The sequence below is a fragment of the Gorilla gorilla genome, chromosome 7, assembly GCF_029281585.2.
Source record: "Gorilla gorilla gorilla isolate KB3781 chromosome 7, NHGRI_mGorGor1-v2.1_pri, whole genome shotgun sequence".
In the NCBI taxonomy this organism is placed as follows: Eukaryota; Metazoa; Chordata; class Mammalia; order Primates; family Hominidae; genus Gorilla; species Gorilla gorilla.
Genome location: NC_073231.2, coordinates 117,100,719 through 117,244,897, shown reverse-complemented (window position 1 = coordinate 117,244,897; position 144,179 = coordinate 117,100,719).

Below are 144,179 nucleotides of genomic sequence, written 5' to 3'. Positions count from 1 at the left end.
ATACTGCAGCAATTCAAAACGACAGTGTCTTTTTACCTCTAAATGACTATGCTAGCTCTCCGGGAAAGATTTTTAACCAGTTTAAAATGACAGAATCAGAAATCAGAATCTGGCTGACAAGGTAACTGAACTAGATTCAGAAGAAAATTAAATACCAGTATAAGGAAAACAATAAAATTATCCAAGAGTTGAAAGATAACATTGTCATTTTATGAGAGAGCCAAATTGAACTTCCGGAATTGAAAAACTCCCTACAGGGTCTTCATACTACAGTTGGAAGCATTAACAGCAGAACAAACCAAGCTGAGGAAGGAATCTCAGAGGTTGAAGCCTGGTCCTTTGAATTAAACCAGTCAGAAAAAAAATTAAAACAAAAGAATTTAAAAATAAACAAAGTATCTGAGAAATATGGGATTGTATAAAGATACCAAATCTATGACTCATTGACATTTCTGATAGAGAAGGAGAAAGAGTAGGCAAATTGGACAGCATATTTGAAGATATAGTTTATGGAAATTTCTCCAATCTTCCTAGACAGAATGACATGCAAGTTTAAAAATTTTAGAGAAACCCTGCAAGGTACTATATAAGATGACCATCACCAAGACAAATAGTCATCAGAGTCTCTAAGGTCAATGAGAAAGGAAAAATCTTAAAGTTACCCAGAAAAAATGTTCGAGTGCCTTACAAAGGGAAGTCCATCAGGATAACATTGGGTGTCTCAGCAGAAACCTTACAAGCCAGAAGAGAATTGAGTTCTATTTTCAATACCCTTAAAGAAAATAAATTTCAACCAAGAATTTTTTACCCTGCCAAATTAAGCTTAATAAGGAAAAAATAAATATAATAATTTCCAGACAAACAAATGCTAAGGGAATTCATTACCACTAGACCAGCCTTACAAGAAGTCTTTAAGGAAATTCTAAATTTAGAAATGGAAAAAAAGATACCTGTTATCACACACAATCACAAAATTAAGTACATAGCCCACAGAACTTATAAAGCAACTACACAGTCAAATCTATAAAACAACCAACTAACAATACAATAGATCAAAGCCTCACATATCAATATTAACCTTGAAAGTAAATGGTCCACATGTCCCTACTTAAAAGGCACAGAGTGGCAAGTTAAACAACAAAACAAGACTAATCCTTCTGTTGTCTTCAAGGGACACATCTCAGATGTAATGACACCCATGGGCTCAAAGTAAAGGAAAGGAAAGATCTATCACTCAAACAAAAAACAAAAAAGAATAGGGAGTCATTATTATATCAGATAAAACAGATTTAAACCAACGACTGTCAAAAACACCATACAGGGCATTACATAATGATATAGGGTAAAATTCAACAAGAAGATCTAATTATTCTAAATATATACGAACCCAATATTGGAGCATACAGATTTATAAAAATGTACTTCTAGAGGTACAAAATGAGTTACACAGTGAGACAATAGTAGTGGGGGACTTTAACAACCCACTCACAGCATTAGATTATTGAGGCAGAAAACTAATAAATTCTGTACTTAAACTAGACACTTGAACGATTGGACCTAATAGACATCTACAGTATACTCAATTGAACAACCACAGAATATACATTATTCTTATTTGCACACACATCATAATCTAAAGTTGACCACATGTTCAGCCATAAATATTAAATATATTAAAAAATTGAAACTATATCAACCATACTTATAAACCACAGAGCAATAAAAATAGAAATCAATACCCAGAAGACTTCTCAAAAAACTTCACAATTACGTGGAAATTAAATGACCTACTCCAGAATAGCTGTTGGGTAAATACTAAAATTAAGGCAGAAATCAAATAATTTTTTGAAATTAGAGAAAACATACTGAAATCTCTGGGGTGCAGCAAAAGCGGTGTTAAAAAAAAGGTTGTAGCGCTAAATAGTACATCAGGAAGTTAGAAAAATCTCAAATTAATAATCTAACCTAGAATAATTAGAAAATCAAGAACAAAGTAACCCCAAAGCTAGCAGAATAAATAACTAAAATCAGAGCAGAACTGAACAAACAGAGATGCAAAAATCCATGTAAAACATCAACAAAACCAAAGGTTGATTCTTTGGTAGGATTATATAACATTGGCAGACCCCTAGCTAGATTAACAAAGAAAAAAGAGAGAGGATCCAAATAAGCACAATCAGAAATAACAGAGATGACATTATACCAAATTCCACAGAAATACTAAAGATCCTCAGAGACTATTATGAACAACTCTGTGCACACAAACTAAAAATTATCGAGGAAATGGATAAATTCCTGGAAATACACAACCTCCCATAATTGAAGCAGGAAGGAAAAAAACCCTGAAGAGACCTATAATTAATTCCTAAATTGTATCAATAAGAAAAACCCAACCAACACCCACCCCTGCCAAAAAAATTCCTAGACCAGATAGATGCCCAGCCAAATCCTACTAGATCTTCAAAGACATGATACCAAATCTACTGAAACTATTTCAAAAAAACCTGAAGTGACTCCTCTCTAACTCATTCTATGAAGCCAGCATCATTGTGATACCAAAGTATGGCAGAGACACAGCAGAAAAAGAAAACTACAGGCCAATATCCCTGATGAACATGGACATAAAAATCCTCAAAGAATACTAGCAAATGGAATTCAGCAACACATTAAAAAGTTAATCCAGCATGATAGGGCAGGCTTTATTTCTGGGATACAAGGTTGGTTCAACATATGCAAATGAATAAATGTGATTCATCATATAAGATGAATTTGAAAAACATGATCATTTCAACAGAAGCAGAAAAATCTTTTATAAAATTAAAAATCCTCAACAAAGTAGGCATCAAAGGAAAATACCTCAAAATAATAAAAGCCATATATGAAAAACCCACAGGCAACACCATGCTGAAGGGCAAAAGCTGGAAGCATCCCTTTTGAGAATTGGAACATAACAAAGATGCTTACTCTCACCACGCCTATTTACCATAGTACTTGAAGTCCTAGTCAAAACAATCCTGCAAGAGAAAGAAATGAAAGACAGCCATATAGTAAAAGAAGTCAAACTATCTCTCTTTGCTGATGAAGTAATTTTATATGTAGAAAACCTGAGACTCTACCAGAATGCTGCTAGAAAGGATAAGTAATGCCAATAAAGTTTCAGAATACAAAATTAATGTACAAAAATCAATAGCATTCCTATATACCACTAATAGTCAAGCAGAGAGGCAAATCAAGAATTCAAACCATTTACAATAACCATAAAAGGAATAAATGCCTAGGACAAGGCAGTGAAAGATCTCTACAAAGAGAACTACAAAACTTTGCTGAAAAAAATCATAGGTAACACAAATATGCTCATGGACTGGAAGAATCAATATTGTTAAAATTTTCATAATGCCTAAAGGAATTTACATATTTTTACAGATTTGACTACCAAAGTTATTTTTGATAGAATAATAATAAAAATAATGAAACTTTTCTAAAATTCGTAAGCAACCAAAAAAGAACACAAATAGCCAAGGCAATCCTAAGCAAGGAGAACAAAGCCAGAGATACCACATTACCAAATTCAAACTATACCAAAATGCAACAAAACAGTGATCAAAACAGCATGGTACTGGTACAAAAACAAACACACAGACCAATGGAAAATAATGAGAACCCAGAAATAAAGCCACAACCCTACAACCATCTGATCTACAGCCATCTCATATTAATTTGATCTGATCTTAAACAAAAATAAGCAATGAGGAAAGGACTTCCTATTCAATAATTGGTGCTGAGATAATTGAATAGTCATAGGCAGAAAAATAAAACTAGATACCTACCTTTAACCGCATACAAAAATTAACCTTAGATGGTTTAAAGACCTTATTGTAAGACCTCAAACTGTAAAAATGCTAGAAGAAACACTAGGAAATACTCTCTGCGACATCAGCCTAGGGAAAGAATTTATGACTAAATCCTCAAAAGCAATTGCAACAAAAACAAAAATAAGTAAGTGGGACCAAATTAAACTAAAGAGGCTCTGCACAGCAAGAAAAACTATCAACAGAGTAAATGGACAAGCTACAGAATGAAAGAAAATATTTGCAAACTATATGTGTAACAAAGGTCTAATATCCAGAACCTATAAGGACCTTAAATTACCAAGTGAAAAATAAATAACTGCATTAAAATGTGGGCAAAGGACATGAGCAGATTCTTTTTAAAAGAACACATATAAGTAGTCAACAAACATATGAAAAAACACCCATCATCTCTAATCATTAGACAAATGCAAATCAAAACCAAAATGAGGTACCATCTTACACCAGTCAGAATGGCTTTTGTTAAAAAGTTAATAACAGATGTTGGTGGGGCTGTGCACTGTTGGTGAGAATGTAAATTAGTTCAACCACTGTGGAGAGCAGTTTAGAGATTTCTCAAAGAATTAAGAGTTGAATTTACAGGTGTAAAAAAAGAATAAAATGATGTCTTTTGCAGCAATATAGATGCAGTTAGAAATCATTATCCAAAGCAAACTAACACAGCAGCAGAAAATTAAATACCACATGCTCTCACTTGTAAGTGGGAGCTAAACTTTAGGTACACGCGGACATAAAACTGTGAACAATAGCCACTGGAAAATACAATGGGGAAGGTAAGGAGAGAATAACGACTGAAAAACTACCTATTGTTTACTCTGCTTGTGTCCTAGGTGATGGGCTCAATTGGACTCCAACTTCAGCATAAAGGCAACACACCTTTGTAACAAATCTGCACATGTACCACCAGAATCTAAAATAAAAGTCAAAAAAATTCAACTCTGTTCACAAAACATATTCCAGAAAACTGTTTTAAAATATCTTGTTGGCAAGATCTATTTATATTAAAATATATTGTAAACATTTAATTCTTACAGTTGCTATATAAAAACTGTAGAGCAGTTACCCATGTTTTGTGTAAATGAACTCATCAGTAGTTCTCTACATGCAGATTTATATTTAGATGCCTCCTGTTGTTTTATTTGCAATATTTAAATATAAAAGTTATACTACTCTGTATTTGGTGATATTTGAGATTTTCTTTTTTATATCTACTGGATATTTTAATATAAATTAGATACTATTCCGTTTACTTCTATCCACACACTGAAAATTTCAGTATTGTATCTCTACATCTGTGATCTTTAAGATGAACCTATTTTCTTCCCAGGATATTAAAAGTTAATATTCCAAGTGTTTACAATGTTTAAAGCAATAAAACCTACATATTTTCTTTTCACTTTGTTTTTTCCCTTCAAAAACAAAATTCTGGATGTAAAATAATAAACAGTTACCTATAAACGCAAATACATACACATACACATAACATCATGAGTTACTCTTTGTTACTATAAATGCGGTATAAAAATAATGGAAGTTAAATATCATTATTATTCTATTAATTTAATAGAAATTAGATATTTACAGTTAATGACAGTAATCTACAGCACAATTAGTTCACAATGCAGGGATAAAAAATGTTTTCTTAAATATTTAAAGAAATCATCTCAAATTATTTTCCTTAGATAATTTGCTGATCATCTCAATTTCTTTTTCCAATTGCTAAAAGACATTTCATCACCAAGTAGCCACTGATCAGGTTTGGCAGGAATACCGACTATTGTAAAGATACACTTTTTTGTTTTGTTTTGTTTTGCATTGGTTTAAACTCAAAATTGCTTCATGGTTTAATTTCAAATGCTAAAACCTTCAATTCATTTGTGTTTAAAAATGCAAAAAAAATTTAACACTGAAAAGTAGAAAGGACAATATGAAAATATTGATATGACCATTTTTTAACTTCAATAATTATCATTTTTACAACCTTATGTCTATTTAAATTACTTAGCATTCTCTTACAGAGTTATACATGTTCCTTCTGTATTATTTCTGAGATGTTTATTTATTCTGTTCTATAAATAGTGTCTCAATCTGTGGCTGTTTTATTCTTTCTTAACAAATTTTAATGAACAGAAGTTTTTAATTTGAACAAACCTAATTTATCAACATTGTATTTTATTTATTTATTTATTTTGCTTTCTGTGTCCTTCTAAGAATGCTTGCTTTCCTGAAAGTCATGAAATTATTTTCTTATATTTCTTTTATGATTTTATCTTTTATGTTTATGCCTATAATCAATCTTGAATTAATTTTGTTTATGGTGTGAGGAGAGTCCAAGTTCCTTTTTAAAAAAGAGATCTTGATATCCAGTTAAATCAGTAAAACTTGTTGGAAAGAGTTTTCTTTATCCCATTGAATTGATTTGCCAGATATTTAAAATTGTGCCCTTAACACAGGGTATAAAAGACTCTTGATATCAGTCACCTGCCAGAAAAAAACTCAGTTCTTGATAAAACTTCATGGACTGACACAAAACCAAACCTAATCCACTTGTCATATCCCTATCATGGCTCACTGCTTTGTTCTTGCCAAACCAGCATAGATTGTTCAACCTCCCCTTCAAGCAAATGTCTTCTGGCAGAAGTCCACTATTGGTGGGACTGTAAACTAGTTCAACCATTGTGGAAGTCAGTGTGGCAATTCCTCAAGGTTCTAGAACTAGAAATACCATTTGTCCCAGCCATCCCATTACTGGGTATATACCCAAAGGATTATAAATCATGTTGCTATAAAGATACATGCACTCATATGTTTATTGTGGCACTATTCACAATAGCAAAGACTTGGAACCAACCCAAATGTCCATCAATGATAGACTGGATAAAGAAAATGTGGCACATATACACCATGGAATACTATGCAGCCGTAAAAAATGATGAGCTCATGTCCTTTGTAGGGACATGGATGAAATTGGAAATCATCATTCTCAGTAAACTATCGCAAGAACAAAAAACCAAACACCGCATATTCTCACTCACAGGTGGGAATTGAACAATGAGAACACATGGACACAGGAAGGGGAACATCACACTCTGGGTCCTGTTGTGGGGTGGAGGGAGGGGGGAGGGATAGCATTAGGAGATATACCTAATGCTAGATGATGAGTTAGTGGGTGCAGCCCACCAGCATGGCACATGTATACATATGTAACTAACCTGCACATTGTGCACATGTACCCTAAAACTTAAAGTATAATAAAAAAAAAAGTAGCAGATATGTAGGACTAACAAGTCTAAAGATCTAATGTACAACTCAAGGACTATAATTGATAATAGTGTATTACATTCAGGATTTTTGCTAAATGAGATTATAGCTGCTCTTCCCATGGTGGGGGGTTGGGGAGAGGAAACGGGTAACTATGTGAGGTGACTGATATGTTAATTTGTTTCACTATAGTAACCATTTTACCATATATAGTTATAGATATATGTATCTCATATCATGTTGTATACCTTAAATATACAAATAAAATTTATTTTTAAAAATTAAAAAAAATGTTATCACTCATTTGTGAGGGCTAAAAAGGTGGAATTTTTCAAGATAGAGAGTGATGGGTGATTGCCAATGGTTGGGAAATGAATAAAGGAAGGAAGATGAAGTGTGTTTGATTAATGGGTACAAATATTCAATTTGATACAAGAAATTTGACTTAGTGTTTAAGAGAGCAGTAGGCTGACTTTAGTTTACAATATTATGTATTTCAAAATACCTAGAAGAGAATAATTTGAATGATTAGCATAAATAAAAGACAAATATTTAAGATGATGGTTATCCCAATTACACTGATTTGATCTTTACAAGTTATATGAATGTATTAAATTATTACATAACTCCAAAATATGTAGATCTGCTATGTATGAAGGTAAAAATAAAAACTCAGGGGTGGATGAAATAACTCAAGTAATGTAATACAATATCAAAAAAGAATATGAAATTATCATTGACTCCTGAGTGTAAACATAAACAATATCTAACATGAAAACATATGTTTCTGGAGGGGATAAGTAGAAAGAATTAATATATTACTTCAAATCATTATTAGATTAAAAAAACAAAAAAATACAAAAAAATACAGTGATCTCAAGTCATGTAAATAAGAAAGTAAAACAAGTCAAATAATCTAGAACCAGAAATACCATTTGACCCAGCAATCCCACTACTGGGTATATGCCCAAAGGAATATAAATCATTCTACTGTAGACACACATGCACACGTGTGTTTATTGCAGCACTATTTACAATGCCAAAGACATTGAACCAGCCCAAATGCCCATCAATGATATACTAGATAAAGAAAATGTGGTACATATACACCATGGAATACTATGCAGCCATAAAAAGGAATGAGATCATGTCCTTTGCAGGGATGGATGAAGCTGGAAGCCATCATCCTCAGCAAACTAACACAGGAATAGAAAACCAAACACTGTATGTTCTCATTCATAAGTAGAAGTTGAACAATGAGAACAGATGGACACAGAGAGTGGAACAACACCCACCAGGGCCTGTTAAAGGGTTGGGGGCGAGGGGAGGGAACTTAGAGGACAGGTCAATAGGTGCAGCAAACAACCATGGCACATATATACATATGCAACAAACCTGCATGTTCTGCACATGTATTCCACTTTTTCTTTTTTTTAAAGTAATTTTAAAAAGCCAAGCCAAATAAATAAACTCACTTCTACCATAAAAATAGAAGATAATTTGTACATTTAAGTCATTAATTCTATTACACCTCCTCTTTTACTAATATGATTTTTGCTTCTACACATCATAGAATAAAAATTTTATGTAGAGAATATTTGTGTGATGGTAGATTTTTAAAGTTTCTTCAATTTAAAAAGAGTATTTTTTAAAATTTTTTATTTTTTTATTGCGACAGAATCTTGCCCTGTCATCCAAGCTGGAGTGCGGTAGCACAATCTCAGCCCACTGCAACCTCCACCTCCTAGGTTTGAGCAATTTTCCCACCTCTGCCTCCTGAGTAGCTGTGATTACAGTCACATGCCACCACTCCCCACGCCTGGCTAATTTTTGTATTTTTAGTAGAGACGGGGTTTCGCCATCTTGGCCAGGCTGGTCTCGAACTCCTAACCTCAAGTGATCTTCCCACCTCGGCCTCCCAAAATGCTGGGATTACAGGCATGAGCCACCACTCCTGGCCTAAAAAGAGTTGTGTTAAGGTACAAATGTCATACAATAAACTGAAATTTTGAAGTGCATAATTTGATAGATTTTTAACATATCACACTGTGAAATTATCACCCAGTTAAGATCACCAACAGATACATCTCTCTCAAAATTTTCCTTATGCTTCTTGGAGTCCTTCTCTCACCATGGTCTACTTTACTAACAACTACCATAGGTAAGTTTGTATTTTGTACAAGTGGAATCATACAGTATGGAACATATATTCTGACTTCTAAAACTCAGCATAGTTATCTTGTGATTCATCTCTGTCACTGCTTGTATCCATATTTATTCATTTTTACTGATGAATAGTATTCCATTATATGTTTAGGTCATAGTTTGTCTACTCATCTGTTTTTAGATCTTTTTGGCTGCTTCCAGTTTGGGGCTATTATAAATAAAGCTGCTATACACACTCATAATCAAGTCTTGGGGAAAGCATGTGTTGGATACTTAGGAGAGGAATGGCTTGATCGTATGGTAGGTGTATCGTGAATTTCTAAGAAACTGACATATAGTTTTCCAAGGTAGTTGCATCATTTTAAATTCCCACCAACAATGTATGAGAGTTCTGATTTTTCTACATCCTCGTTAGAGGTTATTTTTTTTTAATTTTAGTCATTGTGATAGATGTGTAGTGGTATTTTCTTGGGATTTTAATTTGCATTTTCTTCATAACTAATGATGCTGAACTGCTTTCACTTGCTTATTTGTCACCCAAATATTTCCAGAGTTAAGCATCTGTTAAAATACCTTGTCTATTTTTATTGGGTTATTTGTTTTCCTGCTATCCAATTTTTGAAGTTTTTTTAAAAAAGTGTATTCTATCTATGTTTTATAAGCCTAATTTGGAAAATAAATTATGCAATAATTATTTATAGGGCTATATTAAGGACTAGGGAGATACTATATGTAATGCACTCATCACACAGCTTGGCAAAGTGTAATCCATCAGTAAGTAATTATTTTTTAGTTATATTTGCAAGTATTGCAGGTGAACACAGACTCTGAATGTCACTACCATACTGTGGAAAAGTAAGCAAATATTGCAAGTTTTCTGTGCTGCGTTATGTGAATAATGGTAATAGTTCTAACAGAAATGATAGAACTGGGACACACAGCTCACATGAAATTAAAGATACAGAACAATATTGCAGGGATTTTAAACTAATTGTAGACTTGTCTATTCTTCCAAATTATATAAATTTATAGGTGAAAATTAAGGAGCATTATGAGAAATCAATACTTCTGAGCTTTTACCTAGAAAGAAAATGAGCCAGAGAATAGAATGGATGGTGAACTGGCAGCTTTCTTACTCCAACGCATTTGATTACAAAATGAGCATGTAAAAGTGGAAATCATACATTTGATATTCTCTCAGTTTAGAACGAGTTATTTTCATAAAGACTGGCTCTTTATTAATGGATTATTTGACTGTGTCCATTTAGAGTACCTGACATTTAAAATAAACTTAAAGTCATACATTCAAACAACTTTCTCATGTACCAACAACAAATCTAACTTACAGATTTTTGCTTCAAGTGAGTTAGGGTACCTAATTTAACTTTTATAAAAAATATGTTTAAATTATAAAAGGGGGATGAGTTCTAAAAGGGGAGAAAAAATTGTAAGGCTCCTCAATACATTTATTCTTGATTGTTTTAACTTTGAGTTTTGGAATAATTTTTGACTAAAAAAAGTTAAGAAATAAAATGATATTCTATAGGTTATAACCTGTTAACATGTGTATTTATTTTGTTGCTAAACTTGTCACAGTTTTAGTCAATAGGAATTAATTAAAGTTGACTCCTTTGTCATTTCTATGTGAAGCCAATTTTTGAGCACTTTGTTATAAACCCGGAGATATTCCAGGCTCATCTTTGTACTTTCTTGATTTGTAGATGCCGTGATAGAATATCTGTAAAACACAGAGAATTGTTGATAAAGCTAACTTGAATTCTAGAAGTCTTCATTAAGGTATTATGAAATAAAATTACCACATATATCAACGGCCTTTGCACAAAGAAACAATTACCTGTTAAAAGATGGAGAAAATCCCTTTACGATAGCAACAAATAAATGAAATACTTAAGATTGGACTTATAATTAAGGTATATTTATTCATGTTTTTAAAAGTCTTTATTTCTATATACTTAAAATTCCTTAGATCTAATATTTGATATATGATATAAAGAGATTTTGTAATGTTGATGCAACCTTGTTTCTAAAATAAATTCAAGCTGACCATAAAGTTTTATTGTCTTAATGGGGTATTGACTTCTGATCATCATTTTATTTAATGTTTTGCACTGACCTTTATACAAAATACTGGCTAGCAATTTTCATTTTTGTGCTATCTTTGTCATTTTTAGAAATCAATGTTATACAGGCTTTATAAAAAGAATTAGTAGGCCAGGCACAGTGTGGCCCATGCCTGTCATCCCAACACTTTGGGAGGCAGAGGTAGGTGGATCACCTGGGGTCAGGAGTTCGAGACCATCCTGGCCAACATGGCGAAACCCCGTCTCTACTGAAAATACAAAAATTAGCCAGCCATGGTGGTGGGCACCTGTAATCCCAGCTACTCAGGAGGCTGAGGCAGGAGAATCGCTTGAACCCAGGAGGCAGAGGTTGCAGTGAGCCAAGATCGCACCACTTTACTCTAGCCTAGGCAAAAGCAAAACTCCGCCTTAAAAAAAAAAAAAAAAAAAAGAATTTAGTTTTCCTTATCTTTCTTTCTCTCTTCTACTTCTGGAATTCCCATAACCTGTATGTTACAAACTTTGTAGCTGTCCCACAGTTCTTAGATATTCTATTATGTTTTTCTTTGCCTTTTATCTTTTAGCTTTTCAGTTTTGGCAGTTTCTGATGGGATATCTTCAAGATTGGAGTTTTTTGTTGTTGTTGTTGTTTCTTTTTCTCAGCCATATCCAGTCTACCAGTAAGCCCGTAAAAGGCATTCTTAATTTCTCTTACAGTGGGTTTATCTCTAGCATTTTTGGGGGGGTTCTTTCTCAGAATTTCTCTCTCTCTGCTTACATTGTCCATCTGTTATTTCTCTTTTTTTTTTTTGTCCATCTTTTCTTGCATCCTGTCTACTCTATATATTAGAGCCCTTAACATCTTAATTATCGTAGTTTTAAATTTTCTGTCTAACAATTCAAACCTCACTGCCACGTCTGGATCTGGTTCTAATGCTTGCTCTTTCTCTTTAAGTTGTGTTTTTTGCTTTTTAGTATGGACTGTCATTTTTGTCTTAATACTTGGACATGAAGTACTTGGGAAAAAGAGTTCTATGAATAGACCCTTAATAATGACATGACAGGGGAAGAATTTTATGCTCCTTTGATTAGGTTTCAGTCTTTCAGTGACCCTATGCCTCTGGACTGTGAGCTTTGCAAATCCCATCCTGCTCCCTTCTCAGTCAGATGGGATGGCAAGAGTGGGCTGTAGTTGGTGTTTTCTTTCCTCCAGGTTCGTTAGGTTCTGATTAAACCCAAGCAGATTAGGTTCTGTTTAAATTATTTCTCCTGAGGGCAAATCTTTTTAAGAAAAGTGCTCTGGCTTATGTCAAAATGGTTCCTTTCACTTCTCCTGACAGAAGCAGGGGTTTTTCTTTAATATTCGTAGTGAGAACCTTGTAGAACTCCTTTTTTTTTTTTTTTTTTTTTTTTTTGAGACAGAGTCTTGCTCTGTTGCCCAGGCTGGAGTGCAGTGGCACAATCTCGGCTCACTGCAGCCTCTGCCTCCTGTGTTCAAGTGATTCTCCTGTCACAGCCTCCCTAGTAGCTGGTATTACAGGTGCATGCCAACGTGCCTGGCTAATTTTTGTGTTTTTAGTAGAGATGGGGTTTCACCATGTTGGCCAGGCTGATCTCGAACTCCTGACCTCAGATGATCCACCTGCCTTGGCCTCCCAAAGTGCTGGGATTACAGGCTTGAGCCAACGCGCCCAGCCCGTGAACCTTTTGGAGGTAGAACTTTAGGAGATAAAACTTACAAACGTACGGGGGTACTCAGTGATTGGGTCCCCCTGGAGGTTTTTATGTCTCAAACCTGTCCATGCTGAGCCTCTAGTAATTTGTCACAGTTCACGTTTCCCTACCTCAGCACTGGTTCTCAAGGTGGTTTATGCTCATGGGTTATTGCTCAGACAAGCCAATATTCTCTGCATTTGACAGTTATTCTCCCCAATTTGAGGACCCCTGGCTTGCCCTGTGATCTCACTTCTCTGACAGATCTAAAAAGAGTGTTGATATTTCAGTTTGTTCAGCTTTTTACTTGTCAGGACAAAGTGGTGGCTTCCAGCTTTTTACATGCTGCACGAAAAACCAGAAAACTCTTGCCTTTTCCTTCATTTTCAATTTTGAAAACATTTGTGGAGCATTGGAAAAATCTGCTGTTTGAAGAATTGGTAGAATTCTTCTGTGAATTATCTAAGCCTGATGATTTCTTTTTTCTCTAGAGACAAGGTCTCACGATTTTTCCAATGCTGGTCTTGAACTCCTGGGATCAAGCGATCCTCCCATTGGAGGCTCTCAAAGTGCAGGGAGCCTGGTGATTTTTGTGGGTGAGTTCATTATTTAATCTGTGGAAACTGGGCTATTTAAACTTCCTATTTTAAGTCTCCTCTTTTTTATTCTTTTGCCACTATACCATCTATTGTGAATGATGTCTTTTTTTTGTATGTTTGATACTGAATTATCTATTTCATTGAGGTTTTCATGTTTATTTATATTACAGGTTTGTAAATGAATCATTTGTTTATTTGTTCAGTTACTTAATTGCTCCTTTACTGGTTGGTTTCCAATAGACAATGCTTATGTATGTAAATCTGTGCTTTATCTATATTTCTCTAAATCAATTACTTAAAAAACAAAACTTTGACACATTAATTATGACTACTTCTATTGTATCTCTACCTCATTAATTTCTGCTTTTATCTTTATTTCTTCCTATACATTTTTTGTTTACTTTGCTGGAATCTCGAGATTTAATTAATCTGTTTTCTTCTGTTCATTTAAAAGTATCCCACAAATTTCAATATGTAATATTGTTCTCATTGCTTTTAAAGTAACTTTTACTTGAATTTTTATTTCATCTTTCACCTGAGAGTATTTTGATAGAAGGCTCATTTAGTGTACATGTAGAATAGTCACAATGATTATATATCCATTACAATAAATATATGTATTGAACTAAATTATCTATGACCCATACATTTGATCTTTTTCTTATGCAAACATGAATACATCCACTTTATTCCATCTAAACCTTATGCTACTCAAAACTAGAGAAATTGGTGTGAAGCAGCGGCTGTCTTTTCAGCATATTAAAATTTCAGCTCCTGAAGCAGGGAAAAGAAAGAAGCCATAAGACATAAGATTGATTGAAAAATATATTAAAAGTGGGCTTTTCTGAGAGAGTTTAAAGATTATGATGTAAATTGTCTAACATAGTAGCAATTCCAATAGAAATGAAGAATATAATCTAGGAAGAAGAGTAAGAAGAATTTCCAGGCAGTGGATTCCTGGAGGCATTTCTTACATGTAACATTGTGTTGTTTGGAAATGCTTTGATTCAATATAGTGCTTCAGTAAGTTCCTGCATAACACAGGAAGAATCTTGCCACCAGAAGGTCAGCATGTAGTCAAATGGGGTTTAAGGCTATCTTACAGCTCTTAAAGAAAATAGAGTCCTAGGCAAAAATAAAGAGAATCCCAGTCTTAAGGGTGAAAAACACAATGCATCAAAAAGAAATCATCAATGTTACAGATCAAGGCTAATTCTGCATGCCAAATCTGTACATATGCTTCCAGCAAGGCATTATATGAGGCATAGGACTGAATTTCCTAATGGACTTCATTTTCAAGACTTATTCCTCAGTGGATAGAACTAAAAAGAATGTAGAAAGAAACCCCATAAGTTAAGGTGTATCATATGGCCAAAAGACCACTTTATCTCTCTAGCCACATTTCAAGGTTTCAAGTGATTACTGTATTGAGCTGTACAGATATAGACAATATTATCACAAAAAGTTAATTTGACAGCACTTTTCTATATCATTAATAAAATAGATGATATTCAGTGTATTGATCTTAAATGATAATAAAGAATATTTGTGCCAGGAATTGATAAATTTGGCACCAACCACTATGCCTCAAAACCTGTCCACATTCCTACCATCTGCAGAATAGAAGTTGATAATTTTTGCTGGTAGACTTTTCTCTCACCCTTTTTAACTTCAGTGGCAAGTAATTAAGCTATAGTATATTTATATACTCTATACTATGTAATTATACTCTATTATAGTATTATCTTTCTACGTAATTCTATCTTATATAAATCCATACTTATATATTTTTAAATAAAAATAAAATTTTACTAATTCAATTGTTATATATAGTTATATATAGTTAAAATGCAAGATCATTTAGAAAACAAAATAAAAAATATTTGAGGAGTAATACAAATATTTTGTGTGGTAAAAGAAAAGTAATTGGGAAATACTATCCTCTTTCTCCAACAAATGAAACTCATTTAGATAATTGTAATTTTTTTCATACTTGAATGAAGGAACTATTGCTTTTTATGGAATTCTGTTACTTCTAGTAAGACATAATTTTGCAAGAGTCTGCATAAGCATTCGTATTAAGAATACATTTATCAAATTAAATAGCTCTTTCCTAAGTGACAAACAACAAAGATCAGTGATATTTTGTCATCAACAATGACTTAATTTTATTTCTTAGAAAATGTCCTTATGAAAACAAAATTTTTAGGTATAGTGAGCCTGTCACTTAACATCCTGTAATATTCAATTGGATTTCCTTGACAATTCACCATACTGTCATTAATTATCAAATTATGTGAGAATTTTCACTTTTCTTATTCCTTACAGAGCCAATTTACAATAAAATAATTATTTTCTAGATTTCATATTACCAATAAAGTGCTATATTATATTTTAATTATTAAGTTCTAATAATCTGTGCATAAGTATTTTCAAATTGCCTTGTAATAGGTAGAAATTTGATTATAGTTGAAACAATTGAAAAACCATTGATTTTATTGAACTTTTTAAATATTTTTATAAAGGGTCCATAAAATTGAGTTGACATGATTTTATGAAACATATTAATATCCTCATTCACTTGAAATATTTTTGTCATGATTTTTTTGAGGGATACAGAACACAGCTTTTAATAAAGATATATTTTTCCAAATATTAGGAGAATATTCATTCAAATATTTTTTTCTATATGACAAAACTCTCTAAAGCTGATGTATTTCAAGATTCTTCAAAATGAATTGGGAAGAAATTGACTTTTTAAATAAATTCATTCAAATTCAAGTTTCTCATACAGCTTCAAGAAAAATTGAATTTTATATATTATCCTTGGTTTATGTATTATGATTGATTATTTTTGGTAGAAAAATCATTTAAAATATAAAGCATGATATTGTTTTATGCACCAGTGCTTATAACCCTTAATATTTATTATAAAGCACAAACGCAAACACATATGCACAAGCCCAAATGAATTAAGTCACTGATTCACTGAATAGAAAGAGGTATCCAAACTCCTGACTAAGCAGAGCAGACAAAAAAAAAAAGTCGCCCAAATGAATTAAGTCACTGATTCACTGAATAGAAAGAGGTATCCAAACTCCTGACTAAGCAGAGCAGACAAAAAAAAAGTCTCCTGGCCAAATAATGAATGGTTCATATAACACAATGTTAACAAAATTTTAAAAACTCAATTTATAAAGAATAAAGATATTTTTTCTTTAAATAAAGAAATTAAGAGATGTTTTTTCAGAGATTATGCAATTTTAGTATTATTTCAACTGACAATTTAAATATATTCAGATTATGAAATGAAGAATCTTAAGCAAATCTCAACTCGGTAACTTGTAGAAAAGGAAAGTTTTCTCTACCTTGCCTAAAAGTACTATGACGTCTTTGAGCCATTAAACTTCCATAATTATAATGGCAACTTTATAAAAATATCTTTATGTATAATAGAGGAAAAATAACATTTGCTTCATGGAATAATTGCATGGTTTGAGCAAGGTGTGTCATGCAAAATTATCTGTGGAACAGTTAATCTTATGTATTATTTCTGTTGTCATAATGATTGTAAAGGTGTTATTTTGATCTTTAGTATGGATTTACAACACTAAAAACAGACTTTCTTACTTAGGATACTTCAAACCTGTTTTCCAATGAGTACTCTTTAGCATTCTGCAGACCCTGAACAAGACAACTAAGCCTCTAAACAAAGGAGTGTTCTTCAGTGGTCAGAAAGGACTTCTTGCCGCAAAATAGGAATTGAGGTCTGCTGCCTTGCAGAGGTGCTTATATAGTTGGACTAAAAGCAGCATAAATTTTGACAAAATAGGTGACCTTTCAAGATAAACTAGTGACCTCAAATTTCTGTTACTTAACAATACATGTGACTTTGGACAAGTTTAAACATGTCAAAGCTATCATTTGCTTATCTGTATAGTGATAGAGCAGGAGCACCGTCATCTTGGACAAACACTGCCACTTTAAGTTCCAGCTCCCTTTCTAACCTCATGCATTTCAAGGAAATCTCTTCTCTTCTAACAACAAGCAGCCAAAAAGAGCAGACAGTAAAACACAGATAAGACAGCTTGGACACAGGGAGAGAGGGGAAAGTCTCTTGGGTAACCACCAAACTTCACACTCACACAATGGGCCCCAGTAAAACGGTGGGCCCTAATAAGCACATTCCTTTCCCTTTAGGTGCACTAAGATAAGGAAGCTAAAAGCAGACTTGGGGGTTATACCTACGGCTGCAGGAAGACGTATGGGAACAGACCCCAAACTCTCCCTCCCAGATAAGCAAGACAAAAAGACACAGAAACATTCTGAGCCTGTGATAAGCTCTCCTGCCCTGAACCCTTAAATACTCTTGTCTGTAAGATAGAGTGCTCCTGACCTAACTCAGCCTGAAGCCCCTCTCATGTTTATTCTCCAAACTAAACCTGTCTTTGACTGTTGAGCTGCTTTTCTTGTTTCTTTCCTCTTTCTTTAACTCTTATACATAGGTCACTTGAAAAGGGAGGTTGTGAGTGAATCAACTACTTAGCACAGGACTTGTTACTTGGTAAACTTGTGTGTAATATTTGCAAAGAAAGTGTCTGTTATTATTTTAAGGAAGAGAGTCCACCTAATAAATCCATACTTCAAAAGTGTCCAAGATACCTAAATATTTCTATTTCATAAACTGTAAATTCTTCCCCAGTAAATACCAGGGAACAGAATATGTGGGGTGAATTTAAGTCTTTGTTATTTATCTCATATCCTTTGGATATTAGATCTGGAAGTTTTTAGTGTTCTAGATCAGAACTTTCTGATTAGCAGGCCAGTGGGAATTTATGTAGATTAGCTTAAATATTTCTAGAAATTACATATATTAGGACTTGGTCTCAAAAGTCTCATAAGCAATATGTGAGACACTGAAAAAGAGTAATAGGCAAAATGTTTGATTTACCCAATCACAATATTTGTAATTTTCTGCCTATGGTGTTGATTATAGCCTCAGAGAATTAAGAAATATCATAGTAACCGCAAAAATAAGACCTAGAGCATCTCATACATACTAGAGAAAGTGAAACTCAACTTTGAATTGGTGGTTCCCTACTGACTTTACCACTGACTTTTCTTGTGGATCATGTCTCATTATTTCCATCAAGATTGTGATCATTACTTCAGATCTTTCAATAATTTATAGTCAACTCTACAGAATTTGAAACATCCTAAACAGTGCATTTTTTCTCTTGTATTATTCTGAAATATTTTATTCTAGCTACATAGATTTAATAGAGTATATGCCATTATGAAAATAGCTCATTTGTTTCAGCAATATCCTTAGAATGCTTTTCCATACCAGACTTTTGACCCTAACCTCTCTCTTTGCATTTTTCCTTTTCTGATGAGCAACATCTATGCTGATACCTCACTATTGCATACATAGTTACAGTCCCATAGCACTTAATTTTATAGGATATATGTTTGAGATAAGGCATAAAAAGCATTTGCCAGAAGAATACATTCTATCTCTAAGCTCTTCACTGATGAAATTATAAATGAAGAATAAATTATATGTATAAACTCTTCACTGATGAAACCATTATGTAAAAATATGAGATTCTTTACTGTTTAGTTTAGAAGATTGGTAAAGGTATTTTGAATTTTAAGATATCCATATCCATAAGAGAGGAAACTTTAGAATTAAAATTGGTAGCAAATCTCTCTCAGGTAACTTAGAGAGAGAAGACACAGGAATATTTGGATTCTTGATGTATCTATGCAATCACTAAAACTAGAACTGTGAGTGTTATTTCTGACTTTTTCCTTTATCTTACCCCAGGCATTTAACCGCTGTTGTAGTAATCAGAATTCTATCTCCTTAACAACTTCTGGGATAATTTTCTCCTTCATATCCACACTGATAATTGCCTTAGTTCAAGTTATCATCACCTCTATTGGGTCTGTTGGGAGTGTAGCCTTGCTAACATTCTGCCTCTAAATTCACAATCTTTTCATTCATCATTTAAACCATGCCAAAGGAATCATTCTAAAGAATAAATATAACATATATTTACCTATTTGAAACATTACAATAGATCACTATTGCGTAATAAATAAATTCACAGTTAAGCTTGACAAACATCTGCCTGATCATCTCCCTAGAAATCATTGTTGTCTCTCCTCAACCTAGCACACCCTATATTTCTAGAATGAGAAATTACTTAGTTTACTGAATATTACACACATTTTTAGAAATTTTAATGCTTTGTGCATGCTTATTCTTCAATCTAAAATGTCCTTATCACGTCATCTCTCTTAAAGAATACACTTAATGATATTGTGACGTATAAATCATGTACCACCCATGATACTGACTTAGTGATCACCATTTATTTATTTTAAAAAAATGGACTTCGTATCTGAGTGAATGAAGAACAGAGCGAGGGTATGAACTCTGTAATCATAATAATACAGTTATTGTTTCTGTTTTTAATTTTAAGAATTTCTTTAGTTTCTGTTGTTTCTAAATTAGCTCCTCTGGCTACCCTTAAAATTCTGAACTTCTAATAATGTGTTAGTAACTTTTCTTTTGCATCTATTTTGTCACTATTTGCTTTTATATAAAACTAATAAGCACAACAGGTACAATTTGAAAGAGAACACTGAAAGTATTTTGTGCAATAATTTTACATGGAACAAAGAGGGTCTAGAGCTTTTTATTTTAAAAACAGTGGCAAGAAAGCTTATCCAGTTCAAATTCTGAAAGATGTGATGTAGCCTGGTAGTAGATATGTGCCTGAGGAAAACTCTAGAAATATATATATATTTTTTCCTTCTCTATCCAGAAGAATAAATGTTACATTTCTTCTTAGGTGTTGACAAAAAAAAAAAAACAAGTTAAAAACCTTTCTTATCCACAGCCTTGTAAGATGGAGAGCTTAACTTCTTTACCTAAAGTGGGACATATGTAATTCAAATTCCATATTACTTATCAACTTCATCTTCTGATGGGAACAGACCTTGAGAAATGTCTCAAAAAATATACAGAATTTAAGAGTAGTATTAGAGGTAGACAGCTTGAAGCAGTATCTGGTGAAGAAAATCAATTTAATGAGAAAGCATGGATGTAAAAATGATCAGTTTGAGCATTCAAATGAAAAATATGAAAATGTTTCATAGGACACATACATCTTGACACCGAAGAAAGACAACATATTGACTGACAGATATGGCAACCCCTCTTTTTATCACAATTAGGAAAACACCCCTATTTACAATTGGTTCATAACATTTATCCTTAAATTTCAGTAAGTTAATTGACTTTTAAGATGAATTCCTTCACTAATCATTTTCATTTCATGTATTTCTAGATACATAGTATTGATGCTATAATTTGTTGCTTTCTTGATTCAAGCAACTTTTATTCATACCACAATGGTCAAAGGATATTGAAATGCTATGTTTAAAAATCTTTTTTAAATTAACTTTTTGATTCTTTTTTATAACACTTAGCTTAAAACACAAACACGCTGAACAGCTGTAAAATATATTTTTTTACTTTATATTCTTATTTTAACAATTTATTTATTTATTTTACTTCTTAAACTTTTCTGTTAAAATCTAAAACACAAACACACACATTATTAGTCCAGGACAAACAAGGGTCACGATCATCAACATCACTGTCCTCCACTTCCACATGTTGTCTCATTGGAAGAACTTCAGGGGCAATAACACGCATGGAGCTGTCATTGCCTATGATGATAATGCCTTCTGGAATACCTCCTTAAGGACTGACTGAGGCTGTTTAACAGTTAACATTTTTCATAAGTAAAAGTAGTACACACTAAAATAATGATAAAAAGTATAGTCTGGTAAATACATAAACAAGTAACATAGTCATTTACTATACTTATTAAATATTACATACTGTGCAAAATTGTATGTCCTATTTTTTATATTTTTTATTTATGTATTATTTATTTAATTTGAGATGGAGTCTCTCTCTGTCACCCTGGCTGGAGTGCAGTGGGGCGATCTCAGCTCACTGCAACCTCCGCCTCCCGGTTCAAGCGATTCTCCTGTCTCAGCCTCCCAAATAGCTGGGACTACAGGCGCATGCCACCACACCTGGCTAATTTTTTTTTTGTATTTTTTAGTAGAGACGTGGTTTCACCATGTTGCACAGGCTGCTCTCAAACTCCTGACCTCGTAATCCACTGCCTCAGCCTCCCAGTGTCCTGTACTTTTGTACCACTGGTAGCACAGTTAGTTTGTTTACACCAGCATCACCACAAACATATAAATAATGTGTTGCACTGTGATATTATGATGGCTATGACATTACTAAGCAATAGAAATTTTTCAGCTCCATTATAACCTTATGTGACTACCATTATATCTGTGGTCCACCATTGACTGAAATGTTAGGCAGTGTGTGTGTGACTGCGGTTAGAATTTTGGCTATTATATAACTTTAACTGACACTTACAGAATGATAAAAACTATATTATTAATACATTATTATATACTTAAATTGCAAGAACATGTCCTGGTAAACACTTAAGATATTGTGTCCATTCATTGCGTGGAATATCAGGAATGAATCCTCAGGATTTGGTAGCATACTTGCCAATCAATAGGGATACATTATTTTTTTAAACAAACAAAAAATTACTTAGAGTTATTATAATCAGTATTGTAATACATTTGTAACATTTAATTTTTATTCAAAGTGTTTCATACCCTTTTATCATCCTTTTTCTTACTGCAAAGGAAGTCTGACTATATTCAGAAACTTTCTGTACATGAGCAGTCTTAAGAAATAATTTTTAAATAAGTGGCATTTTCACAAATTCTGATAATAGTCAGGTACATCAGACTAGACTGGATTTAGATGTTCTTAACATGCATAATAGCTCTATAATAGAGTTATATATGAGATTTGGAACAAATGGCCCAAACTCTTTGTTGTAGCCATCAGGGGGTAGAGGATAAATTTTTTTCAATATGAGAAAAAATTCTGGATGGCTTTAATAGCTGAAGTCGATTATAAGAGAAGTGTCTTTGCCCTTAATAGTCTACTCCAAGGTCATTTAACTTGATAGAATCATACTGGAAATATAACTTGTGAAATTTACTATGCATTATTCTAAGAATTCTAAAAATGCCTCTGTAGTACCACCAACCCAATCACACTGTTATATTTCATTTTGTGATATAAATTAATAGCCTTTGAACAGCTGTCTAGGCAAAAAGAATTATAGGATCCTTGTTTAAACAGTGGAAGTGTATTATACAAAAAAGATCATTTGAGCTACATTATTTTAAAAAATATCATACTTTCCTGTTTTTATAACACACAAATCATCTAGACATGTCATGGTTTTAACTCAAGTTTTTCTTACCATCATTAGCACCTTAATTTTACAGCAAAACAAATTTGCTCTTTCTAGAATAGTAGATATTAGTACTACACAACAAAATGTTTTTTTCTCTATTTTCAGCACAGTGGAAAGTTGCATCTGCTTCCATAATTGAAGCCATTTTGACAACCTTTGTCCAAAGAAATGGAAGAGTAGGTGATGTTTGTCCCTTCTGTGCAGAAGAATTTAATTTCGCCTGCATGGTTCCCCTGCACTAAGGATTGTGGAAACAATTGTTAATATTTAGCTTAGTCGTCTCAGAAGGGACTGATGACCTGCCTTAAAATCCATCATGCTTAAAATCCAAAGCATGAATCATTGCTTTGAGACATATAACAAGTTTTAATTCCTCAGGGACACCAAAGAGTGAGGTACAAAGTAAGACCCATAGTGGCACAATAATTGCATGGTTTTTGTCAAACTATTTTGACAGAAAAATCTGGGCATTTTGTGTGTGAAAGGATTTTAAGAATATGATGTAATTTTTGTATAAGATGTAAGGAAGGGGTCCAGTTTCAGTTTTCTGCATATGGCTAGCCAGTTTTCCCAACACCACTTATTAAGTAGAGCATCCTTTCCCCATTGCTTGTTTTGGTCAGGTTTGTCCAAGATCAGATGGTTTTAGATGTATGGTGTTATTTCTGAGGCCTCTGTTCTGTTACATTGGTTTTTGTATCTGTTTTGGTATCAGTACCATGCCGTTTTGGTTACTGTAGCCTTGTAGTATAGTTTGAAGTCAGGTAGCATGCCTCCAGCTTTGCTCTTTTTGTTTAGGATTGTCTTGGCTATATGGGCTCTTTTTTGGTTCTGTATGAAATTTAAAGTAGTTTTTCTTTTCTAATTCTGTGAAGAAAGTCAGTGGTAGCTTGATGGGGTAACATTAAATCTATAAATTACTTTGGGCAGTATGGCCATTTTCATTTTCAAGATATTGATTCTTCCTATCTATGAGCATGGAATGTTTTCCATTTGTTTCCTCTCTTATTTCCTTGAGCAGTGGTTTGTAGTTCCCCTTGAGGAGGTTTTTCACATCCCTTGTAAGTTGTATTCCTAGGTATTTTATTCTCTTTGTAGCAATTGTGAATGGGAGTTCACTCATGATTTGGATCTCTATTAATGGTGTATAGGAATGCTTGTGATTTTTGCACATTGATTTTGTATCCTGAGACTTTGCTGAAGTTCCTTATCAGCTTAAGGAGATTTTGGGCCGAGATAATGGGGCTTTCTAAATATATAATCATGTCATCTGCAAACAGAGACAATTTGACTTCCCCTCTTCCGATCTGAATACCCTTTATATCTCTCTCTTACCTGATGGCCCTGGCCAGAACTTCCAATACTATGTTGAATAGGAGTGATGAAAGAGGGCAACCTTTGGCATCCTTTTTGCCTTTACTCACATTCCTCTTTGCCTCACTTTCCTTTGCATCATTTTACCTGCCTTGGAATATGACCTTCCAAAGGTAATGAGGATTATTACTTATTACTTAGTCTCAGGCTCTGTTTTTGTTTGTTTGTTTGTTTGTTTGTTTGTTGATGGAGTCTCAATCTGTTGCCCAGGCTGGAGTGCTGTGGCACGATCTTGGCTCACTGCAAGCCCACCTCCTGGGTTCACACCATTCTCCTGCCTCAGCCTCCCAAGTAGCTGGGACTACAGGCACCTGCCACCATGCTCGACTAACTTTTTGTATTTTTAGTAGAGATGGGGTTTCACCGTGTTAGACAGGATGGTCTCGATCTCCTGACCTCGTGATCTGCCCACCTTGGCCTCCCAAAGTGTTTGAAATACAGGCGTGAGCCACCATGCCTGGCTGAGGCTCTGTTTTATAGTGAACATGGATTAAGATAGCAATGGATCCTAAAATAGCATTTAATAAAGTAAACTTTCATTTATGATTTCTTGTACACTAACACTATATATGAAATAAGGTGCAATATAAAACAGATTTTGAAGCAAAAGCAAATATTTTAATTATTTACATCAGAGTTATTATGAATGAATTCAAATCTAAGAAAATATATTGGGTGACTATATTATTCACAGCATATTTGAATGTCTATAAAATGTGTTTCGAGAGAATTTGGTTTAAATTTTTACTCTTTGGTCACCCAAGAAGACATTTTAGATATATTTATACTTATATTCTTAATTATATGTAGACCATTGGTTAATTCCTTCATGAATAATAAAAATTTCATGAAATATTTTGAAATTTTATATTTACAACTATCTATACAAATATTAATTTATCTGTTTTGTAATAAAAGATAATTTAGCTTTTTAAAAATATGAAATACAGCTGTAAAGAAGAGGTTGGCCATTTATTTAATTTTAACAATATTTAGCATTACTTTGGAGAAGTTATTTTAGAAATGAAGCCTATACTAATATTTAATATTTGTATAGTACTTTTGATGCTTAATTGTGACCCAAGTACTTTGTATTAATTATGTCATTCATTTTAACAATCATCCTTCATGACCAGTACTATTATTATATCTCTCAAGGCTTAGATCGGTTTAGCCTGTTGCCCATGTAACTCATTTAGTACAGGATGGATATTAAACCCAAGTGGTAGGCACAACCGGCAGAACATGTCCCCTTAACTTCTAAATTAATTGTGAATATTGTGTAGGTGCTTATTATTTAAGATTAGTTGTTATTCTCATATGAAGAGGTTATTGGGTCTCCAGTGTTATTTAATCTCAGGTCTGTGTTCAGAGTCAAAAATCTAAATCTGCAATTTGAATTCAATGATGTGACTACAAATTTTAATCTTGGTGACCAGCCAGGAAGTACTGTATTTCCTTTTTAATGAATAATTGTTTATTTAATATAATGTTAAATATTATTAATTTAATATGACAGAAAAATATTCCTTATTTAGATTACTAAAATTTTTACAAAAGCACATTCAATTGTTGGTAATATAAATGATATTCATATTTTGGAGGAGCTATTTTTCTGTATAAACATTTAACTTAACCAACAAAAGCACATATTCGTTGTTTTATTTCTTGAGGATGGATAATTTGTTTCTGTTTGAATGCCTACGTTTTGTATAAAAGTGATAGATGTAGTTATAATAAATTATAATGTAGATAGCCTTACATTTAGAGAAAAAAGTCCTTATCTCTTGAAAAATGACGCTAGTTAACTGGAATCTTTTTCCTCCCAACAATTGCTCTGCTACTACATTAAAAATACAAATAAATAAAGCCTCATTTGAATAATTTTAAAATATTTGTTAATAGAATAAAATAATTTTTATAAACTCCTGTTACATATGGGTCAATGAATGCAATTTAGATTTGGCAACATATAATGTGTTCTGAAAAAGGCATACATCTATACAACCATCACAATAAGACATAAAAAATTATAATTACCCTCAAACTGCCTTTATGCCATATATCAATAGATCCTCTACTTCCTTGTCCCCAGGCAACCACTAATATTCATTCTTTCAGTAATAGATTTGTCTTTCCAGATTTTCACATAAAAGGGAGCCAAGTGGAATGCATTTTCATATCTGATTTCTTTACTCAATAGTGTTTAAAGAATCCTCTATATTATTTTGTTTCAGAACATTTTTTACTGTTGTGTAGTATTTCAGTGTATGAATACACCATCATTTGGTTATCCATTCATATGCTGATAAACATAGTCTTTTTTCAGTTTCTGCTTTATGAATATAAATACTACATATCTGTGTGCAAGACATTGTGTGGACATTGGCTTTTATTTCTTACTTGTAAATGCCTAGATGTGGAATTGTTGAATTGTATGAAAAGTCTATGTTAATATTATAAAATAATAATTTCTCAAATAGTTATTTTTTTCCTACCAACTATGAGAATTCTAGTTGTTCCTCATCTTTGCTAACACTTGGAATTATCACATATTGAAAATTTTTCTTATCTGAAAGTTGTGTACTGATATCTCATTGTAGTTTATATTTGCATTGCCTGATGACCAATTATTTTGAGAATTTGTCATTTGGTTTATTGGACTTTTCTATATTTTCTCGTGTGAAGTGTCTGTTTAAATCTTTTGCACAACACTTATGATGTTTTTGCCTTATAAAATTGAGATAATATTATGTATAATCTGCATACATTTGCATACATTTATCATATAAATATATAGAGACATTTTCAATAACTTATAGTAAGTTAAAAGTTATATGAACTTCTAACTTAGTGTTTTAGAAACAACTGATAGAAGAACATAAAAAAGGATTAATGAAATAAATTTCCCTGTAAAGTTAAGAGATTTAGGAAAAGTATATTTAGTGCCATAAGACTTTGATTTTTCAAATTTTAAGTGCATTTTTCATTTTGTTATGAAACATATAATCTATACAATGGTTTGAACAATTTTTATAATGCTGGAATACAAAAACTGCTGAAATTCAGAACTAGACATATCATTTCTGTCCCCAGGACATTGACAACATGCATATTATAATATGGAGGTGTCACATGTGACTTAAGGCAACTTAAAGACTTAGCTTTCTCCATTAGGAAGGGAAAAAACAACATATTTGGTCAATCTGAAACATCCTAAAACTTTCTGATAAAAATACAAGCATTTGTCATTTTGAAAATCTGAAAATTATTGTATTAATGGTTATAGATATTAAAAAGTAGATGATGATAGATTAAAACCATTTAAAAAGTGAAAGCAATTAGGAATGGTTAAATAAAGTATTTTGTTTTATTTATTGTTGGTAAAGATGTAATATAACTAATTAAACATTCCCAAGAAATTCCATTTCTACTTACTCTTTCTGTTTCTGAAATTTGACCTCATAACTTAATAACTTAAAATGTAGCAATCATATATTTTAATTCCACTACCATGATACTTACTATACTTACCTTTTGAGAGTTAGAATTGTGTTTGTCCTGATAATGTGGAGGAGCTTGTAGTTAGTTTAGAGGATCTTTGAGGAATATAAATGTTTGAGATAAACATATAAAACGTGAAATCAAGAAAAAGAACTTTTTCAGAAGATGAAACTGTTGCTCCGGTTACTTGACTGGGAGTTCCCAGAGCTCCAGTTTCAATCCTCCCTTCAGGCTTCAATCCCTAAGAGACATCCAGCCCCAGCAATTGGATTGGGCAGCCTGTCTTGACGCACCACTGTGCTGAATGCTTGAGGACATGTTTCAAGAGATGGCTGGGGTTAGTGTGTGTCATCAGATTTGAGGAGAAATCAAGAGAAAAAAGGCTGCCCTGCTGGAGCTGTGTGGTCTTCTCCAAGTGAGAGCTGCTGGCCATAGAACTACTTTGCTTTCAGGGAAAGAGGAGGAATTCATTTTCAGTAGCCACAAGAAAAGCAGTTTCTTTTCAGAAGCAACATAGTAACTTAACAGAAAAACTGAAAGAAACCACAGATCTTTTGAAAGAAGCAGCAGGCTGCAGCCTAAATTGTGAACCAGACTAAAAATTACCTACAGGAGACAGTGAACCTGCTCACACATCCAGCACAGCATCACCACAACCACCATCTGAGAAAGCCATTGCACAAAGATTCTCTATAACCAAGGGACTCATACCGAGTCTGCACCACTGAAAGCACACGGAGCTGCAGCTAGGTGACAAACTATAAACATTAAAGTCACATCCTTAAGGGAAAAAAAAAATTAAAAAGACAACCTAGTTCAATCAAAAATGAATTCAAAAGTCATTAGAAGAATAGTCTGTCCAAGTGAGAAGGAGCCAGAAAAATAATTCTGACAATATGAAAAATAGGGTCTAAAACATCCCTAAAATATCAAACTATCTATTAGTGTATCCAAACGAAACTGTAGAAACATCAGATAAATAATTCAAAGGGTTGATTATTAAGTTACTCAAATAGATACAAGATAAAGATGAAAGCCAACATAAACAAATTAAAAAAAAATAAGGATATGAGTAAAAACATTTCTAAACAGACAGGTATTTTAAAGAAAAACCTACCAGAATTTCTGAAAATGAAAGACACATTTAGGGAAATATAAAATGCAGTGGAAAGTTCAAACAATGGACTAGACCAAGCAGAAGAAAGACTTTCCTTGTTGCCTCTTTTGAATTAAGCCAATCAGACAAAATAAACAAAAATGGATTTAAATAAATGAACCGTCTCCAAGAAACATGGGGTTAAATAAAATAGCCAAACCTATGAAATATAGGTGTTCCTGAGACAGAAGAAAAAGTAAGAAGTTGGAAAATCTATTTGGGAGACTAATTAAGGAAAACGTACCTTGCCTTGCTACAGATTTAGATATCCAAATACAAGAAGCTCAAAGAACTCCCGGGGGACTCATTGCAAAAGGAACATCACCAAGGCTTATAGTCATAAGGCTATCTAAAGTCAATGGTAAGAAAAGAATTCTAGAAACAGTGAGAAAAAAAAAATCAGATAACCTATAAAGGAAAAACTATCAGACTAACAGGAGACGTCTCAGTAGAAACTTTACAATCCAGAAGGGCTTGAGGCCTTATCTTTTGTCTCCTTAAATGGAGTAACTATCCTCCAAGAAGTCTGTATCCAGCAAAACTAAGTTTCATAAATGAAGGAGAAATAAAGTGTCAGACAAGCAAATGTGGAGTAAAATTGTTAATACTAGAGCAATCCTACAAGAAATAATAAAAGGTGTTCTAAATCTTGAAACATAAGGTTAATACACACCAGAATAGAAACTCCTGAAAGCATAAAATCACAACACTTATAAAACAACAACACAATGAAGAAAACAAAGTCACTAGGTCACAATAGACATGATGACTGGAACAGTATCTCACATCTCAATATTAACATTGAATGTAAATGGTCTAAATGATCCACCTTAAATATACAGATTGGCAGAATGAATTCAAAAATTCGCAAAACAAATAGCTGCTGTCTTCATAAGACAAACCTAACATGTAAGGATTCCTATAGACTCAAGGTAAAGGGGTGAAAAAAGATATTTCACACAAATGGAAACTGAAAGTGAGCAGGAGTAGCTGGTCTTATATTGGATAAAACAGACTTTAAAAAAAAAAGACAAAGAAGGCCATTACATAATGATAAAAGGATCAATTCAACAAAAGGATGTAATAATTATAAATATATATGCACTTAACTCTGAAGTTCCAGATTCATAAAGTAATTACTACTATGCCTAGGAAAAGAGATAGCAACACAGTTAAGAGTGGGGGATTTCAGCACTCCACTGACAGCACTAGAATGATCATAGAGGCAGAAAGTCAATGAAGAAATACTGCCGGGCATGGTGGCTCATGCCTGTAATCGAAACACTTTGGGAGGCTGAGGCGGGCGGGTCACCCGAGGTCAGAAGTTCAAGACAAGCCTGACCAACATGGAGAAACTATGTCTGTACTAAAAATACAAAATTAGCCAGGCATGGTGGCACACGTCTCACACGTCTGAAATCCCAGCTACTTAGGAGGCTGAGGCAGGAGAACTGCTTGAACCCGCGAGGCAGAGGTTGTGGTGAGCCGAGATTGCACTATTGCGCTCCAGCCTGGGCAACAAGAGTGAAACTCTGTCTCAAAAAAAAAAAAAAAAAAAAAAAGAAAGAAAGAAAGAAAGAAAGAAATACTGAATTTAACCTGTACTCTAGAACAAATGGACCGAACAGATATTTGCAGAGCATTGTACCCAAAAACTGCATTAGCACATGGAACATTCTCTAAGATAGACCATATGAGAAGCCACAAAATAAAGTATCAACAAATTTAAGAAAATAGAATCATATTAAATATCTTCTCAGGCCACAGCAAAACAAAACTAGAAATAAATAAAAATTACTCTCAAAACTATTCAAATACATGGAAATTGAACAATCTGCTCCTGAATGATTTCAGGATTAACAATGAAATCAAGATGAAAATTGAAAATTTTGAAATGAATGACAACAGTGATACAATTTATCAAAATCTGTGGAATACAGCACAATGCTAAGAGGAAAGTTTATAGTGCTAAATGTCTACATCAGAAAAATCTGAATGATCAGAAATTCACATCCTAACATTATATCACACCACAAGGAACTAGAGAAACAAGGACAAACCAAACCGCCAACTATCAGAAGAAAAGAAATACAAAAATCATTGCAAAACGAAATGAAATTGAAACAAAAAAGTAAAAAAGATCAATGAATATACCACTGATTATTTGAAAAGATAAACAATATTGATAGACCACTAGCTAGATTTAAAAGAAAAAGAGAAAATTAAAATAAGCTCAGTTAGAAAGGAAGATTACAGATGACATCACAGAAATAAAAAATATCATTCTAGATTGCTATGAACACCTCTATGCACACAAACTACAAAGACTGGAAGAAATTCATAAATTTCTGAAAACATACATTTCCCCCAACCATCCGCTTAAATCAGAAAGAAATAGAAATTCCAAACAGACCAATAACAAGCAGTGAGATTGAGTCAGTAATAATAAAGAAATCCAACAACAACAAAAAAGCCCAGGAACAGATAAATTCAGTTGATTTCTTCCAGACATTCAAAGAAGAATTGGTATAAATTCCACTAAAACTATTCCAAAAGATTGAGAAGATTTCAAAAATCCTTCTTAACTCATTCTATGATGCCAGTATCACCCTGATACCAAAGCCAACAAAGGACATAACAACAAAAAACTACAGACCAATATATCTGATGAATATAAATGCAAAAATTCTCAACAAAGTAATAGCAAACTGAATTCAACAGTCCATAAATATGGAATGGTTTTCATTCCAGTGATATAGGAATGGTTCAACATATACATATACAAGTCAATAATGTTATTCATCACAAAAACAGAATTAAAAGCAAAAACCATATTGTCATCTCAGTAGATCCAGAAAAAGCATGGGATAAAAATCCAGCATACTTTAAGATATAAAATCTCAACAAACTGGCCACAGAAGGAACATATATGAAAGTAATAAAAGCCATATATGACAGATCTACAGCCAACATCATCCTGGATGGGGAAAAGTTGAAACATTTTTTTCTAAGAATTAGGAATAGACAGGGATGCCCATTTTAACCATTTCTATTCAAAGTAGTACTGGAAGTCCTGGCTAGAACAATCAGGCAAGAGAAAGAAATAAAGTGCATCCCAATTGGAAAAGAGGAAATCAAACTATCTCTGTTTGCCAATGATATGATCTTATACCTAGAAAACTCTAAAGATTCATCCAAAGCACTCTTGTATCTGATAAATGAATTAAGTAAAGCTAAAAAATCAATGTACAAAAATCAGTATCACTGCTATACAGCAGCATTGACCAAACTGAGAATCAAATCCAGAACTCAGTCCCTTTAAAATTGCTACAAAAACAATTGAAATATACTTAACCAAAGAGGTGAAAGATCTCTACAAGGAGAACTACAGAGCACTACTGAAAGAAATAATAGGTGACATAAACAAATAGAAATATATTTCATGCTCAAATATTGGAAGAATCAGTATTGTAAAAATGCCTATATACTGCCCAAAGCAATCTATAGATTCAATGCAATTCCTATCAAAATACCAACATCATTTTTCACAGAATTAGAAAAAACAATCCTAAAATTAATATGGAACCAAAGAAGAGCCCAAATACTCAAAATGATCCTAAGAACAAAGAACAAATCTGGAGGCATCACATTACCTGACTTCAAATTATACTACAAGCCTATAGTAACCAAAACAGCATGGTACTGGTATCAAAGTAAATATATAGACCAATGGAACAGAATGGAGAACCCAGAAATAAAACCAAATATTTACAACCAACTGATCTTTGACAAAGCATCCAAAAACAAATTGGGGAAAAGACATCATATTTAATAAATAATGTTGGGAAAATTGGATAGCCACATATAGAAGAATGGAATTGGATCCCTCTCTTCCACCTTATGCAAAAATGAACTCAAGATAAATCAAGGACTTAAATCTAAGGCCTGAAACCATAAAAATTCTAGAAGATAACCTGGGAAAATCTCTTCTGGATATTGGCTTGGGCAAATAATTTATGTTTAAGACCACAACAGCAAGTGCAATAAAAACAATAGTAATTAAATCGGAATTAATTAAACTAAAAAGCTTCTGCACAGCCAAAGGAATAATCGTCAGAATAAACAGAAAACCCTCAGAATAGGAATATTCACAAGCTATGCATCTGACAAAGGACTAATATTCAGAATCTACAAGGAATTCAAATAAATCATCAGAAAAAAAATAATCCCATCGAAGAGTGGGCAAAGTATATGAATAGATATTTCTCAAAATAATATGTATGAATGTCCAACAAATATGTGAAAAAATGTCCAACATCACTAATCATCATGGAAATGCAAACTAAAGCTACAATGAAATACCACCTTACCCTACCCAGAATGGCTATTCTTAAAAATTTAGAAAACAGTAGATATTGGTGTGTATGTGATAAAACAGGAATGCCCGTACACTGCAGGTAGGGATGTAAATTAGTAAAACCTCTATTGAAAATAGTATGTAGATTTCTCAAAGAACTGAAATTAGATCTACCATTCAATTCAGTAATACCACTACTGAGTATCTACCCAAAGGAAAAGTCACTATATCAAAAATGCATCTGTACACATGTTTATCACAGCACAATTCAAAATTGGAAAGATATGGAATTAATCTAAGTGTCCATCATCCAATAAGTGTATAAAAAATATTTTATGTATAAAAACACATTATATATATTTATTTATAAATATAAATCTATAAATATATAAAATATATATTTACATATATATTTTTGTATATATCCATGTCCCCCAGAACTCCCCTAAGGTTGTAGGCTCTTGAGATAATAATCCTTAGGATATATATATACATATATATATATATATATGTATATATGCCTTGAAATACTACTCAGCCATAAAAAGAACAAAATAATGTCTTTTGCAGCAGCTTAGATGGAACTAGAGGCCATTATTCTAAGAGAAGCAACTCAGCAATTGAAAACCAAATACTCTATTTTCTTATTTACAAGTAGGAGCTTAGCTACAGGTACATAAAGGAATACAGAGTGGTATAACAGAGTTTGGAGACTCAGAAGGGGGCAGGGTAGGAGGAGGATGAGGGACAAATAACTACCTATTGGATGCAATGTGTACTACTCAGGTGACAGGCGCACTAAAATCCTAGACCTCACCAGTGTACAATTCATCCATGTAACCAAAAACCCCATTGGTACTCCAAAGCTATTTAAAAAATAAATAAAAAGAAACTCTCTCTCTCTCCCTCTCTCTCTCTCACACACACACGCACACACACACACACACACACACACACACACAGAGGAAGATGAAACTATTTTTTAATGTAAAAAGGATGTTATCAGATCCATAGAGAAGGAATAAAATCTAAGCCAAATAGATTTTGCAGACTTGAACATAAAATGTGTTCCCATTTCTAGTTAGAATGTAGAGGAATGAGGAAGTCCTTCATGTCTTCCACAATAACAAGATAAAGAATAAAAACTTCACCTTATATTACTTCCCCCCACTAATAGCATTTATTTATTACAAGATGCTTAAAGCTAGAGACACTTCTCATTGGATTTCAGGAAAAACTGTAAAACATTGGAGAAATCTCCCATTCCCCAAGACATTTTTGTGTTGTTTGTGATGCCCAAAGTCACATGGTGCCTTGGCTCCTGGGTGGGCATACCCTTAAGTTAGATTAATGACCTTGCCCAGGAAAAGGCTGCTGCATCTGAAATGGTCAAAGGTCATCACAATGAAGGGCCAGCTGAAAATGATAATAAGAGGCTTGAACATCAACTTTAGGACATCCCCAGTGGTGGCAGCTGCCTCACACTCTTCTCATCAAGTTGCAGCATGGACTTATGAACCACCTGTTACATCTTCAGCTGGACCTCTTGGGTGATGCCTGAAAAGTTTTCCTGGCTGGTGAAAAAGTCTGCAATGTCCATGTCCCTCAGAACTCCCCTTCTTTCATGCAACAAGGTTGTTGAATACAACTGTCTCAGGGCCCTTGGGTGCTAAAGCTCAAGGCTTCTGCAAGAACTCGATGATTCAGCTGACTGCCTCTAGTAGACAAAGCAGGTATAATTTCTAGAAAGGTAATTGGAATTATGCTTGAAGGTAGAGAAGAAATATAGGACTAGGGTAAGCATCTACACTTTTTAGGATATTAAGGCTTTTATTTTATTTTATTTGTACCGTAAAGGGAGAGAAGATGTCTGAAACTCTGAAATTGAAGAGGAGCTGTGAAAGGAAACAGACTGTTCAGCAGGTAGAAAGGAATGCATGAGACCCTCTCTTCATTGAGCCAAAGCAGCCCTGTGGGAAGCCTGGAGATGAGCAGCCAGCCAGTATGAATTTTAAGCCTTACTGTTCAAAAGGAATTGAAGAAGAATTAAAAAATGAGTCAGATGAAAAAAGAAGAAAGAATAAACAGCAAAGCAGTTAATTCAATCCATCCATATAGCTACATTAAATAAGATGGAAGTAAAGTTTTCAATTAAAAAGCCTTAAGACTATGATTTATAAACATTTAATTCTTTGTAAGAATAAAAATAAGCATTTTTATGAAAAATCAGAGACTTTCAGATAAAAGCAACACTCAACTATACATGTATTTTTTTTTGTATTAAGTACACTTGGAAAGTAAAAACAGAAAAAAATGCAAACACTATGAAAATTGGTGTGGCTATGCCAAAGTCAGAAAAATAGACTACAAAACTATGAGTATTACCACAGATTAAGAGGACATGTGTAACAAAATAATTGATTAATCAAGGAGATACAATAATCTTAAATAAGTGTGTACTTAAAAAGAGAATTTCAAAATACACAAAACAAAATTTAATGCACCTAGAGTACAAAGTTAAAAGTCCACAGAATTTTTCACCCCAACTCAGTAATTTATAAAATAAATAGAGAGGAAAAATAATATAAAGAAGATATGAACAGTGCTGTCAACTATGGACCAAAGAAAAAAATCACAGAGGAAATTAGGAAATAGTCTAACAGTGTAAATGAAAACAAAACTCAAACTTTTATGCTGTGAAATTAACCAGCCATTAGAAGAATAGGTATAGCTTTAAATCTTTCCGGTGGAAAAGAAGAAACATATAAACATCAATGAAATAGGCATACATCTTAGAAAGCCTGAAAAAAAAAAAAGCCAAAATAAATCCAAAGTGGATAAAGGAAAAACAAAAATATATTAGAAAAAAAAGAGTGGAAATAAATTAATGGGAAAAATGAATAATAGAGAAAACCTATAAAATGAAAAGCTAGTTCTTTGGAAAGACTAACAAAATTGATAAAATTCTAATTTCACTTATTGAGGAAAAAAAAGAGAGAGACAAAAATTACCAGCATAAAAAATAAACATCAGACAGCACTAGAGATACTATAGAATTTAAACTGATAATGGGTGATTACATAAACTAATGGGTGCCATATGGTTTTTTAATTTATCTAAGCAAGTTTCTTGACCTGACTTTCAACTTTATAAATTCCAAGCCCATAAATATACAAATAAAATATAATAATGTATAAAATCTCTTTAGGGTTAGAAAATTTTTAAAAATGTACTGTCCAATGTCTTTTCAAAATGAGATTTCCATCAATAAATTAATTGAAATTAATCATATACAATATATTTTGTATTAAAGAGTAATTTATACCATCTATTTAGCGTAAAATTTAATATGCATAGAATAAATTTTAGAATATGCCATAATTAATTGTGGAATTATTGATTAAATTTGTTTCCTTCTTTCTTGCATAGTAATAGAGAATAACCTAGACCTATGGCTATCTAGTTGTAAAATATATTTTTCATCTCTTTAAACAAATTGTTACTTTTGATCATACGTCTAAGTTCATACAACTGAAAACTAAATAGAAGTATTGTGTGCCATTTCACCTGACTCAATTTAAAGAAAATTTCTCCCCTAGATTTTCAACTCCTCTTTTCCTGAGAGCCCGATCCCGAACACACCAGAAAACACTTCTGCCTTTGTAAAACCTTCTGACAAATTGACCTTGGGGAAATACTTACACATTCTTTTTCTCAGTTACCTGAACTACAAAAGTAGTAGAGTAACTGAAACTAGAGTTACCATATGCATTAAAAAATTAGAAAACCAAACAGTTATTACACAGCAAGCAGACATGACTGTGATCCCTGAAAGTGAAAAAAGCCCCCAAAAACAGGAGGTGCATATTAACATTGCCCTGGTTTTTTGCCTGGGGTATTTTTCAATCCACGCATCAGAAAGGAGAAGCCTAAGTAGACAATGGCCATCTCAGAGCTTTGGAGATAGAGACTGGAGTTTGAAATGTAAAATAGTCCCTGGAAATTGTAGGCATAATATCTGACATGAGGGAGACATATAGAGTAAGAGCTAAACCACAATAAATCTTCTAGATTCTTTGATGTAAAATATTCGGATCATGCATAAATGCCACCATTCCCCCCAAAACAAGCAAACAAACAGCTGCCAATAATGACTGATTCCCAGAGTTCACATAGAGTGTGAGAAGATTAAGTTCATATAGCCAGAATCAAGAGAGCTTGTTGAGCAGTTGGAGCAATCAGTAGAGAACTAGGAATAAAAATGCTTTAGCAGTAAGGGTAAATTAAGCCAAGTAAAGGCCACTGCAGACTTCTCTAACAAAATTTATAAACAAGCTCCTTAACTGTCGATCTGATTTGCTAGTAATTTGATAGTTACATTAAAGGAAGAAAAACAAACCTAAACTGCAACAATCTAACAAGAACGCCTGGCATCTAATCATATATTATTATAAATTAAAGAAACAGAAAAAAATTTACTCATAATCAGGAGAAAAATATGAATTAATGAAAACAACTGACAGAAGGACTTAACAGAAGATGGGACTGACAAGCAATGACTTTAAGGAGCTATAGCTAATATAAATGTGCCCGATACTTTTAACAATACATGAATATAACAAGAATAGAATAAGAAACAGATAGAAAAGGTAGAAATGAAAAATGTCTTAAGTGAAATTTTTCTTAATTAGATTAGATCACATGAGAGGTGGCAGAAGGCAAAAATCGCTAAGCTATGTGACAACAATAGCACCTACCTAAATTGAATCGCAAAGAGAGAAAGGAAAAAATATGTATATATAAACAGATTGTCACTAATCTGTGGTACCTTATCAAGCCACCTAATATAAATGTTACCACAGTTCCCTAAGGGAGGGGCACATAAGAATATATATGAATAAATAATACCCTAAAAGTTTCTTGGTTTGAAGGAAAATGTACCGAAGCAAGGAGCTCAACAAACACTAATAAATCCAAAGAATATAACACAAAATCACATCATAATCAAATTCATAAAAGAAAGATATACAGAAAAAAAGTTAGAACATTGATATGAAAATACAAGGCATACGAAGGAACAATCTTAAAGTCTGACCTGAGACTTCTCATCAGAAAATAAGCAATTCAAATAACAGTAAAGAAACATCTTTAATGTGCCAAAAGAAAAGAAAGAACTGTCAACCAACTCTTTAAATATATAGTTAATGTATGCTTTAAAAGGAAATGTGAAATAAAGACATTAACAGATGGGCAAAAGCAGAGAGATTATGATGCCTGGAGAACTGCACTGCAGGAAATGCTGAAGGCAAACACTTCCATCTCCTGCATAGCATGTAGAAAACCAGAAAGTACATCATTCCCACCCTGACAACTAGACACAGCTGGGTAATCTATAAAATAATAACTTTTTCTAAACCTAGCAGAGACCTGAGTTCATATGACAATCAACCAGCCTGAAAGCTAAAGAAGTCAGCACCTTAAGTAAGCACTGCAAACCTTTGGCAGCAGGAGGAAGTCAGTCTTCAGACAGGCAGGAAAGAAGAAATTGCTAAAATGTTTACTGAATTGCCAAAGGCCAAATGTGATCTAGTATGTGAGTATAGAAGCCCAGAGGAATCTGTACAAAGTTGAAGGCTATTCTCCAAAGATCTCACTGAGTTCTCATGAGAAAGATCGAGGGCTGGGAGAGTCCAGAAAAAGCTTCTCTTGCTGGTGCAGGAGTGGGAAGGAGAGTGATATTGCTGTAGGAAAGGTACAGTATCTTGCCTGGTTCTTTCTACTCTGAATAACAACAAAAAAAAGTTAAGCTTCTTCACGAAGGGCAACAAATTCTGTTACCCTCGGTGCACACATGAAGACTCACAACAGCTGGGGGAAAGAAAGACAAATAAAATCTCCTACCTCTCAAGGTTGGGCAAGAAACCATCCTGTGTTCAGGCTGTTAGAGAGCCTGCATCCCTCATTTTACTGATTCAGCCTCAGTTTTTTTTAGGCCTCGTGTCACTAAATGTTCAGTTTGGCTTTTTCAGTGACCCAGGAGAATTTGCCCGAAGGGTTCAGTGTCTGATTTTGTTGCTGGCAATTTTGGCATTCATCAGGGATAATAGCCAGATTGGCACTGGTGAGAGAAAGTCCATAGTTCTTGGACTCGTACACAGCCTCCGTCCCTGTCAAAATAGATATTCCCTTCCTGGGCCTATTTTACTGATATGGGAATGAACAAGGAAAAAGGCAAACTGGCACACAGAGGCCAAATTGACCCTATTTGGTTTTTGAGTGTCATCTCTGTGATGAATGGTTTCTTAGTGGGTATTAATGTAATTCACCTAAACTGTATATATTGTGGTTACTCTAATCCATTCATCTACATTCTTCTTTCTCAGATCTCTTTGTCTCAGTATTACAATATTAATTTCCCCCAGGATCTTGATCAAACAGACAAGACATTTTCCATTGCCCTATCTGTCACAGGTGTCAGTGTGTAACTACTCGCTTAGATCACTTTTTCTTTCATTTAAAATGAACAACACTGTGTCTCTTCCCTGTCACCAGAGTTATCTTCTGCCACCTTTTGGTCACATTTTACTGCTATAGCCATTCTCACTAAAGAAAAAATGTGTAAGAGAAGAGTTAAACCAGCAAGAAAGACTTTATGACTTAACAGCAGGGGAGAGAAATTCAACTCAATTTTACTGGAACAAAAGATAGTAGTGTTTTCAAATGCTGGAGTGAGCTAATGAAAAGAAGTACTAGAAGGTGTTAGGGGATGTTGATCAATGTGATTAGGCCGTATATATTTGCTTTTTGATACTTATTGAAATGAGGCTCTTAACCTTCCTGTAGAAAATAGGTACTGCCTTTTAAGATGATTATGTTTCATAGGGATGACTTCTAGGGCCTTGACAAAGACATTCCTGAATTGTAACTCTGGCAAGAGACCGGGAAAGGATGTACATTGCAAATAAAGTGATAAATCATTTGCAATTACAAGGTTTTTGTTGTCGTTGATATTAAAGTAAATGCTCTAAGAAAAAGGATGCCCAGGGACTAGAGTCCAGATGAAGCCTATCTAAAACTGCCTCAAACTGAGAGTAATTTTAAGAAGGTTTTGGTCAATATACAATTAGCATAAACAGATTATGTTGAACTATGTAATAACAGTACTTGAAGCTTTCAACAATTCATTAGGGAGAACATTTCAGAAAGAAAAAATAAAAGTGAGCTGAGGGAGAGGCATCAATGCAACAGATTCATTTGTGTCTTCTGAATTTGCTTGGAACTAGTCCTAGATGAATCAAATCTATCATTCAATGGTAAGCTGCATGATTATCAAATCAATAATTCAGTAAATAGGTGAAATACCCATCTTTTATTGGACAGCCTTTATCACATAGTAACCTAAATTTTCTTGCTAAACAAGTCTGTTCTCACACTGCTAATAAAGGCATACCCGAGGCTGGGTAATTTATAAAGAAAAGAGGTTTAATTGACTCACAGGTCCACATGGCTGGGGAGGCCTCACAGTCATGACAGAAGGTGAATGAGGAGCAAACTCACATCTTACATGGCAGCAGGAAAGACAGCTTGTTCAGGGGAACTCCTATTTATAAAACCATCAGATCTCACGAGACTTACTATCACGAGAACAGTATGGGGGAAACTGCCCCCATGATTTAATTATTTCCACCTGACCTGTGTGGAGACATGTGCAGATGATTACAATTTAAGGTGAAAATTCGGTAGGGACACAGAGGCAAACCATACCATTCTGTCCCTGACCCCTCCCAAATTTCATGTCCTCACATTTCAGGACACAATCATGCCCTCCAACAGTCCCCCAAAGTCTTAACATAATCCAGCATTAATCCACAAGTCCAAGTCCAAAGTCTCATCTGAGACAGGCAAGTCCCTTCCACTTATGAGCCTGTAAAACCAAAAGCAAGTTAGTTACTTCCCAGATACAATGAGAGTACAGGCATGGGGTAAATACACCCATTCCAAATGAGAGAAATTGGCCAAAACAAAGGGACTACAGGCCTTATGCAAGTTTGAAGCCCAATAGGGGAGTCAAATCTTAAAGCTCCAAAATGATCTCCTTTGACTCCATGTCTCACATCCAGGTCATGCTGATGCAAGAGGTGGGCTCTCACTGCCTTGTGCAGCTCTGTCTCTGTGGCTTTGCAGCATACAGCCACCCTCACAGCTGCTTTCACAGGATGGAGTTGAGTGTCTGCGGCTTTTCCAGGCACACAGTACAAGTTGTCAGTGAATCTACCATTCTGGGGTCTGGAGGACAGTGGCTCTCTTCTCATGGCTCCAGTAGTCAGTGACCCAGTGGGGACTCCGTGTGGGGGCTTTGACCCCACAGTTCCCTTCCACACTGCCCTAGCAGAGGTTCTCCATGAGGGCTCTGCCCCTGCAGCAGACTTCTGCCTGTAAATCCAGGCATTTCCATATATCCTCTGAAATCTAGGCAGAGGTTCCCAAACCTCAATTCTTGACTTGTGTGCACCATCAGGATCAGCAAATGTAAGCCACCAAGGCTTGGAGCTTGCACCCTCTGAAGTATCAGCCTGAGCTGTACATTGGCCCCTTTCAGACACTCTGGGACTCACAGCACCAAGTCTGGAGACGCACAAAGCAGCAAGGCCCTGGGGAAACCACTCCAGTTTTCCCTCCTAGACGCCCCACCCCTGTGATGGGAGGGGCTTCTGTGAAGACCTCTGACATGCCCTGGAGACATTTTCACTATTGTCCTGGCAATTGACATTTGGCTTCCTGCTACTTATGCAAATTTATGCAGCCAGCTTGAATTTCTCCCTAGAAAAAGGGTATTTCTTTGCTACTGAATCATCAGGCTGTAAGTTTTCCAAACTTTTATGCTCTGTCACCTCTTGAATGCTTTGCCACTTAGAAATTTCTTCCACCAGATACCCCAAATCATCTCTCTCAAGTTCAAAGTTCCACAGATCTCTAGAGTAGGGGCAAAATGCTGCCAATCTCTTTGCTAAAACACAGCCAAGAGTCACCTTTATTCTAGTTCCCAATAAGTTTCTCATCTCCATCTGAGACCACCTCAGCCTGGATTTCACTGTCCATATCACTATCAGTATTTTGTTCAAAGCCATTCAACAAGTCTCTAGGAAGTTCCAGACTTTCCCACATTTTCCTGTCTTCTTCTGAGCCCTCCAAACTGTTCCAACCTCTGCCTGTTACCCAGTTCCAAAGTCGCTTCCACATTTTCAGGTGTCTTTACAATGGCGCCTCACTCCACCTGTAACAATTTACTGTATTACTCTGTTCTCACACTGCTACTACATGCATACCTAAGACTGGGTAATTTATGAAGGAAAGAGGTTGAGTTGACTCACAGTTCCACATGGCTGGGGAGGCCCCACAATCATGGTGGAAGGCAAATGAGGAGAAAGTCACGTCTTACATGGCAGCAGGCAAAAGAACTTGTTCAGAGTAACTCCCATTTATAAAACCATCAGATCTCATGAGACTTATTCCCAATCACTAGAGCAGCATGGGAAATACCTACCTCCATGACTCAGTTACCTCCACCAGGTCCCTCTCAAGACAAGTGGGGATTATTACAATTCTAGTTGAGATTTGGGTGGCGACACAATTCTAAGCCATATTAATGCCCTAAATGGCAAGTCTTTTAAACAATGGCCTGAACTGCAGAGTAAATTTTACTCCTACTTGCAATCAAATTTTATCAGTATCCTGAATAACCAATAAATGGGTAGAAGTAGTATATATATGTAAGTGTGTTAAAAATTCACTGAATTCACAGAATTTCCCCAAAATTAAGTACTCTTGTTTTTTATTAGTGGCAGAAAATTCAAAGTGCAACAACTTATCTCTTCACTTACCTTATCTCAGAATGCCTCAAATGACAAAATTCCATCAGACCTCCTCTGCACAATTGGTCTCAGAATCTTTGTGGTATTTATCCAGTATCATCTGACATGTATGTATTTTACTAAAGCATTTAGAAATCTTGCCATCTCTTTCTCACTAAATCTAATTAGCATGATGTCACAAATATAGTGGATCAGCATTAAGTTTTGTGCGACATCCAGACAACTAAAGCTCTCTCCGGTGACTACTTAAGACTGACAGCAGGAGAGTTAACATCACCAAATGGCTGGTCTAAAATTGCAAAGAAATGGTTGCCATAGCTTTGGATGGATTAAGTAGTGATTCTGAAAGGATTTTAAGTGGTACTTGAGTGGTTGTCTGATAAATAGGACTTCCATATCTCTTGCTCTCCAAACAGAATATAAAAGGATTACTGAATGTTTCTATTGTGGAAATATTTTGTAAGATAACTTGAAGATGATCAAAGATATCTAATACATAATCTCTCCTCTGAAAGGTATTAAATCTATTTTAGTGTAAAATATTTTATATAAGTAACATTTTTTTAATAACCAGCAAAGAAAGTTTACATATTAAATACATCAACTAAGTATTATAACTTACAAATTCTATGAGGGCTAAGAGGGGATATATATTCCTATAAAATGGCTTGAGAAATTATTTGTTCCTAAAGTTGTTTGTCCTAAATTTAAAAAGTAGATTGGAATTATATGGAGTTGTTTTATCCCAAGTACGGTAGCACAGCATTGGGTCACAGAAAATTTTAAGAAGATATGTATTCATGGAGGCATAACTTAAAAATTAAGCGAATGGCAGTGTTGCCTTATGTGATAGTAAATTAGAGTAATAGTGACAGCCTTGCTAATACACAGTGAGTATAAGCTAACTTAAGTCATGCTTATGTCCCTAGGGAGGTTGCCTGTTTTTTTTTTTTTTTTGTCATTGTCTAGGAACGTATTACATCTTTTTACATATTACATCTTTCTTAGAGAGGTGATGTCTATTCCCTAGTCAAATTAAGAGTCCTGTCAGATATAAGAATCTCTTGAGTTCCAGGATGAAAATTGCAACGCTTTGTGTCCTGCTTTACATGTCAATGCTCTGTCTTGACCTAGTGTCCAAAACCCCACTTTATATATTAAGAATATTGCTGTGACTACTGAGTGTGACCATGGCCCCAGAACAGAGTTTGTTTTCCAAACCGTATTCTTGGATGTCTTGAGCAGAAACACTTAAGTTGACTTTTAAATAGGTAGAATATCAAAGGCTTCTACATGGAAAATGGCTGACAAAGTCACCTGAGAGATTATATGCAACATAATAAATACATTCATCTGCCATTTCTCATCTCTCCAAGAGTAGTATAAATACCTAAAGAACTTAGACTATAAATAAAATATTACAGGCTGGGAGCAGCGGCTCACAGCTGTAAACCCAGAACTTTGGGAAACCAAGGCAGGTGGATTCTTTGAGCCCAAGAGCTGGGGATCAGCCTGGCAAGATGATGAACCCCATCTCTACAAAAAATATAAAAATTAGCTGGGCATGGTGGCATGAACCTGTAGTCACGGCTACTTGGGAGGCTGAAGTGGAAGAATCACTTGAGCCTGGGAAGCAGAGGTTGCAGTGATCTGAGATCACACCACTGCATTCCAGCCTGGGTAACAAAGACTCTGTTTCAAAAACAAATAAATACATAAAATAAAAAAAACTGGAAAACATTTAAAAATATTTAAAGACAGTTAATATTCAAATACAGATAGAAGCCAGACAGTTAATTCCAAAAATTGCAACAGAAATAAATTGGAGGAATTAAAAATTTATGGGTTTCTAGTAAAAGGATGCTTATCAAATTCCATAGGTATGGCCATGGAAAACAGCAGTGTGATAATCTCATTGTTTATTATCAAAAGTGTCCAGAAATCAGAGTTCTTATCTGAGAAATCATCTGGAATTAAATGGTAAACTTTGGAAGCTAGATAAAAGAGGAGAAATGAAACATATTCAAAGAATAGACTGCCAAAAATCACGTTGAGCCACTAAAATACTGTCTGACTTAGGAGCTGGGGTGAGGCATGATGCTAAAAAAGGAGGCAGAGGCCAGAAAGAAATCCACTTTTAAAAGATAGAACAGTCGGGCACGGTGGCTCACACCTGTAATCCTAGCACTTTGGGAGGCCGAGGCAGGTGAATCACCTGAGATCAGGAGTCTGAGACCAGCCTGGCCATCTCTACTTAAAAACACAAAAAATTAGCCGGACAGGTGCCTGTAATCCCAGCTACTCAGGAGGCTGAGACAGGAGAAAACCTGGGAGGCGGAGGTTGCAGTGAACTGAGATTGTGCCACTGCACTCCAGCCTGGAAAAAAAAAAGAACAAGGAGCTATGAGTATGATTTTTTTTTTTTACATGGTTCATGCTTTAATTGTGTAAGAAGACTCAGAGAGTTGAGTATAGAGTCCATAGCTAACAAAATAGCTGAAGACCAGAGAGGTCTGAAAGATAAGGAAACTACAGCGAGAGTGAGCTCTATCATCTGCTATAAGATTTGTTTGGTAAATACTTTTTTCAGGAGAGGAGTAACTGAGAGGATACCAGCCTAACAAGACAGTGGAAAGTAAAAAAGAATAGGAGATTACAAGAAGCTGCATACTTTAGCTATAGTTTGAAGCTAGATGACTTCCTATTACATAAAAATTTCATAATTCTCAGAAAAGCATGACAGAATCTTATCTCCACAACATATCATCTACATTGTCTAGTTTTCAACCAACAGTACTACTAGATAAACAAAGAAAAAGAAAAGTGTGACTAACCCATAATCAGGAAAAAAGGCAGAAACGGACTACAAGTGGAATCACCTGTTGTATTTGGAAGACAAAGATTTCACAGCAGCTGATATAAATCAGTTAAAAGTCATCAAATGTAGTGTAAAGACTCCAAATCAATACCCTAAACTGGAGGCTTAAGAAGCAGCCTGAGAACAAAGTCTCTTTCTGACCTTCTCCTGTTCTCCTGTCTCTCACCCAGGCAAGTCATAGAAACTAGCATCCTTCTTCCCCAAAGCAGGTCAGAGAAATCAGAATCATTTTACTCAAAAATAATAGCCATAATGCCTAAACATTATTACTCTAAACACCCACTACCACCAGATTTTTCTGTAATAGCTGGCCTTAAAGAAATTAAGACTCTCATTTCAGTAGGCCCCTACCCTGTAACCAGGAGAAAAAAAAAGGAACACAGGCAGGCCAATAAAAATCTTAACAGAGAGCCCTTGTTGAGTTTCCCCACTCAGTCTGTTAGTATTAGATCATATACTTTTTGTCCAATCCTATTTTTAATTGTCTGTCTATACTTCATTGAACATGAGCATAAAAATGTATAATTTTTCCTTTTTCTTTGGTCTTCATTCTGATGGCTCCTGTGTCACATAAAACTATGATCAAATACATCTGCTATATTTTTCTCAGTTAACCTTTCTTGGTATAGGGGTGTTGGCCAAGATTTCTGTGATGGGGAAGTAAGAAAGGACCTATTTTCTGCCGCAATAATAGTTTGTTCAAAATATTGAAGAATAATGTTGCATTTCTGAAGAATGAGACTGATAATCTCCATAGAGAAATAACAATTCTAAAAAACAATATCTGAAGTTGCATATTATGATTGCTGAAATAAACATTTTGGTGGTACGAGCAGAAGATTGAAAATACAAGGAGAAAGAATTAGTGACTAAAAAGAAATAAATAATACAAATTACCCAATCTAAAGAGCAGAAAGGGAAAAAAAATAAAGAAAAATAGAAAGAACATTAGAGTTTAGTGGAGCCATAGAATGTGATACAAAATTGCAAAATTGCAATCCCAGAAGGAAAGGAGAGAGAGACAGAGGTGCAGAAAAAAGTATGTGAAGAAATAATGACTGGTAATTTCTAACTCATTAAAGTATTAATTTACAAATCCAATAACTTGACAAACTACAAACAAGATAAACACAAAATTATCTGCTTATAGATGGAAACATCAGGGTAAAGTGCAAGATGTGGATGCTAAAAAGAAAGTCTTGAAAGCAACAATAGAAAACCAATACATTGCCTTAGGGGGAAAATAATCAAATATTATGGAAGGGGGAACACATTGGTACAAAATATTTCATGCAGTAAAGTTTAAACAAATTGTGAAGTAAGAATTCAATGTCCTGTAAAGCTATCTCACAAGAGTGATGATGAGACAAAGCAAGATAAAGACATACTGAGATAAAACCAAAACAGAAAAGTTGTCATCAACAAAGTTTTACTACAGGAAATGATAAAGGAAGTTAGCCAGTTTATAGGAAAATGACACTAAATACTAATTGAAATCACCTGGAAGATATTCAGGGTAAACGTATGAGTAAATTATGAGATTAATATTTTGGTTTTCCTTTTTTTAACTTATTAAAACATATATTATTTGGTAAAGCAAATATTATGCTGAGGGAGTTGTTATGATTTATATAAAATCATATCAGTTGTAAGATTTATACAAAAAGCAAACCAGGTCCGGGCGCAGCGGCTCACGCCTGTAATCCCAGCACTTTGGGAGGCCGAGGCAGGCGGATCATGAGGTCAGGAGATCGAGACCATCTGGCTAACACGGTGAAACCTCGACTCTGCTAAAAATACCAAAAAAGTTAGCCAGGCATGGTGGCGGGCGCCTGCAGTCCCAGCTACAAGGGAGGCTGAGGCAGGAGAATGGCGTGAACCCAGGAGGCGGAGCTTGCAGTGGGCCGAGGTTGCACCACTGCACTCCAGCCTGGCCTGGGCGACAGAGCAAGACTCCCTCACCAAAAAAAAAAAAAAAAAGAAAAAAAAAAGAAAAAAGAAGAAAACAAACAAAAGCTTTCTGACGCTGAGGGAGTGAACTACGGTTTTAATTACGGTGTCCCTTCCAAAATTCATGCTGAAGCTTAATCCTTAATGCAACAGCATTAAGAAGTGTGGCTTTGGGAGGTAAATAAGTCCTGAAGGCTTTTCCCTGATGAATGGGATTAGCACCCTTACTAAAGGGCTCTGCTTAAAGGTAGCACTCTCTTGCCTTTTAGTCATTTGTGTCGTGTGAATCCACAGTGTTCTCTCCAGAGGAAGAAGCAACAAGACACCAGCAGAAAGCAAACCTCCTGGCACCTTGATCTTGAACTTCTCGGCCTCCAAAATTATGAGAAATACATTCCTATTGTTTATAAATTATTCAATCTGTGGTATTTTGTGATAACAGCACAAACTCAGAGAGAGTGTCTGGAATCCACTCACTCTCGCAATCCTGCACTGATGCAAAGCAGAGGTCTGCTATTTTGAAGGATAAACAGGAAACTCTTCCCTACCCAAGATCCCCCACAGACGCAAGGCAAAAGGTCGTCCATGTCTTTACTTTTCTACCTTATCATTTATTGAACAGTGCTGGGTTATATGCTGAACTAATAATAAATATTCATTTTGAAGAAAAGTGTCTTAAATGTTATCTGCTGGTATCTGGATTCTATTTAATACATAAAAACAGAATATTGTAGGCTTTTCCAATAATGATAGTTAATCCAGTTGTAACTCGAAGATATGAACGAGTTGTTAAAAAATTAAACCTGAGTATATTTTTATACTTTTCATATTAGTATAAACTTTAATTTGCCACACACATATGATATTTGCTTTAATATTGAGAGGATCTGCAAAAAACGAAATAATAAAAGAAGGCAAAAATGGAGTATCATTAAAGATGCTGTCTGGATAGGTAAAACACGTTATTTTGATATCTTGCTTTTTCAATAATGATACAGTTAATCTAATTGTAACTTAAAGATATGAAATGGTTGTTAAAAAATTAAATGTAAGTATATTTTTATAATTTTCATATTATTATAAATCTTAATTTGCCATACACATACAAAAATGAAATAATAAAACAATGATAAAACAAGAAGGCAAAAATGTATTATCATTAAAGATGCTATCTGGATAAGTAAAACTTACATTATCTTGATATCTTGCAGAACAGAAATTGTTTTCCCCTATAGACTCAAACAGAAATCCTGCATTCTTTTACATATTTTAATAAGCTAATATTTTGTGTAGTCTCATAGTAGATACTGAACTCTTTTTCAAAAGAATAAGAACCCAAGGGAGCATTTTATGTCCTCAGTAAGTAAAGTGAAATATGTATTGTGTATAATAGATAACAGAAGAGCCTGGAGAGACTGCTTTGTCAATCCGATTGGGAAAAAAAAAAAATAGCTGGAGTTGCAAAACTACTCAGTATGATAATTATGAAGTGTTAAATATATGGACCTATGCCATACATCAAAGTTGAATTCATTTTTATTCATTTACCAGAAAAGCAGTAACAGCCAAATCCAGGCAAATCTCTTTGTTCCTAGCACCAATACTTGTGCACAATTGCTTTGCTCATTTAGTAACGCATGGTAACAAAATGGTTAATCTTAATGAGGACACTAATTAAGAAATTTGAAGGACAAATTTTTGGTCTAGATTAGAAAGGCAAAAATAGGAAAGTGATATGGTTTGGCTCTGTGTCCCTATCCAAATCTCATCTTGAATTGTACTCCCATAATTCTCAAATGTTGTGGGAGGGACCCGGTGGGAGATAATTTGAATCATGGGTGCGGTTTCCTCCATACTGTTCTCATGGAGGTGAATAAGCCTCAGGAGATCTGATGGTTTTATCAGGGATTTCTGCTTTTGAATGTTCCTCATTTTCTCTTGCCACTGCCATGTAAGTAGTGCTTTTCACCTCCTGCCGTGATTCTGAGGCCTCCCCAGCCATGTGGAACTATAAGTCCAATTAAACCTCTTATTCTTCCCAGTCTCAGGTATGTCTTTATCAGCAGCATGAAAGCGTACTAATACAGTAAATTGGTTCCAGTAAAGTTAGGCATTGCTAAAAACATACCCGAAAATGTGGAAGTGACTTTGGAGCTGGGTATCAGGTGGAGGTTGGAACAGCTTGGAGGGATCAGAAGAAGACAAGAAAATGTGGAAAAGATTGGAATCTTCTAGAGACTTGTTGAATGGCTTTGACAAAAATGCTGATAGTGATATGAACAATAAAGTCCAGGCTGAGGGTCTCAGATGGAGATGAGAAACTTGTTGGCAACTGGAGCAAAGGTGACTCTTGTTATGTTTTAGCAAAGAGACTGGTGGCATTTTGCTACTGCCCTAGAGATTTGTGGAATTTTGAACTTAAGAGAGATGCTCTAGGGTATCTGGTAGAATAAATTTCTAAGCAGCAAACATTCCAGAGGTGACTTGGGTTAAAAGCATTCCATTTTAAAAGGGAAACAGAGCATAAAAGTTGAGAGTATTTGCAGCCTGACAATGCAGAAAAAAAAACAAAAACAAAAACAAACAAAAAACATTTTTTGAGGAGAAATTCAACCTGGCTGCAGAAATTTGCATAAGTAGCAATGAGCCAAATGTTAATCCCCAAGACAATGGGGAAAATGTCTCCAGGGCATGTCATAGGTCTTCACAGCAGCCCCTCCCACCACAGACCTGGAAGTGTAGGAGGAAAAAATGGCTTTGTGGGCTAGGCCCAGGATCCCCATGCTGTGTGCAGCCTAGGGAATTGGTGCTCTGCGTCCCAGCCGCCCCAGTCATCACTAGAAAGGGCCAAGGTACAGTTCAGCCCATTGTTTCAAAGGATGCAAGCCCTAACCCTTGACAGCTTCCACATAGTGTTGAGCCTGTGGGTTCACAGAAGTCAAGTATTGAGGTTCAGGAACCTCCACCTAGATTTCAGAAGATGTATGGAAAAGCCTGGATACCCAGTCAAGAGTTCGCTGAAGGGAGCCCTCATGGAGAACCTCTGCTAGGTCAGTGCAGAAGGAAAACGTGAGATTGGAGCTCCCACACACAGTCCCTACTGGGTCACCACCTAGTGGAGCTGTGAAAAGAGGAACACTGTCCTCCAGATCCCAGAATGGTAGATCCATCGACAACTTACACTGTGCACCTGGAAAAGCCGCAGACCATGCCAGCCTGTGAAAGCAGCCAGGAGGAGGACTATACCTTGCAAAGCCACAGGGGTGGAGCTGCCCAAGACCATGGGAACCTACCTCTTGCATCAGTATGACCTGGATGTGAGACATGGAGTCAAAGGAGATCATTTTGGAGCTTTAGAATTTGACTGCCCCACTGGATTTCAGACTTGGATGAGCCCCCTTTGTTTTGGCCAATTTCTCCCAGTTGGAACGGATATATTTACCCAATACCTGTACCATCATTGTATCTAGGAAGTAATTAGCTTGCTTTTGATTTTACAGGGTCATTGGCGGAAGGGACTTACCTTATCTCAGATGAGACTTGGAATTGTGGACTTTTGGGCTAATGCTGAAATGAGTTAAGACTTTGGGGGACTGTTGAGAAGGCATGATTGGTTTTAAAATGTGAGGACATGTGATTTGGAGGGGCCAAGGCTGGAACTGTATAGTTTGCCCCTGTGTTCCCACCCAAATCTCATCTTGAATTGTACTCCCATAATTCCCGTGTGTTGTCCAATTAAACCTCTTTTTCTTCCCAGTTTCAGGTATGTCTTTATCAGCAGCATGAAAACGGACTAATACAGGAAGCAAACGTAAGAAACAAACATACAAAAGAAGTGAAGTATTCGCTACATCTCAATATATGTTTTGTTCATATTCCCACTTTAAAAAGCCAACTAATCTGACTTTCACCTTTAGGTGAATGCACGTAGCTAAAACAAAGCTAGAATAATAGAGGGTGTGGAATATCATCTGGTAGCCTACACCATAAAAAAATAGCAGAAGTCCTTTAATCAATGTGGAATGAATGTCTTTTTACTGTTATAAATTCAATTCAGTTCTGAAGAAAATTACTACTGTAGTTGGAATACAGAACTTTCTCCAAAATAGAAGATAATATTACATAAAAATTACATAAATTAGCATATAAAATTTTCTTCTTTAAAAATCCAAATTGGAAAATTAATGTATATTAACTGACAAACTGAAATATTTGTAAAACCTTATAAGTTTTGATGCAATAATTATCCAATTGAGAGAAGTTCATTATTCTAATTGTCTAGTATCATATGCAACAAAAACAATTGTAAATAGCATTACAGTCAATATTAGGAATTGGTGTTATAATTATTGAAATCATTACTATAAAATAATTTATATCTACTGTTCCATCATGATAAGATTTTTTATTAATAGTATCAAAAAAGCACAAAAGAAAAATAATTTTTATAAAACCTGTGTGTGATTAACACAGCAGCTCACTTTTTATGTCAAATAGAAAGTTTTCATTTTATGACATTATTATTTTAACATTATGTTAAAAGAACATTTGGGTATAGATTCAATCTCAATAAAGAATGAGTTTGCTCTTTTGGTAAATCTACCTAATTTGTAGGAGGCTAGAATCAAAGCTACTGTAATAAAGCCTTCTTCATTATGTTTAAGGATTAAACATTATGGAAGTTCCTTAAGTTTTCAGTTACTTGCCTTGATATTTTACCATTTGATTTATAATATCTGTATTATTTTGAAATTCATCTGCTAGAATAATGGTAAGAAAAGGAAGTAAAACTTTAAAATTCAAAATATATAATCAAAGCCAGAGTATCTTGAGATACAGGAAAACTCATACGTTAAAAGGGTTGCCCCAGAATTCAACACTGAGGTGTCAAGCTGAAAGATTTTTATTTTCTTTTTCCTTTACAATCTTTTTCAGAATATGTGTGTGTGTGTGTGTCTGTGTGTGTGTGTGTGTGTGTGTGTGTGTGTATTAGCAGTTTGGCAGAAAATACTCCAAATAATGGCTCAAATAATGACTTGAGTGCTATAGTTCATCAATAAACATCTAATATCTTTTCACTCACAAGCAGTTTTCATATGGTTATGTCTTATAAAATTGTGGTATAATATCTAAACCAGAAAGTTGACATTGTTGTTTGTGTATAATTCTACTGCATTTTATCATATGTGTAGATTAGTGTAGCCAACACTGCAATCAGCTTATAAAACTGTACCATGGCCAGGAGCGGTGGCTCACGCCTTTAATCCCATCAGTTTGAGAGGCTGAGGCAGGCGGATCACTTGAGGTCAGGAGTTCAAGACCAGCCTGACCAACGTGGTGAAACCGTGTCTCTACTAAAAATGCAAAAAAATTAGCCGGTCATTGTAGCATGTTCCTGTAATCCAGCCACTCAGGAGACTGAGGCAGGAGAATTGCTTGAACCCAGGAGGCGGAGGTTGCAGTGAGCCGAGATTGTGCTACTGCAGCACTCCAGCCTGGGCAACAGAGCAAGACTCCATCTAAAAAAAGAAAAAACAAAAAAACCAAAAAACAACCACCACCAAAAAAACTGTACCATGTCACCAAGATTGTTGTAGTCTTACCTATTTATATTTATACTTCCCCACCTGCCCCACACCAACATCTCCAATCCCTAAATGAATGTTTTCTTTTTTTCTTTCCTTTGCTTTTTTTTTTTTTTTTTTTTGAGACTGGGTCTCACTCGATTGCCCAGGCTGGAGTGCAGTGGTGTGATTTCAGCTCACTGCAACCTCCACCTCCCGGGTTCAAGTGATTCTCCTACCTCAGCCTCCTGAATAGCTAGGATGACAGGCACACCCCACCATGCCCAAATACATTTCTCTATATTTAGTTGAGATGGGGTTTCACCATGTTAGGCCGGCTGATCTCAAACCCCTGACCTCAAGTGATCAGCACACCTCAGCCTTCCAAAGTGGTGGGATAATAGGCGTGAGCCACTGCACCCAGCCATGAATGATTTCTACGTTTATGGTTTTTGTCATTTTGAGAATGTTTTATAGACAAAATCATAAAGTATGTGCCTCTTTGAAACTGGCTTCTTCACTTAGCACAATGCCCTGTAGACCCACTTGAAATTCTCTGTGTATCAGTAGTTCTTGTTATTGCTGAGTAGTAGTCCGTGGCATGAATATACGACATTTTCTTTATTCAACTATTAGGAACATTGTTTTATATTGTTGGCAATTACAAATAAAGCTGCTGTCATCAATCCTATACAGGTTTTTATATGAACATAAGTTTTTATTTCTCTAGAGTAAATACCAAAGAATGCAATTGCTCAGCTGTGTGGTAAGTTTATGTTTAGTTTTTTTTTTTTTTTTTTTTTTTTTGAGATGGAGTCTTGCTCCACTACCCAGGCTGGAGTGCAGTGGCACAATCTCAACTCACTGCAACCTCCACCTCCTGGGTTCAAGCAATTCTCCTGCCTCAGCCTCCCAAGCAGCTAGGACTACAGGTGCGTGACACCACACCCAGGTAAGTCTTGTATTTATAGTAGAGACGGAGTTTTACCATTTTGGCCAGGCTGGTCTCAAACTCCTGACCTTGTGATCCACCCACCTTGGCCTCCCAAAGTGCTAGGATTGCAGGCAAAAACTGCTAAACTGTTTTTCATAGTGGTTGCACCATTTTATATTCCTACCAGCAATGTATGAAAAAGAATTCCTTCTCATCCCCTCTAGCATTTGCATTATCACATTAAAAAAAATTAAACAATTGAATAAGTGTGAAGCAACATTGTATTGTGGCTTTTCTTTGTATTTCCCTACCAGCCAGTTATATTTTACATCTTTTGGTGTGCTTATTTGCCATCCATATTTTCTCCATCCTCTCCATTCTCTTGTTGAACTCACCTACTGAGTTTTTCATTTTATTATAATTTTTAGTTGTGAAATTTGCATTTTCCTTATATCTTCTATTTTTATTGAAACTTTTGATATTTTTTCATTTTATTCAACCATGCTTGATATGGTTTGAATGTTTGTGTGCCCTCATAACTAATATGTTGAAATCCTAATTCCCAAAGGGGAATTAGGGAAGTGATTGAAAAGAAAGTGTATTCTGATGATGATGTTGGGTAAAATATTCTGTAATTTTTAATTAGCTATATGTTTTGATGGTGGTTGTAGAGGTCTTCTTTTTTCCATAAATATTGTCTATCTCTTTGTTCTTGCTATTCCTGGGAGATAAGTTTGGAGGTCTCCAGCTATAATTTTGGGTTTTTCTATTCTCCTGTAAGTTTATATGCATTTCGAAGCTAAATTGTTTATTTGATAAAATTTTTAATTTTACATTTTCCTGGGAAATTGACTTTTTTGAAATTATGAAGTATTTATCTTATTCCTGGCTCTCTCTCTCTCTCTACATATATATAGATCTATATATATAGATATATAGATATCTATATAGATCTATATATATAGATATCTATATATCTATATATATAGATCTATATAGATATCTATATATCTATATATATAGATCTATATATATATTCGATTTTGCTTTCTTTCTTCTGATAATTTATCTTTCTTAAATTTTAGTTTTACACATAAAAAAACCACACACAAAAACTGATTTTAAAAGTTTCTATTTAAAATATCAAAGTTCCATTATACATGTAATTTCCTGGAAGTAGAATCAGTGGGTCACAAATATATGTGCATTTAAAATGCACATACATGAAAATATATTTTCTGTGTTATCAGAGTATACAGTCCTCAGCAATATATGTGAGTGCTGTATTTCCCTAAACCATCACCTGTATGTCTATCATCAAATCTGAGAGCGTCTCCAAACTGATAAATGATTTTAGTATAGAAAATTATTAATTTTAGTCTCCTTAATTATGAGTAAGACTGAATGTATTTTCATTAGTTTCCAGGTATTTTTAAGTTTTATATTATCTGATTATCAATGTGTTATTTCCATATTATAGAATTTGCAATGCCTTTTAAGTTGTCATTTACTGATTAGTATGTGCTTTTGATATATTTACCTTTTTTTTTCCATTCTTGTTTCATTTTTTATAGGGGTTTAGTCAGATATATGGAAAAAGATTTAATCTCTATTGTAGAAAGCTACTCTCTAGTGCAAAATAATATTTAAATAATAAACGATATTGTTTTTCTCATTTTGTTCAACTGTTTCTCTGTATTCTTTTGTATCTCATTGAAATTTCCTAAGATAATTATTTTGATTCATTTCCTGTTTTTTTTTTTGTAAATTTTTGGGAGGAGTCTGTTACTAGAAAATTATTGTGTTCATTTGTAGGTTCATGTTTTCTAGCTTTTTATAATGCTTGTGTCTCTACATTGATACCTGCACATTTGGTGGAACAATTATCTCTTCTAATTTTATGGAGTAGCTTTTGTAGGAAAAGACTTATTTTTTTTCAATGGCGATGAATCCTAGGGTTTTAGTTGGGTAGGATATGTTGGCTTTGATACTATTTGGACACAGCAGTGTAGTGTCTGTGGAGTTTTTCAGGTGTAATTCATGTTAGTGATGTTTGTGAGTGCCTCGGTGGCCTAGACTGCAGGAGCCTTTGGCAGTGGTGGCGTGGATTTGCTGGTGTTGGGCTTTCCAGGCTGATTCTCAAGCTGTGGAGGCATGCATTCATGTGATAGGTTGGTCAGCTTAGGGACTGACACATTTATCTGGCTAAGGGTGTGGGTGTCTGGCAGTTCAGCTCGCCTGGGGTTGTCTTCCCAGCTGTGCTGGGCCAGAGTCATGGCTGTTCCTGGGCCCTGCCTCTGAGCAGTAGGGGCTTGGCATTGTGTTCACTTGTGTGGACTTGGTGGAATGATGGTGGAACCTCAAGTTTGAAAAGATGTAGTGGCTCCTGCCCCCCCCAGAGCAGGGCACACTCCAGTAATGGTTCCAGTTTCAAGATGGCATTGTGCTGCAGCAGCTTGAGTCGTGGTTATGGAGTGCATAACATGTGCTCCTACTTTGGAGTAATGCTGTCTGAATTTCAGGCAGCTCCCCAAACTGGGCTAATGGTTTGTGAAGACTGTGGGATCCTCCTATTGCAAGAATTGCAGGTGTCTACGGTGGCAATGAGGGCTGGTGGGGCCTTCTAATCACCTTTTGCCCTCAAGAGGGAGTTCTTTCTGGCTCCATGCCAATCCTGGTAGGGTAGATAGTGTGGCAGAGGCAGAATGCCTCAATCCCTTCTCCATAGTGCCATCCTGGGCTTCTGTGTGCCAAGGAATCTTGCCACCTTCTTGCTGCATTCCAGTGTTGTCTTTTAAGATACTGCAGTCAAATTTTAGTTGTTTTACTCATATTTTGATGGCTTTTTGTGGGAAAAATGAACATTCATCTATCTTCTGGGAAAGACTAGTCAGCCATCTTACTGACATCATTCTTTTGTGTCTTTTTGTTCTTCCTACAAAATATCAAAAACTATAATAGCTCAGACAAATAAGTTATTATAAAATATACATTTAAATATTTACAGATACATACATTCTTTCCATAGTGATTAAATAACTATATAGGGTTTTTATGCATTATAAGTATGAAATATTAACTCTCTCTCTCTCTCTCTCTATATATATATATATATATATATATGTATATATATATGTAACTGATTTTGGATAATTAGCACTTTGGCACAGCCTGGAAATTTTAACATATAGAGTTACATGTTTATTATTTACCTGTGAGTTGCTTATTTGCATTTTGCATTTTTTTCAGCCATATTAAGAGAGACCATTTGCACATTTTCTGCCTTCTGTGAGATTTACATTTTAAAATATCTTTTAAGAACAATTAATGGAATAAAACATCCAAATTAAAAAAGTGTGTATTCATAATGCCTGTATGCATTTGAATACTTCCCACTGCAAATTATATGTGAATTAATATCTCAGAGGGCTTATTTGGAGACAAACCCTATATAAGAACAATACATTGGCAAAGAAGTAAGACATATTTAATTAACATTATATAAATTAAAATGCAGATAGTTCAATTAATGCAAATGATATGTAACTAAAATTTGCATTTGCTATAATTATGGTCTATTTCAAAATATTGCTTAAAGTTCTAAGCAATTAAGCATGCTCAGTATTCAGATTTTTCCTTCTTAAAGACAAATGAAAATTTTCTATTCATCCATACTTCTGGATAATTCAATTTGCTTTATATAAAAATGTCACCTGTCAACCATTTCCATATTTATACTATTTATACTTTTTAATTGACTAAGTATTTTTATTGAAATGACATACATAAAACAGCATAAAATAAACCCATACAATTTTACTGAAAATATCATGAGAATCAAATAGGAAATATATGTAATATAGGGACATTAAAATAAACACAGAGTATATTTTAGAACAAACAGCGTGGTGTTGACTTAGTAATAATGAATGTATATGTATGTATAAATATAGATATATACACACAGAAATGTACACATACATATATACGAAAAATTAATTTTTCTGGCTTTAATATGAACTAAATAATAGTGAACTAAAATGTACTAAATCCTTATTTTTCAGCATTAGTATTTTGCATTCTAAATGTTTGTATTAATTTCAATATGAATAAGCAAAAATTTTTTTTACAAACATAATCTGTTTATTCAAAGGTATCTCTTTTATATTTTGTCATACTCATATAGTTGTTCAATAAGTTTTGATTCAATATTCTTTTTCTTTTAAAAGTATAAATGCTATCCAAACAAAACCTATTGGAGTATTCATTTTTAATAAATTAATTTAACTTTCAGTAGCTAGTAGCTGATACAGAGATATTGTATGTATATGAGTTTTTATTTTTGTCTTGAATAGAGACTTCACAGAAAATGAAATATCTATTCCTTTTCTCAGCATTTAACTGTATTTTCACTACATTAATAATGCTGTTACTAATTTTTTAAGAATATATCAAGTCCTAAGCACTAATAATGTATCATGTGCTAAGTTCTAATGCTCATTTAATCAACTTAGTACCTTATGGCATTAAAGGAATTCTCATTTAATATATTACAAAGTTAGCAGACATATTTATGTTATAACCTCATAAATTATGTATTAATTTTCTATTGTTACTGTAACATATTACTCTACACTTAGTGTTTTAATACAACACGTATTTATTATCTTAAAGTTTTATAGGTCATAAGTCCAACACGGGTCTCACGGGGTTAAAATCAAGGTGCAAATCTTTCTGGAGTCTCTAGAGGAGAATTAGTTTTCTTGTCTTTTCCAGTTTCAGAGGCTGCCCATTTTGTTTGGCTTTTGGCCTTCGTTGAAAACAGCAATGTTGCGTCACACTGAGCCTTTTTTCATGCTAACAACCAGGAATCTTCTCAGTTTTTATTGAATCATGTGATTATTATTGTATCTTCCTGAAGAGATCTTTGCTTTGTTATTCGAGTATTCCACATGGGGTATTTTGCCAAAATAGGCAGAAATGAAGTTCCTGTAACAGTTAATTATATCAACAGTGGTAACAATGACAACTCTGCTAACTATATGCCTAGGTACAATGTAATGACTCTGTATCTGTTTTTACAATCATTATGTTGTAATTCCAAATAGTTGTGACAAACAAGCAAGTTTTTTTTAAAACGTCTACTCTATTTTTTTCCAAAATTGCATGATCATGACATTTTATTATGCAAGACAGATTGTGATTTACCAAGCAATGTGTCTTTTCCCTTGCCTGTTCATAGTTCTTGTTTAAGGGCTGAGAAGCCTGTGAAGCATTTTAAATAATAAACCAAATATTTCAGTTAAAGCAATCATCCATTTTCTTACAGAATTATGTCAAGGCAAAGACATCAGATCAATTCAGTTAAATTCAATAGAATTTTTTTTTAGTAATTATATGAAAGACATTTGCGGGTAATACAGGTGTTCGGGTGGTGTTGATGATGTAGAAACAGAAATTAGACATATTTGTAAGCATTTTGCCTAAGACTCAGTCTGTTGTAGACATGATAACCTTGAAGAGCCCTAGGCAGATAATATTCTATTATTTTTATGATAAATTTTAATAATTTTTGATAAATTTAAAACTAGCTTTATTTAGAACTATGCCATTTATTGACTGCCTTTTACCTTTTATTTGTCTTTTTCTTGATTAATGTTTTTCAAATTAAATTGAAAAATGTGAGCAATGTTTAATTTGCTACATGTACATCTTATGTAGAAGTCAACCTCAAGGGATCCATATAAGCATTTTTTTTTTGTATTTTAAAATCTGAACCCTGGGTAAATAAGGGCCATATATTCTACTCTGTATTGATATGAACCTAGAATAAGACTAACTTGTACTTGTTTCATGATCTAGCTTAGCACTGGTCAAATTTAGAATATGTATCTCTATGTCCAAACATAATTGAAAATTAACTTACGTGGTTTCATTAAACAATGCCAAATTAACTTTGTAAGCCATAGCAAAACTTCTTAATTCAGTTGAGCTTTCTATCACTAAATATCACACACGCTCCAATGCCAGAACTATCCCAAATATCTATTCTTTCCAGCCCCCGCATTCCCTCAATGGTCATTTAAACCTACTCTTTATTGTTTGTCCTATTTCTGCTTCCAGTTCTAGCTTTTCTCTTCAGCACCTATTTATTTGTCCTTTTCAGTTGTGATAAAATGTGTTGCTCTCCCTTCTTTCAAATGCTAGCTAAACTCTAGAATATTAGTTACTGGACAGAAGAATCAGTGAGCTTATAAAAAATCTAATATTGATATGTTATTATATGATATATTTAAGTAAATATGCAATAAAGTGTCATTCTCCTGATTATTCCCAAATATTCCAACTCAGACATCGCACAAATTTTATGGAATTTATTCTGTGGTTACAAGTCTCAATGTATGATCTTGAGATGGGAACCCTGAAGTTTATCAGAACAGATTTGATTAGACTCACCTAGATAATTCAGGATGATCTCTACATTTTAATGTCTGAAAGACTCTTTTGGCTGGTAAGGAAATATATTCACACATTTCAGGGATTTGGGTATAAACATCTTGGCAATTTGGCAGTTGAGGCAGGTACATTCTGCCTACTACTAGAATCAAACTCCGTGATGTTTAGCAAGTAAATCCTTTATTGTGAATAAAATTTAGCAAGCAAAACCAGGAAACCATATGGTTTACTATTTTCATGTTCTTTACCAAGTTTAGATAATCTGTAGGAAAACTTTAATGAATGGCCTCTAAACTGTTTAAACATTATAATTTATGCAAAAAAAGTTTTGTGAAATGACTACAGAAAGTTGAATTACTTCTTTTTTTAAACATCAGCATTTTCTGAATATATTGCTTAAAAATTACACCAAATTATATTCCATTTAAAACATTGTGTTTTTAGTGCTTTGATGTTATGATTCTGATAAAAATTGGGCATTATTCTTCTGCAGAATTTTTCTTAATGAAAAACTCAAGAGAAAAAATTCCCAAGCCAAAAACAAATAGAAAAACTAGATTATAGTGTTTATTTAAGTATTAAGCACTTTCTGATATAATTATGAGATTATTTGCAATCATTCATATTAAATGCTTATTTTACTTTTTAAAATTTAAAATATTTAATAAGAAGAGTTGTCATCTTACATCTGTTTCCAAACATTTACTTAGCCATCTTTAAACATATTTTTGAGTGTCATATATTGTGAAAAATTATAAAATGTGTTTTAAAAAATTTAATTAGGACTTTATGTTCTTTCTATTGTGATGAGAAAGTGTACTTGGTTTTTCATCTGTGCCCTGATTAAGCATGGTTCAGCAGTAATACCTTCTTGAGTTCTGGAGGTACTGTCTCAGGAAGTCAGATTTGCTCCATTAACTCCAATACAGAAAGGAAGCTCTGAAAATGGAAGAAAAATGAATTTTAGAAATATCAATTAAACCTTTTGAATTTTCTATTGTAACCTCAAGAAAAGTTGATTTTGATCAAATTATTTAATATTAAACCTCAAAGAGAGAACACCAATGTTAATTTTCAACATCTATGTCAATGAAAGGAATTATTGTCTCAGTGACTTAATACAGTCTATTAATCTGTCTGGAACTATGGGCTTGTCCTTTTCCCAAATCATACATATGAGTAAAATAATATTTTTTGGAACTGTGACAGCTTTAACTTAGCAGAGCTGGGTTAAAGATCAACTTGTGGTAGGCCTACTCTTTACATTCCTGCTTACAGGTTTCATAGAGCAGGAGCAAGTAATTTTTGAGTGTCAGTGTCCGGAATGCTATATTTACAGATTTGCACATTAATTCAGTCAACAAATATTTTATAAATTACTTCTATATGAAAGGCAATGATGAGGCTTGCCAGAGAATACAGAAATGAATTTTACATGGACTTTGGTTCTGATCTTTGTGTGTCTGGACTTTGCTAGAGTTTCTAGCAAGAGTGAAGAAATAGAAAAAAAAATGACTAACATCCCTTTCAGTTTTGTACTTCTTATCTATCCACTCAGCCAGTTTACCTGAATTAAACCAATTTCTTTCAAATACCATTACTCTTCATTCTCACACTGTTATAATTTCTTTAAAAGCTCTCACTTCTTCATACTAAGAGGCTAGAGAAACAGCCATTCTGACATTAAGTCTTTACAGTGTTTTATCATTATCTCTTTATTTCTTGCCATAAAGTGTATTAGCAATTATGGCTCATGGGTTTAAAAGACAATCATGCCAACAGTACCAATCTGAGTTTACACATAATATCAGATTTGTGGACCAGAGTCTTCCCACACATCAGAGATATTAACCAGTATCAAGCTTAGCTAAACATGTTTAAGGATATAAAAATTGCATTGCACAAATGAAAGAGGCAAGTCTTGGACCCCCCAGCACAGCTCCTCAGTTTCCTCCTTCTCCCATTGAACATGTTTTGACCTAGGTTATAGATGGGCTTTCTAAACGAGATATGTGGTCACTTCACGTAAATAGAGCTATGTAGATTATGAAACGCCACCGTTTTAAACTCAGATATTTATATGTGATTAGATTTCTGTTTTTTTTTTAAGTATTTTAGATAACCAGGCCTATTTTGTGTAAAGCATTTTACACACTGGCACTATTCTCTAAACAAAAAACATTTAGGGTTTTCACTAGGTCTGTCATAAACATGTCTGCAAAGAGATTAGGAAGCTTTAACTCCTTTTTTGCCCTATTTCTCACTCACACAGAATTTCAGCATGTCTTTTTAGCCATTTATCACCATTCTTTTAAAAAAATAATATTTCCCCTATTTGCCATTAAACACACAGAAAGCAAAACATAACAAAATGTGTGTATGATATTAAATGTTCTTAAAATGTGCTATTTTCTTTGCCTTTCATTCTATGCAGCACAATTTTGACTGGACTTTTCTATGGAAATTAACTGTGAATGCTTTCTCTCTGTGTGTGCCAAATACAAACAAATTTTGCAACTGCAGGTACCCTGGAGAATGAATGCAGGTTGAACATGATGCTGGTAAATATAGTTTTCAATGTTTAACAAACCTTTCAATGAATTACTTCCTCTGTTTAAACTTCAAATACTATCTTTATTTCTATCACAGTAGTAATTCTTTTAAATAATTTTAGTTCTATATACTTCAATGTGATAAATTTAAAAGTATATGATAACTTAATATTACATTTTTTAGAATTTTTTCTTTACTATATTAAAAAAATGAGAAAGTATAATTTTATCTTCAGTTGAGACAGGACAATAGTACTGAATAAATAGCCAGTGGCTGTTTGAAAGGTCATTCACATGGTCTGCAGAAATTAACTTACTCCCACACCAAGCACTTCATTAAGTTGAATTATAATTTGTCAATTTAATATTGTCTATTGAGTAAGTTATTTTCATGCCTATCTAAAGGCATTTAAATTCTTATCAGTGTGTATTTATTATTAAATAAAATACTTTAGTGTTTTATTATTCAAACATCAACTGTATAACAGACATTTTGAAATACTGTATACATTTAATATTTAATTAATTAATTAATTTAATACATTTAACATTTTATTAAGATATTAACAATATAATATATTAATTAACATATTGTTTAATATATATTATATTCAGAAAAATCTTCTGCTTATGACTCTTTAGTAAATATATTTGTGAGATCATAATAGATTTTGTATGTGTATTAGTTCATTTTCACACTGCTATAAAGAACTTCCTGAGACTGGGTAATTTATAAAGAAAAATAAGGTTTATTTGATTCACAGTTCCACATAGCTGAGGAGCCTCAGGAAACTTACAATCATGGTGGAATGCGAAGGAGAAGCAAGACATGTCTTTCATGGTGTCATGAGACAGTGTGAGCAAAGGGGGATGTGCTACTTTTAAGCTGTCAGACCTGTTGAGTACTCACTCATTATCATGAGTACAGCATGGGAGAAACTACCTCCATGATCCAATCACCTTCCACCAGGACCCTCCCTCGACACATGGGGATTACAATTCAAGATGAGATTTGGATGGGGACACAGAGCCAAACCATATCAGTGAGTATACACATTTGACCCAATATATACCTAGTGGTTGATATTTTACATGTGTGTAACCATTCAATAAAATGTAATAATTTTTAAGATGCAATATTTAGAAGTTATTCAATGATCTTGTTTAAAACAATATTTACATGCTATTATAGTTTTAAAGTAAGATATTCTAGAATCAGTTATCAATTTTTGCACATTTGCCTAGGGATACATCATAACAAAACATTGTAGTCATGAAAATTTTCAGGTATATTCTTAAATTTTATGGATTGTTGCAAAGGATTAAAGATGCACACATGTGCATTTTAGAAAAAAATAGCAGTTCATGGTTGCTTTTCAAGCAGTATTGACTGAAAGAAATAAAGATGATTTTTACTTTTTTCCTTTCTATTCCTAAATATCTATTCTAAAAGGAAACCTCATTGTACCTGCTGATCAGATCTACTGTGCTACAGCACTGGTCTAAAGCTGGCTACTCTAACCCACCAGAGAGTGAAATATTGATACACTAATTTAAAATGGTAAAACCAAGTAACTTCTAAGAGCATCGCTAAGGGGAACTTTAGAAGTCAATTCTGGAATGCAAATAAGGTTATATTATTTCACATTTTAGTCACTGTATACATTTTAAATATACCACAAATATAAAGTACATGGATATGTTTATTTATTTATTTATTTTTATTTATTTATTTATTTTTGAGATGGAGTCTCTATCACCCAGGCTGGAGGGCAGTGGCGCGATCTCGGCTCACTGCAAGCTCCGCCTCCCGGGTTCACACCATTCTCCTGCCTCAGCCTCCTAAGTAGCTGGGACTACAGGTGCCCGCCACCACACCCGGATAATTTTTTGTGTTTTCAGTAGAGACGGGGTTTCACCGTGTTAGCCAGGATGGTCTCGATCTCCTGACCTCGTGATCTGCCCGCCTCCACCTTCCAAAGTGCTGGGATTACAGGCGTGAGCCACTGCACCCGGCCAGTGTTTAAATTTTTTATATGTATACATGTATTTCACTGTTTTCCCACAGTTTAATTTATTTATATGTGTTTTCACTAGATCTCTTCAGACAACAAATATTCAATTATCCAGAATCATTTAAACAAGCACACACTGATACACACACACACACTTTGAGAAGTCACAATTACAAAGTGAAAATTTATAAGAATCACACCAAATCTCACCTCTTCCCAACTACACCTCTTGTAATAACTTTTCAATGGGACTTAAGAATTTTAAAGTCAGTCATAACTTTCTTGCTGTTACTGAAACTTGGATTCCTCCTGAAGAAAACATTTCCCTGAATATCTCCCTTTAATCATGTATTCTCTATCTCACCTCTAGCCCCACTGGTAACAGGTTGGTAAATGACTCCCTGTTATTTTTACACCATTATCTCTCAGTTCCTCATAGTAGCTACTGGTATAAATCTTATTTAATTAGGTTATTCAAAACACCACCCCTTCTTAATGTAGCCAGTTACAAAAACTTTATTTCATTACCTTTCTCACTGCATAAATATTACAGTTGCTATCTTCCATCGCTTTTCCCAATACTTCTTTGCAAACTCCTGATTTCAAAGTGTATGCAGTATATTCTTTAAATATTCTGGCCTTATTGAGACTTTTCTATCATCTGTCACTGGACATCATTCTATTATCCACTATACCTCAGGTCCTAAATCCCTTGATCAAATACATTGTTTTTGGCATTTTAAAAAGTTTCAAACCTTTTCCAGGCATGGCATCTCATATCTGTAATACCAGCACTTTGGGAGGCTGAGGTGGACGATTCACTTGAGTTTGAGACCAGCATGGGCAACATAGTGAGATCTTGTTATTTATAAATAAATACAAATGTCAAACCTGTATTATTCACTATCAGTTAGTTATTCTATTTTTTTGTTATTTTATGAATACTAGCACAAATAATTTTCAGAATCTACTAGTAATAAAATTTATTGATAGTAACTACTATTCCTCTCATTTTGCTGTGTCCTAATTTGTCTGCTTTTCCAGCATAGATCCCATGATCCATTAATATATTTGATTCCTTGTATGTAAACTTTTATTTTCATTTGTTTTTCTCAATATATTTTACTTAATTGGAAAAAAAAACCCTAAAACTTTGATTAAGTGTCACCTTCCCCCCTGTAAAATTTCTCCCTTCTTTCCTCTCTTCCATCCTTCCCTCATTCTCCTCCTCCTTATTCTTCTCTCTCTCCTTGTCCCCCTGTCTTTCCCTCTTCTTCCACCAACTTCTCTACTGCAGGCAATTCAGATGAGAACACAAGGTGAAAAAGTACCTAGAGGTGATTGAGTTTTAGATAACAGGAGTCAAGTGGATCAATATTCTTCTTCTTCACATACCTCTGCTTGCACCCCCACCGCCTCCCCCCAAAATGGTGCTTTGTGAAATGGAAGTACTGCCTGCTTGGATGTGAACTTCAATGAAAATATGTTGCACAAGCTTTGGGGTTAATAAAGAGCTTGAGTTGAGCTCTGACCTTTTCCTGTGTATTGCTAGTTTGGTGGTTTTGGATTATTAACCCTCCCAAAACTTGTTTCTCCATTAACAAAAATGAAACTTCATGTGGGGTTGTGTGGATTAAATAATGCACTTAAAATACTTAATAAAGCAATTTATATGTATCTGCTACTTAAAAATTGTAGGGTAATTTATGGTGATAAAACAGTTAAGTAACTTGATCAGGACAGGGATTATATATAATAAAATTGCAGGCCAGGCCTGGTGGCTCACGTCTGTAATCCCAACACTTTGGGAGGCCGAGGTGAGTAGATCACCTGAGGTCAGGAGTTCCAGACTAGTCTGGCCAACATGGTGAAACCCTGTCTCTACTAAAAATTCAAAATTTTTCAGGTGTGGTGGCACGTGCCTATAATCCCAGCTATTCAAGAGACTGAGGCAGGGAATCGCTTGAACCTGGGGGATAGAGGTTGCAGTGAGCCAAGATCACGCCACTGCACTCCAGCCTGGGTGACAGAGCAAGACTCCGACTCAAAAAAAAAAAAAATACATAGAACTATACACACATGCACACATACACATAAATTAGTGCATATATAACTGGTGAAATGTAAATAAGTTCTTTGGATTGGACCAATTTCAGTGTTCATGTTATACTATAGTCAACACCAATTTTGATGTTTTACTGTAACTGTGCAAGATGTTAATATTGGGGGAGGCTGAGTGCAATATGAAGGGGCCTCTCTGTACATTTCCTGTAGGTTCCTGTGAATCTATCATTACTTTACAACAAAAAGATAAAAAATATAGTATAGCTTGGTGCTTTGTTTTTATTGTAGTAGTTGTTGTTGAGGGTGTTGGGGTTGTGACAAGTGTACAGATGTGATTTTGGTGTTTATGCTGGAGGCACAGATGTGATTTTGGTGTTTATGCTGGAGGCAAGTATGGTTTGGGTGGCCTCTGATTAAAGGTAAACTCTCCAGTCTTCCACTCAACCGAGGAGAAGAGTCTGCAAGACTGACTGGGAAGAAGCTGAAATCCTGGGAAAAAATTTAGGGCAAGGTCTTTATTTTTGTCTGAATAGAGATTGTTATTTAATATTTATTTTCTGCTCCTTTGAGTAATGCCTTAATTTATGCTCAAAGTTTTCTTGTTTTTAATTTGGTGCTATAGGTAAAACAGGGAATGGGGTTTTAGTTCTTGATACAATTAAAAAGGGGTATTTTTCAAAGAGGTACATCCATCACAGAGTAAATGAAGTGGTGGAGGTGATATCATAAGGTTAGTTATTGGAAATAATTGGATTTAAGTGGCATCCCTGGAATGCAAGGAGGGGCATATATCAAAGATATAATAGTTGTATTTCACAGCAGAATATGATGTTCTTTATAATTACCAGTTGATAAGAACCTTAATTCAATTCAAATGATACCTTTCCAAAATCATCACAGACATCCTCCATAGAAGGCATCCGTTTTTCAGTGGAGACACCTCTTGCTTAGGCCTTAATACATAATCACAAGTAAAAAATGTATAGAAATTATTTACTTATCTACTCATAGCTAAAAAATATTAAGTAGTCACTGATGTTGTATTTCCCATTTATGGCATTTGTGCAATATCATGACCAAGGACCTTTTCATCTTTCTGTCAATACATTTTCCTTTACTCTTATTAAACACACTCCCATGCCTATACTTAGGGGATAAACTGATAGCATCCTTTTATATATTCTATACTTCAATTTCCTTGACAGTAGTTTAAGGCAAAGAACATTCAAGCTATAGGCTTCATGGAAAATAATTAAGTATTAAGAATAATCATAAAGTTATCTGGCAATGGAAAAAATGTCATATAGGAAATGGCTTAGACATAATTCAGCATTTAGTTGTAGTATTCCTGTCCTTTAAATGTATGCTGCGTTTTGCGTGTTGCTTTCTGCTAGATTCACTAAAACACATATGCAGCTGTGACAGTGACAGCTTGGAGTTGAGCAGATTGACATAAAAGCCAAATAAAAATGCTATACAGCCTTGTGAAGGGCATATGGAGAAGACTTGGCTTTAGAAGTTATTTTATCTATATTAGATTTATAATTATAGAGACATTTTGTATGTTCTTTAAAATGTTAACTAAAGGTATACTGAGTTAGTATTTCCAGTATACTAAACAAAAAATAGGTAATATTAAACATTTTTATATTTGTTCTACATGCATGTATTTATAATTTCTTTATAATGTTTTACAAAATATTAAATACAAAAATATTAAAATATATTACAGATCTCTAAAATAATTTGTTTACTAAGGAAAAATATGAATTGTGTCTAATATGGATATCTTAATATCAATACTAGATGGGAAAACAATACCGCTTTCAAACACAGTGTTACTTTGAAACAGAAAAATAAAATTGGAAATTATCCTAGGTTTATCTTAAGTTATGTAGCAACATGGCAATCCTAATCTAATGTTATACCTCTATAGAGAAAATATTAAATGCTATCACAAAAATAGTTGCCCAGTTGAATTTTGTTTTCCTATAATAATTTTTTATAATTATGAACAATTTTTGATAAGTTTAATAGGTAAACTTTAATAAGTAAAAATTACAAAGTTTCTCTCCCAGCAATGAACAATTTCACTCTTTAAGAATAAATGGGCAGGGTTCGGTGGCTCATGCCTGTAATCTCAGCACTTTGGGAGGCCAAGGCGGGTGGATCACGAGGTCAGGAGTTCGAGACCAGCCTGGCCAAAATGATGAAATCCCCGTCTCTACTAAAAATACAAAAATTAGACCGGCGTGGTGGTGCACACCTGTAATCCCAGCTACTCTAGAGGCTGAGGCAGGAGAATTGCTTGAACCCGGAAGGTGAAGGTTTCAGTGAGCTGAGATTGCGCCCTTGCACTCCAGCCTGGGTGACAGAGCAAGACTCCGTCTAGGAGAGTGGGGGAGGGAGAGAGTAAATGAAGGTTAAAACAAAAAGGTATAGGAACTGTTTGGATCCCATCACACAAGTAGCCAGATGGATTTTGGTAAATGCTGCATACCAAGGATATTTGAAAATACTTCCTTCCTTCACCCTCTCTCCCTCCTCACTCTTTGTCTCCCTCCCTTGCCTCCCTCCCTCCCTCCCTTCTTTCCTTCCTTCCTTCCGTCTTTCCTCTTTCTTCTTCTTTTTAATTGCTTAAACTGAGGCCTCAATGCATAGTTGTGCTTAGTATTAGTTCACTTTATTCTTGACCCCTATATAATTTAAAAAGTAGAAAAAATTATTTGTTGCTCATTTCTTCATTGAAATTACAACACCGAATTGATAATTTTATGCTCTACTTTGTCAATTGAATATATATACACATTGTAAAGAATATATATATATGAGTATTTACAAAGAGTATTTAGAAAATGCAAACAAAAAATAGAGTTAAGGAAAGATATCCTTTATTCTATGCCATAGAGAAAATTACATTTATCATTTTGATATTCCTCTATTTGAATATACTTCCAACTAAAATATGTATGGCTGTATTGAATCTCATAATCTGTAGTTTTACTGCAAGTGTTTTAAGTTTTCATGAACAATCTTCATGTCAATGAATGAACATTAACATCACCATTTAATGGTTTTATAATTTTTCGTTTCATGACTATTCCATAAATATTTTAAGCAAAGCCGTATGTTAAAAGTTTAATGTGTTCTATCTCTTACTGTTATCAGCAACCCTTTAATTCAGATCCTTGCCTATATCTTAAATTACTTTTATTCTGGAAATGCTTATAAATTGATTCTTCAAATAGTAAGTACATGCATTTTAAATCTTCTCTTACATGTTAGAAAATTACACAAAAGAAACATTCTCCTAATTTACACATTTGAAAAACAGCCCTTACAGGAATGACTTATTTCTTATTGCCTGATGCTAACTATCTTTAGGAAGATTGAAAATTCATATATTCAGAGTAACTTGATAAAATATATTTATGTTGCATTAAAATTGAACTTACTGATATAAATGTAGAAAAATCTTTATAGGCATTATGGGCATTTTCATTATTTTTTAACTTTTTGTTTTGAAATATAGACTCACGAAAAGTTGTAAAAATACTTCAGTGTACCTATTGCCCTTCCTTCCCCCAATGATAACATTTGGTGTTACCATAGTACATTATCAAAAAAACAAAAAATTGAAATTGGCCAAGACAATTGATTATCTACATTACTGGGATCTCAGCAGTTTTGTACACAGTCACTTATTTATGTTATCTTTTTGTGTATCTTCTGTGACATTTTATCATGTCATAGATTTATATAAACATGATTACATTTTGCATTATATTTTAAACCCATTTTAACTATATTTTATAATAATTGATTTAAGTGAGTTATTTAGCTAGCAATTATTATTACTTTGTCATATATATGCTTTGCCAATATTTTTATGTAAGTTGCATTTATATTTGCCTTTTACTTTTGGTTTGTTGTGTTTTATTCGTTTTTCTTTTTTTTTTCTTTGTTTCTTTACAGTTCAAAATTTGGATAGGTAACATAAATAAAATGGAAATAATAATTTCACCTCTCGTATAGGCTTGTTGTACACAGGTAATCCTCATATTACCATACAAGGGCTTAGAACACTCAGCATATTAAGCATTATATATATTATAAGTATTGATATTTATTTAGTTCTTAGTTATACAACAGCTTCTTTATGGGTATCTTCTTCTGTTCATTTATTCTCATTCTAAGCCTAAAGCCACATTTTTAACCTTCTAAAATTTTCAAAATACATTTTATGTGTTCACTAGAAATAGTGCTTTTAGTATCTCTAGACATAAAATGTCTAAGAATTTTTCTAAATATTTCATTTCAGATTAATGTTAAAATTTGTATTAAGTTTACAATATTTACAACTACATTGAATAAAGTTCTGTTTCATCCTGAAACATGATACAATGTTCCATCACTGAAGCATCCATTATATTCCTCAGTAGACTCTTGTAATTTATTGTTCATATAAATCATGATTATTACCTTCTTGAGGTTGTTTTACGCATTTGGCATTTTTGTTAGATTTATAAATTAGATGGTATGAATTGTGTTAATCAGGTTCTCCAGAAAAATATGACAGAATGTATTTGTTATATTTTTGTGCCACATACATTTAATTTTTATCTATCTATCTATCTATCTATCTATCTATCTATCTATCTATCTATCTAATCTATCTAGAAAGAGAGAGAGAGATGTATTCATTTTGAGGAATTGACTCACTCGATTTAAAGGTGCAAGTTCAAAATCTGCAGGGTAGGCCAGCAAGCTGGAGACTCAGGAAAGACTTGCGGTCCCAGCCCAAAGGCAGTTTGCTGGCAGAGTTCCCTCTTCCTCGAGGGAGGTCAGTCTTTGTTCTATTAAAGTTATCAATAGATTGCATAAGACCCGCCCACATTACGGAGGGTAAGCTCTTTACTCAATGTCCACAGATTTCAATGTTAATCTATTTCTAAAAAACCCTTCATGAAAACATCCAAAATAATGTTTGACCTAATGACTGGTAACTCTGGCCTAACCATATTGACATACAAAATTCGCCACCAAATTATGTTTTTTTAACTGATATGTATATTATGTCTCAATGCTTTGCCTGATATTATTAGGGTTTACAAATATCCAATGATTGAATACATTTGGGAAAAGTGACAAACTAAGTTCATCTCATTCTTAAATAATATTGTAATTTCTAATGAATTTCCCCTTTCTTGTTATCATCATATTAGCTCTATTTTTCAGGAATCTTTTTATTGCAAGTTAAAGAAATCCAACTCAGATTAATGAGATAAAACATATGTTAATCTGCTTTGCTATGGTAACCACTTGACTATCATTATGTATCCTATAAAGTCACGTTGTAAACTCCAAATATGCACAATAAAATTTATTTTTTAAGAAAAGAAGACTTTTTTCTTCTGTCTTGGGCACCTGCCTATTGCAGTGATTATGTTGGCTTTAGACAGTTATATCTAGAGGTCAAATGATGTAATCAGCAGACTGTCTTTGTTTTCTTTTCTTTCCACTGTATGTTCAGTCAGGCTTACTCTATGAAGGGGTAGCAATTGCAGCTGACAATTTTTGAGTTAGACTGCATTACACTTAGAGAACACTAAGGAGCAAAATAATTGGTTCCAGGAGATTTTCAGATTATCAGATTATTCTGCCTTGATTTATGTGCCCTTCCCTGAAATAGTGATAGCTAACAGGGGATAAATATTCTGAATAGATGAACTGGAAATATATTCCGAAATTTGTAGTTACTGGTAGGAGAGAGAAAGGAAGGAACTGTAAATAATTACATATATTTGAATGCATTTCCAGCTTAATAGGAAGAAACAAAGGTTCTGGTAACACAAGATATGGAAGATGAATTTGGCCAAAGTAAACAGTGTATTTTACATAATTAAAATCTGGCAGTTTACCCTTTTTTTCCAGTGCTGATACCTATAATTTAATTGTTTTCCATTACATTGACTTAATATTGATAACAATGCTATTTGACATACTATCAAGGGCTTTTCGTTATTTAGATAGTGATTTCTCTATGTCCTGTATTCGTTGTATGTTAAGTTGAGTTAGTGTTTTTTGTTTTGTTTTGCTTTGCTTTTATCATGTTATAAGTTATACTCTTTAATGAGTGTAATTTTTAAAGATCAGGATCAAAGTTGCAGTCATAAATTTTCTCTTTATTGAAAAGTGACTGCTATAATTATGTCCATTTTTAATTTTTTAACATATATAATTTTCTGACTGCTAGATTTTTGTCCCAATGCTTCCTTTCTTTTTTGTGTGTCTGGTTGAATTTATCTATTTTCAGACCTTTATTATTTTATCAATTATAATTTTACTTTGTATTAGTTTTGCTTTTGTTTTTTACTATATATTTGTTTTGTTTTCTTTAGTTCTCTGTTGAATTTTTAAAATTTCATTCTGAAAATTTTAGATACAAAATTTGGAAGAGTTGTCAATATAAAAAATTCCTATATACTCTTTAGCCAGCTTTTCCTCATGTCAACATCTTAAATAACCATGGTACATTGATCAAAATTTAGAAATTACAGACACAATACAGTAAAATAAATAAGAGTAATTTATAAGAGTGACTTGTTTGGTTTTACAGGTTTTGGGGATCTTGTTCATAATTTTTTTTGCAAATATTAAATGTATTTTATATATATAGTGAGTATTGTCCGTAATTATATTTTTAGTTTGAGAACATTGTAAGTTCGTGCAGTTATAAGCAGTAACATGGAGTTCCCTGTAAATTTTCCTTAATATCTCTCTATTGTGACATAAGACTAAAAAATTACAATCAAGATGTATTTATTCATCAAAATAAAATTATGAAATAAATGCATGAATTGTATGAGTTTATTATAGATTTACAAAGCTATATATAAGGGACTTTTCTTCCCAAATCTCAGAAGATTAATTTTAAATGGTTAACTCCATTTGTCTAATTCTAACTGTTATTTCATTAGTCTTATATCATTAGACTTCATTTTTAATTTATTTTCTACTTGATATAATAGATTTCATGTGATGTTTTATTTTAATGTATAAATCTTTAATGTGTTACAGTCTACCTTCAAACAGTGATTGCACTTCACATATAGTATGAGAACATTGCAACAGTCTACTTCTATTTTCCCACATCTCTTTTAGTATTGTTTTGTTTTGCAATAGAAATTAATGTTACAAGTCCTATGAAGTATACTTTACTTTGTTATTACATTCACTTCATTTTATTTTGTCATTATCTTTGAAGGATAATGAAAACTTATTCTATATTTATCTACACAATTACCTCTTCTGGTACTCTTTATTCCTTCATGAATAAACCAAGTTTCTACCTAGTATTATTTTCCTTCTCTATAAAGGACTTTCTTTAACATTTCTTGTAGTATTCAATTATTGGTGATGAATTCTGTCAGCTGAATATGTCTATATGTCTTAGAAAGTGTTTATTTCATCTCATTTTTAAAAGATATTTTGGCTGGGTATCTAATTTTTGGTTGACAATTTTGTCCTGCAACTATCTCCACCTGTTAGTATTTTAAATATATATTTTTTAGCTGTATTAGTCTTTTGTGTTGCTATTAATAAATACCTCAGACTGGGTAATTTACAAACAAAACAGGTTTATTTTGGCTCACAGTTTTGGTTCACCAGCATGGTGCTAGGATCTGCCTCTGGTGAGGGCTTCAGGGAGCTTACAATCATGGTAAAAGGTGAAGGCAGAGCCAATGTGTCACATGGCAAGAAAGGGAGCAAGAGAAAGAGGAGAATGTTCCAGGCTCTCTTAAACAGCCAGATCTTGTGTGAACTTGTACAGTGAGAGCTCACTCAATGCTGCAAGGATGGCACCAAGCCATTCATGAGAGATTCATCCCCATGATCCAAACACCTCCCACCAGGCGCCATCTCCAACACTGGAGATTACTTTTAAACATGAGATTTAAAGGGGACAAACATCCAAACTATATCATTAAATTATGGCGTTTATAATGAGATGTTTAATGTCATCTTTGGTCCTCTGTAAGTAATTTTCCTTTTTTCCTAGGTGTTTTTAATACTATCTCTTTTTCTCCACACTTCAACAATTGAATTACGTATCATCTCAATGGCGCTTCCTTAATATTTCTTTTTCTTTTTTTATTTATTAATCCTTTTGTATATTTAGAGATTTGATTTTCATCAAATTTTCAAAACAGATTTTGGTTGTGATTTCTACAATATTTACCTGCTGCTTTTTTTCCTGAACCCCAATTACGTGTATTTTAGACTGCCTAAATTTTCTCCACAACTCGCTACTGCTCTGTGTATAATTCTTCATTTTATTCCTTTTTGGGTTTTATTTGGATAGCTTCTGCTGCTACATTCTCGAGTATATGAGTATTTTATTTTACAGTGTGTAATATGCTGTTCATCTCATACAGTGTGTTTTTCATCTTAGATCCTGTATTTTACATGTCTTGAAATTTGACTTTGCTTGTGGAGTTGTAAATGTATCTTCCATCATGCTCATCTATTCTTCTGCCTGTTTCTGTTGACAGAATTGTTACTGGTTGTAGGTCACATTTTTCTGCTTCTTTAAATGTATTACATATTTTTAAATAAATACATGTATTGAGAATTTTACATTTTGGTGTGCTGTATTTTCTTATATGACTTTAAAAAGTATTGTGCTTTCTGGTATACAGTTAAGTAACTGGGAATTTTTTGAGGCTTTTTTTTTTCTTTTTTCCTTTTTTTTTTAAGCCAGTATAAACAGTCTTTAGTTCAGGTCCAATTTAGCTCAACTATTGATGTAATAACTACTAGTGGATTCTACTAACGCATCATCTATTAGGTCTTGTCATGAAATTATGTTGCCTGTTTCTTTCCAGTGGTATTTCTCTAGCCCCAGGTAGTTTTCTTTCTACAGCTACATAACAGCTCTCAGCCAAGGACTCAGTGAGAAAGCTCTGCTGTTCCCCAGAGCTGCCTCCATCTTTCCATGCAACTCTCTTTTCTCTGGTATTCTGCCTTGGCCATTCTAGCTGTCTTGCCCCTGGAACTCAGAAGCTTGTATCTTTTACTCAGATAAACCAACAGGTTTAGCTTGAGTTTCCCTGTCTCCTTTCCTGCTCTCTAGTCTAGAAATCTTTTCAAGATGGTGAGCCAGAGGCAATCATGAGGATCATTTGTTTATTTCAGTATTTTTGCTTTCTAATACATTGTCTGAAAGCCATTTTTTTCATATATTTTGTCTTTTTAAGATGCTTAATACTGGAGGATTAATTTGGTCTGGGTTAATTCAATATGAATAGAAGCTAAAGCCTTCTATTTATTTAGCTTGTACTACCAAAAAAAAAAAGGAAGAAAAAAATAATTGCATAATATTTACATTTACTACAACATTTTCTGCTCTCATTATATTTATTTTAATTTCTTTCCTTTTTGCCATGTTTGGTCATAACTGCAAATCTTACCCATTCTATTTTTTAGGAAGTGGACACATAAGCTTTTGACTATAAGCATATTTGCTTCAAAGTGGCAATTGTGCCATTTGTGTATAAGTAATCAATTCTGACCCAATTTTTAGAAGATAATTGATTGGCAGTGATCATAAATAATCTTAATTCTCTTAAACATTCAGGGTGAGTGTAAGTGTCAAGCCCCTGTGATGTCTGTTAGTAGAAATATTAAATACAATCTAGCATGATCTAAACTCAGCTAGACTTGCTTGTTTTATGTTTTGAAGTTATATATATATATTTATTTCTCTAAAAGATGGGCAAGCAAATTTTAGAAAAAAAGTTCTTATTAGGGAGTTTTAGTTAACAGCCATAATTTATTTATTCCATTATTCCCTAAAAGAAAAGAATAAATTATATAGTGGTTATTAAATAACCTCATGTCAATAATAGAAAATAACACAAAGGATTTCCTGAATCAATGCAATGTTCAATAATATTAATCTTGAAATAATAAGAAACAGGAGAATATTTTAAAAAATCCATAAGTCAGCACTTATAGTTGCTCTTAGGATCTTCTCTTAATTTATTCTCGTTTTAACTACTCATTTTTCATGAAATAACATACATTTTTAGTTGCTACTCCACCTATGAATTTCCATTTTTTGTTTCATGTTATATATGAAATATTTTAACTGCATTATTTTCTTCTTAAAATCATGACCATGATTTTACTGATACAAGTATATTTATTAAAATATAAAGATATTTTAATTAATATGCAGTTCCTAAAGATTGTTTTCTTAACAACAAACATTCTTAAATATATTCTGAAATTTTTTTGCTATTACTGTGTGAGAGGTTCACAAATCATCCTGACTACCATTATCTTTTATTTGTAAAAAAGCTTTAAAAGTATATAATGTATATTTTAAAGATATTTAATACATTAAAAATAAGACTTATGTCCATAGTATTTTCACTCAATATCGATTTGACAGTCTTTGGATTTGAAAGAAAGTTAGAAATCATGAAATCAATAGCCTTTATTTGATTAATTAGGACACCGAGTTTCAAAACCATGCAATAACTTTGACAAGAAGATTATTGGTACTTCAATATCCATGAAATTTTATCACAGTTTATTTCTAGTCTAAAACTATTTTTTTAATTTACATTCAAAATAATAATGATTTGGGAGAAGCAGCTCTACAGAACAAGAGTTGTTGACTTATCGCTTGGTTAAATATGAAATAAAACCAGCAGTAACCCATTTCTCTATCACTTACTCTTTCTAAACTCTTTGTCTTCATCCTGTCCTTGAAAAAGTGGCAAACAGGAACTCACTGCTAAAAAGAAGGGTGCTAGGGTACAAGCAACTAAGGACAGCTGACTCCTTCAGGTACGGTGAGTAGTATGGAAAGTATTCTAAACTAAGTCCCCTGTTGGAAAAGCAATGGGTCCAGACCTATGAATTGAAGAGAAATACAGTCTCAGATACCTTGTCTAGCTTCTGTAGATTCATAGACACGTTTGTTAGCTTATTTTTAATATGTTTCATTTTGTTAAGCACTACCATATTTTGGCATCAGGTATGTCTAGTAGGAAGCACAAATAGTGGAAAAAACGTTTTGGAAGTAGTCGTAAGTAGGTAAGTTGTTAACTATGGTGACAATGAAAATGCTTTCAACCATAAATACAGAAAAAAAATCTTAATGTGTTAAATAAGAGTTTTATTATCTCACTTATGCTGATGGGTGTTAATAGAGAGGAGCCAAGAATATTTAATTCTCAGACTAAGTGCAGTCATAGATAATTTATTTTCTCTTGATCTTCTCACTCTGCAATTCTCAGCAGGTTTTTTTTCTCCATATATGGTCACTATACCTTCATATAACATTTAGGCGATTTATCTTTATATGCTAGCGTCTAGATAAGTAAGAAATTATCCCTCTCTTAACATACTTTTTATGAACAAGAAAAAGCTTCCAACAAGCTCTCTGAATTGTTTTAGGATGCCTTCCATGGAAAGGCTAATGAGACTTCTCCAACCAGAGTAAAAGGCAGAATGAAACTCTAGTAAATTACTTGAGATACTGTGTTATTTCTCTCAAGGATGGTACTATACATAGCCAGCGCCATTTTAGATACATAGGAGAGAAGTTAGTTTATTCCATAAAATGAATGCCTTAGGGCATCTGGGCTTAATTCTCTCCCGGAACTCCAGGAGAAAAGCACCAGTTGTATAAACCATAATTCTTTCCGTAGATCTGTTATCTAGGGATGCAAACGTCTTTCTTGAAGTAAATAACTGCTAGAGTAAATTGAAATTAATTGAATTTTTACTAGTAAATAAAAAGGTAGAGAATGACTGTAGGGTAGGAAATTCACTTTATTCAACATTTCTTTTTTTAAAGTGTTATCTTTATGCTGTGATGTGTCACCCAGATACCCCTTCAGGACTGAAAGAATTATTTTGCCTGCTGCTGAAAGTGCTGGCAGAAGACATCCCTCAATTGTCAGACCTCTTTGGGAATTGTCTCAGCTAGAAAGATTTTTCTCACTCCCTATCATGCCTTTCCCCAGAGAAGTCTGTATCTGTATCTAATGACAAGACACATAAAGGTCTGACCCCTTTGCCTCAATTTGAGGCAATACTGAAGGTCCATTCTTGTTTTAGAGGGGGTCAGATGAAAACTTTGCTGGATGCTTCCCAACCCATCTCCTCCCTTTGCCCAGCCCTATTTGCTTCTTTTCTTTTCCACAAGGGATGATCTCTGCAACACACCGAAATCAACCACACTCATGCTTGTCTGCATCCGCATCTTGGGTCTGTTTTTCCAAGTGAAAAGTTAGTTTTCAATCATTTTAGATCTAAGTGTCCAAATACATGAAGGGGGACATGAATGTTGATACGATAGTGCTGGGAACGGGAGAGCGTAGTCCCTTTAAATAATACTAAAGTGGGGAAGAGAAAGGCAGGTCCCTGGCTAGGGCTCTACACCCACGGACTTAGGTGAGGACAGGCACTCCTGCTTTCATGCAAATGTTGCATTTTCCAAGACCACCTTGGCCCACCATGCCCCCATCCTGGCCCTATAAAAACCCGAGACCTTAGCGGGCAGACACAAGCAGCTGGACGTCGTGAGGAACACATCAGCGGAAGAAGACACAAGCGGCTGCTCGTGGAGGGCACACCAACAGACACCGACAGGCTGGCAGGCCATTGATAGGTGGAACGACGCGGAGTTTGGCTGGGGCAGTTGGAGGACAGCCCAGGCTTCCAAGCAGCCTGACTGCAGGGGAAAACCATCTCCCTAATGGCTCCCGCATCTGCTGAGAGCTACTTCCACTCAATAAAACCTTGAACTCATTCTCCGAGCCCACGCGTGATCCGATTCTTCCGGTACGCCAAGACAAGAAACCCCAGGATAAAGAAAGCCCTCTGTCCTTGCCACAAGGTAGAGGGTCTAACTGAGCTGACTAACACAACCACCTGCAGACGGCAAACTAAAAGAGCGCCCTGGAGCACATGCCCACTGGGGTTTCAGGAGCCGTAAACATTCACCCCTATACACTGCCCTGGGGTCAGAGGCCCACAGCCTGCCCGTCTGTATGCTCCCCTAGAGGTTTGAGCAGCGGGGCACTGAAGAAGCGAGCTACACCCCCATCGAACTCCCTGCGAGGGGGACAAGTGACCCTTTCTCATTTCAATGTCAAAGTTGTTTATGAAAAACGATAATTTGTGTAGACAGAGATATCTCACCCTGTAATATGCCTGACATGGCATATAAATGGGAATACACAAATATGTATGTCAACCAATGCAGTTTTTTTAAGTTTATATTTTATTATTTTTATTTTACTTTTAAATTTCAGAGAACTTGGGCTCTGCTTATGATCAAGAAGCTTATGTGCCAAAGCTGGAAAAATTCACATCTTAATACAAATCTCATGTTCACTCTGTTATATCCCACTGCTTCCTTGTGAGAATAAAATCACCCATTGAGAGAGAATCATAACAATTTGACAATAAATACTTCACAACAAAAATTGTACATTTCAGATGTAAAACGCGTGACTAAATTAATTTCAAAATCCAGAAGAAAGGAATTAAATTTTTTTAAGTTATCTGTAACTTATTTGTGCTATGAGTTTATTTTGTAGAACTGTGTGTTTGTGTGTGTGTGTATTTACAAATATACGGTAACATCAGTTCTTTAAAAAATGAATTTTAATTTAATTTTAAATAAAGAGTGAGACCCAATGTTACTAAATTTTAAGAATGTAAAATGTTCTGATGATAAATACCAATACATCTAATGTCAGGAAATCATTCTGAAAAATTCAGTGTCATTGTGTATGATTTTCACTTTTTATATGACAAATCCATGTGATACAAGTCATCATATATAAATATTCGCACATATATGTTAATTCTCCTAGGAAGCTATATAGTGAAATAGTGTAGCATAAATAAAAGAGGAAGAGATATTATAAAATTATCTTTTGCCAGATTTTCTATAAGAATGAAAGTTCAGAAACATATAATGAATAAAATGCATAATGATTATGTCAACTCAAGGAACATTACAGTAGGAGAATAACATTTAAGCTGTAATTAGTAAGAGGTAGGCAGATGCTATATTTCAAAGTGCAAATATCCTGCCAGTTTTATAGACTGCTTTTTAAATGGAGACATGAGAATTTCTTGATATAGGATTAGGCTTCATAGTCAACCAAAAAACAGCATTGGAATTGGCTTATTGGATAGATGTACAAAGTATAGTAATTTATTAGAAGGTTCAAAACCTTTTGGTGCAGATATGCAAGGCACAGAACTCACAGGCCAGCTCTTTTCAGGTCTTAGTAAGAGCTTGTCATCTTTGTTGAATGGTTTCAATACACATATGCTCTGATCATTTTCTGGTATCAGTAACACACTTTCAGTGATTTAACCTGAGCCTATTTTATTAAATATCTTATATTCATTACTTGATTCCTTAACTTTATATTACCAAAATTTAAGTATGCAAGTATTATTGCATATATATTGATGGTAACACAGGGTTCCCTGTCTTTCACCACTCTTTATTTTTTTATTTTTAAAATTTTATTTTATTTTAATTCAGGGGATAAATTTACAAGTTTGTTACATGATTATATTGCATAATGCTGAGGTTTGGGATTCTAGTGAACCTATCACCCAAAGAGTGAACATAAAATCCAACAGGTAGTTTTTCAACCCTCACTCCCCTCCCATCCATAGATTCTAAGATAATTCTTAAAATTTTAAAATATAAAAAAGGTTTTTTAACAACTACAAGTTTTAGTGAACCAAAAGATACAAATTTTATTTAATCAAAACATTTTTTAAAATATTAAATACTCTGCACCGCAGGCATCCTTCGTCTTTCAAACCCGATTACTCCTGACTCCCTTGTCAATTCATTTATGACAATTTTCTTCAAATCACTGTTCATCAAATTTTTGTTTCATCCCTTAATATCAACTGATTTTTCTCAAGAGTACTAGATTCCCATTAATCAAATATTTGACTCTAGTTTCCTCAAGTATAAGAAAAGCACAAACTTATTCATATACAGCTCCAAAATGACCTCAACCATTCATCTCCTCTTCAACTCATGTATCTATTAATCTGTAATTGTTATATATTACTTTGTAAAAAGAAACAAAACAAAATAAAAACCTTTTGTTGATTCCTTCTAGACTTTCTGCTTCCATAAATAGACTACAAGATCATTGAAAGCCTTTTATTAATATATTCCACCAATTCCCATCATTGAGATAAGGTTGGATGTTATTTCCTCTTCCATTCTCTCTGACCTTCTTGAAACTTAGAATATCTAACATTTTTTAAAAAAGAAAGAAAAAACAAATTCAAAGTGTGCCATGGAAATCAATACGTCTTGGTACAAAGAAGTAAATTTATAAAGTGTATTTTCTTCTCTGATGCATTTTCCAGCTCCACCAGAATTGTGTTGGTAGGAAAAAACCAGGACCTTGGAGCATGGGGTGGGGTGTTGGGGGGTGAGGCATCAGGTGGTGAGGGGTGTGGCGGAGAGGATAGTGGAAAAAAAAGAAATAAGCATTGGAGTTCTTTATTGTTATTTGTCTAATTCTAAAAGTGAACTGAGCCTAGGAAGCTTCCTGACTTTAAGGAGTGTAACATGTTATCCGGTATATCTAAGGACAGGAGGCTGGGCGTGGTGGCTCACGCCTGTAATCTCAGCACTGTGGGAGGCCGAGGTGGGTGGATCACGAAGTTAGGAGTTCAAGACCAGCCTGATCAATATGGTGAAACCCCGTCTCTACTAAAAATATAAAAATTAGCCGGGCATGGTGACGCGTGCCTGTAATCCCAACTACTTATGAGGCTGAGGCAGGAGAATCGCTTGAACCCGGGAGGCAGAAGTTGTAGGGAGCCGAGATCATGCCACTACACTCCAGCCTAGGCAACACTGTGAGACTCTATCTCAAAAAAAAAAAAAAAAACAACAAAAAAAAGAAAACCAAAAACAAAAAAACAGGACAGGAATTCAAGTTAAATGAATGGTTTTGCTCTAAATCCCTGAAGTGGCAACCGGGATTCATATGTTCATATGAAGTTCATATGAGAGTAATTGCATTTCAAATCTGGAAATGTTATTTTACATTGTTCTTCCCCTTTCCCAATTCAACCTTGATACCACACACATCAGAACAAACTATGTTGTCTTACTCACAGGAAACGCTCATATTTGTAGTATTCTCACACTGTTGCATCTCAGCATATCATAATGTGCATATATGGAACTCATAATATCTTCTTCATTCCTACCACCTGCATAAAACATATGACATAGCTTACAAACCCTCCAACTAAATGACTTTTGCAGCCCCACATTTTTCATTCCATATGTTTATTTTGTTTCCACCCCATTCTACCTTCTTTCTACTGTATTTTGTTTCCCTTTATGACTCTATATCAGTTCTTTTACATTTAACAACTTATTCTACAAACATTCTTCTAACATAAATCATGAGTATATTTTCAGTTCAATTCATGAGTGGAAATATTCATTAAAACTATTTAAACTTATGCTATGTGAGCATACACATACACATATGTGGTACATATACATCATGGAATACCATGTAGTCCTAAAAAGTAATGAGATCATGCCCTTTGCAGGGACATGGATGGAGTTGGAACCCATTATCCTCAGCAAACTAATGCAGGAACAGAAAACCAAACACTGCATGTTCTCACTTATAAGTGAGAGCTGAAAGATGGGAACACATGAACACATGCGAGGGAACAACACACACTGGGGTCTGTCAGGGACAGGTGGAGGGGAGACGGAGAGCATCAGGAAGAATAGCTAATAGATGCTGGTCTTAATACCTAGGTGACGGGCTGACTGTGCAGCAAACCACTATGATTCACATTTACCTATGTATTAATAACAAGTCTACACATCCAGCACATGCACCCCTGAAATTAAAATAACAGTTGAAGAAAATTTTTAAAAAGAGTAAATGAACATTTGGAACACAGCACATTTGCTGGTTTTATTTTCTCCATTTATAATATTGTGTCCCAAGTAATCTCCATCTGTAAAATTCATACTCAATTTCTAAAGGCTAATTCAAATGATACTTTCTCTGTTATTTTCCCTCATCCCTCATCTAGAAGCATTTTTTTTCTGCCCCTGAACATAAATTGTGCCTTTGCAGGGATGAAAGCAATCGTATCTTCCTTACATCAACCTCAATCGTATCTTCCTTTTGTCAACCTCAAAGCCAAAAAAAAGTTTATCTTTATAATTTCTATAACATTTAGCATGATTCCTAGCATATTGTACATCATAAATATATACTTCCTAAATATGTAAATATGCAATATCTATATATTATTCTTCTAAATAATCATTTTTATGTTTGTCATATATACATTTTGCATATTTTCCATTGACAATAATGAATATGACTCTGATTTCTTCTCTTTCTTTTTTTTTTTTTTTTCTGAGATGGAGTTTTGCTCTTATTGCCTAGGCTACAGTGCAATGGTGCGATCTTGACTCACTGCAACCTCCGCCTCCTGGGTTCAAGTGGTTCTCCTGCCTCAGCCTCCCTAGTAGCTGGGATTACAGGAGCCTGCCACCACTCCCAGCTAATTTTTTGTATTTTTAGTAGAGACAGGATGTCACTATTTTGGCCAGGCTGGTCTTGAACTCCTGACATCAACTGATCCACCCACCACAGCCTCTCAAAGTGCTGGGATTATGGGCGTGAGCCACCGTGCCAGGCTCTACAGCTCTGATTTCTAAATGTTATCAGTTAATGCATAAGATAAGCAGCATTGGTTGTAAGTTAAAGTGGAAAGTGAGTGAGAACATTTTAATTTGAGCACTCCTATATCAATGACAACAGTAACCCTATGTTGGAAGTTTGGTATATGCCAGTAATTTTCTGTGTGCTTAAATGCCTTATATACTTAAATTCTCATCAAACTCTTTGAAGTTTAGGTGTTTCTCAGATGAGGGAATTAAGATTAAGAAATATCAAATAATATGCCTAAAGTTGCACAATTCAAAATATGAAAACAACAGAAACACACATGCACTAACCAAAATCTCTTTTAGACTCCATGTTCTATTGCAAAGTGATACTTGACAAATCTCTAGATATAAAATAATCTAACTTTATAGTAAGGAAAATATATATAATTATTACTTTTCACCACTTCTTTTATTCAATTCCTTAAGTTACTTAAATGTCAGGTGGGCCTCCCTGTCCTTGATTTGAATTCCACAATTCTATGAACTTTAGAAATGTAAGCACTTCCAAATATCCCTAAAAATGTTGACAAAAGTTGAAATTCAATTAAGAGAGGCTTATATACTTTATAGTCTTTCTTCCTTTTGGGTTTCTGCTTCCATTCCATTTGTAGTGCCTTTTGAAAAAAACTGTTAGTCTACACATGAGATCACACATATGGAAACACACATACACACAAAAAAATTAAAATTACTAATATTCTGAAAAAATTTCCATAAGCATTAATGCATTATTTTTTAATGACAATCAAAAAATGCTGTTGGAGACCATAGCAGAAATAACTATTCCTCCACTAGCATTATCTGTTTTTTGGCTCCCATCTAATATCCTTCATTCGATCATCTTTGCTCTCTGCATCCCATTCTCCTTTAGAATAGAAAAGAAATTCAGAACTTCTAGTATAGATGTTAAAATAATACAATTATTCTACAGAGTTTTAATTATATTTGCTAACATATTGGTTACCTAGGAAATACCAGCAGGAGAAAATATAATTAACATGTCTTGTCAACTGTATTATTGGAACTGACAAATGAAGTAGAGGTATAAAACTATTTTCAATGGTTAAATTTTTCTCTAAACTTGATTGAAGTTAATAAAATTTCTACCAGTTCATCACTTTTCTATAATGTCTGATGTTTGACTTAGTTATTAGGGTAAAAGTACATAGTAAGAGCTTCAGAATAATATAACTAATATATAACTTAATTCTTCATACAGTTTAGTAATTTGAAACAAGATAAGTATATTTTCAGTTAACTTCAAAATATTATCTTTCCATGTCTATTGTTCCCTATGTCCACGTGTACCCAGTGTAGAGAGAATGAAGGGGAAGTGTTGAAAAACTATTATGCCTATTTGTTAGATCTTATGCTTACTACCTGGATAATGAGATCAGTTGTAACCCAAACCCCAGCATCATGCAACACACCTGCCCCTGTATCTCTTCAATCTAAAATAAAAGTTAAAGTTTAATAAGTAAATCAATTAAATTAAAATAAATAATATGATACTTTCAAAAAAAATTATCTTTCAAAACTCTATAACTTTCAGAAAATGTCCGGGCATTTAAATCTTGTTTGTTTGATTGTTTACTTACAAATCTTATTCTTAATATTTTTAGCAATATTGGCGATATCATAGTGAAATACCAAACATTTTTAAACATGTGAAATGAATAGATAACGTGCCACATAGAACCAAGTTTCAAATTTATATTGAATTAAGTCTTCCTTTCCCGTCCTAAAGGAGCCAGATTATATCTGTATGTGCATTTGTGTGTGTTTTTTTGAAATATTGCACACTCACAAACCTTGTTAAATGCCTAAAAAAAATGAATGTAGTTATAACCCTAAATTTCTTAACTCTGTTTATCTCTAGTTTATGCAGGATTCCTGTCTTCTGAAGAATGTGGTAAAAATTTACTTTGGCATCACCAGAAGTTTTGTCCAACGCAATCATCAGCATTACCCTGGTGTTCTTTCTCTCTTTCCTGTTCACCATCACCTCTCCTAGCAAAGCTAATTGTGGTTTTTCTGTCCTATGTCATTGATGTGGCTGCCTATATGAGAACATGCTTGATAAGAACAAATCTTTGCCTGCATTTGAAGAGCTATAATAAAAACATACACAAAGATAAAATGATAGAATCTTCTTTGAGGAGAGAAAGAATTCCTCCCTGTCGTCTCTTCCTTAGCGTGTCTCCTTTATAATGCAATAGGCCCAATAAAGACCTGGTCTTTTTATTTTGCAATGCAACATTGCAAGTCTTTTGACACTTGGAACTAGAAACGCTTAGGTTTCTCTTACAGTATGAAGGAGATAATCACAAGGCATAGCCGTTTGTATCTCAAGTAGATAGAAGTTTTAATTGTTCCTTCTTTTACTTTACTGTATATATTTGTGTAAAATTCTGTTCAGACTTCATAGTCACTTTATGTCACCCCAAATGTATATGCCAATATTAAATTGTTTCTTCTCTCTTTTCTACATTGATCCAGAAGAGTCTTTTGCTGGCAAGATTATTTCCTGAACCTGTGTTACTCAAAGGAATAAGGTAACCTAATAATTTTTTTCATAGTGAATTTCTCCATGAAAATAAATCACTTTTCTAAATTCCTTCACTCATCCAGGACTATACAAATCTCTTCATGTTTTCTCCCAACATATTCATCTAAGAGAAAAAAAAATCTGTATTTTAGAAGAAGTTTGACCATGAAGTGCTATGACTTTCCTGTAAATGTTATATATCATTTGAATTATTTTTAATAAAGATATGATGAAGTATACAACTCTGGATAATTTTAATTTTGCCTCTCCGGCACAAAACTTAGGGCTATTTTTTATGGTTTTACACGTACCAAGTCATCCACATATTAACTTGTTGGAATTCATGACTAACTAGCAAAGACAGGGAAATTAGCTACATTTCTGGCTTATACATATTTGTTTGGTAAAGATGTTGTGATATGTATTCCTTTAGCAGAAATTTGTAGGGTGGTCGATCTGCCACTCAACAGGTAATATTCTAGGGATTAAAAATGGCCTCTGCCTTAAGGCACTTTTATTATAGTAAGGTAATTGTTTAGTGTGAAATCATCTCTATTTATCTGATTGTTGATAATTCTGATCTGTTGTCTCCTTGAAAATGAACCCCATCCTTCTATTAATGTTAAGAACACTCTCAGACCATTCAAGTAGTGTGGTTTGATCTTTTAACTATGGATTTCCCAATCCCCAGATGTAGATTTCACCACTTTTCCATCCTGAGTGAGAGTTCAGTGTTGGTGATTACATTGACATGGTTTAAGTCTAAACTCCATCATCTATGAGGGGTGAGTAAAACGAATTAAAACTTATGATTCAGTAACTTTACCTGCATAAAAAGAGATATTATTAGTACCTAATACACATGGTTGTGGAGAAGATTAACTGGTAAGGTACAAGTGGGTCACATGGAATAGTCTCAGGAATAATTCTCAATTTATAATAATTAGTACCATCTCAATCATGCTTGTCATCATTACTTCCAGTAACAAATTTAAGTGATTTCCATGAGAATATGGCAGCTTACTTCAGGAAAAGTAAGATTACACCACGTATTACCTATTGGTATTAAAAATAATAATGTAACATATACATAATTTATTATACTTCAGTGCCACAGAATAAATGTTAAAATGAAATGTATTTTACTCTTGATGTCCATCAATGGCATTACAGTATGCTACAGCAATTAAAATAATGATAAATACAAAGAAAAGATATATATTCACATTAATAAAAGAATAAGAATTTTCTCAAAGTGACAACTTTTTCCTTTTAATACAATCAAAACATTTTAATATAAATAACGGGTTTAAAATAAATGCTAAGAAAAAAATGTGTGCAATGAGGGTGGAAAATGCCTAACTTATATAACTTATTTGAATCTCAGTCTCTTTTTTGGCAAAAAGGACTAGTCCCTAGGACTATAATGTTAATTAGCCCTTATAAAAACTAGGGTCCCCAAACAATAACTAGAAAATAAAGAAACGGTGCACAACATATTTTAAGCTATCAGCTTCAACATTTCCCTTTATATTTTGACAAGAACACAGCCCCAGCTGGATTATTCTGTATTCATTCAGTTGTCTTCTTCCTAAAACAATAATTTGAAAAGATTAAGTATGGAGCTCCACTTCATTATCACCAGCCAGACACTCTTGCTCCCTTGTGTCCCTTTTGCTAATGCTGGTGCTTTAATATGCCGAATGACTTCTGTTAAAACAATTGTGTATGCCTACTAAGGCACTTTCTAATATATACTCTGCATTTGCAAATTACTTGCTGTAAAAATGTAAGTTTACTTTCTCTCCCTCCTCCTCATCATATGTGATCCTGAAAAGGTAATTTTTTTTTTCCTTTAAACAAATACAGGAGAGCCAAGGCCAATGTAAATCAACTGTAAAATGAATTATTTAAATAAATTCAATTAAATGTATAAGAAAAAAACACAAAGCTTCGTGTTGCAGTTTTCTTAAATCCTATAAGACTTTGGAGTTTTCAAATAAAGAATATTAATTATTATTTTTCAAGGTATAGAAAAGAACAGACATTTTCATTTAGTTTGCAAAGTTGATTAGTTTGTTTACTCAAACACATATTAAATATCAATCTTTGAGTTCAAGAAATAAATGAGTCTGGCAATTTGTAGACCCATCAAATGCCCTAAGCAGAATATATTTTATTAGACTCCAGGATTTAGAAACAATTTTATCTAAAGACCTTGCGGAATTTGAGATTACAAGATACATCAAACTGGAGAGAAAAAGTTTTTGGAATAGTACATGAATAGAAATGAAGAACACTAGAAACACTATGTATGTAGAAAAAATAAGAAAAATAAATATTAAAATACAAATAGTTGCTATTATTAACATAAAATATTAATATTAACTGGCTAAAATGATATTTAAACAAACTACAGGCATGTGAAAAATTCTTCAAGGCTTTTCATAAGAGAAAGAGAAAATGAAGGAATGGGGTTAGGGAAGAGGAGAGGGGGGATATGGAGAAAAACATACATAAAGAAGTTAAAAAAAATAGAACAGTATATATGAAGGAACTGGATTAAAAAATAAAGTGATACAGTCAAGATTAATAATATAGGCTAATAACATACTTCAGGAAGAGAAATTTTATTTAATGATGTATGCTACTAGAGAAGTCAACTATGTATAAAAAATAAAGTAAAAATTTTAAACTTTAAAGAAAAATTGGAAGCAAAGTACATTATTATAAAGAAGTAAAAAGACTCATTAGGTAAACATCATGGCTTAATACAGTTCATTCACAAGAAGATAAAAGAAGTAACAAAAAATGCCTGCTGATAGCATTTATATAACTGTTATATACTGCACTGATTTTACAAATGAGAATATAAATTCATAGAGATTAAGTAATCTGTCCAAATCTTTTCTCAAACAGAATGAAAGGTCAGAAGCAACTGCCTTGGTGTGCATAATTTATTGCATGTAGGAAGCATTTTTATTGTCTCCATAAATACTCTATTTTGAATGGTATCAGAATTACATAAGTCCAGTCATTTGATATCTGAATACTTAAAATATATCTATCAGTATTATTTTCCAGTTTGAGGTTATTACTCCCTATGTTTATCACATACTATATGAGTGTTTCATTCTGAAAATAAACATAGTTTTTTCCATTCCCATGAAGTTAGAAAATATGTTTTAAGATATTTTTAAAAATATTTACTGATGACTTCTTTTTCCTGTTATTTTTGCTCAGCTCTGGTATCCAATAACATTCTGAAATGCCTAAGTAATTAAAAGTAATCAGTAAGAAAATGTTTTAAATAAGAAAACATCAGTAGAATATACAACTAATGCCAACTAAAATAGAACCTAATTCATTTTTGTGACATTAAATTATGCTGTTTCATCTTTACTAAATGATTTCATGTAATTCTCTTTTTTACTTCTAATAACTTTGGATTTGAGCTTATACAGCACATCTTTTTATAGTTTAAACAGGACTCTCTAAATATGATTTCAATCTGCATGCCTATGTTATCTTAAAGAACCAATTGCTTTTCCTAGAAAAGGCAAACTTTCAGAAGAGAAAAAAAATAGATAGAAAGCCCTGACTTCTACATTTAAATAATCATTCTCTTCTAAACACTGAATCCACTGAGTCCATTTATTCAGAATGCATAAACTAAATCGTCTGTAGTTCTTCAAAGTTCTAGAAGACAAATTTATTAGAAAAACTCAGGCATATTTTTTTAGTTACATGACTTTATATCTTCTAGATAAGACTGCATAAATTTGGACTCTGCTTCCATTGTTCTGTTAATACTGATAATCCTCTTACTAATATTTTAATATCACTCTTAACACTGATTATATTTTGTCACTCATAATTTTACTAATTAATTTTTACTGCTTAAAATACAAAAAGGCATCTTAAAAACACAACAAAAACATTTTAAGTATAAAGCTTGAATATGTTATGTAATTAGGTCTTCACTGGATTTTTTTAAATGTAATGCTTGATTCAAACACCAACACGTATTAATTCCCCTCAAGTGTTTTAACCCACTTTTGAATATTTCTCTGACTTTTTATCTCCATCCTTGCCTCACTGATACTAACTCTTAAAATGTGCATGACATTCTTATAATGTTTGGATGTACTGTGGATAGTAAAACAGAGACAAATGCTGTGCTAACATGGATGCTGCTATGTTAAAGATAGGAAAATACTAAACCTTATGACAAAGCCTGTGTTTTGGGATAAAATCCATCCGGAGGAGTCAACTCACTATTAAATTCAGAAACCTAGATTGGGTAATATTAGGTGTAGTGTTTATATTGTGCTAAGTTCATATGAACATTTGAAATTTCTTGCATTTTATTATTAATATTTATTTGTCTACTCTGGCATTCAACCTGATCCTGCATGAATTTGTTGTTCTATTTTAATTACAGGACACATTTCTTTTTATTATTCTTTATTCAAAAGCAGTTTTTGACTTTTTATTGTACCTGCTCATTCAGATAAAGTTTATAATATTTTCATAAATTTCAAAAATAAATTATTGAAATTTTATTAGGGATTTAAAATAAAAATGTTGTGGATTACCATGGAAGATACTAAGTTTTACATGTAATTAATTAGTCTGTTTCTCCCATTATTTTCAAATTATTTTTTCAGTACTAAGTAAAATATTATCTGTTTTTGTAAAAGTTAATGAAGGTGTATTAAATTTTAATTTCAAATGTTTCCTAAGTATGATTGAGCTCAGTGGAGATGCAAATAAGGCATCATTTTATTAACATTATGAAATGTAAAGATTAACTTGATAATACAATTAGACACAGACTAAAAATATTAATATTAGATGATGAGTTTGGAGATTTGAATTATCTGATTTTGTGATACTCTTGTTTTGCAGGATCCTAACATTTTGTTTTACTTTTTTCCCCATCTGATATGGTTTGGCTGTGTCCCCACCCAGATCTCATCTTGATTTGTAGTTCCCATAATCCCCACGTGTCGTGGGAGGGTTCCAGTGGGGAGTCATTTAATCATGGAGGCAGTTGCCCTCATCCTGTTCTTATGATAGTGAATGAGTTTTCATGAACGCTGATGGTTTTATAAGGGGATTTCCCCCTTTTGCTCAGCACTTCTCTTTGCTGCCACCGTGTGAAGAAGAACATGCTTGCTTCACCGTCTGCCATGATTGTAAGTTTCCTGAGGCCTCTCCAGACATGTTGAACTGTGAATGAATTAAAGGTCTTTCCTTTATAAATTACCCAGTCTTGGGTATGTATTTATTAGCAGAGTGAGAACAGACTAATACACCGTCTTAGTTACAAAGGATGCTCTGTGTAACTTTTAGTCTTTCTCTCCCTCAAAACGTATGCATTTTGTCTTTTACAGAGCTTCCATATTGTTTTTCAAAGTGGCTGTGGTAATTCACATTCCCACCAGCAGTGTATGAGTGTACACTTTTCTTCACATCCCTGCCAGTAACTGTTATTTTTGTCTTTTTGATAGCCATTTTAACTGGGGTAAGATGATATTTTATTGTGGTTTTGGTTTGTGTTTCCCTGATGATTAGTGATGTTGAGCATTTTTTTCATACACCTGTTCATCAATTGTATGTCTTCTTCTGAGAAATGTCTATTCAAATCTTTTGTCTGTTTTTAATCAGGTTATTTTTTTTAACCATTGAGTTGTTTTAGTTTTTTACAGATTCTGTTTACCAATCCCTCGTTGGATGGATAGCTTGCTAATATTTTATTTTATTCTACAGGTTGTTTCTTCACTCTGTGGATTTTTTCCTTTGCAGTGTGGAAACTTTTTAGCTTAATTTAATCCCATTTGTCTATTTTTGCTTTTGTTGACTGTGTTTTTGGAGGTCTTATTAAAAAAATTCTTTGCACAGATCAATGCTCTGAAGCATTTCCCCAGTTTTCTCTTAGTAGTTTCATAGTTTCGGGCCATACACATAAGTTTTTAATTCTTTATGAATTTATTTTTGTATATGACAAGAAATAGGAATGCACTTTTCTTCTGCATATGGATATACAGTTTTACCAGCACCATTTATTAAAGAGACTGTCCTTTTCCCCAATGTATGTTCTTGCTGGCTTCTTTGAAAATAAGTTGGCTGTCAATGTATAGATATTATCTCTGGGTTCTCAATTCTGTTCCATTGGTGTAAGTTTGTGTTTTATGTCAGTACTATGCTGTTTTGGTTACTATAGCTTTGTAGTATATTTTGAAGTCAAGTACTGTGATTTTTCCAGTTTGGTTCTTTTTGCTCTTTTCAACTATGGCCACCCTACTGTGCTATTAAACACTTTATTCCTTTGATGTCACTCTATTCTGACACCAATTAACTAACCTCTCTCATCCCCTTTTCTCCCTATCCTTCACTGCCTCTGTTAACAACTTTTCTATTCTACACCTCAATGAGATCAGCTTTCTTTTTTAGCTCCCATAGAATTTTTTTCTTTTTCGAAAAGATGAACAAAATTAACAAACTTTTAGGTAGATTAACTAAGAGAAAAAGAGAGAAGACCAAAATAAATAAAATCAGCAAAAAAGGGGAGCAACTGATACCACAGAAATACAAAGAATCATTAGACACTACTATAAATTATATGCTCACAAATTGGAAAATCTAGAAGTGTATAACTTTCTGAACACATATAGCTTACCAAGATTGTACCATGAAGAAGTATACAAACTGCAGAGTTTTATTTCATTCTTCAATAATGAGTAACAAGATCAAAGCAGTAATGAAAATCCTGGCACCAACAAAGTTTAGGACCTGATAAATTTACTTCTGAATTCTATTGAACATTTAAAGAAGAATTGATACCAATTCTACTCAAAAAAAGAGGAAGATGGAATATTTCCAAACTTATTCTGCAAGGCCAGAATTGCTTTGTCTAGTTGTAGTCTTTTGCAGTATTATACAACTTTTATAATTTTTTTTCTATTACTATGAAAATGTCATTGCTGTTTTGAGAGAGATTGCATTGAATCTATATATCACTTTGGATAGTAAATATATTTTAACAATATTAATTTACCAACATCGATAGATGTTTTTTCAACATCTATAAGTGTACCACATTTATTGATTTTCATATGCTAAATTATTATTGCATACATAAGATTAATACCACTTGATCACGCTAAATGGTATTTTCTATGTGATGTTGGATTCAATTTGCTAGAATTTTTTTTTTATTGTTGATTTCAAGTCAGCCAGAAGAGATAACTTGTAATGTTCCTAACACAAAGCTATAATAAATGTATAAGGTGATGTCTGGATATTACAATCATACTCATTTAATCATTACATATTGTATGTATGTACCGAAATATCACAGGTATTTCCATGTGATGTACCAATAAAAATAACAATAAATAGAATGAAAAGAAGTTGTACATTCCAGGCTTCCCCTTTAAATAGTGACAATATCTTTAAATCTTGTCCATGCCTTCAAATAATAAATATTTTTAAGTTACTTCCTTTAACTCTAGTCTTCCAGATTTAAACAGAAATTATGTAGAAAAAAGAAATATGACATCATTTCATGCTTAGAAAAAAAGTGTGATTAAAAATTTATTACAAAATATAATAGAATTTGGTAACAATTTCTTATGCAATTAAATAGGAAAATTAGTAATATTATATATTAATAGAATATTAAAGTTTATATTTAAAGTAATAACCTAAACTGTATTAGCAAGAAAAAATAAAACAACTTATGAATAAATTTATTATAAAATTGACAGAAATTACACAAGTAAACGTTGAAATTAATGCTGAGGAAAATTTTGACAAAAAGATACATCTATATTGTTTGAATGGAAGGCACTAAAAACATTTTAAATAATGTAAAAAATTAATCCAATATCAATATGATTAACACCTCTTCTTGTAAAATGGGGTATATTAACACATGTCAAAATGATAATGACATTCATAAAAAATAGTTGATATGTAAGAACAGCTTAGCCGTCACATTTCTTACTTTGCACATATAATTATAAAATCAAAATCACCTGTTATTTCTTGCCTGAATTATTCTATGACTCCTTCTCTCTTATAATATATAATGGCTTCACTTCAGTTTCAGCATTATTTTGAGTTATTTTTACAAATATGTGTGTGCACATGTGCACATGCACACACATACACACAACCACACATCTAAATGATTGCAATGATGTACTCTTACATAAACTCCTCAAGTGTTCTTCTTTGCCACCATTTTTAAAGAAGAATCCATATGGTGATAAATTTCATTACTATTTTTTTACCGCTCACCAACTGTGTTTCAATTGAACACTATTTTCTTGGTGACCTCTCTAAGAAATTCTCACATAAAAATAAAACTTATAAATGTGCCATGACAAATGTAAGATGTTATGATATATGAATATTCATTTACATATATAATTCTCAATTACTTAAGTGTGATTTTGAATATCAAAATCATAAAATTAACCTTATATATTTAACACGCAAGTTCACAATTTTAAAAAAGGAATTGTGAAGACAGAATACAATGAAAGGAACCTATCTTAATTTAGACTCTTCTCTCTAAACATAGAAATTCACTAGGGATACTAAGTATATTCTAATTAATTAGTATATTCAATGTTTTTCAGTAAATACCATTAGTTATAAGACATAAGAACATATGATTTGGGTTTCAAAAAGTAAGTAAATTCATAATTAGAAAAATACAAATCATTAAAATAGCTGACAAGTCATATTTGGAGAAGAAAAGATAGCTTGATAGCTGACTTATCAAAAAAATAAAAACTAGGATAAAAGCCAGAAAATTAGAGTGCCATTTTCGTGATCCTGAGGAAAATATGCACGTTATAGCTATCAAAATTATCCTTCACAAAATAAGGTCCCAAACAAAGAAATGTCCAGGCCCAAAAGTTTTTAACTTGAGAATTTCATCAAACATTAAAAAAAAATTAATACCAAGTTTACACAATATTTTTTCAAAAACATAAAATAAAGAGAAATACTGCCCATCTCTGGTTATGAACCTGTTATTACCCCAATACCAAAACTAAGCAAATCATTATTTAAAAAAATAAAACTCCAGACCAATACCAGTCACAAACCTCCATACATAATTCATTAAGAAAATATTAGCAAATCAAATTCAGCAATGTATAATTTATATGCAATGACAATTGGAATGTATTGTGGGTATGCAAGGCTATTTCAACATTAGAAAACTAATGAATATAATTCACCCTAGCAACAAGCTAAGACAGAAAAATTATAAGATTATATCAATTGGCTAAAAAATAGCATTTCACAAAATCCAACAAACAAAACCCTCAAGGAACTGAAAATAGAGAGAAACCATATAAACTTGATAGAGAGCATCTAAATACACCTGTTTTTTATAGCTTCCTTACCATTGAGAGACCTAATGCTTTTCCCCTAAGTTCAAGAACAAGGCAAGCATGTTCGCTCCTATTCAAAATAGTTCTGGAACTTCTAGTCACTGGAAAAGAACAAAAGACATTTTGAAAAGCACATATATTGGAAGTGAAAAATACAACCAGATTTTTTTTGCATACAACATAATTTTCTACATTGAAAATTTCAGCAAATCTATAAATAATTCTTCTGTACTAATAAATAAGTTCAGCAATGACACAAGTTAAACAATCAACTTATAAAAATAAATAAGATGTCCGCACACTGGCAACTAACAAGTGGAAACCAAATTTCAGATGGAAACACAATGTTATTCACACTTCTTAAAAAGAAAATAAAATATTTTGTGTAACACAAAACAAAACAAACCATGAATGAAAAAACTTACCATGAATATTGCAAAGTGTTGATGAAAGGAATAAAAGTCATCTTTCTACATAGGGAGACATACCATGTTCGTAATTTGAAAGAATAAACATAGTAAAGATGTCAATTATTTTTCAATAGCCCTATGTGGCTGTGGCTACCGTATTGCATACTACAGAAACAGAATATTTCCAACCTGAATTTAATACACATAGCATAATACCTCTCCTCTGGCCAATCCACCCTGTAAATCTCACTGATCAAAATAAGCTTCTTGTCCTAATCACTGACATCCAAGAACAATAACCAGAGGCTAATCTCCCATAAATACATGGGAAATAGTGGGCTGAGTTTATAACCAATTTATTTGGCCTAAGTTCTGTATGCAAGGCAGATAACAACCAAATTTCTTTGACTATATTATTATGTTCCCCTATTAGCATGACTTAGAATAACACTAAACAATACAAATTTATCTTCATAGGAATGCAGAGAATACAAACAGCAGAGAGATTGGTTGACCTGTATGGAAGTCAAATGGCTTCCCCTATCATAAGCTTCCCCTCGTCTGAGCTTTGGCAACATATCCCACATTCATTGTGTTTGGTCAAAATTCCTTGGCCAGGCTGGAAATTCCAGTCGATTTTTGTCAAGTAGAAACCCCTCCCCAAATACTTGTCCCTCAGAACCATACTGGCTGCAACTCTCTAATGCCATACAAAAAAATCTTTCCTAATTGTACCCTTGTACTAAACACCCTAGGGACAATAATTCTTGAGGCAGTGATGACGTCATATGTGCAAGACATTACACAAAAGTGAAAAGAAACACAAATAGTCATATCCAAGGAATTATCCATACAAATTAAAGAAATGGCCCAAGGACTTAATATCCTCATATTTTAAGGGCTATAACCACATAGCCCTATGTTACTATTGACTTCTTAATGGGAGGTCTGTGCACTTGCTAACATATCTTGCTGTACTTAGGTAGATAACACTCAGCAAGTTTTTTGGATAGCGAGTGACATGTACCAAATAATGTCACACTATTAACCAAGCAGACTGAGCAAATTAAAGTCTTCTTATTTTCTGATCTACTCTTCTGGCTTTCTCTGAGGGCAGGCTAGCTGTGAAGAGTCTTTGAAATCCTGCTGTGCTCCCTTGTAGGATTCTTTGTCTTTAGAATGCTGTATCACTGGCTCCAAATTCAGATATTATGAAATACAATACAACTTGGATTCTTAAATGATTTGGAGCTAAAGAAAGTGGATTTATATATAAATGGGCTAAAAATGGCACCTCTGTATTGGCCCCTATGTTTTTTACTTCTTCATAACAAGCTAGGATCATTGGCTCAAGTATTTAATTTGAGGCAGTGTATTAGTTCATTCTCACACAGCTATAAAGATATTACCTGAGACCGAGTAATTTATAAACAAAAAATGTTTAATTGACTCACAGTTCTGCATGGCTGGGGAGGCCTCAGGAAACTTACAATCATGGCTGTAGGTGAAGGGAAAGCAGGCACCTTCTTCACAAAGCAGCAGTAGAGAGAGAGAAGAGCAAATTGGGAACTGCCAAACACTTTTAAAATCATAAGCTCTTGTGAGAACTCACTCACTCATGAAAACAGCATGGAGGAACCATCCCCATGATACAATTACTTCCCACCAGGTCCCTCTCTCGTGGGTATTACAGTTCAAGTTGACATTTTGGTGGGAACAAAGAGCCAAACCATATCAGGCAGAAAATTCTAATTTTCAACACCCAATTATTTGAAAAATAGTTAATATCAACAAAGTTTTAGCCATTTAGAGCTTGTCTGATTTCCATACTGTTTATAAGTTCTCCCCTAACTACAGAAAAGACCCACCCTATAACTAGGCAAGTCCTTAACCTGCTGTTGTCCTTCCGAGCTCTCTGATTCAGACTCCCTACCTTGAGCAACATTGCCTAGACATACAAGTTCCCACTAATTCTTCTGTTCCCTGGTAGTTCCCTTGCCTTTTCTGTTTCTGTGAGATAGCCCTGCACTTCAATCTTTGGAAAGCCACCTACTGAGAATGACTTCCTCTTTCATGAAACCCTGCCCAAGTGGTTAGACACCCAATAAAGCTTGTTCAACATTGTTTTCTCATGGTCATTTATTTTCCTTGATGAGTCCTTGAACTTAACACATTGTCTCTTAGCTGTCGGCTATTCTCTCACAGCTATATTATGAAGACCACATTTACATTCTTGCCCTTTTCTAAGCAGTAGACTACTGTTTCTTGTTTATTCATGACTGTTAGCTTAATTAGAAAGAATAGAATTTATTATTTAATCAAAATAGTAAATAATATCTAACAAGATATTAAATGATGAAAAGGCCAAGAAGTAAAAATAAATTTGCAAACTTTTAAATATTTGAGGAATGCTTATAGCTGTAGCATGAAACATTTGCCTATCATAGTAGAAATCTAAATAGAATATGATTTAAGTAAAAATGTTATTATTCTTAATGTAAAGCAATTTTCTTTGGTTTTTTTAAGGTATGGAAGAGATTCCTAATAATTTTCAGCCATCTAAATAGTCATCTCATTTTCTTTCAACAGACACTGATATTTAATATTTTAAACAAAGTGATTCTCAGTGGGCCTAGTGACTGTCATATTCTTCTCTAAGACTACAGGGGTGTCAGAGTTTCCAGATAACATTATTGGAATAAAACCTTATACTCATAGCAAGCATATCAGAAAATCACTGTTGTATAACAGCTTGAAAGCTCTGGGCTTTGTTAAGTAACTAGCATCACAGTTTGTCAGAATCATCAACCACCGATTGGGACAGTGATATAACAGTTTAAAGAAGCACTGTTACAAAGCACTGTTATCTTTTCAGTGGATGGAATTAATATTTAAAACTGTAGCTTTCACCTTTTATATTTCTGTGAATTGAGTTAGTTGATTGTTTTATGCTGAGCAAAACCATTCTAACTGTGAATATAATCAGTGTATTCCTTTCCCCAAAGCTAGAGTTTATAAAATAATTTCTGCTTAAACATTTCTTCAGTTCAAGCATTGATGACCATAGAATTAGAGTCATTTTATCTAAAAGGTTTATTTTTATTATTATTATTAATTTCAATGGAAAAAAGGAAGATTTCCTGTCTCTTCCAGTTTTGTCACGTGTAGCTTCAACATCAGGCATTGCATTAGGAAAATTACAAAACTGATAATAAATTCCAAATGTCAACCCATATCAAAATCTAAAATGAATGGCAAATTATTTTTCCATTTATATGAATAACCAATGCTTTTCTTCTTCAATCTGTTCTGTCCAAACATTCTACTGAGGGAAACCATTTAAATATGACACTTTTAGTTTGTTTTCATTACTGTAAAAATTATTTAAAAGTTGTTCAAATGAGACAACATATAAAAAAAGTAACATTTACATTCTTAAGTAAAAATATGTGCTTTAACCTGGAATTTATTAATATAAGACTCAATTTTATAACTTACATGCTTTGGACGTGTATGATGTTACAGGTGCTCCATCTACAGCTCTCAGGCTTTCACAATTCTGATGTCCTGGACAATGTCCAGCTGCCACTATCTCTATGTCTGCTTAAGGCCTTTCTCTAGGGAAGGCTACTGGATGTCATCAGAGCCTGGCATTCAATCTGGGAGAAGGTCTCAAATAAATTTATCCCAAATTCCTGTCTCTCAGATGGAGTAACAAATATGTGTTCTATGCTATTTCTTATGATGCTGGCTGGCCTGATAACACAACCTAATTAGCTGACTTCTTTTTCCAGTTTTAATTTCTGACTGCCCTGCTAGTATTTCTGTACCTCCAAAATAAACTGCTTACACTTGATTTATTTTTTCATGGGTGGCTGCTGGAGGAATCCAAATTACAAAATTCATCAGTTAACCTCCTGGTATTGTTCTCTCTCCTGAATCATGAAATATTTGTATTTCTTTTTATTCTCAAGAGAAATTAATTTCTCTATTCTAATAATAATGAGCTACACTAGCTACATCATTCATTTGCTTATAGAGACTATAGTTCACTCCATATTTACTCTTTTCTCTGCCCACCTTCAATAAACACTTCTTGATAGTATTTCTTGTAAAGAACCACCTCCTCACATTGTACTCTTCAACTCACTCCAATCCAGCAAAAGGCTCTAACCCCTCCAGAATACTACATGTGTTCATGCCAAAGTAACTTTATTTTTAAATCCAATAAATACATCTCTGTCTTCATTGATGTCAAAATCTCAACAAAATTTGATGTTATTGAATGCACTCCATTTCTTGTGAACCTTAGCCTTTGAATTTTTATGTCTGTAAACTATTTGGGCCATTTCTTTTTTTCCTTTTATTGTTTATACTGATATGTACCTTTGCACAAGCTCTACACATTTCTTTTAGTTTTATTTCTTCTTTATTAGTAAGTGTAGCAACCATTTACCCAGAGCCTTGAGACAAATACCCATGAGACATAAATCATTTTCTCTTTCTTTGTATTCCCAACAGTTAATGTAATACAAAGAAACAACAACAACAAAACACACAAAAGAAACTACTGTTGCATACAGCACTCTGTTTTTACACATTCTCTAAGCTTTTCAATATCTTTTGCCTACCCATGAAATTCTCGACTGTGCCACCATCAGTTTAAGCCTGAATAATAAAATTGATTTCCAGCTCATATCTGATTTTATGCTGGCTTCCTCTCTCTAATCTCCTCTTCACACAGGAACCAGAGTAACATATTTTTTTGATACAAGCCTGGTACATAGTAAAGATACAATTTCAATTCTTCCTATTGCCTAAAAGTCCACCAGAATCTGGCTTTGCACTAGCTTTAAAAGACCATTTCCTAATGCTCTTCCATTTCTGTGTAGGCTTTTGATGTATAGTCAGGGTGGAGTCAGGTGTTGCAAATCTTTTTAAAATAATATAGAACACAAAAATATTGAAAATAAAATTATATGTGAACATAATAGTAATTTAGAATGAACAAACAAATCATAACAGATTATAAATGTTTAAAAACGTGCAAATTCTAAGGGCATCACAAAATACAGAAAAACAAGACAATATTATTGGTTAACTGCTTGCATTATTCTGTAGTATTTTTTACTGTGCTTTACGGGTTGAATCTCTAATTGTGTCTTCATATCATAATTAGAATATAATTTTCTAAAGAGATAGTAGAAAGATAATTCAGCCTCACATCATGTGGTATTCATTATGTATTGTTTGATGTGTAAGCTATTTACAAACAAACATAATCTGGTTGGTACCTTACAAACACAGATTCTGATTATTTTAATTGCAGGTATGCTAATCAAAACAAAAAAATTCTATGTTTATAATTTTGTGTGCTGCATTGTCAGTTTCTGATGAGAACTGCCATTTTAACTAGGAATTAATGAGAACTAGATCTTCACTTACAATTTTGCAACCTTATGAATGTAAATGTTTTCTGCTAACTGCCTCCTGCCTGTGATCATGTGACATTTTAGTTATTCTACAGAGTCTTCATCCTTCCATTTTGAGGTGCTAAAGCACATAAGCTTTTCAATGTACATCCAAAAATTGGGTGAATAAGTATTCCTAGAAGCAAGTCCCATGCAAGTACGGTTAGAATTATAACTGTGTAATGTAACATTATATATATATATATATATATACACACACACACACACACACACATACATATATATATATGTACGCATTCCAGTCTCTCTCTTCATTCTAGTCTCTCTCTCTTCATATATCTCATATATCTCTTCATATATATGTAATATATATATGATATATGTGTGTATATATAGAACACATATGTGTGTATATATACATATATACACATGCATTTGACAACATTCATTCACTGGACCCCAAAACTACTTTTTGTAGTTTGAATATTAATCTTAGCAATTTCTGTCCACCTTGTAAGTGACTTTTCTCCTAAAAAGAGGCAACCATACTAGTAAGAGAGAAATAATATTTTTATATAGGAATTAGAAGAACAAGGATCAGTTAGCATTCATTGTTTTGAGACACAACCAAGGCATTTGGGAATGAAAAAGGAAGATCTGAGGGAGGTACTCCAAGAAATTAGAATTCTAACAAATGAAATAAATAGAGAGAAAAGAAAAAGAACTACCTCAAATCTGTAGAATTTGTCTCCACTGGAAAGAAAAAAAAAACAGGAAACAATGATCACTTGGAATTTTGAGTGTGGACCAAGCACAACCAAAATTTAGGAAAATAGTTATGTGCACATAAGCCTGAAGTTAATCCAACTGCAAGATATTCCCTTTGGCCCAGAACCTTGCTGAGTACCATGCAAGATATTCTGTGCATGCAATACTGCCCTCTTCCCACTGCATCTTACATGCAGTAGCTTATTAAAGGCCCAAGGTACCTCATAAGTCCTTAATAGAGAGGATAGGGGGCTTTGACAAAGAGCAAGTTGTTGGTGGTACAGGAGGTTAAAGGCCTAAGAATAGTAGTTTTATGGAGACAAGTGTAAAAATTGCTCCCATAAAATTGGTTAGTTTTTGATTGTTACAACTATCTACTGGATATAATCACCTTGAAAGATAAAGATAATGTGTGATGATCAATAAACATTTGTAGAATGAATAACTGTATGCATGAATAATACTTGTCTACTTCATAGTACTATGAATTTGTGTTAGGAAATAATTAAGGCATGTGTTCTAGAATACAGTCAGCATTTGATTAATTGCTGTGTTGCTTACCAAGCTCTCTCATCCTCAGTAGGAATAATTTGAAAAGAAATAACATGATGATAGGTTTACCTAATATAAATAATGACATGAAATGTTAGTGTCCTAGTTTTTTAATTTCAATTTAGAGATTGTCTGATTTGATAAATAGCAAGAGATATAAAGAATTCAAGCTAGATATAAAACCAAGAAAAATTTAAAAGTAAAAAGTGAAAAATTTGTAAGTATGGCCAAAAATATTAATACTCTCCTCTTAATAATTGATCAGTGAGACAAAAATAATAAGAATATGGAAGAGTTAAATAATGCTATCAACCAACTTAATTGACACATGCAGAACACTCTACCCAATAACAAAATAATTTTCTGTCTTCAAAGTGTACAAAAAGTTTTACCAAAATAGACAATATTCTGAGCCATAAAATCTGTTTGAATAAGTTAAAAATTATTTAAGTCATACAAAGTATAGTTCTTTCACTATAATAAAGTTATATTAGAAGTCAATAACAGAAAGATATCTGGAAAAATCTCCAAATAATTTGAAACAAACCAGCAACTTTTAAAAATAATGCATGAGTCAAATAAGACATTTTTTATAATTACAAAATTTGTTTATTTAATGAAGGTGAACAGGAGATAAAATGAATTTAGAAATCATTTTGAATTGAATGAATGTAAAAACACACATAAAATATTGAGAGATGCCACTAAAGAATGATGATGTAGTGGGAAATTTATGGAAGTAAACGTCAATACTAGAAAAGAAAAATGGTTTTACATCAATGATCTCCACTTACAGCAGAAGAATCTAGAAAAAAAGTAAACCTAACCTCAAATAGAAGAAATTAAATAATGAAGATGAAAACAGAAATCAATGAAATACATAACAAAAAGCCAATAGAGAAAATTAAAAAATCCCAAATCTGGTTATTTCATACATTCAGTAAAATTTATAAACCCATGGCCAAGTTGATGAGAAAAAAAGTCAGAAAACAAAAATTACTAACGTAAGGAATGAAAGAGGTAACATCGATGAAGATTTTTATAGCTGTCAAAAGGATAATAAGGAAACACTATGAATAACCATATGCCAGTAATTCTACAATATGAAATAAAGAAATTCCCTTACAGAAACAAATTACCAAAGTCATTCACTAATTAGGAAATAAACTGAGTAGCCTTATTTCTATTAAACAAGTTAAATTTGTACTTAAAAACCTTCCCACAAAGAAAATTTTAGGCCAACACAGTTTCACTGATTAGTTCTACAGAATATCAAGCAATATAACAGAAAGTCTTCCTCACAATTGAAAAGGATGAAATACAATTTAACTTATTCTAAGAAATCAGTATTACTTTAACACCAAAATCAATTATATTATTTAAACAATCTTACAGATTATTATTCCCCATCAACATGAATGTAAACATTTTAAGTAAAATATTTCGCAAATAAAATCCAGTTGTAAATTAAATGGATAACTCATTATGACCAAGTAAAGTTGATCATACAAATGTAAAGTTGGTTTAACATTTAAAAAGATTAATTAATGCAATTCACAATAATAGAAAACTTTAATAGTAATAGAATATGTGAAAATCTCAAAAAATGGAACAAAAACAACAACAACAACAACAACAACAAAATTTGACCAAATCCAACATCTATTCCAGATTAAAATTCTCAACAATTTAGGTATAGAAGATACCTGAATTTAATAAAAGGGGCATTTAATAAAACATATAGTTGACATTATTTCAATTAGCAAAAGACTGAATATATCCACTTTAATATAAAGGTCATGACAATGATATTCCATATTCCTTCTTACTGCTTCTATTGAACATACTACTAGAATGAACTGTTGAAGCAATACCGCAAAAGAGAGAGAGAGAGAAGAAAGAAAGAAGGAGGGAAGGAAGGAAAGAAGGAAGGAAAAAGAAAGAAAAGAAAAGAAAGAACATAAATACATCCAGATTGGAAAAGAATTAGAAAACTGCCTTTATTCGCAGATGACATGATAAATCTTTGGTTTCCTCCTGGGAGTGATAGTGCTCCTCAGGAGATATATGTCAATATCTGGAGTTATTTTTAATTATCACAAGTGAGGTGCTCTTGGCATCTAATATATAGAGGATCAGGATGGTGCTAAACATGCTATGATACACAGGATGGCCCCCTACGACAAATAATTATACAGTCCAAATCCCAATAGTGATTCTGTTGAAAAACTATTCTATATAGAAAATATAGTGGATTTAAAAAAATAATAATTAAAGTATTAAGTGAGTTTAGATAAGTTTTTAGGATATAATGTTAACATGTGTACATAATTATACTAAGAGCAACAAAAACTTGGAAATTGAAATTTCAAAATATCACATACAAACACTTCAAAAATGAAGAAATACTTAGGGATACATATAGCAAAAGATGGGTAATACCCATATAGCTGAAATCTACAAATAAGACAAATTGAAAATACATAAATAAATGGAGATATATAGCTTGATCATTTGTAGGAATATTTATTTTTTGACATTATTATCTGTAAATTATATATAGATTTCGAGCAATCTCAGTAAACATTTTAGCATAATTTTTGTAGAAATTAACAAACCAATTCTACAATTAATGTGGAAATGTCAAGAACCTAGAATAGTTAACGCAAGTTTGCAAATAAAAAGTAAAGTTAGAAGTTCAGCACCAGTTGATTTCAAGACATGGTATAAAGTTATGGTAATCAAATAGTTTGGTATTGACTATTACATATATTGTATACATGTTATATACACATATATTCAGAACAATAGAATAGAGAACCCAGAAATAGATCTATATATACAGGGACAACTGCTATGGTTGGGATATGGTTTGTATTTCCCCACCAAAATTCTTGCTGAAATATGATCATCAGTGTGGCAGTGTTGGGAAGTGGGGCCTAGTGAGAGGTGTTTGGGTCATGGAGGCAGATCCCTCATGAATGGTTTGGTGCTAGTCTCACAGTAGTAAATGAGTTCTTACACTCCCAAGACAGGATTAAGTCTGTGACTACATTAGTTTCCAAGAGAGAAGATTGTTATAAAGTGAGTTTTTCCTCTTGTTTGGTCCTTCTTCTCATGTGTACATGGTTGGTTCCCCTTTGAATGTCTCCAATATGTTATGATGCAGCATGAAAGCCTTTGCCAGAAGCCAGGGCCATGTGCTTGAAATTCCCAGCCTGTAAAACCATGAACCAAACAAACCCATTTTCTTTGTAAATTACCCAGTCTCAGGTTCTGTTATAGCAACAGAAAATGGATTAAGAGAACTGATTGATAAAAACTCTTTAAAAATGCAAGCAGTGGAGAAAGGACACTCTTTTCAATAATGGTGATAAAATAATTGGGTATGTATATGAAAAAGAAAAAAGTTTGATTGATATCTCTAACAATAACCTAAATTCACTTAAAATTGGCAATAAAATATGTTTCCTAAAATTATGAAAAAGATCTAGAGAAAACATAAAAGGCAAATGAAGGTTTGGTAAAAATCTCTTAGATATGACCTCCAAATTATAATTCATATAAAATGAGGGCTTTGACTTCTTCAAAATTAAAACTTTCCTTCTGAGTTTTTCTCTTAAAGGATTGAAATGAAAAGGCACAGACATAGATAATATATTTTCAAAACATATCTAATCAGAAACTTTTACACAGAATATATTAGTTTTCTATTGTTGCATAACAAATTACCATAAAACAGCTTAAAACAATATCCATTTATCATCTCACAATTCTGTAGGTCAGAAGTCCAAGTGAACTGATATGAGTTTTATGCTCAAGGTTATAAGGCATTAATCAAGATAATGTCTGGGTTGAACACTTTAGATTGTGGTCCTAGTGAAGAATTCACTTCTAGGCTCACAATCACAGTACTGTAAATTCCAGAATCTATTTCCTGGCAGATGTAGGACTGATGTCCTGTCTCATTTCTTTGCAGACTCTTAAACAAGGACATCTTTTACCTCCTTATGGTCATCCGCATTCTTTCTGATATAGTTTCTTCCATTTATATATCAGCAATGGTGCATTCATTCTTTCTTATTCTTCAAATCTCTCTGACTTGTGCCACCAGCTTGAGAAAGCTCTCGGTTTTAGGGTGTCAGTGTTCAGATTAACCCTACTAGATAATCCTCAATAATCTATTTCAGGATCAATTAATTGCCTATCACACAGAACATGGAAAGAATTCTTAAGCAAACAATTTACTTATTTATTTATTTTTAGACGGAGTCTCGCTCTGTTGCCCAGGCTGCAGTGCAGTGGGCGATCTTGGCTCACTGCAAGCTCTGCCTCATGGGTTCACACCATTCTCCTGCCTCAGCCTCCGGAGAAGCTGGGACTACAGGTGCCTGCCACCATGCCTGGCTAATTTTTTTGTATTTTTAATAGAGACGGGGTTTCACCGTGTTAGTCAGGATGGTCTCCATCTCCTGACCTCGTGATCCTCCCACCTCGGCCTCCCAAAGTGCTGGGATTACAGGCGTGAGCCACCGCGCCCGGCCCAAACAATTTAATTTTAAAAAAATGCAAAAAAGATTTTGGAACAGATGCTTTACCAGAAAATATATATGGATGGTAAATAAACATATCATCATATACTCAACATTACTAATTACTATGGCACTGCAAAGCCAAACTACATTGAGATACCACTATACACCTACCAGAATGACTAAAATTACGAAGTCTGACCATACCAAGTATAGACAAGAATGTGGAGTGTTTTTCCCATTCACTATTACTAGGGATGTAAAATGACACAAACCCTTTGGAAATCCAACAATTTCATAAAAAGTTAAACACACATCTTTCATAAGACCTAGCCATTCCCTTTATAGGTATTCCCCCAAGAAAAATGATGGAGTATTTTTCTACACAAACTATTACATGAATAGTCAAATCTGCTTTACTGCAATATGTGAAAACTGGAAAGTAACAAATGCCCATCAATTGGTGAACAGATAAACAAATAAATACTGGTATATACATGCAATGGAATATTATTCATAAACAAAAAGAAGGGGATTATTCATGCCTACAATAAATATATGAATCTTGAAATGATTCTGCTGATGTTAGAAGTCAGACTGCCCCCACCAACAGAAACAACAAAAACATAAAATTACATATGGTATGATTCAACTTACATGAAATCATAGCAAAGTGAAACTAGAGTGTACTGAAAGCAGATCTAAGGTTTAGTGGGGAAAGGGTCATGAGGGGCAGGAGGGAAGAATTACAGAAGGGAATAAGGTATTTATGAGTTTATGCATGTGTTCAATGTCTTGATTTTGGTGATGTTTTATAAGCCATCAGTTTGTGCATATTAAATTTGTGCAGTCCACTATATGCAAATTATACCTTATGGCTCACGCCTGTAATCCCAGCACTCTGGAAGGCTGAGGCGGGTGGATCACAAGATCAGGAGATCGAGACCATCCTGGCTAACCCGGTTGAAACCCCATCTCTTCTAAAAATATAAAAATTAGCCAGGCGTGGCGGCGTGTGCCTGTAGTCCTAGCTGCTGGGGAGGCTGAGGCAGGAGAATGGCGTGAACCCAGGAGGCTGAGCTTGCAGTGAGCCGAGATCGCGCCACTGCTCTCCAGCCTGGGCGACACAGAGAGAGCGAGACTCTGTTTCAAACCAAAAAAAAAAAAAAAATTTTAAAAATCTAAAAAGAAATGCATTTTATACAACCAACTTATTTTATCTTCAAATATTTTACACCACTTTCACGTTTTTATAACAATCCTTAAAACTGTAAATGTCTATGCTTTTCTGTCTCTGTCTTTGTGCTATTACTTTTGCAAATATTTTTCTACATTTTCTGTAAAACACAAAATCCTTAAACACATAATTTATTTTTAATGTAGGTAACCAATTATCTTGGAATGCTCTTAAAAAGCTACAAAACAATGTTTTATATTTACCTATATATTTATAATTCATTGTTTATTTTATCTTGAATATTTGGATTTCTATCAGTATGATTTCTTGGATTCATATATATAAACTTCAACTTACCTGTGAGGTATGACATCTAGGAGGTAAGTTCATTTTTTAAAGATTTAGGGCAGCAAAAGAATACAAGTCTGGAAAGAAGTGTGATAATTTGGAATATTTACTTTCAGTAATGGGAGGTGAATTAGACATGAATATGTCAATCTGGAGTCATTTGGATCAGAATGATATATTTTGTTGCAGGATACGCTTAATAACTTCTACAAATGGCAGATTTTTTTCACATTTTTAGCCTCTTTAAAAGATATTTAATATATAAAAATATAAATCTCATATTTCTATTTTGCCTTCAATTAGAAAAACATTTAAAGCTTTTCATGATAAATATGTGGGGAAATTTTAAGAGTATTGAAAAAATTAATAATTGATAAAAGTGTTTTTATAAATACTGACTGTATATTTTACAGTATAAATATTAATTATGAAAGTATTAACAATTGAAATGAAACAATTGAAATGAAATGAAAGTATTAACAATTTAATAGACATGCTAAGCATTTCTAATAAGCAATATATTATTTTAATGTTATTGAGAACATGAAATATTGCAGAACAGATAAACTCTATATGCAAAATAAGTTTTTAAATAGTTTAGTTTATGATTAAGTTTATTTAATTCCACTTCCATTGGAGATATCAATTTATGTAAATGGACAGCTACTTAGAAAGAAAATGGGAGCTATTACAATTTTTGACATCTTTTATTTTTTCAAGGATTGATGGATTTCTTTTAAAGTAAGTGGTGAAATGATAATATTACTAAATATTGCTTAATAAGCAGGAAATTAGTATTATTAACATAGCTAATTTTGAGTAATTGCTATGCTGAATACTGATTCAAAAACTTTGTAAAACTTAAATAATTTAATTTTACATCATTACTTTGAGGAAATCACTTTTATTAATAACTCTTTTTTTAACACGAAGAGACTGAGCTGTAGAGAAGTAACTAGCTAATAATTCCAAGCTAGAAAGTAGTGAAGCCAGGATTTAAACCCAGGAAAATGAGACACAAAACTAAAATCTTAATTAATTATGCCTAATTGAATCCATGAGACATAAACACAGCAAATAAAATAAATTTAATTTGTTTAAAGTCCAACCATTACTGGTCTGGCTTCACAATATTAATTCTTTAATGAGAAGATTTTTAATCTGAAAGCAGAGCCAACTTGCTGGATGATAGTAGCAAGATGCTCAAACTATTATGGCTGTGCTTCGGCATTTCCTCCCTAAAGCACCGCAGTGATTGTCACAAATTTATATAATTACCTGCCTGGAAATAAAAAGAGCTGGAAAAAAATCCATCAAATGTCTGCTTTTTTACGAGCTCAGGACATTCTGACAAGAGTAGTACATTTCAAGCCTGTGGCTCAAAATCCCATGATACCGAAGATAAATCTGAAAATTGACATCATGCATTTTGCCCTACAGCAGCATGCCTTATTATATAGATGACTTCATCTATTTGAAATGTGCTGCAATTTAAATATCCTCCTCCAATACCTTTATACTTAGCAACTATTCTTAAATTGTGTGGTTAAAATAAAATTATTTGTACTTTTTGTGGCAGATGATTTTGAAACACAAAGTAAAAGAAAAGCTAAAAGTTTTGACCTCCTCTTTCTCAATTATTTGAAACGCTACATCATTTTAAAAAAATTACTTTCTAAATATAAAATATTCACTGTCAAATATCTCATAAACTGGCATGGAAGGTATTTCAACAGGTGAGAAATTTCTGTAACTTATAAGGCTACAAAAATATTTTCTTACACACTTGACCTATGCATCCATGATGACATCAGTAACATACAGTTGAAACAGTCTATTGAAACATAATCTTGAAAAGAAGCATAATGCTGTTTTTAAAAGGCACAGAATATACTCAGTTAGAATATAAAGTGCATTTTTAAAAAAACATGTCATTTAGAAGAAATAAGAAAACAATATAGTTATACCAAATACTGTATAGAACATACACTTAGTTTTTGATAGATTTTTTAGAGCAGTTTTAGGTCAAAACCAAAATTGAGTGGAAAATACAGAGTTCACATGTATCTCTTGCCTCCCCAAACTCACAGACTACTACCCCATTATCAGCATCCTCCACCAGAGTGGTACATTTGTTAGAGCTGATGAACCTGTATTGACACATCATTATCGGCCACAGTACATGGTATGTTTTGATTTCTAAATGCCATTTCCTACTGATAGGAACCACAGCAACTCGGTGAGATGGCAGATATTAGAATTGAATAGGAAAAACGTAAGTGAATTTGGACCAATGTGAAAACAATGTTCAAAATGTAAGCATTGCTGTTATTATGGTATATATATATTATATTGACTCTATATATACAAATATATATAAATACACACACACACACACACACACACACACACACACACATGCATAATTGAAAGTTTTGGGATGAGTAATGTAACACTTAAGTAACCTCAAAATGCCAAATAGGATTCTCATAGAATTGTATAGTTGGCTCAACAATTGAAAGTTAAATTACTTAACCATATTAACTGAATATTTGAGAAAAGGCTTATAATCTTCTCATTAGAAACAGAAACACACTCCAAAAAATAATTAAACTCCCAATCATGATGAAACTTCTCAGGAAACTGCATATCAAGGAATTTTCTCAATCTGATGAAATGCAACTGCAAAGGACCTACCTACAGCATACATTATGTTTAATGAAAAAATATAGAAAGTCTTCCACCTAAGGTCAGGAAAAATGCAAGGTCTTCTCTTATAACTTTTGTTTGGCACTATGTCAAAGGGCTGGCCAGAGAAACAAACAAAAAAATACACACGCACACACACACACACACACACACACACGAAGACTATACAGTTGAAATAAAAGAGATAACACCATCTCTATTTACCAGTGAAGTGACAATGGCAGTGTGATTTACACAGAAACTCCCCCAAATTTTTTGAAAACCTTATGAAATTATTCCATGAATTTTTAAGGGAAGATGCAGTCATTAAAATTCATTTTATTTCATTATACCAGAAATAAAAAACCGAAAAATTAAAAATTATTTTACATACAATAGCGTCAAGGAACAAATATAATTAAGAATAAATTTACCAAAAGACATTAATATTCAAAACTACAGTGAATTGCTGAGAAAAATTAAAAACCTAAATGGATGGAGGAGATACATATGGCATGTTCATGAATTGAAAGAGTTAATATTGCTAGCTATTAATTTTCCTGAATTTAATTTAGTTTCAACAGAATTGATATAAAAATTACAACACAGTTTTCTTTTGTAGTGATTGAATAGTATTACGCAAAATTTATATGAAGGCTGGACATGGTGGCTCATGCCTATAATTTCAGCACTTTGGGAGGCCAAGACAGGAGTATCACTTGACTCCAGGAGTTCCAGACTAACTTGGGTAACATAGTGAGACCTCATCTCTACAAATAAACAAACAAACAAAAAAGTTAACTGACTGTGATGGTGTGTGCCTATAGTCTCAGCTACTCAGAAGGCTGAGGTGGGAGGATTACTTGAGTCTGGGAGGCTGAGGTTGCAGTGAGCCAAGATCTCACCACTAAACTTCAGCCTGGGTGACAGAATGAGATCTTGTCTCAAAAAATATTATTATCAAGCTTAGTTCTAGGAAACGTTGTCTATACAGTGTCAATTCTTCTTGTTGGAAATATGAAGTGACTTTTGTAGATTTCTATTGCTGTATAACAAAACCATTATAAAGTTTTTGTTAAAACATCTACAAAAGCCATATTTGAGACTGGCAAGAAAACAGAAGGCTTTAAAAACAGCTAGTTAGGCTAGTTTAAAGTTTTGAGAAAATATTCACAACCCATTAATTGAAGATATGCAAACTGAATTGCAAAGCGCATGAAGAATTGTCTCCATTCTTGGCTGCATTCTCTAACTAAGCTCAAAGGATGTGGGCATTTCTGCTGGGTGGTTCTGCTGACCTGAGCTAGACTTGGTTGATCCTGATGATATTTTTCAAGCATTTGCAATCATAATTTGGGATAATTTGGGCAGATAAAATTGTGGTGCTAGCTTGTATAGCATGTCCTCCACAGAGATAACTCATACACTTCAGGCAGACTAGCCCACTAGGTTCTCATGGCAGAAGCTGGAATTAAGAAAAAGAGGTTAAGCATACAATGTCTTTGAAGTTTTTATTCAGTGTATCACACTATTTCTTCTGATAAAGTCCATTGCATAAAACAAGACACACTGAAAAGGTCTTAGGCATAGAGAGGGGCTAAGAATTAAGTCCACTTTTTCAATCAATCTTCAATAAATTTTATTATAATTTATATCGACGGCTGATAAAAACAGAGGTTGGATCATCAACTGCATATACAGTATAACTATCACTTACGAAAAATCAGACCCTTCTTTTTGAAAAACTAATGTGCTGCAATGATAATAATAAATGAATTTATTACATCCTCACATTGCTTTATAACCATTGTCCAAAATTGTTTGCTTGATAATTTGTGTTCTTCATGACTTCTGCCCATAAGAATTAATTAGGGATCACTTTTAACGTCTTTCTGTCTTTTGCTTACCTTTTCAGTCATAATAATAAAAAAGCTCTGGATGAGGTCTTGTTTGTCATTTTGATAAAAAACATACCTCGTACAATAAGTCCTCTAAAATCTTACATTTTCACAATGCTACTAAGAACCTCAGTCCAGATGGCCTTGCAACGACATTGTAACTGGGTTCCAAATTTTTATTTATTCATTAATGAACTACTAATTACCCCTTTTCCTATATTCCCAAATATATTAGATTCTGGAGAAACAGAAGTTACTGATACATTGGACTTGTCCTTAAGTAACTTTCCGTATCTTGGAGAGATTTGTTTACGAATTAGTAGGTACTATTTAGCCCTGTGATAGAAATGCACACACTGTACAAGGGAATAAGTGAAAAAAATCTACCACTAGTATTTCTGTTTAACTCATGGTATTGCCTCAACAACTCTATAATTAAGAATTAACATAGATATATAATTATAACTATTGATACAGTAATTTTAAGTGACTTTTATAATAATTATAGACAAAAGTATTAAGACTTAAATCTTTTTCTTTTGTGCTGGTCCCAACATCCATACTTTTCCTTCACGTTATTTCCTATTGCACTTTGTTTGCTACAAGTTGTTCTGTGAAGGCCAAAAAGCACATAGTAAAGATTACAAATTTCACATGATAAAAGGGCTACGAATATCATCAAAATAAAGTCACACTTTTTAAGAACAGGCTAAAATGCCCTAAACCCATTATCAATAGTTATTATGTGTGAGACTGTATTTGAACATTTTATGTGTTTTATGTGTCTAGAACTTTATAAAGTTATAATACATGATATGACAGAATTTTATTAAAAGATATGAAACTCTCTTAGTTGGCAATGTAGAAAATCACATTCTATCTGCATGAATTACCTAGATAATTGCAGTTGCAAAGATAGCTACTCAGGTGTAGATTCCATCCAAAACTTTGCAGTTCACTCCACTTGACTTCCATTAGGAAGTAATAGTGTTACTAGAACGCATCCTGTGACTTTTTACTATGAAATTCTCGAGTAACTACCTTATTCTGGAAAGCTAAAGTTATTTATGCTCAAATTACTTATTAACTTACAAACATAAAGAATTATTTTCTTTTTAAATTTAACCTTAATTTTGGAATTTGAACCAAAATCAATTTGTGAATTTTGATGCTTTTTTTATGCATGAAAATTATGAAATTTTTGTAATGTTTTAACCAAATAACTTGACATCTAGAAATAAATTTTAAGAAATCATTTATGCATTTAAAAATTTCTGTACATAGATATTCATTATGCTGCTATTTATAGTAAATAATGAAAAGACATAAATAACAAATATTAGGAGATTGATTAAATCAGTTATGCAAAAGATGAATGTTATGCATTCTTTACAGTTATATTACTGTCATGTAACAAAGATAATATTTTCAGCATATGTTGCTGTTGCTATATTAAAGAGCAAGTAGAGAACATATGCATTATGAATCCAAATATTTTAAAAAGAAAAAGGAGAAAGAGGGGTAAAGAGAAAGGTATGGGGCATGGAGAAAAACTGTTGACCAGGTTGGTCTCAAACTCCTGGCCTCAAGTATTCTTCCCACCTCATGCTCCCAAAGTGTTGGAATTGTAGATGTGATACATTGTATCTGGTCTCTGTATGGTTTTAAATTAGTATTTGTGTACTGAGTGTGAACAAGAAACATGTAGGATACATTCAACTCCTTCATTACACTTCCAGTCTCCCCGAATTCTACAGTATATAAAATGTCATCATTAGTATAAATGGTTTTAAAAATAAAATTTCAAGAATTAAATAGATAAACCGTAATTTTTGACCAAAAGAAGTTATGATTCCTAATCATTTGCAGAAGTTAATAGAATTGAAACTATATTAAAATTCTAAGAAATGTTCAATGATCTTATTGTAAAGCATCAACTGATATCAAAGTGTTAACATTATAATCTTATAATCTTATAATCTTTATAATCTTAACATTATAAAAAATGTTAAGATTTGTACTACTTAGTCAAATAAATTTCTGTTTTATTCTTTTGCTGCTATTATAAATGGAATTGATTCTTTAATTTTTGTTTTGGATTGTTTATTACTAGTGTATAGGAACAAAACCGATCTTCATATATCCTCATGTATTTTAATTGCCTTGATTGGTAACACAGACTTCACATATAGTTCAAAGACCAACTTAAAACAATCCCTCCATTGATACATTCTCTTACAACACATTCTTACTGATACTTCCCTTCGTTAAATGCTCAAGAATATCCATCTTTATAATTATGGTCTATTAATTGAATCTGTGATGTCACCTATATTCTATATTTGATTCACATTGACTTTGTAACCTCACAAAAACTTTCAACTCTCTTTGTGCATTTGTACTCATTGCAATATTATTCATAATAGCCAAGAGGTAGAAACAATGCAATGTACACCAATGAATGAATGGAGAAAGAAATTATGGTATATACAGTTGACTCTTGAAAACATGGGTTTAAACTGTGCAGGTACAAATACACTTAGATCTTTTCCAATGACTATATTGGAGAATTTGGGGGATGTTTGTGACAACTTGAAAAAGAAAAACTCACCAATGAACCAAGCAGCTTAGAAATATAAAAAAAAATTAAGAGAAAGATATTTCATGTATGTTTAAAATATATGTAGATATTCCTTGTCTATTTTATCATTTACTACCCTAAAAATAAACAAATCCATTATAAAAAGTTAAAATTTATCAAAACTTACATGAACACAGAGCAGATATGGTGTCATTCATACTGGAGAGACATGTAAACAGATGTAAAGATGCATTATTAAATCAATACTGCATAAAATTTGCTGTAGTACCTACTGTACTACTGTAATAATTTTGTAGTCACCTCCTGTTGCTATTGCAGTGAGCTTAAGTGTTACAAGTATCCACTTAAGATATCAAATGCATTTCACTAAAAATGTAAAATGCTAATTATTTTCACATGAGCAGTTTGTCTCTCCAGTAAATGGCATATCACAGTAAAAAGTGATCTCTTTTTACTTTTTTTTTTTTTTTTTTTTGAGACTGTCTCATTCTGTCACCAAGGCTGGAGTTCAGTGGCATGATTGCAGTCACTGCAACCTCTGCCTACTGGGTTCAGGTGATTCTCCCATCTCAGCCTCCTGAGTAGCTAAAACTACAGGTATGCTCCACTATGCAGGGCTAATTTTTGTAACTTTTGTGGAAACAGGGTTTCACCATGTTGCAAAGGCTGGTCTCAAACTCCTGGGCTCACATAATCCACCCACTTTGGCCTCCTAAACTGTTGGGATTACAGGCATGAGCCACCATGACTGGCTTCTTGTGTATTTTTAATCACCGTAAAGGTTTTCATTACTATAAACAAATAACACCAAGAGACCTATATGAAGCGCCACTAGTGATGCTGGAAGTGCTTCCAAAAAGCAGAAAAAAAGCCAGGTAATTATAATAAAAGCTGAATTATTTGATAAGTACCTTAGATTGAGTCTACAGCTGTGGATGCCCACCATTTCAAGATAAATAAATCCAGCATAAGGACCGATGTGAAAAAAAACAAACAGAAACACTTGTGATGCCATCACTGCAGTTGTGCAGCAAGTGTGAAAATCTTGTACATTTTATGAAATAACCTTTTACCTCATATTAAAAATGCAGCTTTTATTTGGGCACAGAGTTTCTATTAATATAAGGCATATTCATAGACATGAACATGATTTGAAATGTAGCAAAGTCATTATATGGCAATGTAAAGCATTAGAAGCTGAAGTATTTAATGTCAGGAAATTATAGCTTGATGATTTCAGAAAAATATTTCACTTTAAAAATACCACGATAACAGGAGAAGCAATTTCTGCCCACCAAAAGGTAGCAGATGAGTTCCCAGATGCCACTGAGAAAAATAGTTGAGAACAAAAAATATCTACAGTGAAAGTGCTCTATTTTGAAGAGAAAACAATGCCACAAAGAAGATATAATAGTAAGGAAGATAAGCAAATACCAGAATTCAAGGCAGAAATAAATAGGCTAACTCTACGGTTTGTGCAAGTATAGCAGGGTTTATGAGTGAACCTCTTTTAATTATAAAGCTGTTAACCCATGGGACATGAAGGGAAAAGATAAACATCAGCTGCCAGTCTTTTGATTGTACAACAAGGAAACCTAGACAATGAGAGCCTTTTTTCTGGATTGGTTCCACAGATGGGTTGTCCACCATGTCGGGAAATACCTTGCCAGTAAGGGACAAACTTTTAAAATCCTTTTGATATTGGAAAATGCCCCTGGCCATCATAACCCCATGAGTTCAACACCAGAGGTGCTGAAGTGGACTACTTGTACCCATACACATCCCTAATCCAGCCTGTAGATCAGTGGTCATAAGAACCTTTAAGGGTCATTACACAGGACGTTCTGTGAAAAAGATTACCCATGCCACGGAAGAGGGAGAACATAACCAGTGTCTGGAAGGACATTGAAGATTCCCTTATTGTTATCGAAAATGTCATGAAAGCTATGAAGCCTGAAGAAATAAATTCCTGCTGAAGAAAACTGTCCAGATGGTCATGACCTCATAGGATTTATGACAAAGTCAATCAAGGAAACCATATAAAAGGAGTGTGGATATGACAAAAAAAAAAAAAGATGGGGAGTAAAAGATTTCAAGATACGGATCTTGGAGAAATTCAAGAAATAATAGATGCCACACAAGACGAATTAATGGAAGATGACCTGATGGAGATGAGCACTTTTGAACTAGTGCCCCATCATGAGGAAGAAAATGTAGAAGAAACAGTGTCAAAGAACAAATTGAGATTAGACAGTTAGAAGAGTTCTAATTATTCAAGACTGCTTTTGGTTTCTCTCACGATATTGGACTCTGTATGATACAGGCACTGAAACTAAAGCAAACAGTGGAAGATGGATTGGTACCATGCAGAAACATTTTTAGAGAAATGAAAAAGCAAAAACTCAGACAGAAACTGCAATGTGTTTTCAAAAACTTAAACTGAGTGTGCCTGCCTCTTCTGTCTCCCTTTCAACCTACTCCGCCTCTTCCATCCCTGCCCACCCGTGAGACAGCAAGACCAATCCCTCGTCTTCCTCCTCCTCAGCCTACTCAACATGAAGACAAGGATGAAGACCTTTATGATGACCCTCTTTCATTTAATAAATAGTACATATATTTTTCTCCCTTATGATTTTCTTAACAGCATTTTCTGTTCTCTAGCTGACTTTACTGTAAGAATACAGTATATAACATATATAACATAAAATATACGTTAATCAACAGTTTATGTTATTGGTAAGGCTTCCAGTCAATAGTAATCTATTATTAGTTAAGTTTTTGGGGAGCCAAAAATATATGCAGATTTTGACTGCATGGAGTTGACCCCTGCGTTGTGCAAGGGTCAACTATGCAGAAAAATGAGTATTATTCATCCTTAAAAGAGAAGAAAATCCTGTCACATTCTACAACATGCACACACCTTAAGGACATCATGCTAAGTAAAATAAACCAATCACAAAAAGATAACTATTGTAGGATTTTGTATATATGAGTAAAGTAGTCAAATTTGTAGAATCAAAATAGAATGGAGGTTACCAGGGCCTAAGGAGAGGGGCTAAAGGGGAGTTGTTGTTTGATAAGTTTAGAGTTTCAGATTTTCAAGAAAAAAACTTCAGAAGATCCATTTACAACAATGTGAATATACTTAAAACTACGCACTTAAAAATGCTTGACAATAAATTTTCTGTTATACAATTTTTACCACAAACTTTAAAAAAACTAAAGGGGAAAAGAACCCTCTGCTAACTCTTGGGGCTGGAGAAAAGGTCAAAGTGAATAGTACAATAATTAGGAAATAGTGCCTTAATATGTCAAGCAATGGGGTTGTATTCCAGTATTTACTGATTCATCTCTTGTTTCCTTTCCTCTTTATTCTGGATTACTAACCAGTTGTCCCCAACCACAATCTTATGGTACTATCTTCTGCATATTTTTTGGATCTTTTTTTATATGTGACAGAAAAGAAGAGAACCTTTGCCTAAAATTTAATTAAATAAAAATATTTCATTTACAACCCTAGCAGTACAATCTTCGTGTCTATAACGTATTGTCACATTCACAAAACTCTATTAAATGTATAGATGAGAAAATATAAGATCTTATGTTAGTTACTATACATTGCCATAAATGATTTGATTTTTCAATATAAATAATTTCAATCCATAAAAGAAAGTATATTGCATCTATAGGCGTATAATTCCCTTTCAGGTATTTAAACATAAGGAAACAATTATTCTACCTTCAAACTTTAGTAGTTAATTTCATCTACTCTAATTCGCTTATACAAAATTTAATTCTGGTATTTTATTTTATTTTATTTATTTATTTCTTTATTTTTTGAGACAGAGTCTCGCTGTGTCGCCCAGGCTGGAGTGCAATGGCGCGATCTCGGCTCACTGCAAACTCCGTCTTCTGGGTTTAAGCAATTCTCCTGCCTCAGCTTTCCAAGTAGCTGGGATTACTGGCACCTGTCACCATGCCTGGCTAATTTTTGTATTTTTAGTAGAAACGAGGTTTCACCATGTTGGCCAGGCTAGTCTCAAACTCTTGACCTCATGTGTTCCACCTGCCTCGGTCTCCCAAAGTGCTGGGATTACAGGCATCAGCCATTGTGCTCGGCCTGGTATTTTACTTTTTATTCATGTGGTTAGAGTGGGCACTTTCTTTAAAAAACTCAACATCAATGTACTTTCAAATATAAGGCAATAAATAGGTAGTTCCTTGACTATTTTTAACATTATTTTTGTTCTAATGCTCATTATATTTCCTCTGTGTATTCAAATAAATAGTTAAACTTATAACTGCAACTTGGAAGAATGCGTTTATCCATCTTTGACCTCTATTTAATAAATATTTCTGTCATTGCAATAAAATTTCATCAGACACTTAAAAGTTTGAGAAATTATAATGAATAGATGGGAAAAACATTCTCTTCTGCAAAGTTCTGATAAGAATTTGTTTCTGAAAGAGATTTTCCTCTTTCATAATGGGAAAATTCAAATCCTCACATATTACAGGCCAATTGTAATTATTCACTATTCTCATTATATTTCTTTGGGAAAACTAAATAAATTTGACATTACTTATGTATATGATTGTCTTTTTATAAATAATTTGTTATTTGAAGTATATGAAATGGGAGTTATTTTAATTAGTGTTATGTTTGTTATTTTAGATTAAGGTTATCAACATGATGACAGGTTTTATATATTGTCACTAGATATGCTCTAATATACACAATTATGTACTCTAGAACTATGAATGTCTCCTTCATAGAGATCCATATGTCATTTTAAGTGACATGCGTATTTAAAAATACACTATGCAGTAATTTGATTTGACAATACAAGAAAATTTGCCATACATCATTGTATATTATAGTGCATTATGTAGCAAAGTTTTGTTTATAAGTGTAGATATTTATATTTACATGTATGGATATATGTACTTATGTATGTATATTTACCCATGGCATAAAATTGAGGTATGCTGGCCAGATTATCAGACAGAATCATACAAAGCCCTCTCAAGATGGTACACATGTGGCTTAAATGCAGTAGTCCTTTATTTCCTATTTTTAATTGTGTTAAACTTAATTAAAACAAACCTCTGTTACTTTATGAACATTATCCATATCATTGAGATTCAATAGCCAATTGAAAAACTGAGACAAAGACTCATGCAGAATGCCTAAAACAGGAAATAATGATACCCTTTTGAGTGTAAGGGAAGAACAAAAAGCTTGCACATGTCTTAGCTCTGACTCCCTTAATAAAATATCATAAATTGGGTGGCTCAAACAAGAGACATTTCACACCGTTCTGGAGGTTGAAAGTCCCAGATAAGCATGCCAGTGCCCGAGATCTCTGATGTATCTTCTTCTAAAAACACTAATCATATTAGAGCCCTATTCTCTGACCTCATTGACCGTTATTTATTTCTTTACATGTCCTATCTCCAAATAAGATCACATTGAAGATTAGGCTTCAACATACGAATTTTAGGGGGAAACAACTTAGTCCATAGCAGTACAGATGCTTCTAAACTTGTCAAATAAAGTCTCAGAGACATATTTTTAGATATGCATATTTCCAGCCTTCATAGTTTGTTTTTAGCAATGCTTGAATATTAATTAATGAAAATGTTTATTTTTAATTTAAAATTCTAATTTTATAACTTCTTTGTTAAAAAAAAAAGACTCTGGCAACACTTACCCCATATACTTGCATAGCAATGATCAGACAATGCTGAGAGTCATCCATTCCTTTTTAGAAGGACATTGACTCTACTCTAGTACTCACTATTCTCTATCATCTCCCTAGATCTGAGGGTAAGTTTGAATTAGCTTTTATCATTTTGTTAGCACTGTGTTACTTTTAATTGGAATTAACAAATTTAAAAATGCTCATTTAAATAAAATAATGCCTGATAGAAACAATCTAATATTTAATATTTACTTAAAATAGCTTATTATTTGCTGGGTGCCGTGGCTCACGCCTGTAATCCCAGCACTTTGAGAGGCCAACATGGGCGGATCACTTGAGGTCAGGAGTTCATGACCAGCCTGGCCAACATGGCAAAACCCCGTCTCTACTAAAAATATAAAAATTAGCCAGATGTGGTGTCATGCCTGTAATCCCATCTACTCGAGAGGCTGAGGCAGGAGAATTATATGAACCCGGGAAGCAGAAGTTGCAGTGAGCCGAGATTGCACTGCTGCACTCCAGCCTTTGCCACAGAGCAAGATTCCATCTCAAAAATTTAAAAAAAAAAAAGCTTATTATATTTCAAGACTTCCCAAATGTAAAGCAATGTACTCCCTGAACAATGAGAAAAATATTTTCTCATATTTTTTGTTGTTTACATATTTATTTGGCATCCTTGAATATATTTTTCTTTTATGAGTATAAAGGAAATCAAAACTTCAATAATAATGCAGAATTCATTGATTTCATTGAAAGTACATAAATATATATTTTATACAAACTAATATAAAAGACAATTATTATTGCTGTATTTAGATTTATTTCATAAAACCAGACTTTTCACATGTATCTTCAAAATTTGTTTCTTCATTATCAATTAAGCTAACTTGTCCAAATTATTTCATTTTTATGCCTACTTACTTGAGGTATAAGATTTAACTCTCTATAATAATATAGCTTGAACTGTAATCCTTTTCCATTTACTTCTCTGTGTTTGATAATCTCTGCAAAGTAAATAGTTATTATATTTTCAAGTGTTATGTATATTGAGAAAGAGTCGGCAGCAGTAGTAACATATTTGAATTTATTCAAAATCGACATAATATCAAAGAGAGCAGTAAGCACAGCAAAATCAAAATCTCTAGGACAAAAAGAAAATAAAAGACACTGTAAGACCTGCATAATAATAGCAACTAGAGAGGTCCGAAAAAAGCAATGAGGTGGCAGAGCTTGTAAGAACAGGAAAACCCAAAAAGTGAAGATAGATACTTCTTCATATATGCAGCAGGCAAATGTGAAAACAAGCTAAAACTGGGAAGAGTTGTTGAGCACCCCTACATGTGGGTAAGTTAACAGAAAGATCTGAAGGAGCTAGAACAGTATAAGCATTATGACTACTGGAAAATATCTGAAACCACCACCCTCCCTGGCACCGTGAAAAACTTCTGGGAGTAGAAATGAAAATGAACAGGAGAGTTACATTACAGAAAAAAGAAAGATAATTGCAAAATACAGTGAGAACGGATTCCAGAAGATCTCAGAAATAGTGTACCATGTTTTAAAAAGGTACTTTTGTATACGAATTCTTTAATAGTTCAGAGAAAAATAATTTCAACTAAAATTATTAAAATAAATTAATTATGGTCATATCTTTTACAAATTTAAAATGAAAGAAAAAAGAGTAAAGAATAAATTAATGAACAAATAGATGCTAGAAATATGTCTGCATGTCAGAAAGATATGTCCACTGAAAAATATAAAATTTATTTTCTAATGTCTCAAAATGAGAGGCCATAAACAAAGACAAAGTTAGCACAAAAGAAAAATTTGAATAAGAATCAAAAACTTAGTAGAGAGGTAGTAGATATTAGACAATGAATGAAATGCAAAATAAAATATTATTTGAAACCATTACTTTAAATAGGAGTATAAAATAAAACAAGCATAAAAGGTAATTCCTCAAAAGAAATAGAAAATGAAGGAAAAGAAATAACGAAAAGAATTAAAACAAACAGTAAAAGCTACCAAAAAGTTAACAAAAGAGCATCATACAGTTATCGGTGCCTTTAAAAAGAAACAAACCACAATAAAATAGAATAAAATTTATAATTTTAAATTATTTTAAATAAAGAATGACTTAAAATGATATATTTTTTAAAAACAGTACCTGCCGCTTGGGAATATCTATACAGCAAATGACCAACATTAAGACTTTCTGTTAAAACTTCCTAGAATTTAAAGTAATTTGATACTACTGTGTACCTATTAGAAAGTCTAAAACCAATACAACGGACAATAACAAATGTTGACAAGGAGACAGAACAATTGGAACTTATACATTACTGGTGGGAATGCAAAATGGAACAGCCACTAGGGGAAATAGACAGTATCTTATGAAGTTGTACTTCACATATGTTCAAGCAATATTACTGCTAGGTATTATGCAGGAGAAATGAAAGCTTATGTCACACGAAAGCCTGTAAGCAAATGTTAATAGTAACTTTATTCACAATCACATAAAATTAGAACTTGTCCAGATGTCCATCAACGGATAAACTGATAACCTAAGTATTGGACATCTATGTAATGAAATACTACCCAATAATTTAAAATGAATGAACAACTAAAATATACAGCAGCGTGAGTGAATATTAGAATCATTATGCTAAGTGAAAGAAGACAGATTCAACAATCCACACAATATATGATTCAATTACATGATAAAACTAAGAGCTAGGAAAGCATGCTAGTATAACAATATATGAATACTAACAGTCCTTTTCTAAGTTCATCCTCCTTTAGAATTTTTGAAAACTGAGCTCTAGCAAAAACCCTGTAGTCTGTTTCTTTACCATTCCCCTCTTGCATGTTCTATTTTAGCAGCTCAACTTCAACTGAATACATATTGTCATTTACAGATAATGCTCAGTCTGTAATAGTGCATTTGCTTTACCTGTTGATGTACGTGAAGGCCTTCTTTGCCTCCATTGTGCTCTCAAAAGGTAACTAGTCTGCTGTTAGTATTAATTCCAAAATCCTGCCTTTTAAATATTTCTTTTCCTCTAACAATCCCTAGAACTCTGCATTTGTGTTTGCTTCGAATATTCTTGTTTTCACTTAGACTTTGGCTAGGAATTGGATCACTTTTGCTTTCTTTGATAGAAATTGCCAGTATTCAAATTGGAGGCAGAGCTGAATAGGAAATCAGTAGCCATGTATGGAGTATACATTATGAAATAACATCATTGATAATCAGGAAGGATCAATAGCTCATTAGTCTTTAAAAATCCAGTGCTTACAAACATGTGGCCTATACAAACACATATCTGTACAATATACGCTACAGAGTAGGAAGGTATGTATTGGTAAAGGTTAACCTCATAATGTTTTAAAATGTTTGTCCTCAGAGGGAATTGTGTTGTAGTTGTTTTCTGATTGGCACTCAGGTAAGTACCCCTATGTCTGCATGAATCAAGGTATTTGTTCAAGCTTCCTTATGATTATTCTGTGTATTGATCCTGAAACTTTGAATTTTGAGGGCATTATTTCGTAATTATTTTTTAAAATTATAGTGTAGAGACTAACATTAATGAACTGGTGCATATATGATTACACATTATAAATATTCAATCTCTTTGAAAAATTTGTGTTAAATAGTATGTTCACATTAAGCCTTGCCAACTATTGAATAATTCTGTCTATAATATTATGCATATTATAATAAAATGCCATTGTTTAAAGACAATGTAATTATTTTGTTTTTAAACTGCATAAATATATATTATGCATTTAAAAAAATATATTCTTGTAAATTTCCTGCTTTATGCTAAACATATTCTTTAAATTAATTTTGAGCTATTATTTCATATGTAATTTTTTTGATTAATTAAAGAGGTTACAAGAGTCCATATTGTTTCCACTACATACTATCATAATATTATAGTTATATCAAGCACTATTCATTCAGTATATGCAAAATTGCAATATAAAAGGTTAATGAAAAACTCTTCCATTGTATCTATTTAAAGTTTTAACTCTGCAGGAAAGCAGAACTATACCGACCTGTATCCCATCTAAATAGACATTAATTAATTGAGTATTTTATGGATTATGTAATTTACCTCCTTAACAAACAACCTTAGTGAGGCTTGAAATAGGAAAATGCTGTTTTAAATTTCAACCCAAATTTAAAATAGAAACAATCCAAATATTCACTTGTTAGGAAACCAAAATTAGTACAATCATTAACAGACATTGGTTTGTTTTGAAATCCACTTCTTAAATGAAGACTGGAGTCCAAATGACATATATTCAAGATAAATTTATATATCTTTTTTTAAAAAATAACTTTATTACAACCTTAAGCTTTTTATTATTTTGCTCTCCCTTTATTATTTGTAACTTAAATTTACATTAACTTTAATTATATGTTGAATTAAATAGTTATTAGTTTCACAAATTAATTAAACAACTAAATAATGGCTTCTAATTTCAATAAAATATTTTGCATGCAGATTTCAGAATGCCTACTTCTGATCTTACAAATTATAAGTGATCGTGTTATAAAAAGACCACACAGTAAACACAAAAAATAAATATTCTGGAAATCATAAAATAAACATTGAGGCATTTCAAATATAAAGAAATTTTTTAATAAGCCATTATTATCAAATTATTTGTTATTAGATGCTAAGCTATTACTAATATTTTAGTACTCTTGGAGATTATTTTCATGGTCATCTGAGTTTATTAGTGCTGCTGTAACAAAATATCTGAGACTGGGTAATTAATAAAGAGCATAAATTTATTTCTCACAGTTTTGGAGAGTAGGAGGCCAAGATGAAGGTGCTGTTAGATTCAGTGTCTTATGAAGACCCAGCGTCTGTTTCCAAAATGGAGCCTTGTTGCTGCATCCTTTGACGGGGACTAATGCTGTGTCCTCACATGGTGGAAGGCAGAAGGGCAAAAAGGGGTGAGCTCCTTCTGTCAAGCCCTTTTATAAGGGCACCTAATATCATTCATGAGGGCAGAGCCTTCAAGACTCAATTATCTCCTAAAAATCACACCCCTTAATATAGTCGCATTAGGGTTAATGTTTCAACATGAATTTTGATGGGACAAAATTAATCAAACCATAGCAATGAATAATTAATGTTATAGGGCTAGCAACATTTTCTTATACATAAATATTACAGATTGAGTGCTATATATGTTAAGGTGCATTAACTAATTGTCTATTGCCCTTAATTTGTAGCTGATATATACATAATAAAAACTCATATACCAAAGTCAAATATATATACATATATAGTGTGGTTTGGCTGTGTTCCTACCCAAATCTCATCTTGAATTGCAGTTTCCATAATCCACCTGTGTCCTGGGAGGGACTAGAAGGACATAATTGAATCACAGGCCTTGTTTCCCCATGCTGTTTTTGTGATCGTGAGTTAGTTCTCAATAAGATCTGATGGTTTTAAAATAGGCTCCCCACTTTGGTGGGCATTAACTCTTCTCTCCTGCCACCACTTGAAGAAAGACATGGTTGCTTCTCCTTCTATCATGATTCTAAGTTTCCTGAGGCTTCCCCAGCCATGTTGAACTGTGAGTCAATTAAATAAACCTCTACCCTCTATAAATTCCCCAGTCTTGGTTATGTCTTTATTAGCAGTGTGAGAATGGACTAATACAATAAACTGGTACTGAGTAGTGGGGTGCTGCTGTAAGATACCCGAAAATATGGAAGCAACTTTGGAGCTGGATAACAGGCAGAGGTTCAAACAGTTTGGAGGGGTCAGAAGACAGGCAGATGTGGGAAGGTTTGGGACTTCCTAGAGAATTGTTGAATTGCTTTGACGAAAATGCTGATAGTGATATGGACAATGAAGTCCAGGCTCAGGTGGCCTCAGATGAAATAAGAATCTTGTTGGGAACTGGAGTAAAGGTCATTCTTGCTATGCAGATTCATTGGAAGCATTTTGCTCCTGCCCTAGAGGTGTGTGGCACTTTGAACTTGAGAGAGATGATTTAGGGTATCTGGTGGAAGAAATTTCTAAGCGGCAAAGTGTTCAAGAGAAAGCAGAGCATAAAGTTTGAAAAATTTGCGGCCTGATGATGTGATAGAAAAGAAAAACCCATTTTCTGGGGAGAAATTCAAGCTGACTGTGGAAATTTGCATAAGTAACTGAGAGCTGAATATTAATCACCAAGACAATGGGGAAAATGTCTCCAGGGCAGTCAGAGACCTTCATGGCAGCCCCTCCCATCAGAGGCCTGGAGGCCTAGGGGTAAAAAGGAAGCATACATGGGAAAAATAGTTTCATGGGCCTTCCCAGGGGAGCTCCACTGCTCTATGCAGCCTGGGGTTGTGGTGCCCTGTGTCTCAGTCATTTCAGCTCCAGCCATGGCTAAAAGGGGCTAATGTACAGCTCAGGACATTGCTTCAGAGGGTGCAAGCCCCATGCCTTGTTGGCATACATATGGTGTTGGACCTACAGGTGCACAGAAATCAAGAATTGAAATTTGGGACTCTCCACCTAGATTTTAGAGGATGTACGGAAATGCCTGGATGTCCAGGCAGAGGTGTGCTGCAGGGGTGGAACACCCATGAAGAACTTCTGCTAGGGCAATGCAGAAAGAAAATGTGGGATTGGAGCCCCCACACAGAGTCCCCACTGGGGTACTGACTAGTGGAGCTGTGAGAAGAAAGCCACTGTCCTCCAGACCCCAGAATGTTAGATCCACCGACAACTTGTGCCATGTACTTCAAAAAGATGCATACACTTAATGCCAGTTGTGAAAGCAGTCAGGAGGGGTATGTACCCTGCAAAGCCACAGGGGCTGAGCTACCCAAAGCTGTGGCAGCCCGCCTCTTGCATCAGCGTGACCCGGACGTGAGACATGGAGTCAAAGGAGATCATTTTGGAACTTTAATGTTTAACGACTGTCCTATTGGATTTCAGACTTCCATGGGGCCTGTAGCCCCTTTGTTTTGACCAATTTCTCCCATTTGGAACTGGTGTATTTACCCAACGCCTGTATGCCCATTGTGTCTAGGACGTAACTAACTTGCTTTTGATTTTACAGGCTCATAGGTGGAAGTGACTTGCCTTGTCTCAGATGAGAATTTGGACTTGGACTTTTGGGTTAATTCTGGAACAAGTTAAGACTTTGGGAGACTGTTGGAAGAGCATGATTGTGAGGACATGAGATTTGGGAAAGGCCATGGGTGAAATGATATGGTTTGGCTGTGTCCCCACCCAAATGTCATTTCGAATTGTAGTTTTCATAATATCCATGTGTTGTGCGGGGGACCAGGAGGAGATAATTGAATCATAAGGGTGATTACCCCCATTCTGTTCTTGTGATAGTGAGTGAGTTTTCATGAGATCTGATGGCTTTAAAAAGGGCCTCCCCCTTAGTTGGGCATTCATTATTTTCTCTTCTGCTGCCATGTGAAGAAGGACATGGTCGCCTCTCTTTCTGCCACGATTGTAAGTTTCCTGATGCCTCCCAAGCCACGTTGAGCTGTGGGTCAATTAAACCTCTTTCCTTTATAAATTACCTAGTCTTGGGTATGTCTTTATTAGCAGTGTGAGAAAGGACTAATACACATATGTGTGCATATTTATATAGAATATGTAGTATAAGTATTATGTTGAATATTTATAGACTAGAAGTATATAATACTTATATATATTTTATACATACTATATTATTATATATACTATGTATTTCTGTATGTATCTGTATATATTAAGATAGATAGATAGATAGATAGATAGATAGATAGATAGATAGAGTCTGCATCTTTTCCAGGTGCATGGTGCGTAGTATATATATTTATATATAGTATGTATAATACTTATACTACATATATTTTGTATTACATGTGCCTATATATAACAGAAGTATATAATATAAAAAATGCAGTAAAACCTTGTAGGACTTATGGGGATGTTAGAGAAATACAAAGGTAGGAGCAACTAAATCTGCATGGAAAAATTTTTGAAAGACTCATGGAAGATGTTTTACCTGGATATTGAAGAGTGAATAGAAGACGTAAGAAGGAACCGTCATTCATGGAAGAAGGGATAGAGTCCTAAAAAGCATGGGAATGTAAAAAGTAAATGTAAATGATGTGCCATAAATATGACTGAAGCCTAGGATACTTATGTTTATCGAATAGTAACACTAGTACACAGGATGGAAGAATTAGAGGTACAGGAAACCAAACTAAGTGGTGGCAGAACTTCCCTGCAAAACATAGAACCCTTTAGTCTAAGATTTTCATAATTTTCTGTTTTGACCTAGTATGTCAGCTATTGGATGATTTTCCTCAAAACCTGCATACAAGAAGACACATACTGACTTTCTTTTCCTTTTTTTTTTTTTTTTGAGATGGAGTCTCGCTCTGTCGCCCTGCTGGAGTGCAATGGCGTGATCTCGGCTCACTGCAAGCTCCGCCTCCCGGGTTCACGCCACTCTCCTGCCTCAGCCTCCAGAGTAGCTGGGACTACAGGCGCTCGCCGTCACGCCCGGCTAATTTTTTTGTGTTTTTAGTAGAGACAGGGTTTCACCGTGTTAGCCAGGATGGTCTCCATCTTCTGACCTCGTGATCCGCCCGCCTCGGCCTCCCAAAGTGCTGGGATTTCAGACATGAGCCACCGTGCCCGGCCCGACTTTCTTAATATTAGTAAGTTATGTTCCTTATATTTTTTCCTATCCCAACAAACTGTGGCCTGAATCATAGTTCCAATACTTATTTCTAAAGATGAACAGCAGTGTGCTTTGCTTTAATGCTGTCTGGGGTACTTATTAAAACACAAGTTCTTTGTGCCATCATCACACAATCAGAATACTTGAAGGTAAGCCCTAAATATCTGAATATTTAGCAAGTTCCTTATGTGATTCCTATGAGCACCAATTATGGGAATTACTGACACAGACCTTTCAAGATGCTCTATATTATGGGCAGAGGGAGAAAATAGTAACATGAAGCCAGGCATGTACTTACGGAGAATGAGTACGGCAATCCTCATTATCAGAAAATGTAGTGATTCCTTATTATGCCACTGAAGGTGAGAAAGACAAAAATAAATAGAAACAACAACAACAAAATAAATGCAAGACTAATATTTAATGAAACCTAAATTATTCTGGTAATTCTACTCTGTTCTTGCTAAGGTTCTGAATCTTTGCAGTTCTGAGGCAAATAACATTAATCTAATTTATAAAGAAATAAACTGAGGCCTGGATATTATGTTAGAGTACAACGATCCTACCTAGATTAAGGTTGTTTCTGGATCTCAATATGGTTTTTCTTAATTCCAGAAGATATAAATGGCTATAATCTTATTTTCTTCCACAATTATGGTAAGTGCATATTCACCTATTCAGACATTCTTTACAAATTTAGAAAATGTGTCTATCATACCCCCGAGGAAATCTCATTAAAAGTTTATGAACAAAAGGGTAGACAATATACTGAACATTCCATCTGTAATTGCTATTATTTTAGATTATCTAGTAGTTTATATTTAAATATATATCTCTGCTATAAATTTAATGTATGCAATTTCATCTTACAAAAGGGATGGTAATACCACTGAGAATATCACTGGGAATACCATGGTAATAGAGCTCAGTTTTGGACATGCATTGCCAGTATTTTCTCTTCTACAGTTAAAAGCTATCAGAGTATTACATGTGTTATCAGTATTCAAATTAATAAATTGCTTGCATTTATTTGTTACTCATTATCTTATAATAACTAAAGGGACACTTTTAATGTTATAAATTAGCAAGTCTATTTGCTTCTTTTCAAAGTTTTTATTAGTTGTATTTTATTAGTGGTATTTATTCGGTAGTTTTTATTAATGTGTTACATAAAACCTTCAATGCTTTTTCTCCTGAAAAAATTTGACATAATTTAGAAATTTATTTTATTATATTATCATTCTAATAAAAATAATTAAAAAATCACTTTTCTGCCTGCAAACAATTTATTTAGTTCCAAATATTTGCATGTTCATTCACTCATATTTACAAAATTATCCTTATAAAACTCATGAAAGTTAGCCTTTATAAATATCTTAACTTAAAATGATTTAGATTTAGTTGAGTTTAAGCAACTAACTTAACACTAGTTAGGAATGTAGCTGTATATCAAAACCAAGCTTTCTCAGTACAAGTTGTATTATTTTTCCCCACAAAATAATTTATTTTTCTCATTTTTAATGTGTACACTTTTAATTGTGTCATTTATAACGTAATAGTGCAAGCATCCTAGAGCCCAGATTCGAGGTCATTTGAAAAGTAAAGTATTTGCATATGTGCATAGAAAATCCCTGGGTAAGGCAGGATCAATTCATAATTCATCGTTGCTCTCTTTCTGTTTTTCTCTGATGATTCCTGTCACTTCCAAATGTTGCCTTTATCATTAATTTGGTATCTAGATGATTGGAGATATGCCCACATCAAACGCAATGTGCAAAAATGGAAAAAAAGTGACCAAGTTATTCAGTAAAGTGAGGAAATTTTACCCATGTTACTCCCAGGTGATATTTTCCCATGTCTGATTAGCTGACTTAGGTTGTAATCACATTCTTAATTCAATCACCATTGTGGACTTTGAGAGCTCAATAATTCGTTTGACTAATCACAATTTGTAACTAGAGCTGAGAGTAGGATCAGTGTACCTCAAGTCATTGAAATGATATACAGATCATTTAGGAAGAAAGCAGCAGGGAATTTATATTTTAAAGAAAGCCAATAAAAGTGTCTTTCACATTCGTATTCTGGTTGTAGGATTAAATTGACTAGATCAGCAAATAAGATGGAGATAGATATTCTAAAAAAAGATCTATAAACATTTGTGTTTGGTATGTGTATGTGTGGGTTTGTTAAAAACTGTGGGTAATATATGCAAAAAAATAGAAATCTGAGTAAGATACAAATGCCTACTTATTAAAAAATAAACATAAATTAGAACAAATTACATACACACACCTAGACACACATTTGTTTTTAATTTATTTACGATGAAAAAGGAGAAAATATTTTTATGTTTTAATATAGCTGTGGACACAAGGAATTTACTTGATAATTTGAGGGGAATTATATTATTAAACTTTTGAGGGTGGCAGAAAATTTCAGGCATTTTACTATTGTTTATATTGTTTACTTAGGCTAAGCAATCATCTTGTACTTTGGTGACATTCCTTGAGAACGAAAGAATAAGTCAAAATGAGGAATAACACTCTGTCCTTTTAGCACAGTGCAATTAGTATCAAAGTAAAATATCAACATCATTGTTTGTTTTTGAGATAAACTTAAGTGAGAAAAGTTCATAGTGGACGACAGTAAAATTAGTCTATTTGAGCCAAGCTATGTGACAGCAACCAATAAATTCTGAAATCACAGTGTTTAAGGACCAGAAAGGTTAATTTATAAATCACAGAAAATCTGCTGTAGGTCAGAGGAGTCAATCTTCAATACAGAAACTTAGTTTTCCATGTTCTGCTCTTCTTATCCTACTGTCAGCTCCACATGTGAAATACGAAAGGCAGAGAGAAGAGGCAAAATCATTTTTAACAGACTTAGCTGGACACATATCACCTCAATCCAACCCAAATGCATAAAAGACTGTGATATAAAAGATAAAGTATGTATAGGCAATGTGTACTAACTACAACAGGAGCTTTGGCTGAGTGTGTGGGGAGTCTGTTAGAGGGTAAAGGAAGAAGGGAAGAACAAAGAGGCAGTGTGAGGTTTTATAATTGTACCCCAGTATCCATGTCTCATCTCTTGAGTAATTATTCTTTCATGCTTGGCTACACATCCCCTTGACCAACAGAATGATATTAGAAGAGGTGGCCGGGTGAGGTGGCTCACGCCTGTAATCCCAGCACTTTGGGAGGCCGAGGTGGGTGGATCACGAGGTCAGGAGATCGAGATCATCCTGGCTAAACGGTGAAACCCCGTCTTTACTAAAAATATAAAAAATTAGCCGGGCATGGTGGCGGGTGCCTGTAGTCCCAGCTACTCGGGAGGCTGAGGAGGGAGAATGGCGTGAAGCCGGGAGGCGGAGCTTGCAGTGAGCAAGCCGGGAGGCGGAGCTTGCAGTGAGCCGAGATCGCACCACTGCACTCCAGCCTGGGCGACAGAGCAAGACTCTGTCTCAAAAAAAAAAAAAAGAAGAGATGTTTTCCTGTTAAACAAGAGCCTCAAGAGACCTGTCATATTTTATTACTGCCAAGAGGAGTGGATATGCTCCAGATAGAGTCTGCTTAATCAACACTACAGGGGACAAGAAAGGTCAATGGAGTGACCCATTGGGCTTTCTATTTATGGCTTCAGGATTTTCAAGATTGTCTCAGCAACCTCACAGACACTCACTTTCTTCATTGCGCAGGTAAATGCTAACTTTCTCGTATGAAATTCCAGAGGTGATACCTGAAAGGTACTAGGTTTATGGTCAAAGTTCTGATGAAGGGAATCTGAACTGAGTGAAGCTATAATAGACTCCATTCTGTTCCACCTCCCACTGAGGCTGAGGAGCCAAGAGATTACAGCAGGATTCTAGCCAAGGCCTATGCTAAAATCCACTTGATTCACCTATGTACTTTCTGTTTGAGGTTAAGCTGTTAATTTTATGTCTCTGCAGTTTTTTTTTCCGGTACCAAATTGGAAAAAATAATAGCATCTAATTCAAGGATTTGTTTTGTTAGATTATATCTGAATAATGCTATTTAAATTGATGCTTTAACAAAGTTGAATATTCTTGACATAGAACTGACTACATACACTGTCAAAAAATGATCATCTGATGAATTTAAAACGTAAAATATAGGAGGATTAGAAATATCACATGTATTTACAAGATTAATACTTTAAAATATCTTTATAATATAATAATTACAAAGGTGGCCTAAATTTTTATAGCTGGAAGACACTTGTTCTATTATATAGGTCCTTTATTTTTAGTCTTACATTTGTTTCCCTTTTTAATATAATAATTTTTACCTTCAAAGCAGCAGTGTGGGAAGAAGAAAACAGTGTAAACATCAACAATTTCCAATTAGGAGCATGTGGTCGCCAGCACACGTATACCTAAGAGTTCGGTGCTTTAAAGACCTGGTGGTTTTTAGATGTCCATTTCCATTCATATGTACCAATTTCAATGACTTGACCAAGTTTAAAAGCCTCTTCAAAACATATAATGTTAGTGGTTTAATGTAAAAAAAGAAAAACCAATATAATCCCAGTTGTGCCTTGAAAGCTCATTTATACATAGAGAGCAGTTTTGAGGTTTATTGGTTCTTTAGACTCAGTGTAAAGGAATCACAAAATATATTTTCACGAGGGCAACTAAACAAGTTGGTTTATGGCATAATAAAATAAGGGAAATTACTGAGTGTTTTGGGGGCAAAAAATAGCAGTGATCTCACTCTGTTACCTCAGAGGTTTAAAATGGTAGAGGAATCTTGGTGTGCAGGCTATAATTGTTAATGGCAAAATGCTCAATAGAGACATGAAAGAGCAAAAATGATGCTCTGAGGACAAACAATGATTCAGAAGACACTCTAGATAGCAGGCTCAGGGTAGTAATTTGATTTGAATTATGTTTCTCATACCAATGAGAAAGAAAACATGAATTATTTGGAAAGCTAACCACAAACATACTTGTTAAAAATAAAATATATATATATTACTAATAAGCAATCTTCATCAGTATTGCTGCTTTAAAAAGTATTTACTTATCTTTAATTTTAAAGAAAAAAATAAAAAGTTCTGTTTAAGATTTTTACAGTATCAATTTAATTTGAAATTCAGTTAATGGTGCATTAAAAAATGAGTCAAATTGGATAGTTTGTAACCCATAGGATAAATGCTTGAGGGAATGGATACTTTATTCTCCATGATGTGCTTATTTTACATTTTATGCCTGTATCAAAACAACACACATACCCCATAAATATATGTATCTACTATGTACTCACAAAAATTTTTTTAAATAATGAAAAATGTTAAAAATTGAGTCAATTTCAAAAGTAGATTATTCTTATTATGTTTTCTTTAAAAAGAAAAACTTTTGAGTAGTTTTGAAATATATTCAGTTTAAACTTAAAAAAGTAGTTTTATATAAACGTTATTATTTATTGAGAACTAGATACATACAATGTGAGGGTAATGAATATCTTAGAAATATAGAGTGGCATCAGAGAAATCCAAAATTATTCTAAAGTTGTTCTCAGGTTTTCAGCTTGCGAATCGTTTTTGCATTTTGTGCTCAGTTAAATGTATATATTTTTGCTAGCTAAGTAATACAGATTCAAATACTCAGTGAAATTTGTGTTTTATAGACAATAATTCTGGGTCTTTAATTAAGCCAGAGCTGATGATTATTGACTAAATCACACAATGGATCCATTCACATCTTTTCAGTGTACTTAAAAATTGTTCATGTATTTGACTATTTGCATAAACAGACTGGACAATGCAGATATTTAACAAATTCATGAAAGTCCCTTCTGATTAAAAACAAACAAATAAAAACCTTAGAGATTTGTAAGTAGATTTGCCAAACTTTTTTTTACCGAAAACAGAGGATACAGCCACATCATTAGAGGCACATTGGTTTAAGCATAATTTCTTCCTAAAGCAATGATATTTATTTGTTGATTATTAATGGTAATAGTTAATTTGTTGATTATTAATTATTTGTTGATATATTTAGTTTAATATATAAACTAAAAATTTAAAATTTCTTTGGAAATGACAGCAAATCAGATTAATATGTGTTCATACTAGAGAAAATAGTAAATTCCATCAACAAAAGCATTAAAAAGTTACCACAAATGTATAGAAAATATTCCTATAATATTAATGTAATTATATTTTCATGTACTATAGAGGCAAGAAGAACATCAGTTTCAGAGTATAGAAAATTTTATCATAGACATAATGTACCTAAAGAAAATTCAATTTTTCAGTAGGTAGCTTTTGTATTTTTTCTATTCATCAAGTAAGCATTGAAGTCTTTATCTTTTAAAGACAGTATTCAAATGAAGACTTTTAAACTCAAGAATTAGTTACAGCATTTCTAATTCATTGACCAACCTTTTTCCAGCCACAGTCCATATGTTTTAATGCTACAGTGTTTTATATCATAGAACAAGTCAAATGGTGCATAAAACAGAATAAAATATCTCAAAGTCTTAGATTTTTTTAAAACAAATTACCTTCTGTTTTGTTTGATTAAGATAAGTCATTCAGTTTAGAAATATCAGCCATCAATATTTGATTAAACTATTAACAAAAATAAGTAATCAATAATATTTACACATTAGACTTTCTATTTAATTTTCTAAAAAAGTTATATTCGTAATTTTTTTCTTAATTACACGAGTCACTGCATGTGTTCTGCAGTTAAATAAACAAATCAACTAATTAACATCTTTGTATTTTCATGTTGACCTATTTGCCCCAGAAAATGCCATTGCCCGCATAATATCACTAAGATACACTGCTGTGCTGCATTATTGAGAAATTAGAACATAAAATAAAAATATTAATTAAAATTAAAAGCCCTATAAACAAAATATAGTCAGCAAAGTGAAAGGAAGTAACTGAAAAATACAAAGAAAAGGATACTGCTAAAAAACATGGATCTTTTATATGCTCACAAATTTTGAAGTAGCAAACCTGTCTCCTTCTTCAGCCTAGCTGAATAGTGCTGACAGAATATCCCAGAAAGTCATGTAGTCAGGAGTCACAGGCAGTTGTAGATAGATTGGGGATTTAGAGGGCAAAGGAGATGCTCTAAGTGAAAGCACCAATTTATCATATTGATAAATCATATTTATTATATTGTCTCGCAGACAATACTGAGTCTGCAAGAAATACCAGGAAAGCGGGCAGATAGCAAATGACAATGAAAGAAGAAGTAGAAAAGATGTTTATCTTCTATTTTAACACAAGTTAATTGATAAAAAGGGAAGATTCTTACGATGTTTTTAAATTTTGGGTGAATTGTATACTATACTATTGGGTTTCACTGTAATATATTTATGGCTATAAAACAAACTCAATAAATCTCATATACAAGTCCATGTAATTTTTCCTTAATGCAATACATTTTATTTTTAAATCATTCAGTAATGATTATATTATTGACTTTAATGTCAAATAATCTTATGAAATATTACTAAGACTCTTAAATGCCTATTAAATTGAAAAATGTGCATCAAATTTATGTGAGGATAAAAGGTAAGCATTTGTATCTGTGTAACACTATAAAAACAAAGCAACAAACAGAAATTATTTTACACTGACCAATCATATTTTATTTATTTATTTATTTTTTTATTTATTTTGAGACAAATTCTCGCTCTGTCACCTAGGCTGGAGTACAGTAGCACAATCTCAGCTCCCTGCAACATCTACCTCCCAGGTTCAAGCGATCCTCCTGCCTCAGCCTCCCGAGTAGCTGGGATTACAGGCCTGCAGCACCAAGCCTGGCTAATTTTTGTATTTTTAGTAGAGACAGGGTTTAGCCATGTTGGCCAGGCTGGTCTCGAAATGCTGATCTCTGCCGGCCTCGGCCTCCCACAAAGTGCTTGGATTACAGGCATGAGCCACCCCTCCTGGCCTATATTTTAATCAAGTAGTTTCAAAGTCATGCTACAAACTTATGCCAAATAGATGAAGCTTTACTGTGAAAATATTAGTTGTTGACCTATACATGTTAAATACTAGGTGATTTTAGAGATGTCACATCATTTACAGGCCAAGTTTTTCCCATACAATTACATTAAAGGTTCTTTCAAGTTATAAGCATATTTTGTTCATAGATATTGTGTGGTAAAGATCCAGAACTATCCAGGAATTTTCCCAGGAATTTATCTATCTCTTCTAGGTTTTCTAGTTTATATGCATAAAGGTGTTCCTAGTATCCTTAATGATCTTTTGTGTTTTAGTGGTGTCAGTTGTAGTATCTCTTGTTTCATTTCTCAGTGAGGTTATTTGGATTTTCTCTCTTTTTTTCTTGGTAATGTTGCTAATGGTCTATCAGTATTATTTATCTTTGCAAAAAAACAACTTTTTCGTTCATTTATCTTTTGAATATTCATTTTGAATATTGCCAAAAGTAATCTATACTGGTTTTTGTTGTTTCAATTTCATTTAGTTCAGCTCTGATCTTGGTTATTTCTTTTACTTTGCTGGGTTTGGGTTTGGTTTGTTCTTGTTTCTCTATTTCCTTGAAGTGTGACATTAGATTAACTGTTTGCACTTTCAGACATTTTAATTCAGGCTTTTAGGGCTATGAACTTTGCTCCTAGCACCACCTTAGCTGTATCCCAGAGGTTTTGATAGGTTGAGTCATTATGGTCATTCAGTTCGAATAATTTTTTAATTTGCATCTTGATTTTGTTATTGACCAAATGTTTATTCAAGAGCAGGTTATTTAATATCCATGTATTTGCAAGGTTTTGAGTGTTCCTTTTGAAGTTGATTTCCAGCTTTATTACACTGTGGTCTGAGAGGGTGCTTTGATATAATTTCAATTTTCTTAAATTTATTGAGGCTCATTTTATGGCCTATCACATGGTCTATCTTGGAGAAAGTTCCATGTGCTTTTGAATAGAATGTATATTCTGCGATTGTTGGATGAAATGATCTGCTTCTATCTGTAAAGTCCTTTTGTTCCGAGGTATAGTTTAAATCTGTTGTTTCTTTGCTGACTTTCTGTCTTGATGGCCTGTCTAGTGCTGTCAGGGGAGTATTGAAGTTTCCCACTATTATTGTGTTGAATATTGCCAAAAGTAACCTATAAATTCAATGTAATGCCTGTCAAAATACTAGAATTAGAAAAAAAAATTCTAAAATCAATATAGAAGCAAAAAAAGAGCCTGCATAGCCAAAGCAAGACTAAGCAGAAAGAACAAATCTGGAGTCATCACACTACCTGATTTCAAAATATATTCTAAAGCCATAGTCACCAAAACAGCATAGTACTGGTATAAAAAATAGTCACATAGACCAATGGAACAGAATAGAGAACCCCAAAATAAACCCAAATACTTATAGCCAACTGATCTTTGACAAAGCAAACAAAAACATAAAGTGGGGAAAGGACTCCCTTTTCAAGAAATGGTGCTGGGATAATTGGCAAGCCACATGTAGGACAATAAAACTGGATACTCATCTCTCACCTTATACAAAAGTCAACTCAAGATGGATTAAGGACTTAAATCTACAACCTGAAACTATAAAATTCTAGAAGATAACATTGGAAAAAACCCTTCTAGACATTGGCTTAGGCAAGGATTTCATGATGAAAAACCCAAAAGCAATTCCAACAAAAAAACAAAGAAAAATAGCTGGGACCTAATTAAACTAAAGAGTTTTTGCACAGCAAAAGGAACAGTCAGCAGAGTATACAGGCAACCCACAGAGTGGGCGAAAATCTTCACAATCTATACATCTGACCAAGGACGAATATCCAGAATCTACAACAAACTCAAACAAATCAGTAAGAAAAAAACAATCAATCCCATCAAAAAGTGGGCTAAGGACATGAATAGACAATTCTCAAAAGAAGATATACAAATGGCCAACAAACATAAAAAAGCCTCAGCATTATCAGGGAGATGCAAATCAAAACCACAATGCGATACCACCTTACTCCTGCAAGAACGTCCATAATCAAAGAACCAACAAACAGCAGATGTTGGCGTGGATGTTAAGATCAGGCAAGACTTCTACACTGCTGGTGGGATGTAAACTAGTACAGCTGCTATGGAAAACAGTGTGGAGATTCCTTAAAGAACTAAAAGTAGAACTACCATTTTATTCGGCAATCTCACTACTGAATATCTACCCAGAGGAAAAGAAATCATTACTCAAAAAAGATACTTGCACACACATGTTTATAGTAGCACAATGCACAATAGCAAAATTGTGGGACCAACCCAAATGCCCATCAATCAATGAGTGGATAAAGAAACTGTGGTATATATATATGACAGAATACTACTCAGCCCTAAAAAGGAATGAATTAACAGCATTTGCAATGACCTGGATGAGATTAGAGACTATTATTCTAAGTGAAATAACTCAGGAATGGAAAACCAAACATCGTATGTTCTCACTGATATGTGGGAGCTAAGCTATGAGCATGCAAAGGCATAAGAATGACACAGCAGACTTTGGGGACCTGGGGAGAAGAGTGGGAAGTGGGCGAGGAATAAAAGACAACATTTATGGTGCAGTGTATACTGCTTGGGTGATGGGTGCACCAGGATCTCACAAATCTCCACTGAAGAACTTATTCATGTAACCTGTACCTCAATAACTTTTGGAAAAAGAAAATTTAAAAAATAAAAATAAAAAATAAATGGATACTATAGAAGTTGGGAGTAAACTTAAAAAAAAAAAAAAGAAGAATCCAGAACTATCAACCCTAATTACCACATCAATTTCAGCAAGTACAGATTTATCAAAAAACCACTTTTCTATTTTCAAGTTTACTATTTCCATCACTATCATCACCACTACAACTACTACTATCACTATTACCAGTAATATAACATTCAGTTATGTCTGTCACATTACTTTATGGCTGGAATAAATTTTTCTTTCTTTACTCCATGACGGTTGAGGTCATGTTTACTGGTTTTGTCCCTTAGCTCCACTCTGATTGATGCCTTGTCACTTACCTGTGTGTTTATTGAATACAATACTTCGTCTAAAACTTTAAGAAAAAATGTTAGATTTTAATTGAATTTTGCATTGTTGAAATATTTTTTACTTTTATTTTTAATCGTGGGGTTATTTTTTTGGGCTATCATGTGTGGATATTCTTGAGGACTGTATACAGTACTCTTCTTAAGAGAAAGTGGAAGGGTTTTGTTGTTTGCTGGTTGGTTTAATTATTATTATTATTATTATCATTATTATTATTTTAGAGACGGAGTCTTGCCCTGTCGCTCAGGCTGGAGTGCAGTGGCATGATCTCGGCTCACTGCAAGCTCTGCCTCCTAGGTTCACGTCATTCTCCTGCCTCAGCCTCCCGAGTAGCTGGGACTACAGGCGCCCGCCACCACGCCCGGCTAATTTTTTTTGTATTTTTTAGTAGAGACGGGGTTTCCCCGTGTTAGCCAGAATGGTCTCCATCTCCTGACCTCATGATCCGCCTGCCTTGCAAAGTGCTGGGAGTACAGGCATGAGCCACCGCGCCCGGCCTGGTTGGTTTAATTTTTAAAATAAATATATGGAGTACTATCAGTCTCTGATCATTAAAAAAAATTGAGTGTGAGTTTCTTTGAAGCAAACATTTAAGTGTGTGAAGTTTACTTTGAATACAGTTTTATCACTTGTCTTTTTTATATCTGTTATTTTTATTCATTGTAATTTGAAGTTCTATAAATTATCAAATATTTTGTATTCTATTTTATATAATTTAGTAATATTTTGTAAGAATACAGTAATATTTATAATAATATTTGACGTTTTTATATTTCTCTTTTGCTCACTAT